Here is a 123,087-nt window from a genome sequence, read left to right as displayed (position 1 = left end):
AAACAAACATAGCCGGGGGCTGAACCTGCTGGTGTGAAAAGGGGAAGCGGTGGCTCTCTCAAGGTTCATGCTGCCTCTTCTTCAATAGAATATTAGAATCAAAACATGTTTATACTTTTATGTGTGGCACACTAATAGAACCCTTCCTATCTAGTTAACACAAGTAACCATCATTGCCTATTGTGGAATGGATTCTAGGTTAGGTTTGGTCTAGTTTGATTATAATTTGTATTCTCTTTTAAACATAAAGAAAAATATTTTAAAAAACAGAGATAAATCCCCATCTTAGCAGCTTAGTTTATTTACACATAATATGCTTTCATTCTCAATGTATCCAAAATGTTGTTGTAGTAAAAACCAGTGAATTAAAGTACTACTTAAGTAGTTTTTTGGGGTATATGTACTTTACTATTCATATATTTAAAAACGTTTACCTTTCTACATTCCTAAAGAAAATAATATACGTTTTCCCTGACACCCAAAAGTACTCATTACATTTTGAATGCTTAGCAGGACAGGAAAATTGTCCAATTCACGCACTTATCAAGAGAACATCCCTGGTAATCACTACTGCCTCTGATCTGGCGGACTCACTTAACACAAATGCTTCATTTGGAAATGATGTCTGAGTGTTGGAGTGTGCCCCTGGCTATCTGTAAAGTCTGGTTTGCTTAATATAAGGAATTTGATATGATTTATACTTTTACTATTGGTACTTACGTTTATTTTAGCAAATACATTTACTTTGATACTTAAGTATATTTAAAACCAAATACATGTAGATTTTTACTCAAGTAGTATTTTACTGGGTGACTTTCACTTTTATTTAAGTCATTTTCTATTAGGTATCTTTACTTTTACTCAAGTATGACAATTGTGTACTTTTTCCACCACCGGTAAAAACAAAGCCTGTGTGATGTACAAATCAAATCAAATCAAATGTTATTGGTCACATACACGTTTGTTTAGCAGATGTTATTGCGGGTGCTTCTAGCTCCGACAGTGCAGTAATATCTAACAAGTAATATCTAACAATTTCTAACAAAGATACCGTAGAATAGTATAGAATACAGTATATACATATGAGATGAGTAATGCAAGATATGTAAACATTATTAAAGTGGCTAGTGTTCCATTTATTAAAGTGGCCAGTGATTTCTAGTCTATGTCTATAGGCAGCAGCCTCTAATGTGCTAGTGATGGCTGTTTAACAGTCTGATGGCCTTGAGATAGAAGCTGTTTTTCAGTCTCTCGGTACCATCTTTGATGCACCTGTACTGACCTTGCCTTCTGGATGATAGCGAGGTGAACAGGCAGTGGCTCGGGTGGTTGATGTCATTGATTATCTTTTTGGCCTTCCTGTGACATCAGGTGCTGTAGGTGTCCTGGAGGGCAGGTAGTTTGCCCCCGATAATGCGTTGTGCAGACCGCACCACCCTCTGGAGAGCCTTGCGGTTGTGGGCGGTGCAGTTGCCGTACCAGGCGGTGATACAGCCCGACAGGATGCTCTCAATTGTGCATCTGTAAACGTTTGTGAGGGTTTTAGGTGCCAAGACACATTTCTTTAGCCTCCTGAGGTTGAAGAGGCTCTATTGCGCCTTCTTCACCACACTGTCTGTGTGGGTGGTCCATTTCAGTTTGTCAGTGATGTGTACACCAAGGAACCTGAAGCTTTCCATGGTTTCCTCTGCTGTTTGTAACACAAAAAACGGAATTACCAAACTGCCGTTAATTACAGGCTGCAGTGTCACCAAAAGTTTGCTTTGACTGTGCGTTTATGTTTTCAGTAATACTTCTACAGAGATTTGTGAAACGCTTTCGGCATGTTCTACCATGAAATTGCATATTGTATTTTGAAAGCACTTACCTTTTCATGCAACTCTTCAAATTATTCCTAAATAAACTACAGTAATCCGCTTCTTTCTTCTGAGGATTTAGTTTGATGAGGAGACACACTGATCACAACGCTCTGGTTTGCTGGTTTTCACAGGTGTTGGGGGAAATTATTCATGATGACTCATTGTTTTTAATTAATTCGATTTTTTTCTAGCTCCTCCACCTAAAATGCAAATGACTCACTCCCCAGCCTGCTCTCTGTCATGATATGAGGCTTGCTGGAGTGCTGGGCCAGTGGACTCTGACCCCTATGGCGTGACACGTGTTCTCTACCTTCTGTTCTTAGGTCAGCTGTCTGCTCTTCTAACAGGCAGGTACAGTATTAGTATGCAACCTCCTGCTGGGCCTGACAGGAAAGGGCCTCCTCACCTGGTGAAACCAAAAACAACCAGCACATTAGAATATAGAGAGATATGTAACTGTAGGAGCATCGTTTTGTGCTGTTGAAAGATGAATGCAGGTTAATTAATTGTCTTACTAGAGTGTATGGCAAGGTGCTGTTGACAACATTGTTTGAAATGTTGTAGAACTAGTGATTCTAAACAATTACTTCTGAGACAACCGTAAGTGGGGGTCCCTATATCATTTACCTATGTTAATCCTATATAATCCTAAAGTGGTTCATCGTTCTAAAACATTTTTATTTGTACAAATATAGCCTATGCCATTGCCAACCCCTGTGTAATAATTGAGTCAGTGTAAAATGGCAGGGCGCCTGGAGTGAGCAATCATTGATTAAGTTATCTGAACTGGTTTTCTGCTCTGAGGAGTGCTCATCTTTGCTCATGGAGCCACAGATGTGTCAACTAGGATCTGAGACTGCCACCTGCTGCTCAGCCTCTATCTGTAACACACCAGGAGCCCAGAGGACCCTGATACACTGCGTTAACACAGGCAGCCCAATTCTGATCTTATTTTCACTAATTGGTCTTTTGACCAATCAGATCAGCTCTGAAAAAGAGCTGATGTGATAAGGTCTGATGTGATTGGTCAAAAGACAAATTAGTGCAAAAAATATCAGAATTGGGCTGCCTCTTTTCTCCCAACGCTTTGTTCTAGCTCTCTGGCTCACTTTGCCCTGTAGGCTACATTTCAGATATTACTTGAAATATTTGGGGATTGCTCTGAGTATCCTAACCTGTGAATAAAATTATGAATTATTGTTTTGTCTTCCACTCGGGATCAATGGTGAAGATGAAATTCAGATATGATGCCATCGTTTCAGCACTATCCACAGAGTTTGTTTAACTACGGGGCGCAACATGGTTCAATGCACCAATAAATCAGCACAATCTACTTTTTAGTTTTTTCAAATTGCAGCCGTCTTGGAGCTAGAATTGGAATCATGTATACTGTGCTAATTCCCATACAAAAAAAAGATTAAAGGAGAGCACTGTATAAAAATATAAACATGTTTTGATTCCAATATTCTGATGCACAATGTTCCAAAAATGCACAATGTTTTTTTAAAGAGGCAGCATGAACCTCAAGAGAGCCACCGTTTCCCCTGTTCAAACCGGCAGATTCAGCCCCCTGCTATGTTTGTTTTCCTTGGTTGGAGAGTGTTCTGGGCTGCTTGAAAACCTTTATGCTCCTTCGCCATTGTTTTGGATGAGTAAACACTAGTAGATTGACATCTGAACAGGTTTGTTTAATGGCTGCACTTACACAGGCAGGCTAATTCTGATCTTTTTTTCACTCATTTGTATTTTGTGAATAGATCTTATGTGATTGGTCTAAAGACCAATTAGTGGAGAAAAAAATCAGAATTGGGCTGCTTGTGTAAACGCAGTTAGCATACCTATAGCAAATTATAAACTGGGTGGTTCGAGCCCTGAATGCTGATTGGCTGACAGCCGTAGTATATCAGACCAATATACCACGGCTAAGGGCTGTATCCAGGCACTCCGCGTTGAGTTGTGCTTAAGAACAGCCCTTAGCCGTGGTATATTGGCCATATACCACAAACCCTGAGGTGCCTTATTGCTATTATAAACTGGTTACCAACATAATTAGAGCAGTAAAAATAAATACTTTGTCAATATGGTGCCTTATTGCTTAAAAAGCCTATATTGGGCAGTAGGCCTAATTTAATTGACATCATGAAGTAGACTATTGGGCACTTAATATAATATGCCATTTAGCAGACGCTTTTAACCAAAGCGACTTACAGTCATGTGTGCATACATTTTTACATATGGGTGGTCTCGGGGATCGAACCCACTACACAACCCAAGTCACAAGCGCCATGCTCTACCAATTGAGCTACAGAGGACCACTTTGCTGTAAACGTTTAACATTTTAACCTTTAACCTTTTAGCCTACTGTTAAACTAATGCACTTCAATTGATATAAAAAATAGCACCTTCACTCATTATGTCTACCATGAAACTAGTTGCCTATGAAGTGCTGCAGCTAGCACAAAGTTGGAAGAGACCACCTGCCATCCCATTTCCAGAATATCATGAACGTCAGGACGTGGGGATTCCTAGGATTACCCAGTGTACCCTGCGGGTAAAGATGGCGATTGATGAAGCGGGTAGGAGATCAACTTTGGCCGGGAACAACCATAGCTGAATTTCGGTTTTAGAGAGAATAAACCGTTAGTTATCGATTGTCTAATTCCTTAATGTTTAGCCACCTATATCATTGTCATTCGTGAGTGTAAATTACGCAACGTGATCGAATAATTACAGTGCATGAGCTTCCTTCCTTGCGACCAAACTGCAGACAGTGTCCGTCCTGAGAAGAGCGGAGAAAGTTTATTACGGATCTGACTCAGCCATTTGACACAGATTTGTGAGATTATTTGGTGTAACTAAAACAGCAGACATTAAACAGGTAAGATTTAAGTTTCGCTGTCTATATTTGTAATAATGTAAATAAGCAAACGTTTTGTATATATGTTATTTGTGAACAGAATTCGATAGAATACCTTTTGAAGCGGGCCAGAGAACCGAATTCGATGGGGATGGACTTTCGCTATCGCTTGACCGGTCAATCATGACAACAAATCGATGGCTTTAATTTTTTAGCTAAATTCTTAACATCGATATCGGAGATATTCTGCATTTGTTTTAACTGGCTAAGTCATTTGCATCGGCTGTAAATCATTGAGTCGGACATTACCGCAGGCTATGTTGTGTGTGTAAGCCAGTATCGACAAAGAGGTGCCAGTTTGTATTTATAGCGTACTCTCAATGTTTTTATGATTTGATTTGACCTGACCGATAAATGCACCGTTTACTAATATTGATGGCACTGAACTAGGGGTAGATTATTTTCGTCTTGTATCAGAAAACGTTTACCGTTTTAAGAAACCAAACGAAAGCAAACAAAGTAAACGGAACGAAATGGGGAGGGACCTACTGAATTTGTCCAATAGAAACTCTCGTTTGCGTAGCAATGTAAACGGTTGACGAAACGTTTTGCAACAGAATCTGCTTAATGAATATGCCATAGGTGTCATGCCAGTATGATGTCAATGCATCACTATCTCGTTTTCTAAAGTAATATGGCCTCAGATTTGCTAACTCTGATTCGGCCATATCGTTTGATCTAAGCATCTGTCATTTTTCACTTTCAAGAAAACCTAATGAAATGCGAGGTCGGGAGACAATTCCTTCTTTAAATGTTGAAATCAAAACATGATATGGGTAGTTGACATGACGCCCATTTTTTAAATCCATGATGGTAAACACAAATGTAATTTAAATTGGCTGAAATTGTGAAACAATACTAAAAGCGTAAAATAAAAATAAAAACTTGAATCATGTTTTCTTACAATGAACCAACTGTGACAATTGTCCAATGGTGTGACTGTCCAGGGTAAGGTTGTGAAACTTTTAACGTAAGTAAATGTATGAAAAAAATGAATGTTAGTTATAACATAGAAGTTTATTTCAAGAAACAATAGTCTCCCGAGTGGCGCAGTGGTCTAAGGCCCTGCATCGCAGTGCTAGCTGTGCCACTAGAGATCCTGGTTCGAATCCAGGCTCGGCGCACAATTGGCCCAGCGTCGTCCAGGGTAGGGGAGTGAATGGCCGGCAGGGATGTAGCTCAGTTGGTAGAGCATGGCAACGCGTTTGCAACGCCAGGGTTGTGGGTTCGATTCCCACGGGGGGCCAGTATGAATATATATATATATATATATATATTTTAAAAAATAATGTATGAACTCACTAACGGTAAGTCGCTCTGGATAAGAGCGTCTGCTAAATGATGTAAATGTAAATAGTCTCCCAGTCTATTCATGACATTTCCAAATAGTTCTGGTTGATAAAACGTTGGCCCTAAAAGCAATGTCCACTAGGTGTGACACAATTCTGTGATTAAACATCAAGCCAGCATTTGGGCACCATTGGGCTGGGCAGGATGCTTTTATAAGGAAGTACAGACATGGCTGGAGCACATGGCTTGAACAGATTGTAAGCTTTATCAGAAATATTTATCAAAATATTGCACTTCTCTGCCATTGCCATAAAAGGGGTCAGTTTCTTAGTCCTTTGGTGTGATGCCTTTTGAATTTATATATGAAAATAATAATAATTTTTACAATTCAAGTATAAAAAGCAATGAAAACATGTTGGGGAAAATCATATGGAAGGCTTACTGTTAACAATAAGGCCCACAAAAACTGTCCCAACAGTCTGAGATTTCCAAAGGTGTGACAGCTTTTTTCCCTTAGTGTGACATGAAGATGGTGTCACACCAGAGGAAATAGCTGTCACTCCAGGGGACTTAACCCATTAATAAACCTCTATAATGACATATTTTTTTATCAAATTACACTTATTTGCATCAGACCTATTTGTATTTTGTTGCAATTTTGATCATTTCTAAGTGGTTTTGAGTGCAATTTTATGTATTCATTCTCCCACGCCTGGTTTCTCACTCTCTGCAGGTGAACATTGCTTCGGCGTCCTCTGGGTCTGTCTCTGCCCTCTGGGGAGGGTCTAGTTCTTTTACCTGGCCCTAGTGATTGTGCATTTCAGATATTGGCGTCTGGCTGTAGTGCTTCCATTCCTGGTTCTCACTCCCTACATTAGATCATTCTCTCGGTCTGTCCTATCGGTTTCACTCCTCCTGACCAATTGGTAAACGTGATCCACCCTGGGAGGGCCCCCCATCAACCGTGCCTCTTTTAGAGACTGTTCCCTCTTGCTCTACCTGGTTGATCCTGCCATATTCTTGTCTCAAAGATGAAACCATGCAAGTCTTAGTACACATGGTCGGTACAGTGAATCTGTGAATGGCTCATTAAATCAGTTATGGTTCCATTGATTGCTCCAATGTTACTTGTATAGCTGTGGCAGTTCTAGTGCTAAGATATGCCAACAAGTGCTGACCTTCGGGGACATGCGCAATTATCAGACCCAAAACCCATACGGGGTGCTATCGGCTGCCCTGCCCACTTTTGGTGACCCTTCGCGGCACTGGCGTCTCATTCAAATGTCTGCCCTATCAACTGTTGATGTGCCTACCATGGTGACCAGGGAATCAGGGTTTGATTCCGGAGAGGCAGCCTGAAAAAATGGCTACCACATCAAAGGAAGGCAGCAGGCATGCAAATTATCCACTCCCGACTCGGGGAGGTAGTAACGAAAAATAACAATACAGGACTCTTTTGAGTCCCTGTAATTGGAATGAATACACTTTAAATATTATTACTGATGTTTAAAAGCATTTTTACAGTGGTCAGTAACTTCTGAAATTGACATTGTTTTAGCCAATGATGGAGACAGGATCCAACGTAGCCCTTTATCATGACTCTCAGTTCCATTACATTACACATAAGAGTCATTGGCATCTTCTGTACGGTGAAGTTTTGTTAAGAGCCCAGACGCTCAATCTGAACATTAACATGCATACGATTTTGGAAGCATAAGGACCTTATCTTTCGTCAGTGAGAAAAAGAAAAGAGAAAAAAAAGAGAAAAAATCCCACTTTTTAAATTGATACACACCTTGTTAGGATTAGTGTTCCCACACGGCTATATCTCCATGTTACAGCGCTTGTTTACGGAAGACGAGGCGACCACCTGTGCTAATTAGCTATCTAGCATGCTCCGAACACCTGTGTGTAAGCATAACTCGGGAAGGGTATTAGAAGTGTCGTTTTGTTGGATGGAGACACCCATAGCTGTATGGATCTGTGCAACACTGCTACAGTAAGTGTATATTTTTTATTTGAAGGATTCCTTCTCGCTGATGAAAGATAAGGGCCATATGTTTCGAAAGCTGTATCGCAAGTGATGATTATTGATGTTTCTAAACGTTAAATCACAGCATTGGGATTGTATTTCAAATGAGGTAGTCGTGGGCGAAGCTAATGGCTGAAAACTGTAGGGAGAAGGCAGAATGCCACCTAGCGTTTTTGAGAGCTATACCCAACGTAGCCTAACAAACCTTGATTGGTAAGCAATTAGGCTTCACTGTTGCCCCAGTTTTTCACTTTCTCTGATGTGTTCTTATGTCAACATGAAATTAACTATTTTAAGTGATTTTTTTAAATTTTTCCTCATGAAATATTTGGGTAGTACATTTATTCAATCATGCATGTCTCTGTAGAGAGAGCAGTAGTCTAGCTCTAGCAGAAGTCTAGTGGTGCTTTTCCATTGAGACTTACCCACACACACGTGGGCTGCCAGTGTTTTATGAGCAGCCTACTAGGGGTCAATGTATTTGTTGGCCAATCATTCATCAGATAGTCTATTTTAGCTCGAAGTAGTATAACCAACTTGTAAATATTTGTGACATTCCACATTATCCCTGGAGAAATATAGTGTAGTGAAACTTCCAGGCAGTCAAATGTGTTCCCTGCTTCTGGTTTGTAGCCACACTCTCTTTGTCCTTCTTGTGTTTCTTGACTTGTGGTTTTTGCAGAGAACGTTACTTGAATTGTGGTCTAATCAGAATGCCATTGTCTGTATTGCAAAACATCTCAGGTCGTAATGAGAGTTACATTTCCCTGGAATTGATGCTTGGGAAAAGGCAAACCCAGCCTCCCCCACCACACTGATAACATTAGTTTACTGACTGAAAAACAGGGAAGACGCTGTGATAACATGGATGGGATGCACACTAGACGTTTTCACAGATCCAGCTGTACCCGAGACCCGATCCTGGACCCAGTATTCTAAATAATATCACGGGTCTGGGTCGGATCTGATGTGACTTGTCCGGAAGGGCCTGTACAGACCCGAACGCGACGGCTGCAGTAGAGAGAGAGAAAGAGAGAAATACATCATTTATGCTGCTGCTCTTGCTTTTCACGAGAGTGGAGAGTGTAGCTTGTTGTTGGCCTATTGTGAGTCATCAAAGCAGCAAAAGGCTACAGTCATGGAGCCTCGCTCCATGTGTGGCAAAAAATAGGAGATATTTAATCAATGGAAAATTGAATTAAAAGAACCAACAGGTAGGGTGCTACTTAATATTATGAATAGAGTTGTTATTTGTAGGATTAGAAAGCGCATGCACTGCAGCCTCAGTCTAGCTAGCTAACATTAGCTAGCTTAACTAGCTTCTCCTGGTTTGATACAGCCAAGACCGGTACTACGTAATCATATGTGATGATTAATAGCTGCCATAGCTAGGTTATTTATCTACTATAGCGCAAGTCTTGGTTGGTTGCTGTCTCTCATCTCTCGCTCCCTCCTTCCTCGCAGTACGGCCCCTCCCCGCCTGCTAGAGCGGCACGTCTCTTCTTCCTCTTGCGCTTTATCAGCTCTGGTTAATAAAGTAGCTTAAAAATGGACTTTTCTGCTACTTCCCTCACTGCATCTGACCAGGTCTATACGGAACGGGTCTAGTTGTCCTCGGGTCTGTTCGGAACAGGTCTCTATATTAAAACAATTAATTTATGTGTATCGGGTCTGGGTGAGAAAGCCCCAGGTCAAATTTTTGGGACCTGTGAAGACCTCTAATGCGCACTCCATGTGGTGTGCTGACGGATGTAGCTGAGAGAGTGTGATTTTTACTGGATAACTAGGCTAAGGCCATACACATTTTATTAAAGGGATAGTTTACCCAAATTTACAAAATGACACATTGGTTTCCTTACGCTATTTCCCTGGCACTGTTTCCAAATGATACTGTTTTAGCATTTGTGGCACAAATCCCATTCAAGTCATGGTACTGATATTAGCATTTTTCGCGCATCATGTCCAAATCATCAGAAAGCATCTCAAATTGATTCTGAATCTCAACAAAGTCACTTATAGATTATTTGAACATGATGCACCAACAATGCTAATAGCGGTACCATGACTTGAATGGGATTTGTGCCACAAATGCTAAAACGTTAGAATTTGGAAACAGTGCCAGGGAAACTAAACTAAAGCATGGATTCCTGTCGTACCAATATGTCATTTTGTAATTTGAGTAAACTATCCCATTCTATTTTTTGAAAAGTGAGAAGTGCAAGGTCCCCCCCCAAAAAGTGGACCTTCTTGTTAAAATATTATAGCGAACTTGTATGGCCTAACAACTGACACTAGGATGAATGCAGTGTGGACAGCACTCTTCTGTTGTCCTATGTGTCTGCTCCAGGGAGGAGAGGAGGGGGGCCACGTCTACTACACCACTGGGGCAGCAGCCTCTAAAGAGCTAGGTCTATCAGCACCGCTCGTTGTCTGTCTCCCCTGAGAGGGAGCCTCTGCCAGTAGTTCCAGAAAGTTCTCCTCACTCTGGGACCCACGTGGTAGGCACACACTCATGAGGTTTGTGGGTGTAGTGGTGGAATGATGAGCTTGGCGTGGTAGTTTAGAGAGGGATAAATCCAGCTTAGAGAGAAAGTTAGTGTTTTTTTTATCAGGATGAGTGTGGTTTGGTAATATGGAGCTCTGTTTGGGTTTTGTCAATTAGGAAAGAGACTGTGAGATGTTAGGATTTGTGGCAAGATTACACTTTCAAGTATTGGCTGCTGATGGAGTTTAGAGAGTGCGATTGCAAGTGAGATTGAATAAAGATGTTGTTGGAGCTTGTAAAATAAAATGGTTCACCAATCTGTGGAAATTAAATCTTTGTTGCACTTGTGTTTTAATGAGGAGAGCTGTGCTCATCACCATGATGCCACCTCTCCTTTTTTTAAATTGAATATTTGTTGCAGAAAAACAAGTCTGTGGGGGCAGGCTTTGCAATAAACCAGACATTCAAAGGCAAAGTCATGGGTTAGACCTGGTAATAAAACTTGAGACTGATTTTGTAGCTGAGATATTAATCATCCTCTGGACACAGCGGAACCGGAATATCTGGGGCAGTGGATTTGAGCTGAAATCGAGCCAGCCCGGCTACTGCGTTACTGTTCATTATCCCCGCCGCTGAGTATCCAGAAAGCTGCTGCTAGCGCTTGGAAGTGTCGAACACAGGACGGTCCCTACCATTTACCAGGGAGCTCAGCAGACAAGTGTTGATCTGTTGTGTGTGGAGGGGGAAGAGCCAGGGGGCTGGTGAAAGGGAGGCTGCTCTCTGTGAAACTCGTAGCCGTGTGGCGTGAGCTGCCCCTCAGTGCCCCCATTTTGGTGGAATGCACTTCAGAAAGCAACAGCCAGGCGATTCTTATGCAAATGTACCCTTCAGCCACATGCTCCCATTGTCAGCCTGTCAGGACTCTCTTTCTGTTTGTTTAGTTGGTGGAATCCAATTATCTGTGACCCGCCACATACTTCCCGGTTGGTCTCAGACAGAGGTGGATATAAACAACCTGCACTGTTTGTTTGCCGGCAGTTCAAGACAAATCGTCTCTCTAAGTGATTGAATCTGCAACTGAACTCCACCAAAGCTTATTTCATACGCTTGAAAAGCAACAGCGACTGCTTCTAGAAGTCTCTACGCCAGATGTTTGACCATCTCTTACTTATCCAGCTAATTGTTTTCTCCATGCTTTTTTATTGTTCTCCGTGATCTGTATTGTTATTTGATCTGTTAGCCCCCTCTCCCTACCTCATTCACATCTTAAATGCTTCTCAGGGATTGTTGAAAGTTAATGAAGTGACTTGTTTCCTCATTATAACCTGTTCAAATGTCTAAGTGAAAGGTCATCGCTTCAGAGAAGAGGCAGTGGACTGTTGTCTTTTTATTAAAGTGCACACTCCATCTCTCTTAAAAAGCAATCTAGCCTAACCTAATTAGTATCATTCAACAGAAGCACATTCAGAGTGTTCATTCAATGTTTTGAAAAGGGGAGGAATGACACTGAGTGACAGTGAATTGATTAGGCTACATTTTGAGGCATTAATGAAACCAATCATCATGACATGTCAGGTGCATGCTTGGTACGTCACACCAAACAATTCAGTTGAACATTAGCTACCACTGGGCTTTTAATAAGCATATGCCTATATATATTTTTGGAGGGTTTTATAACTCCGTTAACTCAAAAGTAAAACAATTCTGAGGCCATAGTCTTTTTAGTCGATTTCTCCTCACTACATTTTACTGGTAAGAAGAACTGAACTAGGCTATACACCCATCAGTTTGAAAAGTAACCTTGGGAGAAGTCGCACAGTCCCTTTGTGTCCTCCAACACAAACACACACTTTCTCTCTTAATCTCTTGATTCCCGGTAAATCCAGTTTATGTTTTCAAACGGAATGATTTATCTAGGTGTTTTGCACATTTTGTGAGTATTTATAATGAATTGTCGCCTGTGACAGCCTGCTGCGGTATTTTTACAATGACATACAACCACAGCCATTCAAAACGCCCCTCCCTCCCTACCCCCTCCATCAATCCTTCTTTCTCCTTCCCTCTCTTATTCCTGTCGCTTACCTTCCCTTGTTAGACCTGACTCGCGGTATCTCAGTCAGTCAGAGGCTGGGAAGCCGTAATCCTCAAAACACACAGTCGCCCAGGCAGGCCGTAGCTAGCTAGGCTAAAGACGTCCGCAGGCATCCTATCCGAAACGGTTCGGAACAGTTTGTGCATATATTATGACGATTTTGTTCATATTGGTCTTCGGCAAGGGTTTTTTCGTCTGTTCGTGCACAATTAATTTTTTCTTGAGGCAAGCTGAAGTTCGCTAGCCGAAGTCTACAACCTTTTCATCTGTGATTGTTCAACAGTAGGGATTCTTCAATGAAGTGGTTGTTGTCATTCAACGAGAGGCTTCTCGTTTTCATGCTAATTACTTAAAGTTGCGCGACCTAAGACCTCCTCGGCAAAAACGTCAATTAATTACAGATTTCTTGATTCTGACTATTTTGAGGAAGTGGCTACGGCGTCTCAAGAGGGACAAACGGTACTATTGCCGCTTTCTTTTCGTTTTTCAAGTGAAGGTCTTTTAAGGGACATTCACTTTGCCTAGCCAAGTTCTGCTTGGAGCAAACCGAACCTAGTATGCAGACACCTTAACAGGCTACCTCTCTGTGCCTGCCTGCCTGCCACTGCTACCAGCTCTGCTGGCTGGGGCTTAACTCCCTGCATCCTGGGATTCTCCATGTGTGATCTGACTGCTACTGGAGTAGTGGCAGCAACCCACGGATGAAGAGCGTAGCCTCATTACAGAGCTGCTGACTGGCCTGGCTCATTAGGCTATAGGCCTCTCTGCTGCTCTCTGGCCTGCACTACAGGCCTCTCACCCTGGCTGCCACTAGAACTACTTCTTTGCCTACACCCTCCACTGCTTTTCATTCACCTCTTATCCTAGCCCCTTTTCCTTCCACTACAGCCTGTCTTTTTTCAGGAAGAAGAAATACGGTATGACTTCTTAATGTTAATGGCGTTCTTGTTTTTGAAGGTGAAACCTTTTGCATTCGGGATTCTCATGTGTAATTTGGTCAGATGCTTATTTTCTAGTGGATCTGGTGTTGTCCTTTTAGTTGAGGATCATCTGCAGTCACACTCGTCATGACTGTCCTCCAAGCTCATGCCAGGACATTCTTGACTCCTTTCCCAGGCGCTCTCACTCTCTCCCTGTCTCTTCCTCTTTTCACTCGTTCACCTCCTCCTCCCACTCTGTCGTTCTTGCGCCAGTGGCTGTCCTTGCCTGTGATTTTCAAGCAAACTTTTGGACACACTGTTCCAGATATGGTGAACAGGGCCCTACTATTGTCCTCTGTTTTTGGCATCATGGGTCTGGTCATTTTCAATCCTCCTTTGACATCCAGGCAAACAAGTGGTCACAGTATTTATTCTTCTTAAAACAGGAATGTTTTCAAGCTCTCCTCTGAAGGTAGAATCTATTTCTGCCATTCATTCATACATATGCTGTATGCACTCATATTACACATCCCTTTGTGGTAAGTGTGGAATGTGTCCTGTGAATGAGTTAGACACTGATGAAAAATGTCATCAAGGTCTGAACCTGGCTCTGACATTACTACCTATAGGCTACTCATAAAATAAATGATGACGCAAAACCCATATAACCAGTCGTGCTTTGGCTGAACGATTATTCTTTTTTTTACTGTTGCTTGTTTTGGAAAGAAGTGTTACTGAACAATGTCCAAAGCACGCAGCACATCTGCATTTCTAATGTCACTGTTTTGTCTCTTCTGTTATCTGAAGATTTCAGGAGCGCTCCCAAGGTTGCGCCATGCTTGAGTGATTGCAGTGATTGCGCCGATTGCACATTATCGTCTCCACCCCCGCATGCCCAGTAAATCACTAGGGCTAAAACGGCCACATCAGCATTGTACTGACCTCTCATGGATCCGGTGCATTAAAGCAGAGGTCAGTCATTCTAAAAGAAACTTAAAGTGATTACTGCTCACACTCACAAGTGTATAGCGATGGTTTTCGTGCAGGTAACACACACACACACACACACACACACACGTCAGGGAATGTCTCTGTTTCCATAGTGAATATACTTCCTCTCCTGTTTCATTCAGTCGCCTCCAGCAGTTGTTGGCCTTACAGGGAGAGAATGAGAATTGACACTCCTCCCTTGAGACAGTGCAGTCTTTTCCTGAGTCCATCTCTTCCTCTACTACAGCCCTGAATCCTGGCACTGTGGCATCCGCTAGTATTATTCAGACAAAAAGGACAGACATCCTTACAGCTGCTACCACTAATATGGCTGAATCATTTATAGCTCAATATTTTATGAATATGATTGGCCAGGTCCACCTTTATTTTCCCTGCTACACACGTTGCTTTAACGATTTCCAGCTCCCTAGAGTGTGTGTGTGGGAGCACTTTGTGTGCAAACTGGTATTTTATTATGTATAGAGGGCGAGATGGCCAACATTAACTTAGAATGAAAGACTCCGCATGTGTTTGTTTTCGTTGAGCCTGCCTTGTAATGAAAAAGAATACCACAATTAGAGGATGTTATTTTTATCCTCCTTTTTAGGCCAGTTGGCAGCTATTACCCTTGATGATTTAACCAGAATGTTTACTGTTCAGTGTTTACTCCCTTGCCTTTTATCGCCTAGTAACGTGTGTGTGACTTGTTTTGTTGATTAATTGCCTGTGATGGGCAAAGCATGGGATCTGACTCCGGGTTAGAAAAATAAAAGGAAATCAACTGCAAAGCAATAAAAGCAACAGCCTTAGCGCTTTGCTCTGGATTAGAAGTGTCGATGTCCAATATTCTTGGTGGCCTCCAAGGGGTTTTCAGACCCCTACTTCCTATATGAAGTGGCGGTAAAGCCTTTATGCCTCCTGGGGGTTTGCCTATGATATTGGACTACTAATGAAAGGAGCTCAGTCTTGTACTGCACAGGTGGCTTTGTATGGGGAGTCTGGACTGGCATGTCTCAACAAAGCCCCATTCCGATGGCACCATGGGATAGTTTCAGCTCGAGGGAGAGAGTCAGAGAGAGAAACTGCCAGTAGCTGTCTTTGTCTGCTCTTCCACTATTTTGTCCCCTGCAGCAGCTGTGAATTAGTCCAGTCTCCTGACTGAGTCCAGGACAGAGGTTCGAAGTTTCTCTTGGGTTGTGGAATTCTGTCAAACGTTTATTTGGAAGAGCAGAGGCTCTGTGTCGTTTGAGTCCTTCCCCGAACTTCCTTGATTCGTCTCCTCCTAAGATGCATCAAAGCACAGATTAATCCCAAGCCTTGTCCTCGAGGAAATCCCAAACGGATTAAAACCCGTTGAATGGTACAGGTTTTTTTTATTTGATTCAGAGATGGATAAAAAGGTTTGAAGGAGGAAAAACATTTGCATGCAGATTCCATTCCCTGATAATAATATGAATAACCTTATTTTGAAAGAGATGTTTATAGGCCTACATACCTAAATAACCAAACAAACGTGTGTGTGCACCAGCAGAGGTTTGGCAGGCACAGCAAGCTGTCTGACAATGTTGTATTTTAGTGTGTAGTTTGCACTCTACAGTGTGTCAAAGTAAACAATGCCTACTCTGTTGTCTCCGCCCACAGTATTCACGCCCCTACAATCTTTCTCCCTCAATCTGTTATATTCAATTTTCCCACATGCCCAAAATGCAGTCTACGCCTAATCATTTCGGCAGAGCATTCACTCATTTTACATTATTTTAGTCATTTAGCAGACACTCTGATCCAGAGCGACTTACAGGAACAATTAGTGTTACGTGCCTTGCTCAAGGGCACATGGACAGATTTTTCACCTAGTCGGTGCTGGGATTCGAACTAGGGATTGGCGATATGGCCTAAAAATTGAATCACGATATATCTATAAAATAAAATAAACATTGCTTTGTTGCATGATTAAAAGGTCAATAGACCGCATTGAAACACTTGGGAATAATCTAATGAATTCAGGACTTGTAAAATTATACTTAGGCTAAATATAAGCCTTCAACCATAAGACCCACTAATAATTTCATTATTTTATCAAAATAGTTTAACCTGCTTTTTTGCAATAATCACTGACTTTCAAGTCTGTCTATGAAAACGCCCTTTTTGTTACAAATTTAACCAGAACCATGCATGCACAATGCACATTCACTAATAATAACCAACTTCTGGTAGCAGGCATTATAGAAAATAAACACAAGTCATAAACAATCTCTCAAGCACAAGCTCACCTGCTAGTGAGTTGCCAGCTAATCTTTATACACTGAACAAAAATATTTACGCAACAATTTAGACGATTTTACTCAGTTACAGTTCATATAAGGAAATCAGAAATTCATTAGGCCATAATCTATGGATTTCACATGACTGGGAATACAGATATGCATCTGTTGGTCAAAGATACCTTAAAAAAAAGGTAGGGGCGTGGATCAGAAAACCAGTCAGTATCTGGTGTGACCTCCATTTGCCTCATGCAGTGCGACACATCTCCTTCCCATAGAGTTGATCTGGCTGTTGATTGTGGACTGTGGAAAGTTGTCCAACTCCTCTTCAATGGCTGTGCAAAGTTGCTGGATGTTGGCGGGAACTGGAACAAGCTGTCGTACACTTGATGGCGGCGGATGAATGGCATGACAATGGGCCTCTGGATCTCGTCACGGTATCTCTGTGCATTGAAAATGTCATCAATAAAATACAATTGTAGCTTATGCCTGCCCATACCATAACTCCACCGCCACCATGGGGCACTCTGTTCACAACGTTGACATCAGCAAACCGCCATACGCGTGGTCTGCGGTTGTGAGGCCGGTTGGACATACTGCCAAATTCTCTAAAACAACGTTGGAGGTGGCTTATGGTAGAGAAATGAACATTTAAATTTCTCTGGCAACAGCTCTGGTGGACATTCCTGTAGTAAGCATGCCAATTGCATGATCCATCAACTTGAGACATCTGTGGAATTGTGTAGTGTGACAAAACTGCACCTTTTTAGAGTGGCCTTTTATTGTCCCCAGCACAAGGTGCACCTGTGTAATGATCATGCTGTTTAATCAGCTTCTTGATATGCCACACCTGTCAGATGGATGGATTATCTTGGCAAAGGAGAAATGCTCACAAACAGGGATGTAAACAAATGTGTTCACAAAATTGTAGAGAAATAACCTTTTTGTGCCTATGGAACATTTTCTGGAATCTTTTTTATTTCAGCTCTTGAAACATGGGACTTTTGTTCAGTGTATTTAAAGTCTAGCCAACTTGGATCTATTTGTTTGCTTACAAGTTAGAACTGTTTAACTGTTATGAATACACCCTCCTGTCAGTCTCCAACTGTTTGAACAACAGCCTGTTCACTTTGTTTCGATGTTGAAATCAAGTGGCCTACCTGGATAAGACTCTTATTTCTCAGAATGAGAACGAGTTGCCAATTCCTTATATAAATGTGTATTTTTATGGTCATTGCACATTTATAAAACATCGACTAGACAGCTAGCACATAAGTCTGGCTAAAATACTGCTAGCGCAATGCAGCGTGTGACAAACTGAGCATTGATTTTCCACATAAATGTTCATTGATACTCCCGTAAGACTGCTCTGTTCTACATTTTGGGAGTTGAGACATAAAAAGGGTATCGTTACAAAGGTTACGTTCTCCTCTATTACAGTAAAATAATGTCTGTTTGTTTCAGTGTCCATATGACCGATGATTTTGGACCAAACTTCAAATGCAAATAGCGAGTTGAAACGGCTTGTCAGAGAGGAAGAAGATCTTTCGTTGTTTTTTATGTGAGTGGCAGGGAGAGGGGCGAGTGAGAGGAGACCAAAAAGACCAACACTCATAAAAACGATACAAGCATTTGGAACATTGCGCTAAAACATTAATTAATTCGAACCAGCGACCTTTCGGTTACTGGTCCAACGCCCTTAACTGCTAGGCTACCTGCTCCCATTTCCCATCATGTTCTCACTTGTACCATTTAGTATGCATCGTTTTTTGTTGGCCCTGGTTGGTAGGCCTATTTGAATATGGCAGGGGTGTGGTCTGCTGCTGATTTTCTTTCTCTAAGGAAATGAGGTGATTTGTCTGGCTCTCTCCTCACGCACTGAGCCATAGCCTATAGGCTAGACTGACTGATGTTTCTCCTTTGATTCGAACCTTTTTTAAAAAAAATTTTTACTTTTCAACCAGTCTTTCTGTTTCTCTCTTATCCTTTGTCTCACTTTCTCTCATTCTTCTTCTTTGTTCTATAACTTGATATTTTTTGCCACTTTCCATCTGAATCCAAATGTATCATTTCCAAAATATGAGTGTCTCTTTTAGACTTTTTAACATCTGCTGAATGTCTTGAGGAACATACCCTCCTTGCTCAGAGCAGACACTAAAGTTCCTCCAGTTCTTTCTTTTTATTTCACCTTTATTTAACCAGGTAAGCCAGTTGAGAACAAGTTCTCATTTACAACTGTTCTCACTAAAGATTTAAGGAGAGGCACTAGAAAGGACAAGACGAGACGGTGGGAGAGAAGTAGAGACCGAACTCAACATCCTGTATGTAGGCCTAGCCTAATTGAGCTGAAGGCAGTGTGTGGGTGTGGTGTTTTTAGTGTGTGGTGTGTAATTAAAAAGGTACTGTGAGTACTTGTGTGTATGCCTCCACACTATTTCTCGATAATTGGCATGAGCCAGTGCCGGTAGGCAGAGTGTGTGTGTGTGTTGTGTTCACATGCATACGTGTTTGTTTGTTTGCTCATTCAGTGTTGGGTAATAAAAGAGAAACACGAGGTCTCGCCTGGATGAGAGTCACCATCTGTCCTCTGGCTTTGGGTAACATTGCTCAGCTAAGCAGGTAGATCGGCTTCCCTCCACTGCCTTTCTGAAAAGTGATACAGCCGCCTCGTCTTCTCCTCCTTTTCTCCCCCACTGCATTCCAGCAGCAGGGTTCCTCTGGGCTGGTTGCTGCTGCTGTAATATCCCTAGAAATGTGTACTGTTCCATGCCATAATTAGTTTATTTTTTCTCCCTCTTCACAGACCACCACGTTCACCAGGCTCTGATAGCCTTTGTTTATTGCTTAAAGACGTCCTCCAGCTAATTTAGAACTTTTACTGTTGAAAAGCGATATCCCAAGTATAAATACAGTAAAGTACACGCTCTATCTTCAAGGAGTAGGGCATTCATGGAGTTGGTCTGATGGGAAACTGGGATGTCATTGGCCTCCCCCCTTGCTTGAGGAACAATAGAGGACGAAATAGCAAAGCCCCCCGCTTGTGGTATGTCATTACGTTTACATTTTAGTAATTTAGCAGACGCTCTTATCCAGAGCGACTTAGTTATTGAGTGCATACATTTTCATACTGTCATGACTTACCTGGACGTACCTGCCACGACCCTGCCAAGCCGCACTGCTTCTTGATACACTGCTCCCTTAACCCGGAAGCCAGCCGCACCAATGTGTCGGAGGAAACACCGTCCAACTGGCAACCCGCCACAGGAGTCGCTAGAGTGCGATGGGACAAGGACATCCTGGCCGGCCAGACCCTCCCCTAACCCGGACGATGCTTGGCCAATTGTGCGGCGTCTCCCGGGATCGAACCCGGATCTGTATGGACGCCTCTAGCACTGCGATGCAGTGCCTTAGACCGCTGCGCCACTCGCCCTGACATTTCTAATATTTCTGTCTCTGGTGACAGGCAGACTAAGTTAGTGAAACGTACGCCACTGTGCGTGCCCGTCTAGCTCTGAGGGGTTATTTGGCTGGCATAGCGAATGAGATGGAGTGACAGCCATGCATGGTATTAGGCTACACTCATGCCCTTTTTAGAACGTATATTTATTTATTTTTAAATTCTCCAACCTTTTTATATCATGGTCTCACTGTGTTAGTACTCACAGGTAATGACAAGGAGGGAGGTTTTTTTAATTATTGACTCTGACATTTATGTACTTCATATTATTTCTGTCAATGACAGGGCACTTCATTCGGGTGGATGATGGATTGCACGCCAGGCTGGCGCTGGCGTCTCAGACATTTCTTTTTTCCTTCCTGCAAGTCTTATCCTCCCTCAACCTAGGTTATGTGGTTAGCAGTTTACTGACACAGGACATAGACTGGCAGCCTTACAGTAAACTAAGAGAATTTCATTCAAATGTCAAAGATGGAGAATAACCCCCTTTTGGATGACGACTAAATCAGAATGGTAGACAGTGTCTGTTTAACAGCTCCTTCTGGTTGCCTGTGCTGCCCATGACCAGTTAGAATGTTCTGTCTTTGCCCAAAGGAGACAGGGGAGCAGAGGAGAGATGAACAGAGGGTGTTACTGATTTTAATTAGGACTGCTCTCTTTTATTAGCTGTCACAAACTTGAGAGATGAATTACCATGCATGCACTTAAGCACTGCTTGTGGAAATTGCCCTGTGACCGAGTGTCACTTGTTTGTGAGTCTGCAGTGTAGTCGGGTTGGGCGGTATCCAGATTGTCATACCGTTTCTGTACCATACCGGGGTATACAATATTACCAGAAGTGCACACAAGGGGCGCTATTTATAAAAATTGCTAATGTTTCTTGGCCCAAGCAAGTCTCTTCTTATTGGTGTCCTTTAGTAGTGGTTTCTTTGCAGCAATTCGACCATGAAGGCCTGATTCACGCAGTCTCCTCTGAACAGTTGATGTTGAGATGTTTCTGTTAATTGAACTCTGTGAAGCATTTATCTGGGCTGCTATTTCGGAGGCTGGTAACTCTAATGAAATTATCCTCTGCAGCAGAGGTAACTCTGGGTTTTCCATTCCTGTGGGGGTCCTCATGAGTGCCAGTTTCATCATAGCACTTGATGGTTTTTGCGACTGCACCTGAAGAAACTTTCAAAGTTCTTGAAATGTTCCGTATTGACTGACCATCATGTCTTAAAGTAATGATGGACTGTCGTTTCTCATTGCTTATTTGAGCTGTTCTTGCCATAGTATGGACTTGGTCTTTTACCAAATAGGGCTGTCTTCTGTATACCCCCCCTACCTTGTCACAACACAACTGATTGGCTCAAACGCATTAAGAAGGAAATATTTGTATTTCTTCTCCCATGCATTTCAGTACTAGTCTGCTGTTATCCAAGCTGTGCCATTATAACCCCTTTTTAGACTGTCCATTTTGACTTTTTGAGTTGTGGAGATTGAGCACTATATTGGGATGGAAATGGCCCTCTGGCAAACCCTGGATCTAGTTGGGGAGGAGAAAAAAGTAGATTGTCAGTAGTGACGTCCGCCTTTCCTCGGGTTCCGTCTCACTCTCCATTGACCTTTAATGGAAGGATTGCGAATAATTTAGCAGTCTCTGATTCAGAAGTTATATGTGATAACTGTTAATCCCAAGTTGAAGTGCTGCTGATAATTTGTGTGAGTTTACTGGGCTCTACAGGTGTGAGGAGTTCCACATTCTCATTAAAAATAATGAGCAATGGAAGCAGCGGTGGCAGCAGCAGACCAAAGCAGAGGGAGCCGCAGGATTCATAGGCAGCCAGACCAAAGCAGAGGGAGCCGCAGGATTCCTAGGCAGCCAGACCTAAGCCAGAAACACCAAATGCTGGCTTTATTGTTTAATAGTGGTATTCCTTCAGAACATGATAGTTTTGTAGAGATTGAAAATCAGTCATTTTGATAATGTCTGAAATGCAATCTTTCAGAAAGAATGAAACTACTGGGCCTAAGCATTAGGTTGTCCAAGAGGGGATGAATCACCTGGCCTTTGTGGCCAACCTGCATTGAGCCAGTTAGATACCTTGAACCCCTGCCGGAATCCGTGGAATGGTACAATCAGATTCACGCTGTGTGGCTACAGCAATTATGGAGTGTCTAACTTTGTATGAATTCGTATTATTCATGATTAAAGGATGGTACAAAAGTATGTGGACACCTGCTCGTTGAACATCTCATTCCAAAATCATGGGCATTAATATGGAGTTGGTCCCCCCCTTTGCTGCTATAACAGCCTCCACTCTTCTGGGACTTGCTTCCATTCAGCCACAAGCATTAGTGAGGTCCGGCACTGATGATGGGCAATTAGGCCTGACTCGCTGTCTAGGTTCCAATTAATCTCAAAGGTGTTCGATGGGGTTGAGGTCAGGGCTCTGTGCAGGCCAGTCAAGTTCTTCCACACCGATCTTGACAAACCATTTCTGTATGTATCTCGCTTTGTGCACGGGGGCATTGTCATGCTGAAACAGGAAAGGGCCTTCCCCAAACTGTTGCCATAAAGTTAGAAGCACAGAATCATCTAGAATGTCATTATATGCTGTAGTGTTAAGAATTCCCTTCACTGGAACTAAGGGGACCGAACCATGAAAAACAGCCCCAGACCATTATTACTTTTTACGCACAACGCGCTTCAGCACTCGGCTGTCCCGTTCTGGGAGCTTGTGTGGCCTACCACTTCGCGGCTGAGCTGTTGTTGCTCCTAGATGTTTCAACTTCACAATAACAGCACTTATAGTTGACCAGGGTAGTTCTAGCAGGGCAGAAATTTGACAAACTGACTTGTTGGAAAGGTGGCATCCTATGATGGTGCCACTGAGCTCTTCGGTATGGCCATACTACTGCCAATGTTTGTCTATAGAGATTGCATGACCGTGTGCTCGACTTTATACACCTGTCAGCAACGGGTGTAGCTGAAATAGCAGAGTCCACTAATTTGAAGGGATGTCCAACTTACTTTTGTGTATATATACAGTGGATTTGGAAAGTATTCAGACTCCTTCCCTTTTCCACATTACAGCCTTATTCTAAAATTGATTAAATATGGATTAAAAACCAAAACAGGTTTGTAGAAATGTTTGCAAATTTATTAAAAATAAAAAACAGATACCTTATTTACATAAGTATTCAGACCCTTTGCTATGAGACTCGAAATTGAGCTCAGGTGAATCCTGTTTCCATTGATCATCCTTGAGATGTTTCTACAACTTGATTGGAGTCCACCTGTGGTAAATTCAATTGATTTGGACATGATTTGGAAAGGCACATACCTGTCTATGTAAGGTCCCACAGTTGACAGTGCATGTCAGAGCAAAAACCAAGCCATGAGATTGAAGGAATTGTCCGTAGAGCTTTGAGACAGGATTGTGTCAGCACAGATCTGGGGAAGGGTACCAAAACATTTCTGCAGCATTGAAGGTCCTCAAGAACACAGTGGCTTCCAATCTTAAATGGAAGAAGTTTGGAACCACCAAGACTCTGCCAAACTGAGCAATTGGGGGAGAAGGGCCTTGGTCAGGGAGGTGACCAAGAACCCGATGGTCATTCTGACAGAGCTCCAGAGTTCCTCTGTGGAGATGGGAGAACCTTCCAGAAGGACAACCATCTCTGCAGCACTCCACCAATCAGGCCTTTATAGTAGAGTGGCCAGATGGAAGCCACTCCTCAGTAAAAGGCACATGACAGCCAGCTTGGAGTTTGCCTAAAGGTACCTAAAGGACTCTCAGACCATGAGAAACAAGATTCTCTGATCTGATGAAACCAAGATTGAACTCTTTGGCCTGAATGCCAAGCGTTACGTCTGGAGGAATCCTGGCACCAGCCCTACGGTGAAGCATGGTGGTGGCATCATCATGCTGTGGGGATGTTTTTCAGCTGAAGGGACTGGGAGAATAGTCAGGATTGAGGGTAAGATGAACGGAACAAAGTACAGAGAGATCCTTGATGAAAACCTACTCCAGAGCGCTCAGGACCTCAAACTGGGGCGAAGGTTCACCTTCCAACAGGACAACGACCCTAGGCACACAGCCAAGACAACGCAGGAGTGGCTTCGGGACAAGTCTCTGAATGTCCTTGAGTGGCCCAGCCAGAGCCCGGACTTGAACCCAATCGAACATCTCTGGAGAGACCTGAAAATAGCTGTGCAGCGACACTCCCCATCCAACCTGACAGAGCTTGAGAGGATTTGCAGAGAAGAATGGGAGAAACTCCCCAAATACAGGTGTGCCAATCTTGTAACGTCATAACCAAGAAGACTCAAGGCTGTAATCGCTGCCAAATGTGCTTCAACAAAGTACTGAGTAAAGTGTCTGAATACTTATATAAATGTAATATTTCCATTCTTTTTATTTTTAATACATTTTCAAAAATGTTTTTGTATAGATTGATGAGGGGGAAAAAACGATTTAATACATTTTAGAATAAGGCTGTGACGTAACAAAATGTGGAAAAGTCAAGGGGTCTGAATATTTTCCGAATGCACTGTAGTATATTTTCACTGGATGAAAGCGCCAGCATCTGATTGAGCTTCACAGACAAAGCTTTGAGTTGATAGACTTGTTCAACTGTCCATTTGGAGTGGTAGCTTTTAAGATTCTGCTGGTCCTTAATCGTAATGGAGTAGCAATGCTAACATTTTCACAAATGTATGTGATCAGATGGCTCAATCTGTAGTGAGTGGGCTCCTGAGTAGAATATTGAAATGTGAAGCGTTTGTATTTGAACAAACTCAATCCAATTTTGGAGAATAGCCTAATTTTAAATCTAGCTATAAATATACTGTACATTGACAGATCTGTTATTCTGTATAAGACATGTTTTCTTTATAAACTCGTCCTGCATTAGTGTTCAATCTTTTAGGAGGAATGATTGTTTGAGACGTTACCGTGAAATGGTTTGCACAATGTGGATGTATACCTGCAGATTGTTTCAGCTTTTGTTAAGGCACTTAGAGTGTAATATCCATCTCGATTAATTTGACACTTCATTTTGGTACATTATTGACTTGACTATGAACATTGTTTTGCAGAACACTTCTACTTGTAGGCTACATTATACAAAGTTCCCTGGTCAAGAATGTTTCATAATTGTATATGTTGCTTAGCTTAATTCTAAGGCATTGTTAGTCAAGTCTTATCGTGAGAAAGTTAAAGGGGCAATCTGCAGTTGCTACATCAATTTTTGGACTTATAAATGAATACAATACGCTTTAGGGCAGGGGTCGCGTTAACGCAGGATTCTGCATTTTGTCACACAGAGAAGGAAAGATAAAACACATACATTTTTTTTCTTGCTGTGTTTTGTGAACAATTCTTATTGTAAATTGTGCTCGGCTTAAGTCAGGGTTCGCTTCAAATCATGAATGTAAAAGGAGTAATTTCATGCTTCAGTTGCACTTCTCCACTCGGATGAAATATATTTGCTCTCGTCATTGGATCACAGGTTTAGTTTTTCCTCCGGTAGCAAGTTAAAATGCAAGATTAACTTCAAGCAAAACATTAGGATATGTAGCTGGCTACTTTCTTTCTATGATAAACATTAGAAATATGATGGCCATGCATAATTTTTGCAAAAAAATACATTGCTTTTTCATTGAAAGCTAATTTACTTGTGTGGCTGCTAGCCAAATAGCGTTGCATTTTTGTCTGTCATCTGATGAAAACGAGTTTCTGCCGAATGTGTTGCACTAATGTATTTTGTGTGATGAAAAACGATAGTTGCACGCCCCTCTATTGAAGAAAAAAAACACAGTTAAGTTTCAATATAAAACACAGGTGAAATGGTTTAGAACGCAGATGTTTTGATGGTCTGTGTTTTTTGATTTCTGAAAGCTAATGCGACCCCTGTTAGGGATGTTAATCGGTTAGCCGCCAAAAATATTTGACCAGTCATGCTTATCGGTCTGTAGGTGAATTTGCATAATTTAGTGGTATTAAATTGGTGCGTATGTACAGTGCCTACACACTACCCCATAATATAAAAGTGGAATTCTGTTTTTAGAAATGTTTACAAATAAAAATGATAAGCTGAAATGTCTTGAGTCCATAAGTGTTCAACCCTTTTCTTATGGCAAGACTAAATTGACATGTTTTTTTTTCAGGAGTAAAAATGTGCTTAACAAGTGGCATAATAAGTTGCATGGACTCTCTTTGTGCAATAATAGTGTTTAACATGCATTTTGAATGACTACCTTATCTCTTTACCTCACACATACAATGATCTGTAAGGTCCCTCAGTCGAGCAATGAATTTCAAACACAGATTCAACCACAAAGACCAGGGAGGTTTTCCAATGCCTCGCAAAGAAGGGCTCCTATTGGTAGATGAGTGCAGTTATTAATTACACTTTGGATGGTGTATCAATGCACCCAGTCACTACAAAATACAGGTGCCCTTCCTAACTCAGTTGCCGGAGAGGAAGGAAACCGCTCAGGGATTTCACCATGAGGCCAATGGTGATTTAAAAACGGTTACAGAGTTTAATGGCTGTGATAGGAGAAAACTGAGGATGGATTACATTTACATTTACATTTAAGTCATTTAGCAGACGCTCTTATCCAGAGCGACTTACAAATTGTGGATCAACAACATTGTAGTTACTCCACAATACTAACATAAATGACAGAGTGAAAAGAAGGAAGCCTGTACAGAATACAAATATTCCAAAACATGCATCCTGTTTGCAATAAGGCACTAAAGTAATACTGCAAAACATTTGGCAAATAAATTATGTTTTTGTCCTGAGTACAAAGTGTTATGTTTGCAACAAATCCAACACATCATTTAGTACCACTCTTCATATTTTCTTCATGTTTTAGGTATGCTTAGCATCAGCAAGGACTAGGGAGTTTTTTTGGATAAAGTAGAGCTAAGCACAGGCAAAATCATAGAGGAAAACCTGGTTCAGTCTGCTTTCCAACAGACACTAGGAGACAAATTCACCTTTCAGCAGGACAATTACCTACAACACAAGGCCAAATATACACTGGAGTCGCTTACCAAGATGACATTGAATGTTCCGAAGTGGCCTAGTTTTGGCTTGAAAATCTATGGCAAGACTTAAATGTCTGAATGGCAATGATCAACAACCAACTTGACAGATCTGGAAGAATTAAAAAAAAGAATGGGCAAGGATTGTACAAGCCAGTGTGCAAAGCTCTTAGAGACATACCCAGGAAGACTCATAGCTGTAATCATTGGCAAAAGTGATTCTAACATTGATTCAGGGGGTTGAATACTTATCTAAACAAGATATATTAGTGTTTTATTTTCCATTAATAGCCTATCACCCTGTTAGACAGCACAAGAGCTGCTCCTCAAAAAGCTGGTACTGGGGCCTCCCGAGTGGCGCAGCGGTCTAAGGCACTGCATCGCATCGATAGAGGCGTTACTGCAGACCCGGGTTCATTCCCGGGCTGTGCCACAACAGGCCGTGGCCGGGAGTCCCATAGGACGGCACACAATTGTCCCAGCATCGTTAGGGGAGGGTTTGGCCGGGTGGGCTTTACTTTGCTCATTGTGGCGGGCCGGGTGCCTGCAGGCTGACCCCGGTCTTCAGTTGAACGGTCTTCCGGGTTAAGCTGGCAGGTGTTAAGGAGCGCGGTTAGGCGGGTTATGTTTCGGAGGACACATGACTCCACATTCGTCTCTCCCGAGCCCGTTGGGGAGTTGCAGCGATGAGACAAGATCGAAATTGGGGAGAAAAAAATGGTACTGGAGTGAAACGTGCTTCTGTAAGCCCAGTCATTGCACAACAAATAACAATTCTAAATGCAATTGCGTGTTAACTGTTTTGATGGCCATGATTTAAAAGGACCTATTTTTATTCATAAATCTCAACTCGAAATGAAAGCGCGCCTCCCATTCGCCATTCTAGTGCATAGGCCAGGGGTCTCAAACAGGTCGATCACGAGTTACAGTTCATATAAGAAAATCAGTAAATTGAAATAGATTCATTAGGCCCTAATCTATGGATTTCACATGACTGAGAATACAGATATGCATCTGTTGGTCACAGATACCCCCAAAAAATAAAGGTAAGGGTGTGGATCAGAAAACCAGTCAGTATCTGGTGTGACCACCATTTGACTCATGCAGTGCGGCACATCTCCTTCGCATAGAGTTGATCAGGCTGTTGATTGTTGCCTGTGGAATGTTGTCCCAGTCCTCTTCAATGGCTGTGCGAAGTTGCTGGATATTGGTGGGAACTGGAACACGCTGTCGTACAAGTCGATCGCCCACACAACGTCATACACGTTGTTTGCGGTTGTGAGGCCGGTTGGACGTACTGCCAAATTCTCTAAAATGAAGTTGGAGACCGCTTATAGTAGAGAAATTAACATTCAATTGTCTGGCAACAGCTCTGGTGGACATTCCTGCAGTCAGCATGCCAATTGCACGCTCCCTCAAAACTTAAGACATCTGTGGCATTGTGTTGTGTGACAGAACTGCACATTTTAGAGTGACCTTTTATTGTCCCCAGCATAAGGTGCACATGTGTAACGATCATGCTGTTTAATCAGCTTCTTGATATGCCACACCTGTCAGGTGGATGGATTATCTTGGCAAATGAGAAATGCTCACTAACAGGGATGTTAACACGTTTGTGTACAAAATCTGAGAGAAAGCTTTTTGTGCGTATGGAACATTTCTAACTAATCAATGCAACATTGACATTATCTCACCCCTGGTTAGCTTAGCCACTATTGGCTTAAAAAGCCAAACCTAACACAATATCTGCCAATTAATTTCCAGAAATATTGCCTCTGTGTGGTGCGTGCATTTGTCGATCACTCTGTGTGTAGCCAGTTGATGTGATAACCCTCTTGTGGGTTGACAGAAATACTTCCCCCAAAACCTTCTCAATTAAATGTTAACTGCAAAGTAGGCTTACCTGGCAGTAGTATATCATGATTAAGTATAGTATTTGTATCTATTATTTGTTATTTGCAAACTTAGCCATGAAGTGAGCAGCAGCAGTACAGAACCATCTCTAGACCGGCACATTAGACGGCACATTCCTCACTTGCTAGATGCTCAATTAAAGGGCCAGATGCGCTATTAAAGGGCAATTACATTCAAACAAATTTTTTTCAGTTTTCTTCCAGACGTAATATATATATGTTTTTTCAGATATGATTTAAGCATTGACAGACTCAGAACATCCAATTTCGTTGTTTCTTAATGAACAAAACAAAACAAATCTAAAACCATGAAAAATAAAACTGAACATAATTTTGGGAAAGAAATCACGGAATTCATAAGGCCCCCTAAGAGTTGTTTATGAACCCATTATTGACAGAAAACATAGTGTACAAGAGAAAGTAGTGCACTAATGACCCGGGGAAGAGTTGCAAGGGAGAGGCGAATAATTAGCCTAATTTGAAAGCTAGAAAAAAATGAGTAGCTCGCAAATTGTTTATTTCTTTTAAAGTCGCTCTCATGCTAGAAAAGGTTGGAGACCCCTGGCATAGGCTATAGTCAACGGTAGGCTATCAGCGCATCACCCACCACTTTGCAATGTGAGCTTGAGGCAGTATAATTGTTTGAAACCTGAACATTTTACTTGACTTCAAATAATGAGGCATTACCTTGTTTCAAAGTAGCCTTGCCAAAATCCATCCATAGAAACGTAAATGCAATTGCAAGACTTCCTCATGCCATTAACCAGCATTTCTCTCCTGTTCTATTGATTTTTATATTAACTTTATTTTGTTGTCCAGAAGCCAAAGGCACAATCGTCGTCATATTAGCAACCCATCCTAGTTGTTACTATTAGATTCCCCCTCTTTCTAAGTTTCTTACTAAGATTTTAATCTCTGTCACAAATGGAACTGGTCGCATTAGGTGCGCCGTTAAGAACGGTGTCCCGCAAATTGCATTTTGGCAATTGAAAATGTTTTATTAGCTGCTTCATTACATGAGTTGCATGTTCAATAATAGGCTATAGCATTTTGACTGTAAGACTGTAGGCTGGCAATTGTTGCATGTTTCCATTAAGCTCCTAATGAAAAATGCCTCTCCCTTATATGCAGGCAAAGTATTTTCTGTTGTTCAAGTCATTTTACTGTTTGGAAAAAATGTAACCGTTTGTTGACCGGTTAATGAGGGTCGGTTAGTCGGCAGCAAAAGTTTTGCATCTGTAAGAATATAACTTATAAATGCCGCATGAGCTTAGTTCAACTGTCGTACCCCATCAGAACCCAAAATATAAGCTTGTTTTACTCCAATGTTTGTAAACAAAGTAAATGTAAACATGGTTAAAACTATAATGTTAATGTCATGGATGGTCAATTCTTGCATCCATAGCTCTGTCTATGAATTTGAGAGTGAGTACATTTCTCCAGGCCCATCCCGAAGCTTTTTACCAAAACAGAGACGGGGAAAGTACTTTGTTATCGTTTCAATTGCGGATTGCCCTTTTAAGCTTCAATGTAATAGGCAAAGGAAAATAATTACCATAGTTCAAAGCTGCAAACTGCATTAAAGTTTCCTCCAACCAGCGTCAGCGCAGCAGTAATTAAACACATCTGTCAGCCTCTTGGTAATTGTTTCCCTGGTAAGCAGCGTTTTGATTCATTGTTCTCGTTTTGTGTTTTTATATATGTTATTTTCATTTCCTACAAATGGTACAAATGATTTAGAAGTTGATTTGAATCTCAAAAATCACATTTTTATCCGTACAGAGTTGATTGCATGGTGGTTGTGAACATAATATGAATTCCAAGGTCATTAGAGACATTACATTATTGTCAAATACAATTAAAGAATAGTTACATTCTTCCAGCATGTAGGCATGTACTAAGGATGATGCTCTGTAGAAATGTGCTGTACAGTCAGTCAATCAGTCAGCCAGTTACTCACTCAGTCAGCCAGTGACTCAGCTCTCTGCCACTGTGTAGTTCCTGCGAGGAGCTGCCTGGTGCCATATGCTCCGTGGGGAGACAGGAAGCCGTGACCTGAGAGTGAGGAGGCTGCCACACATTGATCTGACAGCTCCCAGACCCAGCCGGACGCTCCATCTGCACCGCAGCCCTCAGGCCCCCATAACTCAAACATGTCCTGAGCCCTGGCCGAGGAACTAATGTCACTATAGTATGGGAGACTGTCACAGTCACCTCTCAGGGGTGTGTCCACTGTCTCCGTCCAGGCCGGTCTGTCCATCTGTGTGAGCCTGTGATGTTCTACGAAGGGCAGGAGTGGAAAGATGATGGGATTAAACGTCACACGGTTTAGCACGGACAGAGCGGGATTGTAGGTAGGGATGTGTTATAGGGCTGGGGTCAGGTGAGGCAATATGGTGCATTCAGGAGGAAGAGCCCCATGGCAGCTCTCACTGACAGGCCCCATTTAAGTGGCTGCTGACTTCTCTCTGCAGTCTCCCAAAGAGCAGTCAGAAAAAATTACAACACTGTTTGTTGATGCAGATTGATCCATTTCGATGCAGATTGATCCATCACATGTATGATATTTACAATTCCTCTTCATGTCTCATATAAAGCAACAAGGATTAACTAGATCCAATCCTCCTGCTCAGTTCTTAGGCTTACATCCAATATGACTGAAATGCATTTAGTTTTCTCTTGTGGTGTCTTGTTGATGGTACTTTAAGGGATTTACATATTTTCTTGTCACTCCCCCACATGCATAACACTACAATTCATTCACACCCCCGCTCACTTTTGTATGATAATCTGTGATTTATCCATTTAGGCCTACATGTAGGACTAATGTGAACAGAGCAGTGTCTCCCAGTCAGAAGACAGCTGCTGACATTTTAACTGACATTCCACCTGATGCTTTTAATTATATCCTAGCTTTGGATGTTTTTGATTTGATTTATTAGGATCCCCATTAGCCGACGCCAATGGCGACAGAGAGTCTTACTGGGGTCCGACACACAATAAATACATTACAGACAAAATACTTTACATATATTTAAAAACATGAACGTGTGTGTGTGCGCACATCTATCAGTTACACATACAGTGCATTCGGAAAGTATTCAGACCCCTTGACTTTTTCCACATTTTGTTACATTACAGCCTTATTCTAAAATGGATTAAATAGTTTTTTCCCCCTCATCAATCTACACACAATACCCCATAATGACAAATCAAAAACAGGTTTTTATACATTTTTGCAAATGAATAAAATAAACTGATATCACATTTACATAAGTATTCCGACCCTTTACTCAGTACTTTGTTGAAGCACCTTTGGCAGCAATTACAGCCTTGAGTCTTCTTGGGTATGACGCTACAAGCTTGGCACACCTGTATTTGGGGAGTTTCTCCCATTCTTCTCAGCAGATCCTCTCAAGCTCTGTCAGGTTGGATGGGGAGCGTCACTGCACAGCTATTTTCAGGTATTTTCAGATCTGTTAGATCGGGTTCAAGTCCAGTCTCTGGCTGGGCCACTCAAGGATGTTCAGAGACTTGTCCCGAAGCCACTCCTGCGTTGTCTTGGCTGTGTACTTAGGGTTGATGTCCTGTTGGAAGGTGAACCTTCGCCCCAGAGGTCCTGAGCGCTCTGGAGCAGGTTTTCATCAAGGATCTCTCTGTACTTTGCTCCATTCATCTTTCCCTTGATCCTGACTAGTCTCCCAGTCCCTGCCGCTGAAAAACATCCCTACAGCATGATGCTGCCACCACCATGCTTCACCGTAGGGATGGTGCCAGGTTTCCTCCAGACGTGATGCTTGGCATTCAGGACAAAGAGTTCAATCTTGGTTTCATCAGACTAGAGAATCTTGTTTCTCATGGTCTGAGTCCTTTTTAGGTGCCTTTTAGCAAACTCCAAGCGGGCTGTCATGTGCCTTTTACTGTGGAGTGGCTTCCGTCTGGCCACTCTACCATAAACGCCTGATTGGTGGAGTGCTGCAGAGATGGTTGTCCTTCTGAAAGGTTTTCCTATCTCCAAAGAGGAACTCTGGAGCTCTTTCAGAGTGACCATCGGGTTCTAGGTCACCTCCCTGACCAAGGCCCTTCTCGCCCGATTGCTCAGTTTGGCCGAGTGGCCAGCTCTAGGAAGTCTTGGTGGTTCTAAACATCTTCCATTTAACCTTTTCACACGTACCAACAAAAGGGTGTGATCATTCGTCAGTGGTCCCTGCCGCGTACGCTCAAACTGGTGTGATTAGAACGCTTATTTAGAACGTCCAGTTTCGATTGACGCAACAGTCAGCATTTCAGCTAGCCACACTGTTTTTTCACAAACATTTTGCACAAGCACAGTCCTTACAAAGTTATGTCCTGAATGTGACCAGTTTATTTTTGGATACAATGTTCAAACAGTCACAGAAGTAGCGACAGCATGTAGGCTACATTAGTCCTAGCGCTAACTGAGGAAAGATTGACGTAACACAAGCCGTCATATTTAGATAACTCTCGGCTGACAGAAACCACAATATGAATTAGCTAATAGCAATTATTATTTATAATTCATCACATCACGGGTGAGCTCACCATTTATATAAATAATTGAGTTAAACACTTTCTAGAAAACTAAAGTAATCCGACAATGGGTAGTTTGTGCGCGCCGCCATGTTTGTTTTTTCGCATCAACCAATAGAGGAGACAAGATGAGTTTGGTCTGTTTGCACTGTGCATGTTGAAGGGGGTGTGTCGTCTACAATCATTCACGTCCCTTCCTTCACTTCCGGAGGTTTACTTGAAAGATGAGTGAACCATTCCTTCACCTCATTATATCATCTTTGGTCAGACAGACGTTTACGTGACACCCAGAATGCATTGTATAATGTCAACAAATATGGCGCCACACATAGCTTGCAAATAGCTTAGCATTAGCTCACTATAATCAGTACAACCTTCAAAAAAGTATTTTACACACATCATAGGTTGCTATTACAATCTATGCAATAATCGGAATGCATTATTTGTCACCAGTACTTGAAAACGTGAATGAAACCGTAAATACATTATGCTCCATACATACATACATACATACTGTATGCTACAGTAGAAACGACAACACGATATACAGAAAATAAGGCACTTACTTTGATAGGAACGCACACATGTCCAAAGTTATTATTTGTAAGGAAAACAACAATGAAGGCAATGCGAGCGCCAGCCAGAAAATGTACCAGTTCGTGCAAGACTGCGCAAATGTCTGCAAACTTGATCTGCGGAAACACTGGGGAAGTGCTTGGGCTCTCCTCGAAGAGAGAAGTTTGTCCGGCTCAGTAAAGACTCAAATATAAATTGTCCGCAACACTGAAATGGGCTACTTCTATGTGAATTAATGACGAGGTGGAACACACCTCAATTATTTTTGTTCATGACTTGAGCATAAAGCAAAATATGGCATTGAGGTAACCAGTGGGCTACAGTATTTATTTTAATCTACGCAGCAACGAAGGTACTGTGAACCTTGTCCAATCTGCAGTAGCACACATTTTAACCCTGGAAAGCTTTTTTTTTTCTTTTTTTTTTCTTCATAGCTTTGTCTCATTGACTCTGATTGGCAGAGACATGTCAGTAAGTTAGCCCTGATTTGCCAGAGCAGAGCTGTAAACTCTCGTCTCCAGGCAACAAATGTGTCGAGGGTCATCGGCTACTCTCTATTTCATTTATTTTATTCAAATGAAGGATTCAAAATCCCAGTATATCCTAGGTAAGTCTTTTAATAAATTGGAGGTGAGAAATTGAGTCAGGTTTACTGTATCTATTGGGCTGTGCCCGGGGTATTAGTCACTCTCTTGACAGGGCGGTTTGGCTCCTGTGACCTTACATTGAACAAATTAGTTTACCCACTCAACTGCAGGGCTCATCCAAGGAAACAAAGTAGCCCGAATGTATAAAACCTGCCCTGCATGCTGACGTTATGCAAACGTCACCCATTCATTTCAAGTCAAAAAGAAAAGGGCAGGAAAAAGTAAAGGACTTTTGGTAGTCTAATTATGTACCGTATTATTTACTGTCAAAATGTAGAGCTTTGATAATATTTCTAAAGGTTGTGTCACTTAATCATGCTCACATCAGAAACACTGGATTGCTGTTTGAAAAGGACTACGGTCTCTCTTCCAGACTGTTCAATACAGAAATTTATTATCAAGGCCTTTTTGATTCGGATTCTGAGAATCACTTTGAGAATGCACAGTGGCTGTCTAAAACACAATGCTTAGAAGAGGGAGCTAGTGTGTGGCAGCAGTCAGTCAGACAGTGTGGGAGTGAATGTCAAGGACAAGGAATGAAACCGACTCCTGGATGAGGCTTGCCTCGCACCCTGTCCCCTGAGCCCCAGCTTTGTCTGGCTTGTTCCATATCCGAAGAGTCGGGAGATTGACACCTGAGGTACTGACACGACCGTGTTTTTCCATCCACCTACTTTTGTTTCAGGTTATCATTAGCCCAGAGGTTCACATGCCAAGAAAGCGAGGAGGAGGAGGGGCAGGAAGTGGAGCCAGAGGGGACACACTCAGGGCAATCGGTCTGGAACACGCAGCATACGCTCTTAAAGGTGAGTGGCTGTTCGTACACCGTTCTCTATCATCCTGATTTTACCGCCTTGTCTCTCTCTTGCTCGCTCTTCCCCCTCACAGACACGCAACACACACACAAAGTATGCTTTTAATCCATTACTCTCTGTCCTTGGTTTCCATTTGTCTTGTGTATGAAAAATGCACAAAATCACTCCTATTATAGTATGGAAATACACATTCATTTCTCCTCTGCACATTGTGGCCTTACTGTTTAGTGAATTGCTTGTAAGTTAAGTTTAGCATGGCACACTGGACCTCCTGCTGTTTGGAGATTCTCCAATGGTTTCCTCAGGGAAGAATGCTTTTCACTCATAGGCTTGAAATAGAGCCTGGTTAAACATGTTTATTTATTCATTGATACAAGAGGTTTATGTAATGTCATGGTTTTCTGTTGACTAAATGTAAATGAGGCAGAAGAGCCACAATATTTGTAGTAAATGTCTAGTCTTTTGTAGTTGTGTTAGTACAGTACCACCAGCCTCATAATACATGCCTCCATAATGGGGGCGAAGGAGAGCCAGCCACCTAGGTTCCACCAAGTGAAAAGCCCTGAGTGTAACATAGTGACTCAGGTTCTTATTCTCTCTCCCATACTCAATGTCCCTGGAAAATAAAGACTTTTTTTCCACGGGCTCAGTTACATGAACCATAGCTTTCTCTACCGCCGTTAAATTATTCAAGCTTAGCCCAAACAAGACTGAACATGGCCCTGTGGAGCACACCATCGCCCAGTCCAGGTGCTTGTTAATAACAGAGCACTGCCCTTCCCTCACCTCAGTGGAAACATTCGTTCATTTGTTTTTTTTGCAAACAACCCTCGCTAGGCTCGCATTATATATGCAGCTGCTTTTTCATTGGACCAATTCAGGTGACCTTGAGTACACCAGCTGTGTGCCTCCATCTCACCCCTAAAACCACCCATTTACAGCCTCGGCACCAACAGCTGCTCTAATTGGTCGCTATATTGGATTGATGAGACAAAAATTGCAGTACAATCAATCAATCAAACTTTGTTAGTCTAACACACTTTTCACAAAGTAATTTGTTACAGAAAGTTCAACAAAGCCCAGGTAGCTGGATGCTGGACATTGAGTAAAGAGGCATCTAGAGAGCCACATTAGCACATAATGAGAGCAGGGGGAGCATAGATTAGGAGCAATATGAACATCCCAGCAGTTATTAACTATGGCACAGAGTGCTACCAGGGCAGAGGCAAGAGAAAACCATCACAATAAGGGGTGCTCTTAAACCAACCCACTGTTCAGGAGTGACCGTAAGGATGGCTCTTAAAATATAAATTATATTTCTATGACTCCTAACATAAAGCTCTATGGTCAAGCTCTTCCCATAGCTGTGCACTTATGCTATAAGCCACAGGCTTAAAAGGTTTCTAATTCAGACTTTTATCTAATTCCCTTATTGTTGACTGGCTTGTTCCATAGGAAATGAGCCCTATAAGAGTGTCCAAAACACTGTGGGTGACCTCGGTGAGGAAGACTCTGTTCCAATATTTTCTCCATGGCTTTAATCAACATGATTTTCAATTAGGTGAAATATCAAACAGTGCTGAGACTGTTTGAAGTGTGTGTGTGTGTGTGTGTGTGTGTGTGTGTGTGTGTGTGTGTGTGTGTGTGTGTGTGTGCGTACGTGTTTGGACTTGTGTGTGCAGGTTTTTTCTGCATAGAAAAGTATTGGGCCTAAGTGTTTATTCGGACCGCCAATTTCCAAACAGTAAAAAAAAATATTGGGATGGAAAAACGTTTTCAGTGTAACATATAAAGTATGTAGGAAAAATAATGGACCTATATATTTTTTTATATCATCTTTGAGAACCAACAATCACTAAAATAAAAGCTAGACAGTCAGGGAGAATCTAAAATTCTAAATATTATGCATTCAGGAGTATTTTTGTCATGGCAGGAGGCCCCCATTGATTTGGTTATACTATTTGAATCACTCCGATAGCGTAAGCCATGGCAAGATGTGTAGAATTACTGGAAATTAGCAACAGTTGGACAATGAATGAAAATACTCCAAACTTTTTGAAATGTTATAACCCATCAGATATTGACTGAAATTATAGCACATAAACCATTTTACTGGCACAGACAAATTAATGAGATTTTGGTGCGAAGTCAGGTATTCAATTTATTGTGAAATGTAAAAAAAAAAGGCACTCACATTTTCTTGTTGTATCAGGTTTTCTAAAAATATTTTGTGTTAAAATAGAAACGTATGTGCCTCATTTGCATAAATACACAGTGTATTTACATATATTATAACACTAACATAAATGGGTGGAACAGGGCTGCAACCACCAAACACTTGCTCGGTCTACTCTACCTGCACTCAATCACCTGCACTGTCTAGACTGCCTCATTAATTACTGTTGTTGTCGCGTTCTCTTGCATAATTCAACAAGTTTGTCAATAGCAGGATACCCTTGGATTAAAAATCAACACAATTTGCTCTAGATTACACCCATCTAAACATACTTTACATTGTTTGCGAGATCAGACATATCATTATAATCCGAGTATTCATTTTCGGGAGTTGCTTTCATTTCAGCACATCTAATTTGTCAAAATGGCAACTGTATTAAATGTATAACTTGTTTCAATTCCACAAAAAATAAACACCCATAAAAAAATTAAGTTATCTTTCTTGTGATTTAAGTGTTGAGACAGTGCGTTAAATCCCAGCAAAGCTTCAGCGTGCTTATAGATCCAACAGAAAAACACTTGTATTCCATTGAGCCCATTTCAAACACAGGAAGATGGCTGAAAAAGACAGGGGCATGCACGTTGCTATTAAAACTGCTTAATTGTACAGTGAGAGAAAAAGGTATTTGACCCCCTGCTGATTTTGTACGTTTTCCCACTGACAAAGACATGATCAGTCTATAATTTTAATGGTAGGTTTATTTGAACAGTGAGAGACAGAATAACAACAAAAAAATCCAGACAAACGCATGTCAAAAATGTTATAAATTGATTTGCATTTTAATGAGGGAAATAAGTATTTGACCCCTCTGCAAAACATGACTTAGTACTTGGTGGCAAAACCCTTGTTGGCAATCAAAGAGGTCAGACGTTTCTTGTAGTTGGCCACCAGGTTTGCACGCATCTCAGGAGGGATTTTGTTCCACTCCTCTTTGCAGATCTTCTCCAAGTCATTAAGGTTTCGAGGCTGACGTTTGGCAACTCGAACCTTCAGCTCCCTCCACAGATTTTCTATGGGATTAAGGTCTGGAGACTGGCTAGGCCACTCCAGGACCTTAATGTGCTTCTTCTTGAGCCACTCCTTTGTTGCCTTGGCTGTGTGTTTTGGGTCATTGTCATGCTGGAATACCCATCCACGACCCATTTTCAATGCCCTGGCTGAGGGAAGGAGGTTCTCACCCAAGGTTTGACGGTACATGGCCCCGTCCATCGTCCCTTTGATGCGGTGAAGTTGTCCTGTCCCCTTAGCAGAAAAACACCCCCAAAGTATAATCTTTCCACCTCCATGTTTGAAGGTGGGGATGGTGTTCTTGGGGTTATAGGCAGCATTCCTCCTCCTCCAAACACGGCGAGTTGAGTTGATGCCAAAGAGCTCAATTTTGGTCTCATCTGACCACAACACTTTCACCCAGTTCTCCTCTGAATCATTCAGATGTTCATTGGCAAACTTCAGATGGCCCTGTATACAGTGGGGAAAAAAAGTATTTAGTCAGCCACCAATTGTGCAAGTTCTCCCACTTAAAAAGATGAGAGAGGCCTGTAATTTTCATCATAGGTACACGTCAACTATGACAGACAAAATGAGAAAAAGAAATCCAGAAAATCACATTGTAGGATTTTTAATGAATTTATTTGCAAATTATGGTGGAAAATAAGTATTTGGTCAATAACAAAAGTTTCTCAATACTTTGTTATATACCCTTTGTTTTTTTTGTTTTTTTGGGGGGATATATACCCTTTGTTGGCAATGACACAGGTCAAACGTTTTCACACACTGTTGCTGGTATTTTGGCCCATTCCTCCATGCAGATCTCCTCTAGAGCAGTGATGTTTTGGGGCTGTCGCTGGGCAACACGGACTTTCAACTCCCTCCAAAGATTTTCTATGGGGTTGAGATCTGGAGACTGGCTAGGCCACTCCAGGACCTTGAAATGCTTCTTACGAAGCCACTCCTTCGTTGCCCGGGCGTTGTGTTTGGGATCATTGTCATGCTGAAAGACCCAGCCACATTTCATCTTCAATGCCCTTGCTGATGGAAGGAGGTTTTCACTCAAAATCTCACGATACATGGCCCCGTTCATTCTTTCCTTTACACGGATCAGTCGTCCTGGTCCCTTTGCAGAAAAACAGCCCCAAAGCATGATGTTTCCACCCCCATGCTTCACAGTAGGTATGGTGTTCTTTGGATGCAACTCAGCATTCTTTGTCCTCCAAACACGACAAGTTGAGTTTTTACCAAAAAGTTATATTTTGGTTTCATCTGACCATATGACATTCTTCAAACTTCAGACGGGCAAACTTCAGACGGGCCTGGACATGTACTGGCTTAAGCAGGGGGACACGTCTGGCACTGCAGGGTTTGAATCCCTGACGGCGTAGTGTGTTACTGATGGTAGGCTTTGTTACCCTTGGTCCCAGCTCTCTGCAGGTCATTCACTAGGTCCCCCCGTGTGGTTCTGGGATTTTTGCTCACCGTTCTTGTGATCATTTTGACCCCACGGGGTGAGATCTTGCGTGGATTCCCAGATCGAGGGAGATTATCAGTGGTCTTGTATGTCTTCCATTTCCTAATAATTGCTCCCACAGTTGATTTCTTCAAACCAAGCTGCTTACCTATCGCAGATTCAGTCTTCCCAGCCTGGTGCAGGTCTACAATTTTGTTTCTGGTGTCCTTTGACAGCTCTTTGGTCTTGGCCATAGTGGAGTTTGGAGTGTGACTGTTTGAGGTTGTGGACAGGTCTTTTATACTGATAACAAGTTCAAACAGGTTCCATTAATACAGGTAACGAGTGGAGGACAGAGGAGCCTCTTAAAGAAGAAGTTACAGGTCTGTGAGAGCCAGAAATCTTGCTTGTTTGTAGGTGACCAAATACTTATTTTCCACCATAATTTGCTAATAAATTCATTAAAAATCCTACAATGTGATTTTCTGGATTTTTTTTCTCAATTTGTCTGTCATAGTTGACGTGTACCTACGATGAAAATTACAGGCCTCTCTCATCTTTTTAAGTGGGAGAACTTGCACAATTGGTGGCTGACTAAATACTTTTTTTCCCCACTGTATGTGCTTTCTTGAGCAGGGGGACCTTGCGGGCGCTGCAGGATTTTAGTCCTTCACGGCGTAGTGTGTTACCAATTGTATTCTTGGTTACTATGGTTCCAGCTGCCTTGAGATCATTGACAAGATCCTCCCGTGTAGTTCTGGGCTGATTCTTCACTGTTCTCATGATCATTGCAACTCCACGAGGTGAGATCTTGCATGGAGTCCCAGGCCGAGGGAGATTGACAGTTATTTTGTGTTTCTTCCATTTGCGAATAATCGCACCAACTGTTGTCACCTTCTCACCAAGCTGCTTGGCGATGGTCTTGTAGCCCATTCCAACCTTGTGTAGGTCTACAATCTTGTCCCTGACATCCTTGGAGAGCCCTTTGGTCTTGGCCATGGTGGAGAGTTTGGAATCTGATTGATTGATTTGCTTGTGTGGACAGGTGTCTTTTATACAGGTAACAAGCTGAGATTAGGAGTACTCTCTTTAAGAGTGTGCTCCTAATCTCAGCTCGTTACCTGTATAAAAGACACCTGGGAGCCAGAAATCTTTCTGATTGAGAGGGGGTCAAATACTTATTTCCCTCATTAAAATGCAAATCAATTTAAACATTTTTGACATGCGTTTTTCTGGATTTATTTGTTGTTATTCTGTCTCTCACTGTTCAAATAAACCTACCATTAAAATTATAGACTGATCATTTCTTTGTCAGTGGACAAATGTACACAATCAGCATGGGATCAAATACTTTTTTTCCTCACTGTATCTGGGTAGAATTGCTGGAAATGAGCTTTAAAACAGCTATATTTTGTCACTGCGGCCAACAGGAGTGCCTAAAAAATGTGGTCAGCTAACGCACCATTGGCCACTCCAATGGCCACACCCCTGCCACGCCCACCACCTAAGCCCCATGTTGATCCAGAAAAAACCCTGGTGTGTGTCTGTACATGCGTGTGTGTGTGAGTGAGAGGCTGTAATCCAGGGCCCCACCAGCTGATTGTCACGCATTGCTGGTGGCCACAGCACAAGCGTTCACATTTGTTATTCTCTTCCACATCTTCCTGTAAGGCTTGCTTATCCACGGCCCTGAGCAGCACAAAAAAATACCACTTTTACACTGAATAATATTGTGTGTGATCAGCTCAAGGCAGATAAACACTCAGAGAGAAAACAGAGGTAAACTTTTAGCTGGAAACCTGAAAGCTGTATTGGCTAATTTAAGGATAATTTATTTAGAAAATATACATATCCTTCAAGAGTTCTTAGAGGAAGTTACAGGAATATCAAACACTCACTGTGTTAATTTACAGTTTTGGGTGTGTAAAAAGTTCCCAGATTTTCAGTTATCTATTTTTAAACCTGTTATCATTGTGAGTTATGTCACTCAAATCCCAGTGGACATCATTAGGTAACTTGGTGTGATAAAGAAGTGGTTCCACACACAATATTTGTAGGGTTGTCTCAGGTTAGTGAGTCCCCTGGTGTATCACGATTCTGGAGGAGGGAACCCAGCATAGCAGCACATGCAATGAATCCTTTCTATCACGCGTGTGAAATGAAGTCACTAGCTAATAGCTACTTTATTGGAACCCTTTGAATAAAATTCAACCTGCTCCTTCGTGTGTTTCAGATGCCTGTGACTTAAGAACCTGTGGATGAGGACATCGCTGGAATACCTCAGAATTTGGGTATGGTGGCTATTTTCATAGAAATAGATTATATTTATAATAACAATGATATACCTAGGGTTGTTTCAGTACAGTATACTGCTATGTTTATGTGTGTGGGTTTACCATGGGGAAGTGTTGCTGGTATAATTAGCCAACAGAAATACCTAGTAATAGCGGAGGTGCATAAAGGTGGCGGCCCCCATGCACTTATCACAAACTCCTCGTTTTGATAAATTCACCGTATTGTACATTGCGCTCTGCTTTTCTTTTGTTTGTATGGTCATTAGCAGAGCATACATGATCCAAATGTTAGCTTCAACGCGCCGGCAATTTGAAAAAGTAGATTGTGCTAATTTTATTGGCGCATTGAACCATATCGCGTGCCGTAGTTTAAAAACTTGGTGGATAGTGCTAAAACAATGGTGTCATCTGAATTCTGCCATCTTTATGCACGTTTGCCATTGGGGAACCACAGAGCTCCACTCATATCCCCTGTGAAGTACATACAGAAGAAGACTCTAGAAGACACTGTATGTTCTTCATGCTACTGATTGCAGAAAGCGTCGGATATTGGCCCTATGGATATGCATATGCTCCTGTGTGATTATTTTGAGGTGGAAGAGCTGTACGGTTTCCCATAATGAAAGATAGCGTTTGTTTTTTAAAGTAGGTTTAGGAACTGGGATCGTGTGGTGTGATAATTGTATCGAAAATATAATGACATTGGATTGTGCCATTACATTACGAGATATTTTAGGCCTTCTTGCAGCATATCATTGTTCATGTCAGTATCATCATGTATCAGCTCAGAATAGCTTATTAGATTTCATGTCATGTACAGTGCCTTGCAAAAGTATTCATCCCCCTTGGCGTTTTTCCTATTTTGTTGCATTACAACCTGTAATTTAAATTGATTTTTATTTGGATTTCATGTAATGGACATACACAAAATAGTCCAAATTGGTGAAGTGAAATGAAAAAAAGAACTTGTTTCAGAAAATTCTACAAAATAAATCATGGAAAAGTGGTGTGTGCATATGTATTCACCCCCTTTGCTATGAAGCCCCTAAATAAGATCTGGTGCAACCAATTACCTTCAGAAGTCACATAATTAGTTAAATAAAGTCCACCTGTGTGCAATCTAAGTGTCACATGATCTGTCACATGATCTCAGTATATATACACCTGTTCTGAAAGGCCCCAGGATTACTGTTATACTATTCCAGGTATTCCTTAAAGAGGTAGGGTTTCAAGTGTCTCCGGAAGGTGGTCAGTGACTCCGCTGTCCTGGCGTCGTGGGGGAGCTTGTTCCACCATTGGGGTGCCAGGGCAGCGAATAGCTTTGACTGGGCTGAGCGGGAACTGTGCTTCCGTAGAGGTAGGGGGGCTAGCAGGCCAGAGGTGGATGAACGTAGTGCCCTCGTTTGGGTGTAGGGTCTGATCAGAGCCTGAAGGTAAGGCGGTGCCGTTCCCCTCACAGCTCCATAGGCAAGCACCATGGTTTTGTAGTAGATGCGAGCTTCAGCTGGAAGCCACGGAGCACCATTAAATCCATTATAAAAAAATTGAAAGAATATGGCACCACAACAAACCTGCCAAGAGTGGGCCGCCCACCAAAACTCACAGACTAGGCAAGGAGGGCATTAATCAGAGAGGCAACAAAGAGACCAAAGATAACCCTGAAGGAGCTGCAAAGCTCCACAGCGGAGATTGTATCTGTCCATAGGACCACTTTAAGCCGTACACTCCACAGAACTGGGCTTTACGGAAGAGTGGCCAGAAAAAAGCCATTGCTTGAAGAAAGAAATAAGCAAACACATTTGGTGTTCGCCAAAAGCCATGTGGGAGACTCCCCAAACATTTGGAAGAAGGTACTCTGGTCAGATGAGACTAAAATTGAGCTTTTTGGCCATCAAGGAAAATGCTATGTCTGGCGCAAACCCTACACCTTTCATCACCTCGAGAACACCATCCCCACAGTGAAGCATGGTGGTGGCAGCATCATGCTGTGGGGATGTTTTCATCGGCAGGGACTGGGAAACTGGTCAGAATTGAAGGAATGATGGATGGCGCTAAATACAGGGAAATTCTTGAGGGAAACCTGTTTCAGTCTTCCAGAGATTTGAGACTGGGACGGAGGTTCACCTTCCAGCAGGACAATGACCCTAAGCATACTGCTAAAGCAACACTCAATTGGTTTAAGAGGAAACATTTAAATGTCTTGGAATGACCTAGTCAAAGCCTGACCTCAATCCAATTGAGAATCTGTGGTATGACTTAAAGATTTCTGTACACCAGCGGAACCCATCCAACTTGAAGGAGCTGGGGCAGTTTTGACTTGAAGAATGGGCAAAAATCCCAGTGGCTAGATGTGCCAAGCTTATAGAGACATCCCCCAAGAGACTTGCAGCTGTATTTGCTGCAAAAGGTGGCTCTACAAAGTATTGACTTTGGGGGGGGTGAATAGTTATGCACGTTCAAGTTTTCTGTTTTTTTGTCTTATTTCTTGTTTGTTTCACAATAAAAAATATTTTGCATCTTCAAAGTGGTAGGCAAATGACACAGGTGTAAATCAAATGACACAAACCCCCCAAAAATCCAGTTTAATTCCAGGTTGTTAAGGCAACAATATAGGAAAAATAGTTATGCACGCTCAAGTTTTCTGTTTTTTTTGTCTTATTTCTTGTTTGAAGATGCAAAATATTTTTTATTGTGAAACAAAGTGGTAGGCAAATGACACAGGTGTAAATCAAATGACACAAACCCCCAAAAAATCCAGTTTAATTCCAGGTTGTTAAGGCAACAAAATAGGAAAAATGCCAAGGGGGGTGAATACTTTCACATGCCACTGTACACAAAAGTATAGCTAAGTCAGTGACTAAGCTTTGCTATGCTATAGTATGCTATAGTCAATTTTGCTCTGTTCTAAATACTGCTGTACCCACTAGCAATCTATACTGAACAAATATATAAACACAACATGTAAAGTGTTGGTTCCATGTTTCATGAGCTGAAATCAAAGATCCCAGAAATATTCCATATGCACAAAAAGCTTATTTCTATAAAATGTTGTGCACAAATTTGTTTACATTCCTTTTATTAAGCATTTCTCCTTTGCCAAGATAATCCATCCACCTGACAGGCGTGGCATATCAAGAAGCTGATTAAACAGCATCATCATTACACAGGTGCACCTTGTGCATGGGACAATAAAAGGCCACTCTAAAATGTGCATTTTTGTCACACAACACAATGCCACAGATGTCTCAAATTGAGGGAGCGTGCAATTGGCATGCTGACTGCAGGGATGTCCACCTGAGCTGTTGCCAGATAATTGAATGTTAATTTCTCTACCATAAGCCGCCTCCGTCGTTTTAGAGAATTTGTCAGTATGTCCGCAGGCCATTTGTAATCACGCCTACCCAGGACCTCCACATCCAGCTTCTTCACCTGGGGGAGGGGGTGCTGAGGAGTATTTCTGTCTGTAATAAAGCCCTTTTGTGGGGAAAAACTCATTCTGATTAGCTGGGCCTGGCTCCCAAGTGGGTGGGCCTATGCCCACCCAGGCCCAACCATGGCTGCGCCCCTGCCCAGTCATGTGAAATACATAGATTAGGGCCTAATACTGATTTCCTTCTATGATCTGTAACTCAGTAAAATCTTAGAAATTGTTGCATGTTGCGTTCAGTATAGTATTGAGATGTCCGCCTCCTTTACCTCAGATTGCCTAATCAGAATCCCTTCATTTGATGTGCTGTAATTTCAGACATGTATTTTATTTTTTATTTAACCTTTATTTAACCTGGTAAGCCAGTTGAGAACAAGTTCTCATTTAGAACTGCGACCTGGCCAAGATAAAGCAAAGCAGTGTGATTTAAAAACAACAACAACACAGAGTTACATATGGAATAAACAAAACGTACAGTCAATAACACAATAGAAAATCTATATACAGTGTGTGCAAATGTAGTAAGTTATGGAGGTAAGGCAATAAATAGGCCATAGTGCAAAATAATTACAATTTAGTATTAACGCTGGAGTGATAGATGTGCAGAAGATGATGTGCAAATAGAGATACTGGGGTGCAAATGAGCAAAATAAATAACAATGTAAATAACAATATGGGGATGAGGTAGTTGGATGGGCTAATTACAGATGGGCTGTGTACAGGTGCAGTGATCGGTAAGCTGCTCTGACAACTGATGCTTAAAGTTAGTGAGGGAGATAAGTGTCTCCAGCTTCAGAGATTTTTGCAGTTCGTTCCAGTCAATTGCAGCAGAGAACTGGAAGGAATGGCGGCCAAAGGAGGTGTTTGCTTTGGGGATGACCAGTAAGTACCTGCTGGAACGGGTGGGTGTTGCTGTGGTGACCAATGATCTAAGATAAGGCAGGGATTTGCCTAGAAGTGATTTATAGATGACCTGGAGCCAGTGGGACGAATATGTAGTGAAGGCCAGCCAACGAGAGCGTACAGGTCACAATAGTGGGTAGTATATGGGGCTTTGGTGACAAAACGGATGGCACTGTGATAGAGCGTCTGCTAAATGACTAAAATATAAATGTGATAGACTACATCCAATTTGCTGAGTAGACTGTTGGATAAGACATACACTCAAGGTTCCTCTACCTGAATGTCTCTGTGCTGTAATTGCGTCTTATCATTCATTCCAAGGCTGATTAACTCACTCTCATTTACCAAGACCCCTGGTGGCTCATTCAAATACACTGTCAGGAGGTAAATGGCATTCCAACACTTTCATGTCTCAAGCGAGGGCTGTCACAACTGATTCACAATAAGTGACTCCCATCATTCTGATGAGCTGAAGTCAGGGTTTTTTCTTGATCAAAAAGGGGCTTAGGTGGTGGGCGTAGCAGGGGGTGCGGTCGGCCCGTTGGCGTGGCTGTATTTTAGAGAAAATGTGAGGCCCCCCTTCTTGGTGGTGTAGAGAAGTTTCCTGCAATTCAAAACATTTCTCACATTTTTGCAGTTTTAAAGCAGATTTCCTGCAATTGTACAAATTTTGCCATGCAGCTGAGAGAAAATGTTTGCAGTTTAAAGCTAATTTCCTGCAATTCTATGCATTTTGCCATGGCTAATGCGGTGTTCTTTTGCTATAACAAAATATATACTGCTAAATTCATTGGTTTTGGAATTTTCAATTCTCCCTGACTGTCTAGCTTTTATTTAGGTGATTGTTAGTTATCAAAGATTGTATTATTTTAAAAAAATATTACATTTACATTTTAGTAATTTAGCGGACGCTGTTATCCAGAGCGACTTACAGGAGCAATTAGTGTTAAGCGCCTTGCTCAAGGGCACATCAACAGATTTTTCACCTAGTCGGATCGGGGATTCTACCAGCGACCTTTCGGTTACTGGTCCAACGCTCTTAACCGCTAGGCTACCTGCTGCCCATATCTAGGTCCATTATCTTTCCTACATACTTTATATCTGGTTTTAGTCGATTAAGTTTACACTGAAAGCGTTATTTATGTATGCTACACTGTTAGGACTTGGGCAACCTGAAAAAACACATACTATAGGTGGCTCACCCAAGGATTTCAATGGCAGAAAAGTCCTTGACTGAAGTTTGACTTCCTTTATAAGATATCATAAACTGGGCTGTAGTCAGTTATAATAATGCTGTTTTTCAGGCAACGCTTTAAGACACATCTGACATATGACGAAAAGGACACGGCAGGGAAAACCATTAGGGAAGATCATTAAATGGGACTTGTTGCCTGCGCATTTAAAAATGCCACAAACTAATGCTTCTAACTGCCGGAACATTTGAAAAGACCCCTCCCCCCTCCCGTCTGTGAGTGCAGCTGAGAACTGAGAGTGGACCGCGGAGTAGAAACCAATCCTTTCATGACTGATGGAACACAACATGCCACCCCCTCGTGCTGCTGCTTAAATCCCAAGCAAACGTCAAATCCCGACAATCACTATGCTATTTGCCACTGCGCTGTTATTGAGAAATGCTGCCACAAAGCTGTAAAGGGTATTTCTGTAAAGAGCCGCAGTGCTTTAAAGTGACAGAAATCCAGCCTTAATTGGCTTTCTTAACGGAGGTTGATTTCACAGAGCCACACGCAGGCAGAGACTGAGATGAGGGCCGAAAACACAGCTGAGACGTGGGGACAAGAGATTGCTATTGGTAAAACATAGGCAGAGCATTTATACAGGCAGGACATCCATGTGGTGTTTCATTGATCTGGTTATTTTAGTGACCAGGGACAAATTGGCCGACATTTTATATATCTTCTAACTTTATTTGAACCCAGCAGCTTATGCAACAGCTCAAAAAAACTTTTAACTGCCGTTCAAAAGTTTGGGGTCACTTAGAAATGTCCTTGTTTTCGAAAGAAAATCAATTTTTTTGACCATTACAATAACATCAAATTGATCAGAAATACAGTGTAGACATTGTTAATGTTGTAAAAGGCTATTGTAGCTAGAAACGGCTGATTTTTTTTATGGAATATCTACATAGGCCCATTATCAGCAACCATCAGTCCTGTGTTCCAATGGCACGTTGTGTTTGCTAATCCAAGTTTATCATTTTAAAAGGCTAATTGATCATTAGAAAACCCTTTAGCAATTATCTTAGCACAGCTGAAAACTGTTGTGCTGATTAAAGAAGCAATAAAACTGGCCAATTGCATCAGCAATTGTGGGTTCGATTACAGGCTCAAAAAAATAACTTTCTTCTAAAACTTGTCAGTCTATTCTTGTTCTGAGAAATGAAGGCTATTCCATGCGAGAATTGCCAAGAAACTGAAGATCTCGTACAACGCTGTGTACTACTACCTTCACAGAACAGCGCAAATTGGCTCTAACCAGAATAGAAAGAGGAGTGGGAGGCCCCGGTGCACAACTGAGCAAGTGGACAAATACATTAGAATGTCTAGTTTGAGAAACATGCGCCTCACAGGTCCTCAACTGGCAGCTTCATTAAATAGTACCTACAAAACACCAGTCTTAACGTCAACAGTGAAGAGGCGACTCTGGAATGCTGACCTTCTAGGCAGAGTTGCAAAGAAAAAGCCATATCTCAGACTGGCCAATAAAAATAAAAGATTAAGATGGGCAGTCTGAGAGATCGGTTTTTCTCTGGTTTTATTGCTTCTTTAATCAGCACAACCGTTTTCAGCTGTGCTAACATAATTGCAAAATGGTTTTCTAATGATCAATTAGCCTTTTAAAATTATAAACTTGGATTAGCAAACACAACGTGCCATTGGAACACAGGACTGATGGTTGCTGATAATGGGTCTCTGTACGCCTATGTAGATATTCCATAAAAAATCAGCCGTTTCCAGCTACAATAGCCATTTACAACATTAACAATGTCACACTGTATCTCTGATCAATTTGATGTTATTTTAATGGACAAAAAAATAGCTTTTCTTTCGAAAACAAGGACATGTCTAAGTGACCCAAACTTTTGAACGGTAGTGTAAATATTAGTCAGGCCAATAGGTGCACATTCTTATGCAGCTGGTTAAGCAGATCAGGTGGCAAAGACCTGTTTTGAGTACAGGCACCCTTCCTTTCCAGTGCAGGGGTTGCCATGCCTTGCGTGACATGGGGACTTGTAGGGGAGGCCATCACTCTAGGCTTTATGACTCAAATGTAAAGAAGAAGCACACAAAACATCGATGTTTTCCAGACTCGAAACATGCTTTTTTTCTTCCCTTTTCTTTCCTGTTATAACTGAATGAGTGAGGTCTGAGTCACTGACTACACAATGCATGAGAAATTCAGTGTGGCAAGGAAATAGAGTTCTTGAGAATGAGTCAAACCGTTACGTAGTACAGGGATTTAACATCTCATGTTATGTCCAAATTCCTTCCTTTCCACCATACTGTAAAGTCTCTCGCAATCTAGATTAGATAGAGGATAGATAAACCACAGAAAAAGGATGAATAGAACAGACTTGGAACCTCTAATGGGGATGCCCGTTCTATTCATTCTTTCTATGAGATAAACACTGAAATGTAAATGGTAAGAAAAGCATCAGTTAAGTGGGTGTTGCAGTTGCCAAGGACAAAGGTAATATTTTGTGTCTAGTTGATGCAGGCTATAGAATTTCGAGAATGTTTTAGTGTCGGATGCGAAGGATTTACTGCTGATACCGGACCAGCCCCAAATCCCTGTCATTCGCAATAAGAGGAGACGCCGATACAGGGGATGCAGATCCGCGTGCCTTGTGAGAATTCGTCAGCGAATGGGTAACCCGCCTCTACCATCCGTCTTATTGGCCAACGTGCAATCATTGGAGAATAAACTGGATGAGCTCCGTTCGAGACTATCCTACGAACGGAACGTTAACTGTAATGTCTTATGTTTCACTGAGTCGTGGCTGAACAACGACATGGATGATATACAGTTGGCTGGGTTTTCTGTGCATCGGCAAGACCGAACAGCTACCACCGGTAAGACTAGGGGTGGTGGTCTGTGTCTAATTGTCAATAACAGCTGGTGCGCGAAATCTAATATTAAAGAAGTCTCAAGGTTTTGCTCGCCTGAGGAAGAGTATCTCATGATAAGCTGTAGACCACGCTATTTACCCAGAGAGTTTTAATCTATTTTTTGTAGCTGTCTATTTACCACCACAAACCGATGCTGGCACTAAGACCGCACTCAACTAGCTGTATAAGGCCATAAGCAAACAAGAAAATGCTCATCCAGAAGCGGCGCTCCTAGTGGCTGGGGACTTTAATACAGGAAAACTTCAATCCGTTTTACCTCATTTCTACCAGCATGTCATGTGTAACCAGAGGGGGGGAAAACTCTAGACCACCTTTACTCCACACACAGAGATGCGTACAAAGCAACAACAGATCCACAGATTACGCAATCTCTATTGCATTCCACACTGCCCTTTCCCACCTGGACAAAAGGAACACCTACGTGAGAATGCTGTTCATTGACTACAGCTCCGCGTTCAACACCATAGTGCCCTCAAAGCTCATCAGTAAGCTAAGGATCCTGGGACTAAACACCTCCGTCTGCAACTGGATCCTGGACTTCCTGACGGGCCACCCCCAGGTGGTAAGGGTAGGCAACAACACATCTGCCACACTGATCCTCAACACGGGGGCCCCTCAGGGCTGCGTGCTTAGTCCCCTCCTGTACTCCCTGTTCACTCACGACTGCGTGGCCAAGCACGACTCCAACACCATCATTAAGTTTGCCGACGACACAACAGTGGTAGGCCTGATCACCAACAACGATGAGACAGCCTATAGGGAAGAGGTCAGAGACCTGGCAGTGTGCTGCCAGGACAACAACCTCTCCCTCAACGTGATCAAGACAAAGGAGATGATCGTGCACTACAGGAAAAGGGGGGCCGAGCACGCCCCCATTCTCATCGACGAGGCTGTAGTGGAGCAGGTCGAGAGCGTCAAGTTCCTTGGTGTCCACATCACCAACAAACTATCATGGTCCAAACACACCAAGACAGTCGTGAAGAGTGCATGACAACACCTATTCCCTCTCAGGAGACTCAAAAGATTTGGCATGGGTCCTCAGATCCTCAAACAGTTCTTCAGCTACACCATCGAGAGCATCCTGACTGGTTGCATCACCACCTGTTATGGCAACTGCTCGGCATCTGACCGCAAGGCCCTACAGAGGATAGTGCGTACGGCCCAGTACATAAATGGGGCCAAGCCTCCTGCCATCCACAACCTCTGTACCAGGCGGTATCAGAGGAAGGCCCTAAAAATTGCCAAAGAGTCCAGCAAACCGAGTCATAGACTGTTCTCTCTGCTACCGCACGGTAAGCGGTACCGGAGAGCCAAGTCTAGGTCCAAAAGGTTCCTTAACAGCTTCTACCCCCAAGCCATAAGACTGCTGAACAGTTCATCAAATGGCTACCCGGACACTGATGCTACTCGCTGTTTATTATTTACAGGTGGATGAACGCAATGCCCTCGTTTGGGTGTAGGGACTGATCAGAGCCTGAAGGTACAGAGGTGCCGTTCCCCTCACAGCTCCATAGGCAAGCACCATGGTCTTGTAACAGATGCGAGCTTCAACTGGAAGCCAGTGGAGTGTGCGGAGGAGCAGGGTGATGTGAGAGAACTTGGGAAGGTTGAACACCAGACGGGCTGCGGCATTCTGGATGAGTTGTAGGGGTTTAATGGCACAGGCAGGGAGCCCAGCCAACAGCGAGTTGCAGTAATCCAGACGGGGAGATGACAAGTGCCTGGATTAGGACCTGTGCCGCTTCCTGTGTAAGGCAGGGTCGTACTCTCCGAATGTTGTAGAGCATGAACCTGCAGGATCGGGTCACCGCCTTGATGTTAGCGGAGAACGACAGGGTGTTGTCCAGGGTCACGCCAAGGCTCTTCGCACTCTGGGAGGAGGACACAACGGAGTTGTCAACCGTGATGGCGAGATCATGGAACGGGCAGTCCTTCCCCGGGAGGAAGAGCAGCTCCGTCTTGCCAAGGTTCAGCTTGAGGTGGTGATCCGTCATCCATACTGATATGTCTGCCAGACATGCAGAGATGCGATTCGCGACCTGGTTATCAGAAGGGGGGAAAGGAGAAGATTAGTTGTGTATCGTCAGCGTAGCAATGATAGGAGAGGCCATGTGAGGATATGACAGAGCCAAGTGACTTGGTGTATAGGGAGAATAGGAGAGGGCCTAGAACTGAGCCCTGGGGGACACCAGTGGTGAGAGCACGTGGTGCGGAGACAGCTTCTCGCCACGCCACTTGGTAGGAGCGACCGGTCAGGTAGGACGCAATCCAGGAGTGAGCCGCGCCGGAGATGCCTAGCTCGGAGAGGGTGGAGAGGAGGATCTGATGGTTCACAGTATCAAAGGCAGCAGACAGGTCTAGAAGGACAAGAGCAGAGGAGAGAGAGTTAGCTTTAGCAGTGCGGAGAGCCTCCGTGACACAGAGAAGAGCAGTGCATAGTCACTTTACCCCTCCCTACCTACCCAAAACTTTCGACCGGTAGTGTACATATTACTTCAATTAGCTCGACTAACCTGTAACCCCGCACATTTGACTCGGTACCGGTACCCCCTGTATATAGCCTCGTTATTGTTATTTTATTGTGTAATTTTTTTAACTTTAGTTTATTTAGTAAATATTTTCTTAACTCTAATTTTTGTTAACTGCATTGTTGGTTAAGGGCTTGTAAGTAAGCATTTCACGGTAAGGTCTACACCTGTTTTATTTGGCGCATGTGACATTTGATTTGATTGGCACTCTGCTCTGACGTCGCATACACTAGTTCTGACCATGTGGCCCCACCCCACCCCACCGCACTGCACAGCACAAGCTGCTGTCATGTCACAGTGAAGCTCATCGACCTTTCATTGGAATTCCGCTGTGACACACCAGCCTTTCGCTCCCTTTATTTTCCCATTTAACCAGTTAGAGCGGATCACACACTGTAAAAATAGCAACATGATGAACACCTCTGTGCTGCTGGGGTATGTATGGACATGAGAGAGAACAGGGGCATCCGTGACCCAGGAAGTGGTGGACTGATCAATGGCTGATGTTCATTGGTCCCCCCAGGGCATAATCCAGTTGTGCAATTATGCACTATTCTTAATGAAGGGAATCTTTGAGCAAAGCTAGAGGTGGTGCTTAGACCTTCTTTTTATTCCTCAATAACGTTTTCCTAATCATTCACATTTTATCTCAGAATGCTCTCCTCAGGGATACAAAGCAAAGTGCTGATGGGGACTCCCTAAAACCACTTCGATACAGCTACGACCGAAAGTGACGTAGCAGGTTAGGAGAGCATTTTTTGCTAACCCTTTTCCTAACCTTAACATAATTCTCCTAACCTGCTATGTTAATTTTCCTAAACATCTTTGTAAATTCTCCTAACCTGTCACGGAAAGTCACTTCTGGTCTTAGCTGTATTGAAGTGGCATGTTTTTATGGAATCTCAAGTGCTGACCTTCAATCTAGTTTATTGTATCTGAACCTCTTAAAATAGGATTTCTATGGGTTAAGGCGTCGGCATGCTTCAGTTCGGCTGGCGAATATGTGCTCGCATACTCCCTTAAAAGACCTTCGCTAGAAAAACAAGAAGAAAGCTGCAATAGTACGGATAATCCATTTTGAGACGCAGTAGCTATTCCTCCAAATAGTCCAAATTAATCTAAGATAACTCAAGAAATCTGTCATAAATGTTTACGTTTTTGCTGAGGAGCTCTTAGTCGCGCAATTCTACATCCAACTAAGATGTTTGGTGCAGTGAAAAAAATTGCATCAATGATTCGTCTCTCATTGAAGACAAACACTTCATTAAATAATCCCTAATGTTGACTAATCACCGATGAAGGGGCGTAGACTTCAGCTACCAACTTCAGCTTGCCTCGAAAAAATGTGTGCACGGACAACCGGGAAAAAAAACTTGCCAAAGATCAAAACAAACAAAAAACGTCACCAAATGTCGTCATTAATATATGCACAAACTCTTCCGAACTGTTTCAGCTGGAAAGCATGCGGATGCCCTAACAGTGCAATGAGTGCATCAGACTGGGGCATAAGTAACATGTATAATAGATATAGAGAGGACTACAGTATCCTTATTTGTGCTGCAGGAAGGATAGACAGCTCTGGTGTTTCTCCACTGACTGTGGCAATTGGATCCACAGGGCTACAGAGTGACTCAGCGGAAGCCAAGTCATCAATCAGAATAGATATAGTGACAGGCTCTTCTGTTCAGATTTTTTGTCATTTACGGCCACTAGTGTGGGTGTGCCTGTGAGTGCCTTCCGGTGCGTCAGTGTGTGTGTGGTCCATGTTTTCGATTTTGATAGGGGGTGTGGCTTCTTTTCCTAACGTATGTACCTAGTTTTTACATTCTAAACTTAGCCCACTAAGCCCATAATGCTGCCAGTCAGTGGACTGTAGTTTAACTTCCTCTATTGGAAACACACTTCTGCTTGTAATCAATTGTAGGCTTGAGGGCATGCTCAGATTTTCCTCTCTCTCATTCTATTCCACATACACGTATGCACACACATACTCTGCAGGCAGAATTCTGAGAGCAGATATTTAAAAAACCCTCCATCACGACACTTGAATTGTGTTTGATGTTTATTTGAAGTGGCATCCCATACCCCTACCTCCACTCTCCGCGCCTGACAGTTTGCACCAGGCAGCCGTTTCTATTACTGCCCAGTGCTGCTGCTCTCATCAAAGCCTATTGATTCAAACCACTTTTTTGTTGCAGCCGCTTTAGGAGAGAGGGAGAGTGGAGAGAGCCAGGGAGAGAGTATGCATGCTCGGAAGGGAGGGAGAGAAAGGGAGGGGAACTGGACAGACTTTTACAGCTGGCTTTTTGCACAGGGAAAGGCTCAGGGCTGGTGGTGCTTCCATCACATCTAATGCTTGTCTCCTGGCAGGAATAACCAAACGGACAGTACGGACAGACGCTGAGCACCAAGGATGACGAGCGCTGCCCCGGCCAGGAAGCCGTACCGCAAGGCTCCGCCTCAGCACCGCGAGACGCGCAACAGCTTGCCCTCGTTCCTAGAGGACCTTAGTGGGAGCACGCCACCTGCGCCTGCCCACACCGCTGGCCCCAACCCTCCTGACTCCTGCCAGGTAATTCGCATTCCAAACCATACTCCAGGTTTTCAGCAAACAACGTTCACAGACCCCTCCCCGAAATGCCAAGTTAGTCCTGAGAGCTGCAATATATTTTCCTCCTCCTGGTCTCTGTTCTCGGACAGTGAGCTGGACGTCTCCAGCCTGTCCAGCCTGGATCTTACCGTCCTGCCTCCACCCCGCATCTTCAGCCATGGAGGCATCACAGTGGGCGTTACAGCCAACCAGGCTGCCAGGGACTTGCAGGGGATGAGACGCTTCTTGAGCCGCAGTGAGGGCCTACTCGCTCTCTCTGAAGACGAAGACCTCCGCTCAGATGACTCCCAGCGAGGTGGCTACTCTACCTCTCCAGCCCAGTCCAGTCGCAGCCTGGACCGCTCGCTGGTCTTCAAGAACAATGCAGAGATCCTGGTGCCCAGAGGAGGTCAGCACCACCAGCAGACTTCCTTCCAGAGACTGGCCCTCCCTCCTAAGGGGATCCTAAAGCAGCCCAACCAGCTGGGCGTCCACTTCTCAGACCTCAGGAAGTCCAAGTCTGCCGAGATGCTAGGCCAGAGCCGAGGTCGGAAGCCCCAGAGAAAGTCTCTGGGCAAGACCTCCTCAACCAGACAGGTTTCCCCATCCTCCACCGCACCCTCAGAAAGAAAGATCCAATTCCTAGAAAATAAGCTGAAGTTCTCCAACTTCCTGGATGATGTCACCACCAGGGTCATCAGCCCTGCCAGAATGCAAATGCTGGGTGGAAAACAGCAAGAGGACACAATACCAGTTAAGGGAAACCAGCCTCAGCACCAGGCACAGAATTCCCCCCTGACTCCCAAAGCGAAGAAGAAGCGAGGAACTGAGAGAAAGTCCGCGAAGAACCGGCCGTGGGATGAGTGGTCCTCGGCGCTGGACAGGGACAGGCCTTCCAGGAAGGAAAAAGAGGGCCGGCCAAAGACCTGGCACCCCCCCCAGAAGAAGAACATCCCTGACCAGGATGCAGAGAAGCATAGGGCAGAACCCCTTAAGGAGGGAGCAAGGCCCAAACCTGAGGGGCCCATCTACAGCCGTGTGGGGGGTGGCGGGGACTCCAGCTCTCGACGCAGCAGTGAGACGGATTGGGAGGACAAGAGTCGGCAGGGAGACCATCACCAGCAACAACGGCACCAGCCCTCTCAGCTGGACATCAGGACACAGCACAAGGACGCTATGGATGAACCCACAGCTAAATACGTGCCCCAGCCGCCGCACTCTGAGAGGGAACAAGTGACAAAAGTATCACAACACTGCTCTTTTTCTGTTTTATCACAGGTCAAGGTATGTGAGGAGAAGTTATTTCTTTCCCCCCTCCACTGTATGCCTTCCAGAAAAATAATTGGAAGCCTTCTCAACAAATATCTGTGTATTGTGTCGAGCGGATTCAACCTGCGAGTTGCTTAGCTACAACTCTTGTCATATTATAAATTGAAATTACATTCGCCAATAACTGAAGGTATGTCATTTCCCTAGATGGCTTGAAAGAGTAGAAACGTACTGTACAAACAATCAAGTGGCATTCACTAGCCAGCTTTCTAGTCCAATCCAAACTGAAAAGGTCAGTGTTGTGCAGCTGTGTCATGTTAGTTCATCCTTTTACTTGTAGATCTTTTTATTTTAATGCACTGTATTCTGCTATAGCGCTACACTGAGTGTACAAAACATTAAGAACACCTTCCTAATATTGATTTGTCTCCAGGCTTAAAACAACCTTTAACCTGTCTCCTCCCCTTCATCTACACTGATTTGAAGTGGATTTAAAAGTGACATCAATAAGGGATCATAGCTTTCACCTGGATTCACCTGGTCAGTCTGTCATGGAAAGATCTTGACAATGTTTTGTACACTCAGTGTATATCCATTGTTGATACTGGCCATTATGTCATAACGATATTCTTGATTAATACTGTGCAATTATTCTACAGAGATGAGACTACAATATTCATAAATATAGTGCTGATAACTAGCCTCTTAAGTGCCATAGATGTGCAGGCTGCTCCTCTGTAAATTACAGGGGCTGTCAAATTGATTTCATAGCTCCATGAGGCGTGTACGTATGGACCTGTGGTGCTATGAGACATCATGTACAATTCTGCCCTGGCTGCTCATCTCTGTTACCCTTTGGCTTCAACAGAAATGTGGCTAACACTGAAAACTACCAAGGAATCTGAATTCTGTGCAGTGCGAAATTGGTTATTATAAATGTAGAAGCATTTGTACAATCTCTGCTTAGTTCAGTCCTTGAAAGCCTGTGAGTGTTTTGAAATGAGTGCATCTCAAATGTTTCCTAGGTCTGTTCACTGCCTGCCTAGCTCAATGCCTCAAGGTTGTATATGGATAGCCTTTTTAAAAGAAATGACCAATGTTTCCCCCATATGGCAAAGTTTGCCAGGGCAGCTGGGATTTCATGTGCATGTTGTTTTCTTTACGATGCTTTATTCTCAGGAAATGACAGCCAGTAATGATTGCCAGTCTATTTTGTTGCAAACATATCTACAATGGCCAAACTAATAGGGTGTTTATGTTGTTGCAGGACTCCTTATCAGATGCAGACAGGATCAAGTAAGTGGTTATTTTATAATCTCCTTATGCTTACTTTGACAAATATATGCTGTATTTTCTGTGAGATGTGAGAAATGCTTCAGCCACAGAATTGAAAATACCAACATTTGACTTACAGTTTAAACAAACAGAAAACAGTGAACCTCAGCATGACTTGGTACGCATCTTTGGCGACGGGTTTCTGTGTCTATTTGCCTGCCTCACTTTGAGCCCAGTGTTGACACCTCCTCAGTCTGTACTGTATAGATCAGTCTTTACTGTGTGGGAAGCTGTTGCCCAGGGTGGCGTGACCTGATTGACAGTGGGGTAGATAGGCTGCTTATAGGAGATGGCCAGGTTGGCACCAAGCCATAGCCACAGCCAGGCCTGCCCAGGAGCCCCAGCTGCTCCCGTCTAGACACCTCCTGGGGAGAGGGAGCCAGGCAGGCCACACTCAGACTTCTAGCCTCTGCATCAGTAGCACTGAGATGGAGGGGGGGAGGGTTCATAGAGACATGAGTGATCCCAGATGGTGCCATGATGACTAGGCCCTTCGGTGTGGTGGGATGGGTGATGCACAGGTGGGCGAGCGAGAGTGGAAGAGGAGCAGGTTGCTGTTAGCACCAACATCCGTCACCCACACCCCCCACACCCCCAACCCTCCTCGCTCTCCTCCTCCCACCCCAGATTGGGCTCAAAGTGAATCTGTGTGATCAGTGGCATCTCCCTGCTGGACCCCCACCCCCCAGCTGGGAAAACTCCACACCTGCTGCTGCCACACAGCTAATGATGAGAGAAAGCAGCTCTGAGTGTGTGGGGGAGTCCATTACCACCAGCCGTGCAGGATTGACCACTAGTACAGAGACAGACCACTAGTTGTAATTACAGCTAGAACTTTCACCTCCATCAGTCCTGCTGTCCTCCTCCGCTCCACTTCCTCTCCCAAAAGAATCCATATACTCAGCTAATTACTACTAAATCTATCAAGTGTGTGTGTGTGACAGTGCATGTTTGATGGTTCATTTTAGCCTCTCGCAGTAAAGTCTAGCCTAGCGCTGTCTCTATGGGACGCTACAGTGAAGTACCCTTTGGTGTCATTGAACGAGATGTGAAGCGAGCAAGGGTAGATATTGTCAGGCCACTATCCACATGTATGGGCCTCATCAGGCAGCAATGCTTAATGAATTGCTGCTGACGTAGCTGCTGTTGGATCCTCCCTCCCTTTCTCTTCCCTGTAGTGGTAAATGCTGATAAGCTGCTTTGTGGCACACAAGCAATGTAATTGATTGGCCTAGATGCCCCTGTGCTGGTGTGGGATGGTGAATGGTTCTGTGGGAGATTACCTGTGTCTGACTAACTGAATACAACCGGACCTGAGCTGAGTGCCGCTGTTAATGATTACCGCCCAGTCACCCACTCTTGCCCTGGAATTCCTCAAGGCACCAAGCCTCCACAGAGGCCAGAGCTTGGTATGTCTCTATGTGGTAGTGGAGTTTTGTCATGCTGTTCTATAGAATCTTGGCTGTTTGTCTACTGCGTATGCTGCGGAGGACTGTGAGGAGCAAATTTCCCAACATGTTTCTCAGATGAATGGGGTTACCAATACATCGATTGACAGACGATATCTTCCTTCTCTCTCCCTCCCCCTATTTCCACCATACTCTTCCGAATGGGAAAAGGTCAGAAAAGTCAAACTCAGCGGCAGCAGTTTTGTCAGAAATTGTTTCCCATTCTCCACTATACCTAGCCGTGCCTCACTGAGTTTTAAACGGCCTCAACCAAACATGCTCAACCATGCTCATTGCATTTTAGCTGTTGTTTTTGTTTACCTCTCTTCCCATATGCCGTGTCTGACTGCCTGTATAGTTGACTAGACATAACACACAGACGCATCCTTCCAGCCTTTATCTCCAGACGTCTACCTGTTGTACATTGTCACTCAGTGTCAGGTTGTGACTACCATGGGATGGCCCCTATGAAAGACAGATGTCACTTGATGTCATGGCCACAGTGATAAAATGACTGACCATGTTGTTGCCATGAAGCCATCAGGGAAATAGACGTCGGAGGCCTAGGGAAGGCTGTCTTTTTTATTCGAATTGTTCTCTTCTTCACCTTACTATGATGCGCACACCTACTTCTGTCAACTCTCGAAGATCACAAGAACAAAGTCTAATGCTGGGATCAAAAGCTAGTTTTTTTCTTTTCTTGAACGGATGGTCAGGGGGCCGGAACATAATTACAAATCATTCGTAGACTGCAAATTGACCTCAAGATTCCCAAACAGATATAATATTTGACTAAAACAATCATTTCAAACCTTGCTTACATTTGGATACACTGAGTGTACAAAACATTAAGGATACCTGCTCTTTCCATGACATAGACTGACCAGGGGAATCCAGGGGAAAGCTATGATCCCTTATTGATGTCACTTGTTTAATCCACTTCAATCAGTGTAGATGAAGGGAAGGAGACAGGTTAAAGAAGGATTTTTAAGCCTCGAGACAATTTGAGACATGGATTGTGTATGTGTGCCATTCAGAGGGTGAATGGGCAAGACAAAATATTTAAGTGCCTTTGAATGGGATATGGTAGTAGGTGCCAGGCGCACCAGTTTGTGTCAAGAACTGCACCGCTGCTGGGTTTGTCACGCTCAACAGTTTCCCATGTGTATCAAGAATGGTCCACCACCCAAAGGATGTCCAGCCAACTTGACACAACTGTGGAAAGCATTGGAGTCAACATGTGCCAGCATCCCTGTGGAACGCTTTCGATACTGAGGTCAAAATGGCAACTCCATATTAGAAAGATGTTCTTAATGTTTTGTACAATCAGTGTATATCTCTCTACTATGCGTGGGAATACCTTTGGTGTTTTTACAGTCTTTTATGTCCAACAATTTAAAACAAGAAAGGAAAAAAATAAGTTTGTTAGAAAACTTGGCGGGCCGCGAGTTGGGAAACCCTTGTCTGATGCAGGCAAAACCCCTGAACCTCTGAGAATGTGTTTTACAAGTGAAAGACAGCTTTCCAATCCCAGTCTTTCAAATTACTTTCTGAAAGCTTGGGAATATCTATTTTCTCTTATCACAGTTATTTTCCCAATGTGCCTTATTTTACCACTCTCCTCCACCTCCTCTCTGGCTCCCGGGGAGCATCTCAATGTGCAAGGCTGTTAGAGGTGTTTGTAAGAGGCTAAAAAGTACCCTAACCACTGTGCACTCAGGTTCTGGGTAGTCTCTAATTGCAAGACCCCTTTATGCTGTGACATGCTCATTTTGCTTTGCTGTTGTAATGTAATGCTCAATCATCCAGGTTAGATCTATTGGTACTGATGCCTTGCTTTTATACACACTGTGCATTGGTTAGCAGCAGTTGTTCTGTGGAAGCTTGTATTGTACTGTATAATTCATGTAACATTTTCCTCACTGCTTACATTTACAGCACAGTAGAGTGGATTACGCTATTTTTACATAAGGCATAAGCTTGGCTTCTTATACACACCTACTCTTCGTAATCTGAACAGGCTCTGAGCTCATGTTCCTCATGCCACAATCAGCATAAACATATATGTTGTGTGTATGCGTACACATACTTAGCTCAAGTAAACGTGTACAGGGTTACAGGGTTGTACCCACAGACTGTGCCAAAGACCCATTTTCTGCCTTTTACTCAAACCCGTGCCTTGAAAGAGCCAAAACAGAACTGAACCGTGAAGAAACAGTGAAATCCTGTATGTAATTCTAGAATAAAACATTGGCTGCCACCCCACCAACCGTAACATACCATGAATCATTGATGTTCTCTTTTCTTGAGCCGCTCTGGTTCTAGTTGACAAGTGTCTCTGCATGTGTAGGCTACACGTGTGCATTTTCCTTCCTTCCCCTCTCGAGCAGTCAGCTTACTTTTTTATTTTTTATTTAACCTTTATTTAACTAGGCAAGTCCGTTAAGAACAAATTCTTATTTACAATTACTGCCAAACCCGGACGATGCTGGGCCAATTGTGCGCTGCCCTATGGGACTCCCAATCACGGCCGGATTGTGATATAGCCTGGAATCGAACCAGGGTCTGTAGTGACGCCTCTAGCACTGAGATGCAGTGCCTTAGACCGCTGCGCCACTCGGGAGCCCCGACTTAGTGAAGAGGACTCCCCTCTTGCTCTGGAAGTTGGGACGGGAGCTCGTGTCGATTTAAAGATTTAGTGTCTGCCAGCTGTTAGGTGGGGAAAATGTCCCATTTGATCTTTGCAGACGCGGCACGTGGAACAGATAGCGGTGTGAGGGCTAATTTAATTCCACACTGTCACACCCAATCACACCCTGTCACTGGGTAATGCACCTGGATGCTCCTGTTGTGGTCCCCTGTCTGCCCATCCATTTCCTGGCTCTCACAACCTAATCTGAGCCCACTGGAAGTTTTAGCTTAAACGGTAGACTTTATTTAGGAGCTTTTTTGCTGCTATCCGCTGTCATGCAGCAGAACGGTCCCCTAGGTATGGGGGTCTGTCTGAGCCAGTAGGACAGAGACTCTGAAAACAGTGGTTTTAATCGGAGTGTGCAGCCAGCAGCGAGTGGGTGGCTGGATGCTGCATGGTGCGACACGCGGTGTGGTGACAGGATTGGGGACAGTGGGTTATGGCAGATGTGTCCTGTCCCATGGCAGCTGCTCCCTCCCCTCCCGTCCCCCCAGCATCCTGACAGCTGCTCCCATTAGACTCCACAGACACACTAGGACAACGGAACCTAGGCACAGGTAGGCAGCCACCTGAGACACAGGCTACTCGCGTGCCCGCTGAGACAGACAGACAGACACACACACACGAGTGCTGCGGACAACCATGTGTTCGCTCTCTCTCATCACACACAGAGAAAAGACACACACACTCTGTCATAAATATGCACTCACTCATATGCATGGACCTGCAAAACCAATAACTATTTCTTTCACATATGCCAATTTTCCCTCATTATGTTAATCATAGTTGTTAATTATGAATTTTCTCTATTCCCATTGTGACATTTTTATATTTTAAATAAACTGTGAATATACTGTGTCCCTGAATTTTGGTTGGTCTGTGGCTGAAGCAAGTTCCCATGGCTCTCTGTTTGTCTTGTCAGTCTAGTCACTATGTGTAATACAATACTGTCTGTGAGTAATTCCACTGCACCTGGGCTGACTGCCCCCCCTCTACCTTCACCTCTCCACCACTCCCTCTCTCCTCCAGGATCCTGCAGCAGCAGAATGAAGACCTTCGCCGGCGGCTCTCCCACACCACCCACAAGATGGAGGCCATGGAGACGGAGTTTGAGACCAGCCGCCACTACATGCAGGGGGAGATGGGTCGCACGCGCGACGACCTGGAGAAGATGAGAGACAAATTCCGCAGGTGATGAGTTCAACCTACCTCGTTTCCTGAGCCCATTGTCAATGTTATGGGAAGCACTCTTGCTATCTCGTGACACAGATAATATTCCGTTACACTGCACACCGTGCTCACTCACTTCCTCTCCCAACCACACTTTTTTTGACACAGAAAGATGAAATGAATACCTTCCCTGGCAATCCATTTTTAATGAATCTGATCAAAGCTGTTGAATTAATGAGAGCTTAGCCGTCTGATTAATTCCTTCAAACTCTGGGCATGTTGGATTGTCTATTTGAGGGTGGGATGGGGGGGTTGGGGGGAGTTTTGTTAAGTTTCTGCCACATGGAAAAAAATGTGATGCCAGGAAGTCTATACCGTTTTATCTATGATGTATCTATCTATATTTCATACCGTTGTTGTTCAATGGGAGGATGTTACCCTAGGGCTCTTCAGCACCCCACCACACTTCCTCTGTCAGCCCTAGTTAGTGACAACATCAGGCCTTCCTCAAAGAGCCTGAATGTTGAACCAGAACTACGTTTGAGTTGTTTCTGTTATTTATTTTGTTCTATACCACATGATGGGCACACAACCATGGTTCTTCTATCATTTGTCTTTCCTTCAATCTTTCCGGTGTTTCAGAAGCTCTTGATTAAAAGCGAATGCTTCTCCTGCTTTCCCTGGCAATACACCTGCAACCCACCTCCCAGCTTTTGATTAAGAAATCAATCTCTACACATCTGCTTGTCAATCAAGTTAATTCTGAAGAAAAAGGCAGGCCCAGTCCCATCTGTGTACAACTTGTAGCTTGTTAAATAAAGATTTAAAATGTTCACAGTTTACAGATAACTTAAAAAGCTTATTAACAGAAGTTGGTCTTGAAAAGCCTGAAAATGCAGTCTTTGATTCCTAAAAACAATTTTAAATGGATTTAAGAAAATGTTTTGTTTAAGTGCAGGTTAAAAAAGAGGGAAATGACACCCGCGTAATGGTCGGGGTATGCATAATCCACCTTTTAATGAGACAAGAAACTCTCTCAGGTTAATGAGATTGTAAAGCTAATGTTATTATGAAGTGGCATGGTAATGATCAATGAGGTTCCTACCACCACACTGAGGAAACTAAAACTCCTCCAGAGGGAGAACACAGGTCTGCAGCTAAAGCTGGTAAACGGGACTTGGCGGCAACACATTTTCCCACTATCTGCTTTCGGGTGATAATGGTTGCCATTTTTGTATTTTAATCATTAAATATGTTGCCTGCATTTGAATTATTTTCTAATACATTTCCAATAGCTTTATATGTAAATGTCCCATTTCATTTTTATCTCGCTGTCAACATGTACAGTACTACTCAAAGGTTTGGACACACCTACTCATTCAAGGGTTTTTATTTTATTTTTTCTTTATTCTTTTTTTACATTGTAGAATAATAGCGAAGACATCAAAACTATGAAATAACACATATGGAATCATGTAGTAACCAAAAAAGTGTTAAACAAATCAAAATGTATGTTACATTTGAGAATCTTCAAATAGCCACCCTTTGCCTTGATGACAGCTTTGCACACTCTTGGCATTCTCTCAACTAGCTTCACCTGGAATGCTTTTCCAACAGTCTTGAAGGAGTTCCCACATATGCTGAGCACTTGTTGGCTGCTTTTCCTTCACTCTGCCGTCCGACTCATCCCAAACCATCTCAATTGGGTTGAGGTCTGGGGATTGTTGAGGCCAGGTCATCTGATGCAGCACTCCATCACTCTCCTTCTTGGTAAAATAGCCCTTACACCACCTGGAGGTGTGTTGGGTCATTGTCCTGTTGAAAAACGAATGATAGTCCCACTAAGCCCAAACCAGATGCGATGGCGTATCGCTGCAGAATGCTGCGGTAGCCATGCTGGTTAAGTGTGCCTTGAATTCTAAATAAATCAAAGACCGTGTCACCAGCAAAGCACCCCCACACCATAACTCCTCCTCCATGCTTTACGGTTGGAACTACTCATGCGGAGATAATCCGTTCACCCACACCGCGTCTCACAAAGACACGGTGGTTTGAACCAAAAATCTCAAATTTGGACTCCAGACCAAAGGACAAATTTCCACCGGTCTTATGTCCATTGCTCGTGTTTCTTGGCCCAAGCAGGTCTCTTCTTTTTATTGGTGTCCTTTAGTAGTGGTTTCTTTGCAGCAATTCGACCATGAAGGCCTAATTCACATAGTCCCCTCTGAACAGTTGATGTTGAGATGTGTCTGTTACTTGAACTCTAAAACATTTATTTGGACTGCAATTTCTGAGGCTGGTAACTCTGGGTCTTCCATTCCTGTGGTGGTCCTCATGAGAGCCAGTTTCATCATAGCGCTTGATGGTTTTTGCGACTGCACTTGAAGAAACTTTCAAAGTTCTTGAAATGTTCCATATTGACTGACCTTCATGTCTTTAAAGTAATGATGGACTGTCGTTTCTCTTTGCTTATTATAGCTGTTTTTGCCATAATACGGACCTGGTCTTATACCAAATAGGGCTATCTTCTGTATACCCCCCCTACCTTTTCACAACACAACTGATTTGGCTAAAACGGAAATAAATTCCACAAATTAACTTTTAAGAAGGCACACCTGTTAATTGAAATGCATTCCAGGTGACTACCTCATGAAGCTGGTTGAGAGAATGCCAAGAGTGTGCAAAGCTGTCATCAAGGCAAAGGGTGGCTACTTTGAAGAATCTCAAATATAAAATATATTTAGATTTGTTTAACACTTTTTTGGTTACTACATGATTCCATGTGTGTTATTTCATAGTTTTGATGTCTTCACTATTATTCTACAATGTAAAAATAAAGAAAAACCCTTGAATGAGTAGGTGTGTCCAAACTTTTGACTGGTAGTGTATGTGGAGAAACAGATTTTCACATTTACTGTTACAAATGGTTTGGCTCTGGGTTGCGGTAATGTGAAAATGCACGTTTTAAGTCAAGATACCAGGGAAAACCACATGGCTGCTCATTTCAAATCCCCTGTGTGTTTGTCGAATTCAAAAGCAATCATCCCAGTTTATCTCCAATCAAGAGGCATCTTCCTGTTTTTCGCGGTGAGCAGCCAGTCACTTTCAATTATCCCTGCAGTGTTTCCATCAATAAATCACAGAATGAGACTACATGCCTATGCGGGATGCGATGGTACATCTGCATTTCCGTATTAGATGGTCACACATTTCAATGCAGCCTCAGCAAAGATAATGGTTCAATTGGATTACCATTAGTTAACGAGTGTGCTCCACTCGTACAGTGAGGGGAAAAAAGTATTTGATCCCCTGCTGATTTTGTACGTTTGCCCACTGACAAAGAAATGATCAGTCTATAATTTTCATGGTAGGTTTATTTGAACAGTGAGAGACAGAATAACAACAACAAAAATCCAGAAAAACGCATGTCAAAAATGTTATAAATTGATTTGCATTTTAATGAGGGAAATAAGTATTTCACCCCTCTGCAAAACATGACTTAGTACTTGGTGGCAAAACCCTTGTTGGCAATCACAGAGGTCAGACGTTTCTTGTAGTTGGCCACCAGGTTTGCACACATCTCAGGAGGGATTTTGTTCCACTCCACTGCAGATCTTCTCCAAGTCATTAAGGTTTCGAGGCTGACGTTTGGCAACTCGAACCTTCAGCTCCCTCCACAGATTTTCTATGGGATTAAGGTCTGGAGACTGGCTAGGCCACTCCAGGACCTTAATGTGCTTCTTCTTGAGCCACTCCTTTGTTGCCTTGGCCGTGTGTTTTGGGTCATTGTCATGCTGGAATACCCATCCACGACCCATTGTCAATGCCCTGGCTGAGGGAAGGAGGTTTTCACCCAAGATTTGACGGTACATGGCCCGTCCATCGTCCCTTTGATGCGGTGAAGTTGTCCTGTCCCCTTAGCAGAAAAACACCCCCAAAGCATAATGTTTCCACCTCCATGTTTGACAGTGGGGATGGTGTTCTTGGGGTCATAGGCAGCGTTCCTCCTCCTCCAAACACGGCGAGTTGAGTTGATGCCAAAGAGCTCGATTTTGGTCTCATCTGACCACAACACTTTCACCCAGTTCTCCTCTGAATCATTCAGATGTTCATTAGCAAACTTCAGACGGCCCTGTATATGTGCTTTCTTGAGCAGGGGGACCTTGCGGGCGCTGCAGGATTTCAGTTCTTCACAGTGTAGTGTGTTACCAATTGTTTTCTTGGTGACTATGGTCCCAGCTGCCTTGAGATCATTGACAAGATCCTCCCGTGTAGTTCTGGGCTGATTCCTCACCGTTCTCATGATCATTGCAACTCCACGAGGTGAGATCTTGGCCGAGGGAGCCCAAGGCCGAGGGAGATTGACAGTTCTTTTGTGTTTCTTCCATTTGCGAATAATCGCACCAACTGTTGTCACCTTCTCACCAAGCTGCTTGGCGATGGTCTTGTAGCCCATTCCAGCCTTGTGTAGGTCTACAATCTTGTCCCTGACATCCTTGTAGAGCTCTTTGGTCTTGGTCATGGTGGAGAGTTTGGAATCTGATTGATTGATTGATTGATTGCTTCTGTGGACAGGTGTCTTTTATACAGGTAACAAACTGAGATTAGGAGCACTCCCTTTAAGAGTGTGCTCCTAATCTCAGCTCGTTACCTGTATAAAAGACACCTGGGAGCCAGAAATCTTTCTGATTGAGAGGGGGTAAAATACTTATTTCCCTCATTAAAATGCAAATCAATTAATAACATTTTTGACATGCGTTTTTCAGGATTTTGTTGTTGTTATTCTGTCTCTCACTGTTTAAATAAACCTACCATTAAAATGATAGACTGATCATGTCTTTGTCAGTGGGCAAACGTACAGAATCAGCAGGGGATCAAATACGTTTTTCCCCTCACTGTTTGTCCTATCTGATTATCACCGGGCAGCACCGTTACACAGATGCTTTCAGAGATCACACTCTGCATGGGGAAAAAGCTCTGGGAATGAAAAGCAAATTGTTGTAATTACGACTACAATTTTTTATTTAGCTATTTATTTAGTTGACCAGACCCAGGAGCAGCATTCACATGTAACTCTCTGAGGACTTGATTTGATTAGTTTACGGCTGCCAGACTATTCAATCTGACTTCATTGTGGAGCCATCAGGCGACTGTAATTGCACTGCCCAATTTGAATTCCATCAGCACAAAGTCACATGAATCTCGATCCTCTGAACACTGAAATGCAGCGGGAGTGTTAAAGTATGGACTCAATACTGTACGTCACTCCGGATACGAGCGTCTGCTAAATTACTTGAATGTCAAATGTAAATGTGTACCACGGTGGGAATCGGTGAGCTTTGCTCAAATGTTTATTAACTTTTGATTGGGACAAAGACAGTGAAAATCATTGGCGGTGAAGCCTTTTTGATTAGTGAGGAATGAGAAGGATGTGCCAGAGGGTAATAAGAGATGCTGGTGTTATTGGGAAGGACAGCCCTTTGGGAAATATGTCGTAAAAAGCCAGAGGTTTTGTAGAATGAATCCCATTGATACACACTGGTACCGCTGATACACCCTGGACACGGCAATGGCTTTAGTGTCATTGCATTGGGGTTGTAATCAGGGTAAGGTTACACCAGTGCGTGTGTCCATATGCAATATTGTTCGATCTATTAATCAATCACTTGGCCAGTTGGCCCGGGGACGGCAGTTATTGTAACATGTTCCCATCTGCGTGGTCAAATGAGCACACCGTATGGCTCAGGGCAGAGAGCGGAGATGAGACTAACCGGCTAGAGCATGGCCCTAGTGCAGACCTCACTACCATGGAGAGGATCACAAGCTGCAAGACTGGCCTTGTAATCCACTCTCAATGGAAAGGGTGACCGGCGGAGTGCATTGTGAGCATCATTGGTGTGCTTTTTAGACTTCTATTGGATTTCAGATGTTGGATTTTCAGTCAGTCCTGAATCATATGCTCTGGAGTTTCTGTGAGATGGGGTTTGAACCATACAAATGTTAACAAAGGCAACATTTGTAAAATAACAATGGACAGAGAAGTGATTAGACCTTTCAAATACTGATTTTCTAACATCTGTTTCTTTGGGTTTCTTTGTTCAAAAAGTCTCACAGGGAGTTGACTTGCACATAATTTATCATGATTCACACTTACTGAAAAGATTATACTGAAAGATTAAGGTGCGGTGTGCTTTAGTGCCCTGAACTTCCTGACTCCCACACCTCTTTTACTGTTGCTCACCATTACACATTGTGGGTGTGACAGATGATGATTATGATAATGAAGGTGGTGCACAATCAGGGGTTGGAGGCTATTTCTATACAACAGGAACATCAATACCTATTCAGTACATAACTGCAGGGCCCATCTCAGCCTGCAAAGCTATGTGGAAAATCACTATATTGCCATTTTAACCCTTTGAATTTCCTCCATCATAATTGCATTCCATGAAATACACAACCTCTCATTTTTTTAGAGGAATTTATCTAGCCAATTTAGGAGGCAGTGGATAGTGGGAAAGTAATTGCTATTGGCCCTATTGAAATGAGTTTCGTTCAGACTCCTCTCTCCCCTTTCCTCCCATCTCTCGTAATTTGTTCCGAATGTCTAACTTGTTGAAAAACGGCGCGAGCAAACTCTGATGGCTTCATTAAGTGCTCTGAGAGGATTCATACCGCACTGCTGTTGAGTAGAAATGGAAATAAAGTGATCTAAATGTATATGGATGTGACTGGCAAAAGAACAGCATGCATACTTCTACTGCAGGATGTACCCATTTTCTGGTGCCTCATATGGCAATTGTATTTATTTATTTGACAACCAGACAAGACGCACAAGAAAAGACAACCGCATAATCTGAACTATGATGGGAGGTGATTGCACTGAAAGACAAAACAATATGATGTGGTTGAGTTGTTCTGTTACTGCAGTGCTACGTTCTGTACCAGTGGCCTCATCTCAGGCTCTGCAGCGTAGCATCTGTGGATTTCCAATAACTTTTCTATCTGGATGGGCTCAGCTCTGTAGACACTGCACTATTAACTGAGACACATTCTGTCCTCCACAGACTGCAGAACAGCTACACTGCCTCCCAGAGGGCCAACCAGGACTTGGAGGAGAAGCTTCATTCCCTGGTAACCTTTCACCTTTCAACTCTCCCACCTGCCCTCTTTGCTTATCTATAGGTGTTCATTGGACTTAAACATTTGATGTACTTTACATTTACATTACATTTACGTCATTTAGCAGACGCTCTTATCCAGAGTGACTTACAGTTAGTGAGTGCATACATTTTTATTTTTTATACTGGAATCGAACCCACAACCCAGGCGTTGCAAATGCCATGCTCTACCAACTGAGCTACATCCCTGCCGGCCATTCCCTCCCCTACCCTGGACGACGCTGGGCCAATTGTGCGCCGCCCCACGGGTCTCCCGGTCGCGGCCGGCTACGACAGAGCCTGGATTCGAACCAGGATCTCTAGTGCCACAGCTAGCGCTGCGATGCAGTGCCTTAGACCACTGCGCCACTCGGGAGGGAGTGTGACTACCTTTGAAAGGAAACCTTGACACATAACTTAACCTTCACTCCATTTCCCAAAATACTACTTGTCCTTTTGACCTTTCTCTGGTCAAAAGTATTGTAGATTTGCAAACACTACAACATCCAAAGGTTTCTATGTCATGGAGTTTCCCAGCATGCCAGGTCAGTGGAGTTATTCTGTATTGGGGAAGAGGCTCTCCCATACAGCGGTGTGTTTTTTCTAAAGAGCACTCTCATTATGCCATTATCCCACACCTGTCAGCTAATTATGTCGCAGGATCTCTTTTGGAAGGTTCTGTGGTACAGAGTGCTGCTGCAAGGGATTAGCACAGAGGGAATTGACTTCATTAAAAGGCCAAATCATTCTATCACCTATGTCTCTGCTAGCCCCCCTGGGAGATGGGAAGGTCCACAGCTCTGCTATTCCCCCGGGCAGCACGCCAGGCAAACCTGTGTGTGTGTGTGTGTGTGCTTACACACTCTCCCGAACTACCCCAAGTGACAACCAGGGAATTTATGTGCAAAGAGACACTTACATATTCCCGCAATGGCAAATCCCAGACTGTCCCTTTAAAACACAGCTTACTACGTTATGATGCTATAGGTTTATTGGATGATTACAATATGACTTGTCAACCATACAACATAACAACCATGAATGAATAGCATTGACCGTTTCTCCACTATCATCATCCATCATATATTATGTATCAGGACATAAAGAATGCATCTATGTTAGATGTTTTCTATATGAATGCTGCTGTGTCTGATGGTTGTTTGATTAGTGTGTGTGTGTGTGTTGGTGGTATGTGTATGCGTGTGCATGCTGTATGTCTATTCTTTCTAATCCAATCACATTTAGTCAAAGCAAACGTGCCCACTGGCCAAATTTTTATTTCCCATAAAAATGTAGATTGACTAATGTCGAAATAGTTAGCTATGATCCTTTGCTGGTGGCTGTGGTACGGTCCCCTGCCCTCTGTGATAGCTGTGTGACAAAATCAAAGTCAAGCTGCTCTGTTTTACACTGACAAGGACAGACATTATGTTGCTTTGTGTGCTGTGTAACTGCCAACTCTCCGCATGGCAAGTGATCTGAGCACAACTACAAGCAGTCTCCCTTGACTGTCCATTACCCACAGGCTAGCCCTCCCAGACTAGATTCACACCACAGATTTACTGTGGAATGACCTACAAACATTCTACTGTCTGATTCTGATTTCAGTCCAGCCCGGTTAATTGTCAGTGTAGAGGAGGTAGCTGATCGAGGACTGATGGGCCGGTTGGAGCTTTGTGGTTGGGACAGGTGATTTGTTTGTGTGTGTGTGTGTGTGGGGCTGGCCTTGATGTGAGGTAATCTCTTTGCAATTGCCAGAGGATTACTCTGCCCAAAACATGCTCTGACCCCACATTCACCTTGTCAAAGGTGGCCTTTAAACATGCACAGTAGGGATGGGCATTTAAAAGAATGTCTGTGTTTGAGTACCCTCATTAAAAAAATGTTTGAGTGCTCGCATGTTACGTGAAACGGGGCTGAACTCAAAATGTTTGTGGTATGACATCTATTGTTCCAAATACTGGTTGTTCTAATACACAACGGAAAACAAAACTTTTTGTATTAAATTATTAGTAAACGAATTACAAACCTTGAATCGAATACTCGAGTACCCTAATACACAGCTCTCAAATCCTCCTTCCTCATCCTTGTGGATCCCATTATTTTTGTGTTAAACCTAAATTGATGCGATTTCCCAGTTCTCTTTTAGAATTCTATTGATGGTGTGACCCCTGTCTAACAGTCGAGGCTTAAATGACATGAATGTTTCAACCTGTTCTGACGTGTTCCGTTAGAGGAGTACACAATCAGAAACCTTAGTAGCCGATGACGCACTGGAGACCATGCCAAATGTACAAAAGAAGAGACCAAAATATTCTGTGTTCTCACCATCCGTCTTTTTTTCTTTCTGTCTGTTTCTCTCATTCTCTCCCCCTCTCTCATGCTGCTGCTTCGTGACGTGCTGTCTCATCGTCATCAGGCTGCTATCAGTCAAACCTGGGTCTACGCAGTTGCGTTATCATTCTTTTTCTCTCCTGTCTTCCTCCCCCCTCTTCCCCCTCTGAGCATTTATTACAGTTGTCATTTTCATTACTGCTCTGCTTGTCGTCTCTGAACTAGGAAGTCTCTCCATCCTCTTGTCTTGTCCTGGCAAACTGCTCTAGGTGTCCCGCAGTAGATCATCCTGTCTGTGTAGCTCTGCTTTGGCCCTATGCATGGGGGTTGGGTTGGGCATGAGGGGCTGGGGGAATAGAATGTGTTTCTCTAGGTGTGCCCAGTGATTCAAACTTTAGTTTTCTAGTCAAGTCCCCCACCTCTCTATACACTGAGTGTACAAAACATTAGGAACTCCTGCTCTTCCCATGACATAGACTGACCAAGTGAATCTAGGTGAAAGCTATGAACCTTATTAATGTCACTTGTTAAATCCACTTCAATCAGTGTAGATGAAGGGGAGGAGACAGGTTAAATAAGGATTTTTAAGCCTTGAGACAATTGAGACATGGATTGCGTATGTGTGCCATTCAGCGAGCAAGACAAAATATTTAAGTGCCTTTGAACAGGATATGGTAGTACGTGCCAGGGGCACCAGTTTGTGTCAAAAACTGCAACGCTGCTGGGTTTTTCACGCTCAACAGTTTCCTGTGTGTATCAAGAATGGTCCACCACCCAAAGGACATCCAGCCAACTTGACACAACTGTGGGAAGCATTGGAGTCAACATGGGCCAGCATTCCTGTGGAACGAGTCGAATTGAGGCTGTTCTGAGGGCAAAAGGTGGTGCAACTCAATATTAGGAAGGTGTTCCTAATGTTTTGTACACTGTATATCCCCTTTACCATAGGCGTGTTACATCATTGACATGGCAACCAATGGAGCAGGAGATACAGTCTGGGTCTCATTCTGTCTATATGTCTCTCAGTAACTCCCTTTCTCACTGATTCTCTATGGACAGATAAATGATGGTTCCTCTTTTCTACCAAGTGGTGGTGACTATACCATATCCCTCTGTGAGGATTGGATCTTGCTATTTTCATAGTCCAATCATGTTGCGTGATCGATCACGACCACTAAAACAACTGGACAGAGCTGCTCAGTGCTCACTACCGTGCAGGCTTCAGCTAACATCTAGTAAATGGACAATGTCAGATATAAAATACAGGGAGGGCCCCCCGAAGTAAGACATTGTACTTGGTGTGTTAACCAATAATGACGTTGATATTGTGTTGGCAGACGTTCAGAACTGCAGCCTCGGTCCAGGCTGCTCACAGGGTGTCAGTGCAGGTCCAAGCCCACACAGTGGGCTCACTGGAGGCTCTAATGAGCCTGTGGTGAATATTAATGCAAGGATCTGGGCCTGCGCTTGCTCGCTAGCTAACACACACACAGAGGAGTCACAGCATCTGGATCCACCCGCACTATTAATTGGTTTGGATGTTCTCCAGCTCAGGGGTTTAGGGATTATTTGCTGCGAGAGAACGTACCGAAGCCCAGAGAACCGACATTCGTTGTTTTTTGTTAACTCAACTTGAGAAATATTGCACGTATAGTGTGAGGTCCCTACTGTAGCAAGACCAATTTGTTGGCTAAGTCTTGGTTACTTAAAAAATACTCACCATAGCCACTCAGGACCACAAGCTATTCCTGTGGTACCTCTGAAATCAGAGATATCTTGTTATATTAGAGAATCCCTTTAATCCTGATATAATAATACATCAGTTAATATTAGTGCTGAAACTACAGAGTATTTGATCAATTGTTGCCTATTATAGACTTTGCATAATCTACCTGTCATGTTGTTAAAATGTCACTCACATAGCTAGATGTTAAAACTGAAGCGATTCACTGGCTCTTTTAAAGATACAACAGCATGTCACCTGCCCAGCTGTTTGACTGAAGTTATAGGTTATTGTATTCCCCAAACATATGTCATGAGTGAGTGCGAGAGGGAGTAACCGCATTATTAGGGTGACTCGGCACAGACTCAGACCCAGAGTCCTTTGAGCTCACACTTTGTCACTTCATAATGTGCCATCGATCTGTTTATGTAGGACATGTCCTGCGCCTGTACTTTTTTGGTTTCTCTCTCAACACACTGCTGAGTGGATAGCAACAGCCTCTGTCTCTGTGCTGCTGTGTCAGCTAGCGGAGAGGCTGGAGGAGGAGACAGGCTTTAGCTGTAATCAATGAGGAAATCACTCTGTGTGCTTACGTAAACATAGAGTCCTGCAGCTAGTGCACCCCTATACTGGCTATGGTTATCCCTACGTGAGTGATGCATGACGCTGCTTTCTAACATTATGCATCCCACCACCATTATCCGTCTACAGCTCCGTAAGGTGGAGAGGGACAAGAAGACCATGGACCAGGAGATAGTGGAGCTCACCAACAAACTCCTGGACGCCAAGAACACCATTGACAAGCTGGAGGAGTTGAACGTGGGTGTTGTCACACTGTCCCTCTTTGAGTTATCACATACCAGATATGAAGTTAGATGTATAATATAGAACCACAGTTTGGGGTAAGATTGAGACCTTGAACAGATCAACCACACCATTCAGAGAATCAAGTCCAAGTGCTTTGTGAGAAATGGACGTTTCCAGTATACCTCTAACATTGAGTATTTGATCATTTTCTCTCTCCATACCCCTACCCTTTCACCCCTTGTTCTGTTCTCCTCCCTGACAGGAGCGCTATCGGCAAGATTGCAATTTGGCCGTGCAGCTTTTGAAGTGCAATAAGTCCCATTTCAGAAACCACAAGTTTGCAGATGTAAGTACAGCTCTGATCGTATGATGTGAATGATTACGGCTCATATATAAAAGGCCTTCCACTTGTCACGGTGGCACTGTTAGATCTGTGTGTGTTTTGCACTCCGCAGTGACACTCTTGGACATGGGAGAGAGGGAGAGGGAGAAAGGGGGAGAGAGCGGTCGCCTGGGTGACTTTTAATAAAGGCTGTGGAGCTCTTCACTGGTTTTGTCTGACCCTGGCGTCAGAGAGGACTAGGCAAAGAGAGAAACAAAGAGAATAGAAAGAGGGAGAGGTTTAAAAAAAATAAAATAAAAAAAAAGGTTTGCCTGGCCGCTTTATCACAGCTCCTGGCCTTTGAGTGTGTTTGAGTGTGGAGCAATCAACTCTGAGGTGGACGATATACAGTACCAGAAATAGTTTCTTAGTTTGGACCTGCCGTTGACTTCAATGAAAACTTGAAGCACCTTTTGTCGCTGTTCTCACCTCTAGGTGAGAACTTCAGACCATATTCTGGCCCATAATGTGATCAGTGATGTCTCTCCACTAAATGAAGAGCCACTGAGTTCAATACTGGCTTCATCAGAGCTATCAAACCACAGACTGCTGGGTAATCAACACATCAGCTAACAAAGGAATTGAAGTCAGTATGATTAAACAAATCCATCTAAATCAAAGTGTTGTGCTATGAATCTCTCTTAGATTAAATGTTTTTCTCAAGTGTAAAATCCATTAGATTACTATTTTGCACCTTAATTTCACTCCCTAAGACTCTTGAATAAATAAAACATTTAGCTACATGCTAAATGTTTTGAACTATGACATTATGAAGGAATAGGCTCCTCTGTGCATCCCTTCCATAACCAACCAATGTTAAACACTGAACTGTCAATACTGTCAGGTTGATTGTAAGAAATTAACAACTGGTGCTTATTTCTGGAGACACTTGTTTTGAATTAAACTTGCTCAAATGAAACAATTTACAGATGGTTTACTTTTATGTTTTGTTCAGCTGAATGATAAATAAACTGGTAGATGCCTAATATGAGCAGCTTCTCTTTTAGTGCCAAAGTCCAACACTACCTGTGCTCTAACAATCCAATCCCTTATTAAATGAGAGCCAGTGTTTGGAGGTGCGGCTTGGCTATTTTCTCCAGTCCATTGATGTGCAGGGCTGTCTTCTGCTCTAACACCTTCAGTTAGTTTATTAATCGACAGTGCTGTCTTAATTCCTGATACTCTGGTCTCCAGAGGACTATTACTGCCGATGCGCCAGCCAGGTTGTCGCCGCAGGGCTGTGACTGGCATCCAGGAGCCAGGGCTATTTTTAGGAGATGTATAATTCATCTGAGCAGAATTATCTCCCAGTCCTGCAGTAATTCATTACTGGACGTGTGGCAGCCAGTATTACTGCTAGGAAACCTAACAACCTGCCTCAAGCTGCAGATCTGTTCGCACACCTCATTTTATTCCCTTGTTTTATGATCAGCTTATTTGTGCTCTGAGGGAACCATTTTGTGCTCTCTATATTTGTCAAGTGTTAATTGAAAGAATGTTTTGCTTACCTGGTGGTTCTACACCAAAGGCAACTTTTGTACTTAAACACACATTTTACATTTTACATATCTTGTTTAAACTGCTCAAGTATTCAAAGGCATCCAGGTTATGCAGCTAGTTCAAACACTTGCTGATTGCATGGACTCATGCCCTTATACATTCAACAAGTGAGCCAGCAATTTCCCCCCACATTTTGTCTGAGCTTGCGAGACTGATTTTATGGATTTATATGCCACATAGCAGACGCTCCCCCCTCTTACCAACTAAGCTACTAAGGACCTAGAGAAGAACCTAGTGGGCAGAACGTGGTAGTTCTTGTACTGGGTCTACCGGCTGAGATCTAAGTCCAATTGTTGCAGCAAGCTCTTTTTCGCAATACAAAACAAGTGAAGTGCCTTAAAGATGAGGACACATTTTGGAAAATCAAAGCATTGACCATTAGGCAACATCCCCTTGACAGTCATCATCCATTAGGAGAGAATCAGAAAGGAAGGAGGAAGCATGACATCAGCAGCAGCAGAGAAAAGCACACCAAAGGGCAACATGGATAACCATGGTTACAGCATCCTCCTGGGAGAAGATCCGGCAGTATGGACAAGGACAGGCAAGCAGACAGACAGGAGGGCAGACAGACAAACAGGCTGACAGAAAGGGGGCAGACAGCATTGAGTCATCCTGTGTCCAGATGAGCTACTCCCTGGGTGGGGGTTGGAAACGAAGCTGTGTATACAAATCATCTTATCAGGCGGGCAGCAGCCATCTGTGGGAGATTTAATGAATTCTGAAGATTGCCTAAGGAAACAAGTCAATTATACAGCATGGCAGGAGTTGCCCAGCAGCCCAGTTCTGAGGCTACTCACTAGTGGTTTGGCTGTCTGTGAGCACCAATTCACACTGCTGCACATGTGATTGTTCTATGAAAAAGCTCAGCTTTTGTCTCCCCAGGCATTATGCCATATTTAGTATGCCCACTTTGCCTCAAACTGGCCATCTATTGATGAGTTTATGCTAATTGATAACATTTTCAGCGTGCAAGCAGTTAGTACAATAGCATGGAAAATAACCATGACTGTGGCCATCAATGGACCCATGCAGATTTACATCACGGTGATTGCCTGCAGTGCCTATAATAATACAGCCAGTGTTCTATAGGAAAGAATGGTGCTAAAAAGGTCTCTCACTCAATGAAGAATTAAACACTTTTTGCTACAGCTATTGTGTGTCTTTAGTTAAGGCTCTAAAACACAGTACCTTTGTGTGCACATGGACGTGATACATAGCTGCTTGTTAGCTCATCATGAGTCATGACCAATGATGTATATAAACCTTGGATTGCTGATACTATGTATTGGCCAATGAGGCTTTGACGCCACCGGTCGGCCATATTGTCATTCCCCAGAAGGAGCAGCATAGGAATTAATGTAATTCTACAGTATTTCAATTAAATGTTTCAAAGACAAACTATGGAAAAAGTCAAGGGATCTGAATACTTTCCCGAATGCACTGTATTTTTTTATTTGTATGTTTAGCTCACAAACTATAATTTAAAAGTATGCATTAATGTGTCTGTATTAGAATACATTTGTAAGTCGCTCTGGATAAGAGCGTCTGCTAAATGACTTAAATGTAAATGTAAAATAAATGTGCCAAAAACAAATGTAGACATTAATAAATGCATTTATATAGCTTCCAAAATATTTTTTTCAAAATGTGAGTGCCAAGATGGAGGCACGGTGGCTTCAAAACACCGCTCCTTGTCAGTCATCTAGTGTATATATAAATCATTGGTTATGACCTGTAACTCTTGGCAGCCTGTTAGCTCTCTATACGTAATTGGACAGAAGTCAGGGGTATGTCATCCTGGCAGCCCTGTAATGTTTCATTGATCCGGCCATGTCCCGCTGACCAGAGGAAGTGAACGGGACGCGGGCGGGCGGATCATTGCTCACCAGGATCGTTAGGGCATCAGGCAGCGGGTGCTGTGGAATCGCCTCTTCTCTCTGCCCATTTTCCACAAATCAATATCTCTGCCCTGCCTCTTCACACCCAGTATTACCGTGATAGAAGGGCCCTAGATGCCTGCCTTTTTTTTATTTACTCTCTACTCACTTTCTCTTTCTTTCTCGCCACCCTTCAGTTATCTCATTAGAGGTGAGACATTTATTTTTATTTTTTCTCGCTCTTTCTGTTCCTGTGAATGGGGAGTCGGGGACAAGGAGACATTTGGTGGCCAGGGAAGAAAGGCAGCAGGAGACGGTCTCCTTCACAGCGCTGATTGAGGTTGAGATAGTCCTCTCTGAAGGCAACCCACCAGATAGATCCCAGTGTTCTCTTCCATTCACATATCTAGCATCAGACAGCCCAGTGATGTGTCTGATCTGGCTGCCATGTGTTAGTGTCACTCACTGCTTTTACACAGGGGGGCTGATCCACTACAGGATCATAGCAGCTCTTTTAGAAATTATCTGGAACTGTTACTGACAATCCTGACTCCACTTGTATCCCACTGAGATGTGCTGCTTTCTAATTTGGATCGGAGCACAGTCCCTGCATAGGAGCGATATGAGTGCTAAGTTTTTGCTACTCGGTTATTAGGGAAAGCTTCTTGCATTTGACATGAGGTTGTAAATACTCCCACTGCGAGCTATACAGGCTGTTTTAAAAGCGCAAGTCAAGAAAGATTTGTCAGCCCTTGTGAGATACAGGTTTTTAAAGTTGTTCCACTTAATGGAGGGAATTGGGAGATACTGCAGTTAGGGGAGTTATCATTATTTGGTAACATGTTTTTTATACAAGTTACGTTTGTAATATTTAGTACTTTAGTGTACCACGGGACTCTAGTTTTAAAATAGCCTTAAAGTTTAAAAAGTCACTCAGAGTTTATGACAAGCCTGTGACTTTTGATTTTGACATTATATTTTTTGCCTGTCTGTGAAACATGTCACGTTTTATGTTTGTCTCCTCTGTCTTCCAGCTGCCCTATGAGCTGCAGGACATGGTGAACAAGCACATGAAGGCCAGTCTGCCAGATAAGAGTTCCCAGGGCCAGGACTCCGACACCATGAGCCTGACGCCTGCCGACGTGGTGCCCACCTCAGTCATCGCCCGCGTACTGGAGAAGCCTGAGCCTCTGGTGCTCAACTCTGCCCAGTCCAGCAGCAGCGCAGGCCGGCCCCAGGCAGAGGACGTGTTTGTGCATGTGGACATGACGGGGCCCCAGGCCGAGGCAGGAAGAGGGGGTAGAGAGAATGGGGGTCCCCGCCACAGCAGCAGAGCCCCAGCCCAAAGCAGCCAGGCCCAGGAGCTCCTCCAGCAGAACGGCATGTGTCGGAGCCAGAGCAGCCTGTCTGCAGATGGCCAGCCAGTAGAGGAGGGTGGTGGGGCCTTCGAGAAGCTCAACCCCTACCCAGCCCCCCCTCCGCCCCACCCCCTCTACCCCGGCCGCAAGGTGATCGAGTTCTCTTCGGACGACAAGGTGAAGATCCCCAAGAACAGCCCCCTGCCCAACTGCACCTACGCAACGCGCCAGGCCATCTCCCTCAGCCTGGTGCAGAACGACGAGGAGAATGAGCGCCAGCGCACTGTGCCCAACAGCCCCGCCGTGTCGGACGGGGGCTGGCGCTCTGGGGCTTCCTCCTCCTCAGGGGGAGGGGGGCAGCGTGACCCCTGCCGCACGCCTACTCAGCTGGACACAGCAGACCCCATTTCCAGTCAGTCCAGCCCCTTCAGCAGCCCCCCTCAGCCCCCCAGTGCCTTCGCCAGCTCAGGCAGCTCCGAAGAGGACCTGCTGGCCAACTGGCAGCGCATGTTTGTGGAAAAGATGGCACCATCCTCTGAGGGCACCCTGGTCAACCGCACCTCCTTCAGTAGCGAGACGGTCAAGGACCTGGAGAGGACCCAGACCAGCAAGCCAGGTGGCGGGGGGTCCCACAGGGGGGTGCTACGGGGAGCCTACTCGGATGGGGAGGAGGGGTCCTCCACTCGCAGCTGGACAGCTAGCCAAGAGTCCAGCCTGGACACTGACACCAGCAGCATGGCTGACCTCCGCAACAGGAGGGGGCATTACGGAGCAGACGTCTCAACAGAGGAGAGCGAGCAGCTGCTGTTGGCCCTGGACAACGACCAAGATGACGCCAGTGGCAACACCGTGTCAACGGCCATCACTGTGGAGACCAGCCTGGCGGAGGCCAAGAGGAATGCGTTTGTGGAGGAGACGGGGTCTGTAGGCAGCTCTGCAGAGGAGAGAGACATCCTGCCACATGACTTCCCTGTCATAGTCCCCAGGGTCCTGGCAGGGCTAGAGGACTATACAGAGAACACCCCTCCCCTCCCCGGCAACTCCTCCGCTTCCACCCCCAGCCGACCCCTGAAGAGCCCAAAGAGGATGGGAGTCCACCACCTGCACCGCAAAGACAGCCTGACCCGGGCACAGGAGCATGGTAACCTGCTGGACTGAGACTAGGGGACTTTCTCCTCTCACTTCATCTGTCGTCTGACAGACTAACTCTTCTCTGCTCTGTGGACTCTTTATCTTACCAACAAGGAAGGTTGATTCAAGTCGACCAACATACCTACGTGTTGGTCCTACCTTTGTCCGTGCTGCTGTCTATCATGAGTTTAGTCAGGAAATACACACATTCTCTACTAACCACATTCAAGAGCTGATTCTTTGAAGATATGTGCAACGCCTGGCTGCCAGTTGAAAGGCAAAGTTCACAGCGTTCCTTCTCTTGCCACTGTGAACTGTGAGCTGCAAACCCCTCCAGTAGCAGAACAAAGGGTCCTACAGGAGATTTGTTTTCTCTGTCTCTCAAACACTCCGAACTGTTGCGGGAGGAGAAGGGCGACTCCAGGATATAGCCATACCGTGTCATTTCCTGTGTGTAAACCTCCAGCCAGTGTGTGTTTTCATGGAACAGCCCAGATGGAGCAATGATTCAGCTCATCACTTGAGATGATCGTCGATATGCAGGACAGGAAAACAGACAATATGGATGGAGCCGTTGCCTTCTCCCTCCTTTGTTCTCTTTTGCCCTGAATTTTTGTTCCCCCCTAGAGAAATGATATGTCATGCAGGCATCTGATAACATGATAACTTTTCCTCCATCGATGAATGGGGGAGAGGATGAGCACTTGCAAGTGCATGCTGTTGTCTGGGGTGGATGGTGGACCGGACCCCCACACAGACTCTCAGTGCCTATCCCTCTCTGTCTGAGGGGGTTTCTAACCCCCCAATGCCCAGAAAGGATCTGTTCTGATCCCTCTCTGAAGCTCCTGCAGTGTGCGTGCACTGGTTTGTTGAGCACCCACTCTAAAGGGCTCTCTTCTCCAAAATTGGTCCACCACGGGCACCCTTGATTCCAGAAATTCTAGATCTCACTCCAAAGTTTATTTTCTAGATAACAAAAATACAGTTTTCATAGATTTTTAATTGTTTGATTTTATTTTGTAATTCTATTATCCTAAGTGTTCACTTTGATTATTTCTTCAATCACTTCTTCATTCAAATAATTTAAATGTTGGCCTTTTTATTTTTAAGCGACCATTTTATGGCAGAGGTCTTAATTAAACTATTTATAGAGGAATTATGACAATGATAATCTAGAACAGTCAAAGTATTTATATTCTCTGAGCTATAGTAACCTACTAGTGGTGTAACGGTACACGTATTTGTACCGGACCGGTTGGTACGGGGACCTCGGTTTGATCCGCACTGTGTACCCAAATGAATACATTAAAAATATATATATATATATATACAAAATAAAAACACTAGGCTATGCCTACGCAGCGTTGTATGCCTCTTGAGTAAATCTGAGCTGTAAAAACATGGCTATTCCGTTAAAACAACTAGAGCCCATGCGAACGTTGTAATCAAAATTCAAATCTTAATTAGCGCATTTCAAACCGTCCGTTTGTGAGGCGCAGCCGGGAACTAGTTCTGTACGATGGCGAGTTGGGGGGTCGATAAACCAGGAGGATTCTCCATCATCGTTTAAATCTCCAGTTTTGGAAAATGTTTGCTTCTTAGTAGATTACATTGGCGATGGACAGAGAGTATATCGCTACTGCTCAACGAGAATAGCCTATGCAGCTGCCAACACCTCAAACATGTTGACACATTTATGCCAACATCACCCCAGCATTCTTACCACCGCAGCATGACGGAAACGCAACAAAAAAAAAATACTTCGTCTCCCCTCTGCATTCAAGAAACCCTTCACAGCTGATTCTGACAGGACAAAGAAATTACACGAGCGATAGGCATGTTTATAGCCGTGGATATACGGCCATTTTCGGTGTTTGAGAAAATTAGGGGGGTTCAGCACCTCGTGAAAGTGCTCGAGCAACGTTACGGTCTTCGCCCTCTCGCACCCATTTCAGCAAACAGGTAGTTAGTACCCGCTCTATATAAGCAAGCTAAAGCCGAAGTTGTCAATGAATTGGCCAATCCACCCTGTGTTGCGCTTACTACAGATGGATCGACCTCCAGGGCTACAGAGCCCTACTTAAGTGACAGCCCATCACATTACCCCAGAGTGGGAAATGAGAAGTACCGTGCTACAGACAGGCCCCCTTTGAGAGTCACACAAGTGTGCATGTTTTTCTCTTTGTAAGAAAACCTTATAGCATAGGCCTATACAATGTCTGAGCCAAGTTTACATATTGATTTTACATGCATATTGCACTTTATTTTAGTGTTGTTGATGAGTAATCGTGTGTTTTCATTTAAGAAAATACAAAGTGTTATTCCTGATTTGTGCTCTCATCAGGCATTATATGACTCATGATCATATATGGAATCAGGAAGACAACACTTTGTATTTTCTTAAATAAACAACAATTTCATTTCCCTGCTGTACCGAAACCGAACCATGACCCCAAAACGGTGATACGTACCAAACAAGGTTTGGTGAACCGTTACACCCCTATAACCTACAGCTCTGTATTCAGAGTGCAACGTCTGTCATTGTTGTGTGTAACTATCATTTCCATAACTAGATATGGAGATGTAACATTGACTCTATAATTGAAGATCATTTCACTTTTGTTCTGTTATTGATCTGTCATTGGATTTGGTCATCACTGTATTTTTTTTTCAAGAAACAAACAGGCTGATAGTACTATTGTTAACTCTACTGTACATGGGGTATTACAAAGAAAGACCCATATGGCATGAAACATGGTGTCAGTATTTGTCGGCAGAACCAAGCCATCCATCTCCAGGCATTTTCTGGGTGAAAGTAATTATCTTTGAAGATGCCTTCATTTCTCATTGTGTACCACTTCTGTTGGCAATGTATTTGTATCTCATACAGCAACACACTACTGTAACAGCAACAGTATGTGTCCAGAACATCTAAGTGACAAGGAATAATCGAAGGCAAAAGGTCTGTATGGTATGATGGCTGGTTGATGATGAGATTTGTGGTATTTTTACAGTTGACAATATCCTAACCAGGAAAGTATTTTGATTGGTTTATTACTCAGTCTCAGTTGTGGGGGTTCACAGAGGATGTCATACTTGTAACTGTGTGAAGAGGAGAAGGATTTGATATATTTTCCTCTGTGTACAGCCAACCTTGTATTTCATCAGTTTGCTTATCAGATGTCCTCACTCCTAAATGTTCTGGTCTAGAGAGTTCAGATCAATTGACAAAATCCAAAGTTGTTTGAATATTTGGACCTTAATAATTATAACACCTAATAGGGAATGTAATCATGGCTTGCAGTATGTAGCGTTTATTTTCACTGTAGATCCTCTTTTTCATCCACATGCTTTTATATGGATAGGGAATATTTATTCATTCATCAAGAGATTATTATTTTTGTGATTTTATGGATTGATTTTTGATTTTGTGTGTACCTTTTGGATTTTTCATTTGGTCCATTATATTCAATTGACTTAGCGTTCTGTATTCAGCCATATTGATTTTATGTGTTAATTGTAATTACATTTGTTCAGCATCAGACACTCCACTATGTAGCGTTAGTACATAATAAGGATGATTTACTAATGAAAATAAGTGATTTATTTTTGTTGGCCTTTCTAACAGCTCTTTGATTGTGTGGTTATGAAGTCTCTGATACAGTCCTACTGTTTTATTGATCCTAGATTGACTGCTCATAGTGGGAGCTCTGCAGTTGCTTTCGTTATAAGGCAGTAATCCAGGATAAAGTCGCACGCCTCATGCAGTGTTCTCAACCCTCAGACATGCTCGTGTCCACATGGTGTCAGTCAGATTCGAATCCCTCTGGTATTATTTGTTCATGCCACCCTCTATGGGCTGATGACTGTGTAATATCATTTCAAGTCCATTGCCAGACAGTGCATGCTGGAACACAGAAACCACCGGGGAAAAGATTCCTCCTTGATGTCCCTGTACATGTAGATGTGGGTTTCAGTCCCCCCTGTTAAAATCTCTATTCTTAGAACAACAAGTACAAGACACATATCAAGGAACTGGAAACATTGTTCCATTAAGTACTGTGCCACAGCCAGTTACTGGGGTCATATTTGAGAAGTGTATTCCCTCCTGAGAGAGATGAGTCACCATATCTCGGTATAAAAGGCTCTCCACATACTGTATCCATGTTGGAGGCTTTCTGCTGCACTCCTGGACCCTGAATAATTCAACTCCATTTTCTTGTGTGACGGGCCGGGACGTGGGACTGAGGACGTCACTCCACCCTTTTACAGCCTCACACTTTTTTAAAACCGATTTTATTTTGCTTACAGTCTGCTTATTGGTCTTTCCATTATGTCTAGATGTGCTGTTAATAGCCCATAATTAATAGAGTTGTAACAACCCTTGGCTAAATTATTCATGTTTTATTACACTCAGAAATAGGTCTCTAATACTTCAAAAAGAGAAAGGAGGAATGGTAGTCTGTCATGGTCTTGAAACTGGAAATGTACATTTTAAATATTTAATGGGCTCATCAGATGTACTGTAGACAAGGTTTTGTGCAAATACAAAAATCGAAATGGGCAAAAAAATAGGATAAAATTACTTAGCATTATAAATAGGCCTTTACATCTGGTCTCCTGCAACTTTAATGACTCCTCTTTCAAGAATATAATCTCCGCCCGACACATCGCTTCTTTGATCCAAGGTCACCTTCCCAGGATGCTCCACTCATGTGGAGCTTTTCAAATTTAGTCTGAAATGTTGAAAAATGTCAGCTTCATCACTCGTTTTATCTGATGCGGTGGAATAAACACACTGGGCATGATGATAATCCCTCTGTGACGGTGACCTTTAACAGGTAGCTCAGTTACTTTTAATGTGTAGGTTTTAGTCTGAGCGTGACTTAAACAGCCAGTCACAGTTGTTCATAGGAGCCTTGTCTCCAATACAGTATTTACACAGTGCCAGGGATTTATTGGAAATATTGATATTTGACTAACTGGAGCGTAAATTATGACATTATGCAATTAGAAAACCCTGGCTCTACATATGAATACAGAGGCAGATTTTATAGTGTAATATCCCACACAGGCGGAGTAATCATACATTCTGAGCTTGGAGTTGCATTTGTGCTGTGTCTCAGCATGCATTTCTGCCAGGTGACAGCCAGTCCCTGCCCAAGGGCGGTGTTATTGCAATGAGATGGTTCAGGAATACTAATATAGATGCTGTCACTGTCTTGTCACATCAATGTATGCATCCTTTTATGATGTTCAGTTGTTGAATTATCCCATGTTATATACTCTCAAATACACATGCCTTAATTCAGCACTTTTATTTGGCTGCAGGTGCAATTTTAAAGTATATGAAATGATGTCTCCAGTGTTAGTGTGATTGTGCTTAGTGGGGATTAATACTGTTATACCTATAATTTGGAAATTTGATTCTAGGGGACACACTGCAGTCTGTGGTACCTGATGTTTGCCATTACGAGGAGGCTGTTGGTCCCAAGTCCAGGCTATTGACTCACCCTGACCCTGAAGCCAGTTATGTTGCTAGGTTCATTCACACAAACCCTGTCTACCAGTATTGCATGGAGTTAAGTGGCAATCAGATTATTCTCTCATCCTGAGAAAAGTGTGCTCCGTTATGTTTTATTTGGTTGCATATTCATCACTCCTGATGCAGTGTCTGTTCATTCATAGCTTTTCTAGATTTCCTTTCATTTGTGTGTAAGCGTAAGCTTCCATAGTCATGTAGTTGTCATGTGCATTCTTTTTTCTCTGTAAAAAAATTACTTCAAAAATACAAAATTATACAGAAGACTGTTAAAACGGAACTCTTTTTCTCTGAATTTAACTGATGTATATTTTAAAATAAATACAATATTTTAAACTTAATTTTTGTGGTCTGGTTATGTACGAGGGATGTAGCCATGTTTATGTTAATTTAAGCAATGTTACCTCAACATTTTTACTTGGTTTGTTTCTTTAAAGAGCGACTGCCCCTAAAATGCAACTTATATATTGTTTTGAAAACGGCCTATATGGCATCGATATGAGTCAGAAACATTTATTCTAGTGACAAAATTGACTAAGTGTAAATAGGATCATCTTGGTCATAAAGGCAGTCTCATCCAAAACTGAGATTTGCGAGATGATTGGAAAAAATGGTACGAAACGTTGTCAATAAAGAGGTGAATTAGGAGCTTTAACAGTGTGCGGGCCTTCTTGTTCTATACTAGGAAAAAATGGTACGTCATTGAATGAAGGGTACCATAACAGTTTTCCTTGGGTTGGGTTGATTTCAATCCATGCTCAAAGCTGGCAGCACCCAAGTAATCATCAATTCAGAGTGCAGCTGCACGCGATCCAATTTGGTTTGACATTTGATATCCCAATGGGGCTAGTTAGGGACCATCAGTAAATTGCACAATGTACATGGGACAATACTTTACAATGTCTATGGACTGGTTAGCTGACAACGTCACAAACGATGCGCACGCTTCAATGGGGCAGAAGTCTGTGTTGTGATTCTGGATGGCCAGATAGCTAGCAACAATGTCAAGAAGCTGCCATGTGGGGAATCGTAGGTGGCTCCTTTCAGCTAGTTTTATTCTTGATACCATGTCTCGTTTTGAGGTGTTTTGATTGATGTCACATCTATGCTAATATGGTTAACATTTGCTAGCTAGCTAACCAACAACTGTAACATTGTATTTGTGAAACAAGTGCTCATTGGGCAAATGTTTTTGTTTTCAATAAACATTGGAGACTAAGTATCGTTTAAGCCAACCCTATCTGTTACGCTCCATAGTTGCACACGCGTTGGTTTTGTTGCTAAACGACCAACCCATCTACAGCTCCAAACTTCAATGACTTAAAAACCTCAAACCAACTATCAATTGTAGAAATTCATATACTAATATTAAAAGTAATGAGACAACTTAAAGATGTGCAACATGAAAAGTGTCCCATTTACATTGTGTAATTTATTGTCGGTCCCTAACTAGGCCCAGAGAGAGGCTATTTAATGTCAAACCAACTTTGCCCCCCAAAGACTATTCTCGTTTGGCTTCAGTCAAGGCTGCTGCATTTCTTAATGAACAAGCCGAAAAACGAGGCCAAATTGGAAAGTTCAGCCTTCCTTAACATTCAGCCAGGATATGACCTGCCACATTTCCCTTGGAAGATTAGAACAGTAACTCTTACCTAAGGGTTCCCTCTACTGATAATGACTGTCATCCTGGACTTGCAGTTAAGGATCACTTTCAAAGTGTTAGTCCAGCTGGAGGTTGTTTTCCCCTCCAATGATTAACTGATCTGAATACAAACAGAAAAGCCTAAATACTTTACCCTCCTGTTATACATTTGTGAATGATTTAATGTATTATTTGGTGGACACTTGCCTAAATTGACAATCATTTAAAAAATTGCACTACATGAAAGTACTTTTCCATGACCTTGTATATGAGGTATGCACAATTCCTGCTTTTCAATATCACACCCTCCAAAATGTTCACAGAATAGTAACACCTAGGAGATTAGAGCTCATTCGAAGGATCTTGTTGCAGCTCAAATTAGATTTCCATGGCTGAAATTATGCCTTCATTGCCTGAGAGAGAAAGGGGACTGTGATTAAAAAGGAACCCTAATTGAATTAGATGCCGGTATTAGAGAGGAGATTCTCCACGTCACCGAGGCATCCGATTGCATAGCAGACAAGATGTTAGCATTGCCAGCAATGCAGCGTTCTTGTTTGGCATGGTCCAGCAGTGAACTAGCCTGCCGCCCTGTGGGCATTCCATTCTCCTCCTCCTTCTTGTGTGGCATCCAATGATAACTGCAACAGGGTCAGCAATCTGCTTATGAAAAATAAGTGTGCAAGTAGCTTACTTACAGTTGCCGTCACAATGATATGATAATTAACATTAATATAATAATCAACATTGAAACAAATGACTGTGCCCTAATAACTATTTTATCATGCCACCAGGTGTTGGGCCCTCATAGCATATATCCAGCAAGGGGTTCAAGTGTAACAGGAGTAGATACATTAGAGGTAGGAGACGGTGATACACTGAAAAACAGGCTTCTGTTTGTCCCTGTCACTTAGCAACTCGGGAGATTGATCGCAATATCCATCTCTAGTTCCACTCATTATTTAGCTGTCCTATGGGAATGGAGCACTGAAAGGGGGTAACAGTCCCTAAATGATGTCTGTTTTCATTTATGCTCCCCAACATCAGAAACCTGCCTCACTGGATTACTCAGTAGATCAGTGATAGATAAGATATTATGGTCTCCTTGGGAACTGATTACCAACGAAACTGAATGTGAATTGTAAGAGGGTGATTGGTTTATGCTTACAGTACATGAGAATGTGCTGGTCTGGAATGTGAATTGCAATTAATGGCCTGTAATTCCTGCTCAATTTTTCTTCAGTGACTTGTCATGCAAAGATTCTGTATCTTCGAAGTCTTTGTGCCTTAACGTTGGCGTGTTGTACCCTCAATCCACAACATCACAAAGAAAACAGAGGCGTTAAGACAAGGTTAGAAAGAATCTTCTATAGAATGTCATAATAATATGGATAATGTTGAGGTTAGTACTCTGTCCATAACATCCCTAAGCACACTGGAGAGAGGTGTTAAAATGTATTGATGTCAAGGTTCGTAAAAATTCTCAATAGAATGTCATAACATGGAGATATCGACCAGTTAGAAATGCATTTAGGCACAAAGGCTCAAACAAGGGGATTTGATGGGGATGATGTCTTTCCTTCATAGTAAGCACCACTTTATCAGCTTTGACTGGGGGTTGTGGGGGTAGGGATCACTGTATACAGGGTGATCGGTGATGAATGATGAAACATAACACTGCTGCATTGTCATGGTGTGATGATGCTGAATTACCACATGCTCGTTACATTCAATTCAGATAATGTTGTATGTGACATTTAAGTGCTGACCCCAGAAACATCCTGTGGCTATTACTACAATTTCAAAATAATGTTCATATGAGGTATTAGTATCGCATTTAGTGGAGAGAAAAGGACATTAAGGTCAAAGGAAAACAGTTTTCAGTGAGCTGTTGTTCAGTATTATACAATAATTGCCAATTAGTTTTTTGCATGAATAAGTAGGCTATTCCAATCAGGAAACACTAGAATCCAAACATTTTTAAGAAGATGTAAACAGATTTATTCTGACATCAGACCATCACAACAATCCTATATAGTCGATCCATCATATCAGAGCATACAGACTTGTATTGGTTACATAACCTTTAAATAGGAACTATAAATAGACTGTGCATGTTTAAAATAAATAATTCACTATTGCCTATAAGTCACTTGGTGTGTGTGTGTGTTAAGGGTTTTGTGCCTGCTCCAAAACGTATTCTGTTATGTAAAAGTGCAACAGATCATGCAAAAAGTGTAATTGGTTGCACGCTACTAGGTGATCTTGGAAACTCAATTATGTGCAGACTAGCAAAAAGAAAAGAGGTAAAAACCAAAAAGTTAGGAAGGCTGTGGAATCACATCTCAGTCTCAGCCAGTAGGCTCTCACCTAGACCTGACGTCAGCAGGACCATCTGGGGGTGGGAGTCTGCAAGGGGCAGAGACAACGGAAACGGGTTTAGGACTTCTATAACTCCACAGCTAGCCTGGTCGCCACATCTGTAGGGTACTTTAGGCTTGTACGGAAAGACAACAAACAAGTTGGCCAAAGCACAAACAGATCTGACTACCAGTCTACTCTAAAGCACTCCGGAAATGGGAACAGGCCTCATTCTTAAGCAAACGGGTTAGTTAGTTTGTAGAGAGTTATTTATTTTAGGTCATCACTTTTACAGATGTTTCAGGTTTATAGCAGCTAATTATACAAAACGATTTATTTTCAATCTGCAAGACTCCAGAACAGAACACCCCAGTGGAACTGTCCTGTCTAGACTATGACTAAGAAGGGACAGGGAAGGAGAGCGTTTTGGTTGGCCAGGTCAGCCCTTACTGCTGTGGGGGACCCAGGTGGTTTTCTCCCTGGTGGGGATGGCAGCGCTGCCTCGTGCCTCGCCCTCTTTGTCGTCCTCCTCTTCTCCCTCGGAGAGCAGGTCTGAGATCTGCTGCTGCAGCTCGGGGTTGATGGCGTTCTCCGCCAGGACCAGCACGCGCAGACAGGTGGGGTAGTTCTCCACCATGTCCAGGAAGACCTGAGGGCACAGGGGAGGGAGACTCTGTCATGGAGCACCGATAGGCTACAGTAGGGGTTGATAAGAGGACTTTGTAGGTATAGTTCTGCATGCCAGTGGGCATTTTTATTCGAGGTTGTGAACTTACATTTACACTAACCAAAAATATAAATGCAACATGTAAAGTGTTAGTCCCAATTTTCATTTGCTGAAATAAAAGATCCCAAAGAAGCTTATTTCTCTCAAATCTTGTGCACAAATTTGTTTACATCCCTATTAGTGAGCATTTCTCCTTTGCAAAGATAATCCATCCACCTGACAGGCGTGGCATATCAAGAAGCTGATTAAACAGCATGATCATTACACAGGTGCACCTTGTGCTGGGGACAAAAGGCCACTCTAAAATGTGCAGTTTTGTCACACAACACAATGCCACAGATGTCTCAAATTGAGGGAGCAAGGTGCAATTGGCATGCTGACTGCAGAAACATCACCAGAGCTGTTGCCAAAGAACTGATTTTTCATTTCTCTACCATAAGCCACCTCCAACATCGTTTTAGAGAATTTGGCAGTACGTCCAACCGGCCTTGCAACCGCAGACCATGTGTATGGCGTCGTGTGGGCGAGCGGTTTGCTGAGCGGTGGGGTTATGGTATTGGAAGGCATAAGCTACGGACAACGAACACAATTGCATTTTATTGTTGGCAATTTGAATGCAGAGATACCGTGACGAGATCCTGAGGCCCATTGTTGTGCCATTCATCCACCGCCATCACCTTATGTTTCAGCATGATCATGCACAGCCCCGTGTCGCAAGGATCTGCACACCATTCCTGGAAGCTGAAAAGGTCCCAGTTCTTCCATGGCCATCATACTCACCAGACGTCACCCATTGAGCATGTTTGGGATGCTCTGGATCGACATGTATAACAGCGTGTTCCAGTTCCCGCCAATATCCAGCAACTTCGCACAATCAACAGCCTGATCAACTCTATGCGATAGAGATGTGTCGAGCTGCATGAGGCAAATGGTGGTCACACCAGATACTGACTGATTTTCTGATCCATGCCCCTTACTTTAAGGTATCTGTGACTAACAGATGCATATCTGTATTCCCAGCCATGTGAAATCCATAGATTTCCTTATATGAACTGTAACTCAGTAAAATCTTTGAAATTGTTGCGTTTATATTTTTGTCCAGTATACGTGGTTTGTTCGTCTTGAATTACTTCGGCACGTAACAAGTCACTTCAATGTCAAAACGTGTATTTATTTGTTTGCTCAGATAGTTGTTCAGATTCATAGTATCCGTCTCAAAAGCAGTGACGTTTTTTCTTAGTGTGAAGTACATGTCAAGGCTAGTCTCTTTATAAATCAGCTAGCTTTAGACTGGAGAGAGACATAGTAGCTAGACAATTTATTGAAAGTCTGTTGAAATTGATAAGTTGTCCATAAGCCTTGAGCACTTCTCATTTGCACTTGCCAGTGAACAGGCCACAGCTGGCGAAGTGTTTTGTGAGAGAAGAGTATCGGAGTGTGGTAAGCACATCTTCACAGCAAATTAGATTCAGGGTTATGGGTCAATACCAGTGAGGGTGTGGGAGGGAGACTAAGAAGGAGCTGCCTGTCTAGATGAAGTTTACTTTGATCAAAGACTGAGGAGGCCTCGCAGCCACCAGACGGTGACTTTGGTATGCTAGCCCAAGGCTCTGTTCAGCACTCCCACCCCTGTTGTTCCACACTCATCTGCATGCACATGAAAGCCCCTTTTTCATCTCCTACGAAAGCGGACTGACTTTGAAATTAGACCATGAGAGGAACAGGCCTTTGCTATGATGACCGTTAAATTGGGCGATTTGATATGCAGCAGCCCCACCTAGTGGATATAACTACAGAATCAAATTTACTATCAACAGAATAGGTGGGATTGCAAAAGAACAAAATGTTCACATTCACATTAAAGGTAATTAAATGTCATGAAACCATAAGAGGGGAGGTGAAAAGCTACCTCCATAACATTAATGAAAATAAATGAAAGTTAATTAGCTTATTTATACTTTTTTAATTGATGATTGGCATTAGTAAAAATGGCCACCACATTTGAATTTTAAACATCCACACCAGGTTGTACTAGATCTTCAGTTTCTTGGCAATTTCTCGCATGGAATAGCCTTCATTTCTCAGAACAAGAATAGACTAACGAGTTTCAGAAGAAAGTTCTTTGTTTCTGGCCATTTTGAGCCTGTAATCGAACCCACAATTGCTGATGCTCCAGATACTCAACTAGTCTCAAGAAGGCCAGTTTTATTGCTTCTTTAAATCAGCGCAACAGTTTTCAGCTGTGCTAACATAATTGCAAAAGGGTTTTCTAATGATCAATTAGCCTTTTAAAATGATAAACTTGGATTAGCAAACACAACGTGCCATTGGAACGCAGTTGCTGATAATGGACCTCTGTACGCATATGTAGATATTCCATAAAAAATCAGCCGTTTCCAGCTACAATAGCCATTTACAACATTCATGTCTACACTGTATTTCTGATCAATTAGATGTTATTTTAATGGACAAAAAAATTGCTTTTCTTTCTAAAACAAGGACATTTCTAAGTGACCCCAAACTTTTGAACGGTAGTATATAAAATCAGCAAAAAAAGAAAATGTCCCTTTTTCAGGACCCTGTCTTTCAAAGATAATTCGTAGAAATCCAAATGACTTCACAGATCTTCATTGTAAAAGGCTTTAAACACTGTTTCCCATGCTTGTTCAATGAACCATAAACAATTAATGAACATGCACCTGTGGAACGGTCGTTAAGACACTAACAGCTTACAGACGGTAGGCAATTAAGGTCACAGTTATGAAAACGTAGGACACTAAAGAGGCCTTTCTACTGACACTGAAAAACATCAAAAGAAAGATGCCCAGGGTCCCTGCTCATCTGCGTGAACGTGCCTTAGGCATGCTGCAAGGAGGCATGAGGACTGCAGATGTGGCCAGGGCAATAAATTGCAATGTCAGTACTGTGAGACGCCTAAGACAGCGCTACAGGGAGACAGGACGGACAGCTGATCATCCTCGCAGTGGCAGACCACGTGTAACAACACCTGCACAGGATCGGTACATCCGAACATCACACCTGCGGGACAAGTACAGGATGGCAACAACAACTGCCCGAGTAACACCAGGAACACACAATCCCTCCATCAGTGCTCAGACTGTCCACAATAGGCTGAGAGAGGCTGGACTGAGGGCTTGTAGGCCTGTTGTAAGGCAGGTCCTCACCAGACATCACCGGCAACATCGTTGCCTATGGGCACAAACCCACCGTCGCTGGACCAGACAGGACTAGCAAAAAGTGCTCTTCACTGACGAGTCGCGGTTTTGTTTCACCAGGGGTGATGGTCGGATTCGTGTTTATCGTCGAAGGAATGAGCGTTTTATATTTGAGATTCTTCAAATAGCCACCCTTTGCCTTGATGACAGCTTTGCACACGCTTGGCATCCTCTCAACCAGCTTCACCTGGAATGCTTTTCCAACAGTCTTGAAGGAGTTCCCACATATGCTGAGCACTTGTTGGCTGCTTTTCCTTCACTCTGCCGTCCGACTCATCCCAAACCATCTCAATTGGGTTGAGGTCGGGGGATTGTGGAGGCCAGGTCATCTGATGCAGCACTCCATCACTCTCCTTCTTGGTAAAATAGCCCTTACACAGCCTGGAGGTGTGTTGGGTCATTGTCCTGTTGAAAAACAAATGATAGTCCCACTAAGCCCAAATCAGATGGAAGGATGGCACATCGCTGCAGAATGCTGTGGTAGCCATGCTGGTTAAGTGAGCCTTGAATTCTAAATAAATCACAGACAGTGTCACCAGCAAAGCACCCCCACACCATAACACCACCTCCTCCATGCTGGAACTACACATGCGGAGATCATCCGTTCACCCACACCGCGTCTCACAAAGACACAGCGGTTGGAACCAAAAATCTCAAATTTGGACCAGACCAAAGGACACATTTCCACTGGTCTAATGTCAATTGCTCGTGTTTCTTGGCCCAAGCAGGTCTCTTCTTATTATTGGTGTCCTTTAGTAGTGGTTTCTTTGCAGCAATTCGACCATGAAGGCCTGATTCACACAGTCCCCTCTGAACAGTGGATGTTGAGATGTGTCTGCGACTTGAACTCTGTGAAGCCTTTATTTGGGCTATACTGAACAAAAATAAGCGCAACTATTTTATTTTAGTTACAGTTCATATAAGGAAATCAGTCAATTGAAATAAATTCATTAGGCTAATCTATGGATTTTACATGACTGGCCAGTAGGCCCACCCACTGGGGAGCCAGGCCCAGCCAATCAGAATGAGTTTTTCCAAACATTACAGATAGAAATACTCCTCAGTTTCATCAGCTGTCCCGGCTGGCTGGTCTCCGACCATCCCGCAGGTGAAGAAGCCGGATGTGGAGGTCCTGCTGGCATGGTTACACGTGGTCTGCGGTTGTGAGGCAGGTTGGACGTACTGCCAAATTCTCTAAAATGATGTTGGAGGTGGCTTATGGTAGAGAAATTAACATTAAATTATCTGGCAATAGCTCTGGTGGACATTCCTGCATCCAGACATCTGTAGCATTGTGTTGTGTGACAAAACTGCACATTTTAGAGTGGCCTTTCATTGTCCCCAGCACAAGGAGCACCTGTGTAATGATCATGCTGTTTAATCAGCTTCTTGATATGGCACACCTGTCAGGTGGATGGATTATCTTGGCAAAGGAGAAATGATCACTAACAGCAACTTAAATACATTTGTGCACAAAATTTGAGAGAAATACGTTTTTATTTCAGCTCATGAACCCAACACTTTACATGTTGCGTTCTATATTTTTGTTCAGTATACATCAGATTTCTTCTCACTTTCTTTGTAATGTTTTTCCACACACTCAGTGGTGCAGATGACTATGCTCTAGTGGTGATGTTGGTGACGCTACAGACCTGGGCTGACTGGTTTGTGAGTCCTGTTCCCTCCAGATCTAACACCTCCAGAGTTCTGCTGGATGCCACAGCCACTGCTAGCATACCAGCAATCTGGTCCCCTGGAATCCCAACACAACCAAAACATGAGTGAGTTCAGAAGGTGAGTTTGTCATTTGAGCATTACAGAAAGCTGATTGATGTGATTGGTGCCATTGACCCAGAACAACAGATTTTGACCACACACAGGTTAGTATTTGCATAAATAGTTAATTTATTCCAACAGCATAAAGCTGATATACAGTTAATTAGGTACACCACCCCGTTCATGAAAATGGCTGGCTCCTACAGACAGTAGGTCATGTGGCCATGGCTTGCTATATAAAGCAGGCAAACAGGCATCCAGTTACTGTTCGATAAAATGTTAGAATGGGCAAAACGAGTGACCTAAGCAACTTTTAGCGTGGTATGACCGTGGGTGCCAGACGCGCTAGTTCCAGTATCTCAGAAACGGCCGGCCTCCTGGGCTTTTCACGCATGACCGTGTCTAGGCTTTACAGAGAATGGTGTGACAAAGAAGAAAACATCTAGTCAGCGGCAGTCCTGTTGGCGAAAACAGCTTGTTGATGAGCGAGGTCGAATGAGAATGGCAAGAATCGTGCAAGCTAACAGGAGGGCTACAAACAGGCAAATAATGGTGCAGTACTACAGTGGTGTGTAGAACGGCATCTCGGAACGCACAACTCGTCGGTCCTTGTCACGGATGGGCTATTGCAGCAGACGACCACACCGGGTTCCACTCCTATCAGCTAAAAACCAGAAGAAGTGGCTCCAGCAGGCACGCGATCACCAACACTGGACAATTGAGGAGTGGAAAAACATTGCCTGGTCCGACGAATCCCGGTTCCTGTTGCGTCATGCTGATGGCAGAGTCAGGATTTGGCTTAAGCAGCATGAGTCCATGGCCCCATCCTGCCTGGTGTCAACAGTATAGGCTGGTGGCAGTAGTTTAATGGTGTGGAGAATGTTTTCCTGGCACACGTTAGGTCCCTTGATACCAATTGAGCAACATTTGAATGCCACAGCGTATCTGAACATTGTTGCTGACCAGGTGCATCCCTTCATGGCTACAGGGGGATGCGACCCAGTACTAGATGGGCGTACCTTATAAACTGGCCACTGAGTGTACATTTCGGCTTTCACCTTCATCAGGCGTATGCACATCTTTTCAACAGTATAAGTATTGTAGTGACCTTAACCCAACACCTAGCGACCTCATCAAGGGGATTGGATCTCTTGTCGTAACAGCTGGACCCGGGTTCAAGTCCCAGTTGGGGCTACCCACGGTGTTCGATACATTGGTGTCAGAAGTGGGATGGCGCCCGTGAGGCCATTGGAGGGGCAGTTCAAATGAGGGACTTGGTATAGTGTAACCACCTTAAGCCAACACCTAGTGACCTCGTCAAGGGATTCGGATCTCTTGGCGTAACAGCTAAGGTGTTGGGTTGACAGTTACTGAACCCGGGTTCGAGTCCTGGTCTGGGCTACTCCCAGAATTTGCTACAGTATGATAAAGGCACATGCATGTGCCAGTCATTAGAAGTGTCATTGATCCCCATAATTCAGGTGGATGAAATGGAACCCAAATGTTTTACCCTGTATACTTGCCCCAAAATGACCATAGCCCTATAATTGAGTATCAAGCAGGCCTATGCCCTCTAAAATGTAATTTTAACATAACTTGGGACATTATGTTCTTCAGATGACCTCTTTTCCTATTTCTCTTTCTCTCTAGTGCAAGCAGCCAGGTCGTTGTCATGGAGATAAAAAATATTATTGGGTAATGCAGGAGGCAACTGGCCCATAAAGTGGACATCATAGGTAACTCAAGATTGCGTCACCTCTGAAATGGGCCCATTACACATGATAACACATTAATGTTGTTCCAAGACTTGAAGTTCACAGTAGTTCATATTGATTAAGTATTTTTATGGCAACACTTGTGGTTGAGTGTAATATTCCTTTAAAATGTTAATAAGAACCTGATTCCATACAAGCAGATTCCATATAAAGAAATTCACTGATATAAAGTACAGTAATTGGTTTTGTGTCCTGGTGATTGGTTCTTACCCAGGGGGTTGTAGTCCAGGTTGAGGACTCGGAGCTGGGAGCTATGGGCCACAGCGATGGCCAAGCGGGCCCAGCCCTTTGTGGTGATGCTGGGGTTTGCACTCAGAGTCAGCTCCCTAAGACCTGTGGGACAGGCAGTCTATCACCATCAAATGACCAACTAACTATAGCCAGAGTCGAATATAACCATATATTAAAGGCTCTGACTATACACAGTGTATGTTTTACTCTATTAGCATGTAAAATGAGTCTAATTGTAAACATAATGCCTTCATAAAGCCCTTTATAGGGCCTATAAAGATGCTTCAGAAATCACTCATAAGCACGTCATGCTACATAAAGGATGGAAAAATATTGTGACGGAGCTATGTAGTGTTAACAACAACTTGATGAATGCTCTATAAAGCCTATACAAGTTGCAATTTGTCTGGACTGTATTTTCTATACTAAAATATGTGTTTCACTTTCTGCTTCCATTTTCCCTACACACACTAATAAGAGAGAACCTCTACACTAGCCTATTGTTTCCAGCCCCTCAGTCGGCAAGCAGGTTCAGAGTCCGATACCTCAGTATAAATGAGGGCAGTGTTGCGTGCCTCTACCTGATTTGGCCCCATCCGGAGGCAGCATGCCACAGATTAGCCGCAGTGCCTCGTCCCCCAGCATACAGTCCCCCAGGTCCAGAGACACCAGTAAAGGGTGAGTGGAAAGAGCAGTGTTAAGTGTGACCAATCCTGCATCGAGGAGGGGGCTTCCATGGAGACTGTGGCATATGAGAGATGGGAGGAGAGAATGAGAGAAATGTGGAATATCATTCAATACAAAAGTTCCAGTGAAGACCATCCAATTAATTCACTCATGTTTACACACACAGCCTGACATGAGTTCATGCTCATCCTCATGGTAATTAGGGTCAGGTCCCACATGTGATGCCATGGCGACAACATGCAACAGCTTTTACTGGATCCCAAATTGAGGGACCCATGCTGATTACAATGAGTGAATAGACGACAGTAGCCATATCATTACCGACAACTGAGACCAATAAATCATTCAATCAAACAGACAACTTATTAATTGTGATCTACTACTTACAAAAGGGTCTGGATCGACCTGTTGGTCTTGAGTGCATCGGCGAGATGCTTGGTTCGGTTGATGGTCGAGACCACACCGAGGTTTAGGTTGAGTTGCGTCAGTGAGTGGGACTCCGTCACACCGCGACACACCCGTCCGAAGTCTCGGTCTGAAAGCTGACATCCCCTGATAGACAGAAGCCTCACACTGTTATCTTTCAGGCTTTCACAAATATCCTTGATCTCAGCTCCCGACAGTGCTTCTCCCGTTATTTGAATAGAACCTGGTAGCATTTTGGTAAATGTTTGTCTACATTACATTCAAGGTTTGTGCCCAGCTGAGATGGACATGGATTTTAGGCATACAATTATCCAACGTCGGTAGGCTGTTAGATTACATTTAAAAGTCAATAAGCTATTTACAATATCCGATATTTGCAAGGCTCTCTGTATTGTGGCTGGTTTAATTGAGCATTTCTTATCAGGCTATGTTTAGGAAAAGAGCACACGAGGTAGGTGTTCTGAAGTTAAATCGTTCCTAAACCCCCATGCGCTGTTTCAAGCGCTGACATAACGTCCTGCTACAATGTAGCTTGCTAAATCCTTAGCGATTCTTCTTCCGCAGGCCATGGATGGATACATTCGTCGATACATATTAGCCAGGCTCAAATAGAATCGAAGGTTGTGCAGTTTTCCAGGTCCTCATGCAGCACAAACGGGTTGCATTCCTGTCATGTTTTGAGCTTGGCACTGAAGCAAAGGCGATCGTTTGTTTGCCTCTGTTGCAGCAGGTATCGGTTACTATGGACACACTCTTCTCGATGTCATCAGAAACATCATTGCAATCAGTCCTTTTCTGACTGTCACATGTTGCTCTCTAATTAGCTTACTAATGCTAGTCTTCCTCAGTCGTCAAGGGCACGTGCAGCCTCCTCAAAGCGTCTGTGTAGCTGTAGACCTCGGGAAATATTGCAGGTCTGTGCAAATGTTTCTTCAGGAGAAAAAAATGCAAGTCGAGGCAACACTGTATACGGCTGTGGTCTCAGTACAAAGTAGGTTATTGCTATTGATCACGTGCAGTGCTGGTGTTGGTCTGACCGGTGCTGTGCTGTGCTGTTCTAGCCCTGCCCAAATACATCACCTGACCTGTCTATACCACACCCATAGACAGATAGGCCTTTGGCTTTACATTTTTTCCCCTCAAATTAATGTAAGTGCATAATGTAACATGATCACCAAATAGATAGACCTGTTATATAACTATTCCCTATAAAAAAGGTTTTAAATAAAAAGTATCATAATCAATAGGCATAGAATAAACTCTCATGAGAACCTTAACCTTCCCATTGCACTGTTCTCTGGGTCAAACACACTATTATGGAAGCTCGTTCCCGCCACCTAAACAATAAAGGCTGACTACGAGTTATGAGATAGTAAAATCATTATTATTAGATAGTAAGTCATTATTATGAGATATGTTTAGGCGATCTGTATCACATGAATCACGTGTGTGTGTGTGTGTGTGTTTGTTTGTTTGTGTGTGCGTGTGTGGGTGTGTGTGAGAGAGAGATGGGAGAGAGTTTGTGTTGATATTGTTCTCTATTAATGGATTGGAGAGTTTTGTTGATGTGAGTTGGTGCCTGTTTGATGACATCTGGCTGACATCAGATGTAATTAATTCAATTAAATCCATTAAAGGGCAATCTGGGACTGGAACATCCATTTTGGGACTTTTTAATTATTCATATATAGCCATTGATTCTTGAAGAATGTAACTTAGAAATGCCTCATGAGCAACTGTCTGACCCCATCAGAACCCCAAATAAAAGTCTGTTTTACTCCATTGTTTGTAGACAATGTAATTGTAAACAAACACTGTATAGCTTCAAAACATGGTTAAAACTATCATTTTTATCTCATGGATGGTCAGATCTTGCATCCATGTGAGAGTCCTTCCAACTATGTATTTGAGAGTGGTTACATTTCTCCTGCCCCATTCCTCAGCTGTTTATCAAATAAAGTGGCGGGGAAAACGCTTTGTTAATGTTTGAATCCCAGATTGCCCCTCTAAAAGGGGTTAACCTGCAGGACTATTCAATGTCCATGATCCAGACTTACGATCTCATAATTATGACTTACTATCTCATAATAATGGCTTTACTATCTCATATTTTTAGGGGTGGTGTGAACGGGCTTCCATACACAATGGCCCCTTAAATAATGTATATTCAATGGCTTACTGAATAGCCATAGCCTCCAGAACATTGGTAGTCACCCAGGTTGAGGGTGTGACAGCTGAGTATCCTTCCACTGTGTCTATCTCATGTCTCGTTGCAGACTGCTGAGCCACATCCCATAGCTCCCCTAGTGAGTGGAGAGTGAAAGGAGAGAACTAGTGGAGGGCTATGCTGCGTCCAAGTCTCCATTGTTCAGTTCAATATTGGAAATGCTTCACCTTGCCATTACCCGGCAAGGTTACATTTAGATCCATAAGTATGGATTATACTCACATTCTACAGTCAAACACAGAATTGTATTTCTCCTCTGACAAAGTATGGTAAAACACATGGACTGGGCAGTGTTTCTTAAAAAAAAAAAGTCCTTTATTCAAATGAGATGGCCACTGCTGTGAAGAAGCTCAGTATTCCCAACTTATTTGACCTGGGCCCGGTTTCCCTATAGCGATTAAGTTTGCTGATGACACAACAGTGGTAGGCCTGATCACCGACAACGACGAGACAGCCTATAGGGAGGAGGTCAGAGACTTGGCCGTGTGGTGCCAGGACAACAACCTCTCCCTCAACGTGATCAAGACAGAGGAGATGATTGTGGACAACAGGAAAAAGAAGAGGACCGAGCACACCCCCATTCTTATCAACGGGGCTGTAGTGGAGCAGGTTGAGAGCTTCAAGTTCCTTGGTGTCCACATCACCAACAAACTAACATAGTCCAAGCACACCAAGACAGTCGTGAAGAGGGCACGACAAAACCTATTCCCCCTAAGTAGACTGAAAAGATTTGGCATGGGTCCTCAGATCTTCAAAAGGTTCTGCAGCTGCACCATCGAGAGCATCCTGACTGGTTGCATCACTGCCTGGTATGGCAACTGCTCGGCCTCCGACCGCAAGGCACTACAGAGGGTAGTGCGTACGGCCCAGTACATCACTGGGACCAAGCTTCCTGCCATCCAGGACCTCTATACCAGGCAGTGTCAGAAGAAGGACCTAAAAATTGTCAAAGACTCCAGCCACCCTAGTCATAGACTGTTCTCTCTGCTATCGCACGGCAAGCGGTAACGGAGCGCCAAGTCTAGGTCCAAGAGGCTTCTAAACAGCTTCTACCCCCAAGCCATAAGACTCCTGAACATCTAATCAAATGGCTACCCAGACTATTTTCATTTACGCTGCTACTACTCTCTGTTTATTATCTATGCATAGTCACTTTAATAACTCTCCCTACATGTACATATTACATCAATTACCTTGACTAACCAGTGACCCCGCACATTGACTCGGTACCAGTATCCCCTGTATATAGCCTCGCTATTGTTATTTTTACTGCTGCTCTTTAATTATTTGTTACTTTTATTTCGTATTATTTTATATTTTATTTGTTTGTGTGATTTTTTTTGGTATTCTTTCTTAAAACTGCATTGTTGGTTAAGGGCTTGTAAGTAAGCACTTCACTGTAAGGTCTACACCTGTTGTATGCGGCGCATGTGACAAAAAACATTTGATTTGATTTGATATCATCAAATATATTGACACAAATTAGACAGTAGCCTACAAGTAGCAAAATAGAACTCAATTGATTGAACATTAAATGTATTTCAATATGATTGAAATAGGTCTATAGCCTGCTGTTTAAATGTTAATGCAGTCATCTCGGTTTTCATTTGAAGCATCTTATACATCGCTTTCCACTGGGAACGAACTGGTTGAATCAATGTTGTTTCAATGTAATTTGTCAACGTATTGTGACGTGGAATTTATGTGGAAAATACATTGGATTTGAAAAAAGTCATCAACATAAACTGTTGTTTTTAGGGTAAAATTTCAACCACAGGATTATGTCATCATGGTAGCCAAATTTCAACATGGACGAACCTTGTATAAAATATGTTGAATTTGTACCTTTAAAACAACATTAGCTCCACTATCAGAAAAAAATACAAAAGGCTGGGAAGCAGGGTTTTAGATAGGCCCAGCCCTGCTTAGCTATGATATTTATCACTGACTATTACCAATGTGCTATCGTGAGAATGATTGTTGAGCAATCTCCACTTAGAAACGAAATAGATTTACTGATGCTATCAAAGCCATTCCAAAGTGTAGGTTTAACAGAGCAAATTAAATGTGACCATACTTTATCATTCATGTATCATCAATTACGCTATTTAGGACAACAGTATAAAGCATTTGCAAAGTCATCAACAGCTGTTGTTTCAATTCAACAAAAAATAGAGAATATATTCTGCTTGGATAGTTCCATCTGTGCCACTGAATTAGTCTGGCTTTAATTCCAGTTTGTCTTTAAATTAATAATTGATATGTTGGATTCACGTCTCCATCTCAACCAAAAATCTAAGTTAAAGAATAGGACTAAATCAAATCAAACTGTATTTAAAGTGCATTTGATTTAGTTCTATTCTTTAAATTAGATTTTTGGTTGGTTTTAATTAATTTGTAAACAAACTGGAATTAAAGCCAGACAGCGGCAAAGATGGAACTATCCAAGCAGAAGATAAATCTCCTTCAAATGTTGATATTTGGTTGCGTTGACAACCAAACACAATTCAATATCACTTTTAAAATACAATAAATAGCTTATTAACTTGTTGACAAGTTAACAAATTATGTTGGATTCACATGTTCAACTCAACCCAAAATAGAAATTAAAGAATGGATTAAGCCAGTTACTCAGATGGAACTATATAAGCAGTAGATACATCTCGTTTAAATGTTAATATTTGTTTGCGTTGCCAACCAAACACAGTACAATATTACTTTTGTAATACAGTAAATAGCCTAAAGTTAAGGCTATCTTATGAACTAATTTAACATTCAACCTTAAAATGAGAAACACATCCATGGTCACATTTAGATTCTTATGTAATCATAATTTGGTTCCAACCGCCATGTCTTTGTGAGACGCGGTGTGGATGAACGGATGATCTCCGCATGTGTATATCCCACCGTACAGCATGGAGGTGGTGTTATGGTGTGGGGGTGCTTTGCTGGTGACACTGTCTGTGATTTATTTAGAATTCAAGGCACACTTAACCAGCATGACTACCAAAGCATTCTACAGCAATACGCCATCCCATCTGGTTTGGGCTTGGTGGGACTATCATTTGTTTTTCAACAGGACAATGACCCAACACACCTCCAGGCTGTGTAAGGGCTATTTTACCAAGAAGGAGAGTGATGGAGTGCTGCATCAGATGACCTGGCCTCCACAATCCCCTGACCTCAACCCAATTGAGATGGTTTGGGATGTGTCGGACCGCAGAGTGTAGGAAAAGCAGCCAACAAGTGCTCAGCATGTGGGAACTCATTCAAGACTGTTGGAAAAGCATTCCAGGTGAAGCTGGTTGAGAGAATGTCAAGAGTGTGCAAAGCTGTCATCAAGGCAAAGGGTGGCTATTTGAAGAATCTCAAAAATAAAATATATTTTTATTTGTTTTATCACTTTTTTGTTTACTACATGATTCCATATGTGTTATTACATAGTTTTGATGTCTTCACTATTATTCTACAATGTAAAAAATAAAGAAAAACCCTTGAATGAGTAGGTGTGTTCAAACTTTTGACTGGTAGTGTATATAACAAGTATGTGGACACCCCTTCAAATTGGTGGATTCGGCTATTTCAGCCACACCCGTTGCTGACAGGTGTATACAATCGAGCACATAGCCATGCAATCTCCATAGACAAACATTGGCAGTAGAATGGCCTTACTGAAGAGCTCAGTGACTATGCATAGATAGTAAACAGCGAGTAGCAGCAGGGTAAAAAAAAGGGGCGGGTCAATGCAAATAGTCCAGGTAGCCATTTGATTAGATGTTCAGCAGTCTTATGGCTTGGGGGTAGAAGCTGTTAAGAAGCCTTTTGGACCTAGACTTGGTGCTCCGGTACCGCTTGCCGTGCGGTAGCAGAGAGAACAGTCTATGATTCAGGTGGCTGGAGTCTTTGGCAATTTCTAGGGCCTTCCTCTGACACTGCCTGGTATAAAGGTGCTGGATGGCAGGAAGCTTGGCCCCTGTGATGTACTGGGCCGTAGACACTACCCTCTGTAGCACTTTGCGGTCGGAGGCCGAGCAGTTGCCATACCAGGCGGTGATGCAATCATTCAGGATGCTCTCGATGTTGCAACTGTATAACTTTTTGAAGATCTGAGGACCCATGACAAATCTTTTCAGTCTCCTGAGGGGGAATAGGTGTTGTCGTGCCCTCTTCACGACTGTCTTGGTGTGTTTGGACCATGATAAGTTTGTTGGTGATGTGGACACCAAGGAACTTGAATGGCGGCATGCTCTGCCCTCTTTTTCCTGTAGTCCACGATCAATTAAGCCCTAATCTATGGATTTCACATGACTGGACAAGTGTGCAGCCATGAGTGGGCCTGGGAGGGTAGAGGCCCACCCACTTGGGAGTCAGGCCCACCCACTGGAAATTCTCAGTTTGTGCAAACCCACAGTTTCATCAGATGTCCAGGTGGCTGGTCTCAGACGATCCCGCAGGTGAAGAAGCTGGATGTGGAGGTCCTGGGCTGGTGTGGTAACACGTGGTCTGCAGTTGTGAGGCCGGTTGGACATCCTGCAAAATAATCTAAAACGACATTGGATGTGGCTTATGGTAGAGATCTGAACATTCAATTCTCTGGCAACAGCTCTGGTGGACATTCCTGCAGTCAGCATGCCAACTGCATGCTCCCTCAACTTGAGACATCTGTGGCATTGTGTTGTGACAAAACTTCACATTTTAGAGTGGCCTTTTATTGCGCCTGTGTAATGATCATGCTGTTTAATCAGCTTCTTGATATGCCACACCTGTCAGGTGGATTGATAATCTTGGCAAAGGATAAATGCTCACTAACATTGATGTAAAGAAATGTGTGCAAAAAATTTGAGCAAATTAAGCTTTTTGGGAGTATGGAACATTTCTGGGATCTTTTATTTCAGCTCATGAAACATGGGACCAACACTTTACACGTTGCATTTACATTTTTGTTCAGTATAATTTGAGTGTCTCTGATTTACGTTTACTATGTTGTGTCTAGTCTGAGACCTGGCTGGGCGAATAATTGTGGCCTTCATGAAGAATGATTTAGATGCCTATCAGAGGAGCAGGGTCTTCTGGTTTAGACTGCAATGTTTGGCCAAGAAGGATCACTGGCACAGTGCCTGGAACGTAGCTCTCCATTCAATCTTATCTTAATACTGACAACGGATCAGCTCCTAGAGAGATATTATCACCTGTGGCTGCAAATATTGAGGTGGCTTATTCTAAGGCTTCCCCTATAATAATACACTAAATCAAGATTTGGCACATCATTGTGAACGTTAGGCTACACATTATTAAATATATTGAGGCAAAAATTACAGACAGTAGTAATAATACAGTGGGGAAAAAAAGTATTTAGTCAGCCACCAATTGTGCAAGTTCTCCCACTTAAAAAGAGGAGAGAGGCCTGTAATTTTCATCGTAGGTACACGTCAACTATGACAGACAAAATGAGAAAAACATTTCCAGAAAATCACATTGTAGGATTTTTAATGAATTTATTTGCAAATTATGGTGGAAAATAAGTATTTGGTCAATAACAAAAGTTTCTCAATACTTTGTTATATACCCTTTGTTGGCAATGACACAGGTCAAATGTTTTCTGTAAGTCTTCACAAGGTTTTCACACACTGTTGCTGGTATTTTGGTCCATTCCTCCATGCAGATCTCCTCTAGAGCAGTGATGTTTTGGGGCCGTCGCTGGGCAACACAGACTTTCAACTCCCTCCAAAGATTTTCTATGGGGTTGAGATCTGGAGACTGGCTAGGCCACTCCAGGACCTTGAAATGCTTCTTACGAAGCCACTCCTTCGTTGCCCGGGCGGTGTGTTTGGGATCATTGTCATGCTGAAAGACCCAGCAACGTTTCATCTTCAATGCCCTTGCTGATGGAAGGAGGTTTTCACTCAAAATCTCATGATACCTGGCCCCATTCATTCTTTCCTTTACACGGATTAGTCGTCCTGGTCCCTTTGCAGAAAAACAGCCCCAAAGCATGATGTTTCCACCCCCATGCTTCACAGTAGGTATGGTGTTCTTTGGATGCAACTCAGAATTATTTGTCCTCCAAACACGACGAGTTGAGTTTTTACCAAAAAGTTATATTTTGGTTTCATCTGACCATATGACATTCTCCCAATCCTCTTCTGGATCATCCAAATGCACTCTAGCAAACTTCAGACGTGCCAGGACATGTACTGGCTTAACCAGGGGGAGACGTCTGGCACTGCAGGATTTGAGTCCCTGGCGGCGTAGTGTGTTACTGATGGTAGGCTTTGTTACTTTGGTCCCAGCTCTCTGCAGGTCATTCACTAGGTCCCCCCGTGTGGTTCTGGGATTTTTGCTCACCGTTCTTGTGATCATTTTGACCCCACGGGTGAGATCTTGCGTGGAGCCCCAGATCGAGGGAGATTATCAGTGGTCTTGTATGTCTTCCATTTCCTAATAATTGCTCCCACAGTTGATTTCTTCAAACCAAGCTGCTTACCTATTGCAGATTCAGTCTTCCCAGCCTGGTGCAGGTCTACAATTTTGTTTCTGGTGTCCTTTGACAGCTCTTTGGTCTTGGCCATAGTGGAGTTTGGAGTGTGACTGTTTGAGGTTGTGGACAGGTGTCTTTTATACTGATAACAAGTTCAAACAGCTGCCATTAATACAGGTAACGAGTGGAGGACAGAGGAGCCTCTTAAATAAGAAGTTACAGGTCTGTGAGAGCCAGAAATCTTGCTTGTTTGTAGGTGACCAAATACTTATTTTCCACCATAATTTGCAAATAAATTCATAAAAAATCCTACAATGTGATTTTCTGGATTTTTTTTCCTCAATTTGTCTGTCATAGTTGACGTGTACCTATGATGAAAATTACAGGCCTCTCTCATCTTTTTAAGTGGGAGAACTTGCACAATTGGTGGCTGACTAAATACTTTTTTCCCCCACTATATAATAGCAAAATAAAACTCAATTGAATGAACATGCAGTTGAGTTCAATATAATTTAAATATATAGGCCTATAGCCTATACTGTAGGTAGGCTATTTCTCTTTTATGCAGTCATCTCGGTTTTCATTTGAAGCATAGTTTTATCCTTTGCTCGTTTGTTACAATTGCAAAGACATTGGCAACTTTGTATTTGTAGTCAACTTCTTTGTGAAGTTATCAGCAGTGGTCACAGAGAGACAAACATCTTGATTTTATGTTTAGCTGATATCTGAGTAAAGCGACGCGGTAGGGAGAAAACGCATCTAAAGATGCAATTACCTGTTCTACGAGTGGTCTGAGGTAGTCGGTAAATAACGAGCGTATTCAAGTGCAACTTTAGTTGATGGCTTTGGGTAAAATGGTTTGGGGAAACAACTCTGAGATTTAACAATGCGCCTATGAAAGTTCTAACAATGAATTTAGCCTTAAGATGCTGTTGGGAAACCGGCCCAGATTGAGGCTGTCAAAAAGCCCAGGGCCCACTTTATCAACGGCATTATAATGCTAAATTAATAATTGTCAAAGCAACCAAATATCATTATTGTAAAGAGATTTTGCCTATCTCCTGCTTGGATAGTTCCATCTGTGCCACTGTCTGGCTTAATTCCAGATGGATTTAAAAACCAACTGGAATTAAAGCCAGACAAAGCCACAGATGGAACTATCCAAGCAGAAGATATATCTCCTTCAAATGTTGATATTTGGTTGCATTGACAACCAAACACACTTAAATATCATTACATTTTAAATCAACCAGAGCTTGAAACCAATGCCTATTTTGTCTATTTTTAGTTGAATCCTGGGTTGAATTGAAAAATAGCTGTTGATGACTTTGCAAATGCTATGTAGTCCTAAATAGCATCATTGATGATATATGAATGATAGAGTACGGTAACATTTCATTTGCTCTGTTAAACTTACCCTTTGGAATGACTTTGATAAAAACTAAATAGATTTACTGTTACTAAGTGGAGCTCACTAAACAATAATTCTCACGATAGCACATTGGTAATAGTCAGTGACAAATATACTAGCTAAGCAGGGTTGTGCTTGGTTAAAACCCTGGATCGGAGACCAAAGGGTAGCTGTAGATAGATCAATTCTCCAGTAAGAGGTGCTGCCCAGACTATTGTTTATTTATTTTTTATAGTGGATTTAACGTTGAAGATCTGACGTTGTTTTAAAGGTACAAATTCAACATATTTTATACAAGGTTTGTGTATGTTGAAATTTGGTTACCTCAATGTTAACCTCAAAATAAGTTTACTTTGATGACTTTTCAAATCCAATGTCTAGCCTTAAGATGCTTTTGGGAAACCGGGCCCAGTCCACTTTGGCATTTGGTAGCCACTGCAGATTGCACTTCTCTGCTTGATTCTTTTGCTCTGGTGCCTTCTTCTCTGGTTACTTTTGCTCTGGTGCCTTCTTCTCTGGTTACTTCTGCTCTGGTGCCTTCTTCTATGGTTACTTCTGCTCTGGTGCCTTCTTCTCTGGTTACTTCTGCTCTGGTGCCTTCTTCTCTGGTTACTTCTGCTCTGGTGCCTTCTTCTCTGGTTACTTTAGCTCTGGGACCTTCCTCCCGTGCTCCTCTCCATGAAGGCCCTGACATTTGACCTTTGCTTGTCTATACAGGTAACAATGTCTCATATAAATCATTTATTCATACCAAATTCTCCTCCACAGCTGATCAGTCACTGTCTAAGTAGTGCATCTAGACAGATGGATTGCTTCCAGCAATGTACCAATGCTCCAGCTTAACAGAGAGGAAGAGTCGGAAATGGGAAGCACGTCACCTGTAACGTCACTGCCGTATCCACTTGTTGGCCTAGCTGAACATCAGCACAATTCCCACCAGCATTTTAAGCCCCGCCTACCCAAACTCATGATTTGTTGGGAGAGTTGTCTGTCTGAAGAAGACCCTCCTGGGAACTATTGTCTGAGAGAGGCCGACATCCTCCCCAGACCTTGTGCCGTTGCCTAGCTTACGATGCTCCAAGGTCTGGGATAGCCGAGACTACTGTCTAAGTGGCTCTCCCAGGAGAGACATACACTATATATACAAAAGTATGTGGACATCCCTTCAAATTAGTGTTTTCGGCTGTTTCAGCCACACCCGTTGCTGACAGGTGTCATAGACAAACATTGACAGTAGAATGGCCTTACTGAAGAGCTCAGTGACTTTCAACGTGGCACCGTCATAGGATGTCACCTTTCCAACAAGTCAGTTCATCAAATTTCTGCCCTGCTAGAGTTGCCCCGGTCAACTGTAAGTGCCGTTACTGTGAAGTGGAAACGTCTAGGAGCAACAACGGCTCATCTGCGAAGTGGTAGGCCACACAAGCTCACAATGGGACCGCCGAGTGCTGAAGCGCGTAGAGCAGTTGGAAACACAGTTGTAACACTCACTAATGAGTTCCAAACTGCCTCTGGAAGCAACGTCAGCACAAGAACCATACAGAAATGGTTTGTCGAGATCAGTGTGGAAGAACTTGACTGGCCTGCACAGAGCCCTGACCTCAACCCCATCGAACACCTTTGGGATGATTTGGAACGCCAACTGCGAGCCAGGCCTAATCGCCGAACATCAGTGCCTGACCTCACTAATGCTCTTGTGGCTGATTGGAAGCAAGTCCCCGCAACAATGTTCCAAAATCTACCGGAAAGCCTTCCCAAAAGAGTGGAGGCTGTTATTGCAGCAAAGGGGGGGACCAACTCCATATTAATGCCCATGATTTTGGAGTGAGATGTTCGACAAGCAGGTGTCCACATACTTTTGGTCATGTAGTGTTTGATCTACTCTACAGTAACCACTAGCCATCCTCTGAAAACAATCGTTATAAAGAGAGTTATTGCAGGACTTCTTGATTCTTTTCAGGGTCAGTGTTAAAAGACCATGTCTTAGGTCCTTAAAGTTTATGTCCATTGTATCTTTCTGTACAATAACCATATAAATACAATTTTACATTTAAATAAAAAAGAGTGAGGAGAGGTTACCTTGCATCACACCCAAATGTTAGGAAGTACAAATAATGCACAAAACAAATGACTGGATGAAACAAAAGCTGATTAGAAGGAACAATATTCATAAGTTAATGCACTCATATGACATATCAACTGCATATCTGGTTATTTTCTGGTTAGGTGCATTGTGTAAAACAAGCTAGATAAAACTCTACATTTACCCCGTATCACACATGATAATCATACTTCCTTCGAAAAACAATAGAAGGCACCACACAGCCTTAGGGATCCATCCTCCCATTGAACGTCTAGAATTTTTAAACATAAATTGATGTTATCACCATAACCTGTGTAACAAAGCCTACAAGAGAGAGTGTCGAGTTGAAGATTAATATGTCTAAACATGAGGACAAACAGCTGGGAATCTTAATGGACTCAAGCTGCTTTAACAAATACAAAGATCCCTATGAAAAGAGAGTCAATAATTTGAAAAGAGCACAAACATGACATTCACACCATGTAGTTTTTTGATTTGGTTCAAACATAAACAACCAATAGTTGTTGTGAACTGATGATGATTTGTTTGCTGAGACAATGTTCATGTATCATGATGAATGTCAACTATAACCAATAACCACCATGGTCTTTGACCTGCACTTCAGTCTGTATTATCTACACAACACCACCACCATGGAATTCAGGCTCTCATGAGCCAATGGTATCATCATTGATGTTGGACACACCATCACTGTGACTGCAGGATAACACCAAGGGTCTTCACTGTGGCATTCACAGCATTCATAGCAGCGGTGGCCACCACAGGCAAATCTCTGGCCACTCTCTGGATGGGGGGCATGTTGGGTCCTTCCAATGTGTCCAGGATACCTTCAGACAAAAAATGTAAAACAAATGTTTCATTCTTATTTCATCAAATTCAAGACCCAGTTTAAAAGGGCAGTGCAGTCAGAAACCTGATTTTCCTTTGTTTTATATGGTATTTCCACTCAGAGGTTGAAATAATATTGTGACAATTATGATAATGACCTTTTAGTGCAAGAGCTGTTTGAAAAAAACGCATGGAATTTCAACCTGTTTTGGTGGGATTGAGTTTTGGCCTGCGATATCACCAGGTGGTATAAGTTAATAGACCAATTACAAAGAGTTTCAAACCTCTCTGCCAATAACATCTAGTTCAGGTTACATAACCCTCCAATTTGCTCCCTCAGACCACTCCCAGACAGTCCTAGATAAATGATTGCTTGAGAAATTGCTTTTATCTAAAACGCTACAAATCACAGTAAGGTACTTCATTTTTACCCAGAAATTATTTGATATTGAGATAAAAACATCTGCATTGGACTTTTAAGAATATACCTTGGCGTAGGGTTGGGCGGTATCCAGATTTTCATACCATACCGGGGTATACGGTATTACCAGCAGTGCACACAAGGGGCGCTATTCCTTCCCAAACATAAAAAACCAGCTCAAAACACATTGACGCACAAAACAAATTTAGGCAGCAGGGATCTTGATCCAGGAGTTGATTGATTCTCTCTGCTGTAACCAATAAGCTTGATCTTGCAAGCTAGCAAGTTAGCGAACCAAATGCTTAGCTGGAGCCATGAGCTGGAGATAAATCACACATGGTCCTCTGTAGCTCAGCTGGTAGAGAATGGCGCTTGTAACGCCAAGGTAGTGGGTTCGATCCCCCGGACCACCCATACACAAAAATGTATGCACGCATGACTGTAAGTCGCTTTGGATAAAAGCGTCTGCTAAATGGCATATTATTATCATTATTATTACATATTATTATAATTTATTTGCCACCTTAGATAGTTACCTTATAGTTATCAGCAGTGGCGTAGCATGCACCCCCACAGTTCCCGCAAAGCGGGTGTGCCCACGAGTAGGGATGTGCACAGTTATTCGAATATTAGAACGGACGTTAGTATTCGAATACTGAGTATTGTGTGTGAGTATTCATTTTTGTGCGTTCTATTTAACACCGAAAAAGCTTTTTCTAAATTAAATTAAAATATCCATGTGTCATTGTTAGATACAAGGGTATGCCACAACATTTCAAATTATTAATGTAATAAAACAAACTTTCCAATGTCGTTTTTATGACGTGCGCCCCATAAAAAGACCGGTAGCTGATCGGTAGCCTTCAGGTGTGTAGCTTGTTGTTTGCCAATCAAAGCGGCTCAATGTGTACCAAGTGGAGTGAGAGTTCACTAATGCAATGCAAGTTTATGAAATTAAAAGTTAGTGAAATGAGGAGTAGTCTACAATGAGCAACCAACAGGTAGGCTGTTGTTGTATCCTAATGGGTTTGGGGAGAAAGCGCAGCATGTGGCCTCAATTAGCCTAGCTAGCTATCTTAGCTAACTTCTCTAGGCTACTCCAGTCAAGACAGGCACTGTTATACAGTGCATTCGGAAAGTATTCAGACCCCTTGATCTTTCCCTCGATCTGGACTAGTCTCCCAGTCCCTGCCACTGAAAAACATCCCCACAGCATGATGCTGCCACCACGCTTCACCGTAGGGATGGTGCCAGGGTTCCTCCAGACGTGACGCTTGGCATTCAGGCCAAAAAATTCAATCTGGGTTTCATCAGACCAGAGAATCTTGTTTTTCATGGTCTGAGAGTCCTTTAGGTGCCTTTTGGCAAACTCCAAGTGGGATGTCATGGGCCTTTTACTGATGAGTGGCTTCCATCTGGCCACACTACCAAAAAAAGCCTGATTGGTGGAGTGCTGCAGAGATGGTTGTCCTTCTGGAAGGTTCTCCCATCTCCACAGAGAAACTCTGGAGCTCTGTCAGAGGGAACATCGGGTTCTTGGTCACCTCCCTGACCAAGACCCTTCTCCCCCGATTGCTCAGTTTTGCCATGCAGCCAGCTCTAGGAAGAGCCTTGGTGGTTCCAAACGTCTTTCATTTAAGAATGATGGAGGCCACTGTGTTCTTGGGGACCTTCAATGCTGCAGACATTTTTTGGTACCCTTCCCCAGATCTGTGCCTCGACACAATCCTGTCTCGGAGCTCTACGAACAATTCCTTCGACCTCATGGCTTGGTTTTTGCTTTGACATGCACTGTCAACTGTGGGACCTTATATAGACAGGTATGTGCCTTTCCAAATCATGTCCAAGCAATGTAATTTTCCAAAGGTGGACTCCAATCAAGTTGTAGAAACATCTCAAGGATGATCAATGGAAACAGGATGCACCTGAGCTCAATTTCGAGTCTCATAGCAAAGGGTCTGAATACTTATGTAAATAAGGTATTCAAGAAACCTGTTTTCGCTTGATCATTATGAGGTATTGTGTGTAGATTGAGGATTTTTATTTATTTAATCCATTTTAGAATAAGGCTGTAACGTAACAAAATGTGGAAAAAGTCAAGGGGTCTGAATACTTTCCGAATGACTGTGTGGGATGATAAATAACATTGTGGCTGCTACAAGTTCATGAGCTGAAACAAAAGATCCCAGAAATGTTCCATACGCACAAAAAGCTTATTTCTCTCAACTTTTGTGCACAAATGTGTTTTCACCCGTTAGTGAGCATTTCTCCTTTGCCAAGACAATCCATCCACCTGACAGGTGTGGCATTTCAAGAAGATGATTCAACAGCATGATCATTATACTGGTGCACCTTGTGCTGGGGACAATAAAAAGCTGTCAAACAACACAATGCCACAGATGTCTCAAGTTTTGAGGGAGCTTGCAATTGGCATTCTGACTGCAGGAATGTCCACCAGAGCTGTTGCCAGATAATTTAATGTTCAGATCTCCACCATAAGCCACCTCCAACGTCGTTTTAGAGAATTTTGCAGTACATCCAACCAGCCTCACAACCACAGACCACGTGTAATCACGCTAGCCCAGGACCTCCACATCTGGCTTCTTCACTTGCAAGATCATCTGAGAACAGCCACCTGGACAGCTGATGAAACTGTGGGTTTGCACAACTGAATAATTTCTGCACAAACGTAAGAAACCGTCTCAGGGAGCTCATCTGCGTGCTCGTCGTCCTCACCAGGGTCTTAACCTGATTGCAGTTCGGCGTCGTAACCGACTTCAGTGGGCAAATGCTCACCTTCGATGGCCACTGGCATGCTGGAGAAGTGTGGTCTTTACGGCTTAATCCCAGTTTCAACTGTACTGGGCAGATGGCAGACAGTGTGTATGGCGTCGTGTGGGCGAGCGGTTGGCTGATGTCAACATGGTGAACAGAGTGCCCCATGGTGGCGGTGGGGTTATGGTATGGGCAGGCATAAGCGACAGACAACGAACACAATTGAATTTTATCGATGGCAATTTGAATGTACAGAGATATCGTGACGAGATCCTGAGGCCCATTGTCGTGCCATTCATCTGCCGCCATCACCTCATGTTTCAGCATGATAATGCACGGCCCCATGTCACAAGGATCTGTACACAATTCCTGGAAGCTGAAAATGTCCCAGTTCATCCATGGCCTGCATACTCACCAGACATGTCACCCATTGAGCATGTTTGGGATGCTCTGGATCGACGTGTACGACAGTGTGTTCCTGTTCCCGCCAATACCCAGTAACTTCGCACAGCCATTGAAGAGGAATGGGACAACATTCCACAGGCCACAATTAACAGCCTGATCAACTCTATGCGAAGGAGATGGTTCACGCTGCATGAAGCAAATGGTGGTCACACCAGATACTGACTGGTTTTAAGATATCTGTGGTCAACAGATGCATATATGTATTCCCAGTCATGTGAAATCCATAGATTAGGGCCTAATGAATTTATATCAATTAACTGATTTCCTTATATGAACTGTAACTCAGTCAAATCTTTGAAATTGTTGCATGTTGCATTTTATATTTTTGTTCAGTATAGATATAGGAATAGGTTTGTGAATACGGGCCCTGGTTTGCCTTACAGGGAATCTTACCTTCAACAATCTTGTGATAAGCGAAGTGCAGGTAGAGTAGAAAGAGCATATGCAGAGCAGCCAGTGTTCCACAAACGATGAGGCGTGGGGTCTGGCCCACGGTCCGAGAGATGAGAGCAGCCACCTGAGAGAGAGGGAGAGACTGACTATCACTGATATAGTTGGCGCATTCGAGCGGATACATTTTGTCTAGGCTTTTCAAAGTGTGTTGCATTATGGGGATAAAAATGGTCTGACTTGCACCTACAGTTGCTCTTCACCAACTTCATCCTGCAGCTATCGCCTGCATTGTGGGAGGCTCTATTGTCAACCAATCATTAGGGTGTTTTTGTTTGATCCACGCAAACGTGACCAAAGTCATGACAGAAACCGGAACCAACTTTGCCACGATTCATGTAGGCCTCTACAGTGGATATACACAAATGAATGTGATATTTGAGGCTCTCACTATTTGATTGTACAATGTACCCACATTTGATTTCAGTTTGACATGTTTATTTTGACATTATGAAGAAAAACTTTTATAAACAATGGCAACACTGCCATGCCATGCTGATCTGAGCCTTGCTGTTGGAAAACCACATTAGTGTCCGACTTCACTCCTCGACTTTCGTCTAGTCAGTTGCTTTAGCCTTACCACTCAAACGCACCTAGTTTGAATGTCAGTGAGTGTGAAGGGGCTCTTCAGATTTGAAGTAATTCATCTGCCTATTTACCATCCGCAGTGTGGAGAGCCCTCCTACGACCAGCCACAGGATGTAGAACAGGGAGTGGAAGTGGACGTTGTAGGTGACGAAGAGAACCACGCAGTGCCCGAAAAGACCATAACCCTGTTGGGGGCACATAGCAGAACAGACGGTGAGATTTCACACTGCATTTATAACAAACTAATTACACAGGGATGCTGTGAGAGGAGTGATGGTCACTGTTGACTCACCAGCAGAGACAGCATCTGGAGCATGGTGATCTGGGCATTGCATAGGTACGCCAGGAAATAGATGAAGGAGGAAACTCCCAGCCAGTAACCAAAGCATGTCCCTATGGCTGTTCCCATCAGAGTACCCTCTCGCTGTCCAGGGAGGAAAAACATTTTATTAGGCCTAATCAAGGTCAGCTAGACAACAAATCTTAACAAATTAGGATGAACAGACCACATGAGTATTAAATAAGCAGTACCTAATGTCTGAGACGCTGAACAGATGCTTTTGTAATGTCAAAATGGTTGAGTTGATGCTACCTTCATCTACAGTTTTATGTAGAAAAGTGTTCATTACACATTACAAGCCATCTACCTTACCGGTCACCCTAGACCCACTTCAATTTGCTTACCGCCCCAATAGATCCACAGATGATGCAATCGCCATCACACTGCCCTATCCCATCTGGACAAGAGGAATACCTATGTAAGAATGCTGTTCATTGACTATAGCTCAGCATTCAACACCATAGTACCATCCAAGCTCATCATTAAGCTCGAGGCCCTGGGTCTGAACCCCGCCCTGTGCAACTGGGTCCTGGACTTCCTGACGGGCCGCCCCCAGGTGGTGAAGGTAGGAAACAACATCTCCACTTCGCTGATCCTCAACACTGGGGCCCCACAAGGGTGCGTGCTCAGCCCCCTCCTGTACTCCCTGTTCACCCATGACTGCGTGGCCAAGCACGCCTCCAACTCAATCATCAAAGTTTGCAGACGACACAACAGTAGTAGGCTTGATTACCAACAATGACGAGACCTCCTACAGGGAGGAGGTGAGGGCTCTGGGAGTGTGGTGTCAGGAAAATAACCTCTCACTTAACGTCAACAAAACAAAGGAGATGATCATGGACTTCAGGAGACAGCAGAGGGTGCACCTCCCTATCCACATCAACAGGACTGCAGTGGAGAAGGTGGAAAGCTCCAAGTTCCTTGGCGTACACATCACTGACAAACTGAAATGGTCCACCCACGCTGACAGCGTGGTGAAGAAGGCGCAACAGAGCCTCTTCAACCTCAGGAAGCTGAAAGAATTTGGCCTGGCACCTAAAACCCTCACAAACTTTTACAGATGCACAATTGAAAGCATCCTGTCGGGCTGTATCCCCACCTGGTACGGCAACTGCACCGCCCGCAACCGCAGGGCTCTCCAGAGGGTGGTGCGGTCTGCCGAACGCATTACCGGGGGCAAACTACCCGCCCTCCAAGACACCTACAGCACCCGATGTCACAGGAAGGCCAAAAAGATCATCAATGACATCAACCACCCGAGCCACTGCCTGTTCACCTCGCTATCATCCAGAAGGCGAGGTCAGTACAGGTGCATCAAAGCTGGGACCGAGAGACTGAAAAACAGCTTCTATCTCAAGGCCATCAGACTGTTAAATAGCCATCACTAGCACATTAGAGGCTGCTGCTGCCTATTGAAATCATTGGCCACTTTAAGAAATGCAACACTAGTCACTTTAATAACGTTTACATATCTTGCACTACTCATCTCATATGTATATACTGTATTCTATTACATAATATTCTACTGTATCTTAGTCCATGCCGCTCTGTCAATGCTTGTCCATATATGTATATATTCTTAAATTCCATTCCTTACTAGATTTGTGTGTATTGGGTATATGTTGTGAAATTGTTAGATATTACTTGTTAGATATTACTGCACTGTCGGAGCTAGAAGCACAAGCATTTCGCTACACCAGCAATAACTTCTGCTAAACACGTGACTGTGACGAATAAATGTTTTCTTTGATTTGATCCATCTGTATACTGTATATTAACATGCATTTGTGAAGCCAGTATAAGTTGAGCTCTCTTACAATAACTGTTCCTGATGTCTTCATTCCGTGCAGGAGGATGGCCACCAGCGTGAACACCAGCATCATGGGCCCGTACAGCTCCCCAGCAATCTTCTACAGTTGGAAAAGAAGAGCAGTGAAAACATTTATATTTCCTTTAATTGGCCAGGTAAGCGCTGAAAACTTCTAGATTAAAATCTTTCCCAAGCTTGGGAAAATAGTATGGGAAAAGAAAAATGCCACTCACCTGTGGAAAATTGATCATGCGGACGGGTATCATTGATTCAATCAACCTAGGGTAGAAAAGAGGCATACATGTCAGGAAGAGTGTTATAAAATGTGAATGCTAGACTATACAAGTTAGGACTACAAATCGTGATTACAAAACACATTTGTTACTGACTCACCTGTTCCTAACTTGCATAGGCTCTACATCAAAGTACGGCCGGAGAATGTCTATGTTGGCATATAGGTTGAAAGCTTTGGAAGCCTGCCGCTTTCCTGCTTGCCACACCTAAGAGGATGAGGGAACGTTCATTATAAATCAGCTGACAAAGGTGTGATGAAAGTCAAAGTTATGACAGCAACATTACCCAGACAAGGCTATTGAGATGTAACTTACAATATTGGGTTAGGGCAAAGCCAATTTTTATAACAAAGGTAATGTTGTGTGTGACAAGTTGTTGACCATCAGCATCACAAAGCTTTCTCAGCTCACCTCATCTGCCACCTGTCTCCCCAGCTGGCCCTTGATACCCTTCATTCCCAGAAACTCGCCATCCTCTCCAGTCTCCTCTTCAGTTGCTTCCGCCTCCTCTGCCACCTCCTCCTCCTCCTTCATGCGCTGGTGCATCTCCCCCATGTCCTCAAAGCTGGAGCCTGATGTGTCATCCATGTTCTCCATGTCAATCACTGCTGACCCAGTGCCCTGGTAATAGACAGTTTATTACATATAACTACTGTACATCCGTGTATGTGAAATTGTTTCACGCGCAAATTGTTAATGTTTTCATCCGACAGTCACAACCTGTGAAATGAATAATTAAGTTAGCTAGCAAAGAAAATAAAAAATGTTTCTTAGTTTATGATTAGCTAGCTAGCTATCTAGCACAACATTGTCGGACAAACTTTAACTAACGTTAGCTATCTCAGTATTATGATATGTATTGCACAGAAAAATATAGTTTGGCAACACTAAAGAAGATGTAACGTTACCGCGATGTAGCTAAGAAAATAATAGTATATACATTGCAAGTATTTTCTTGGCTTTAGCTACCTAGCTAGCTCGCTAGCTACCTGGATAATGTTGTCCTCAAAGCCGCCCCATGGTTCCGTGTTCGTGTTTTTGTTTCCATCAGACGAAGCCATCTTTTAGAGCAAGTGAACGTGTTCTTGATCCCTTTTAAAAATAAAACTGCACTTTCAATCTCACATACAACCAACGAATTGTTAATTAAAGCATCAGGGGTGCTTTAAAGATAAATATTTGTTCCCAAAAATGCATTACACTGCCTTGTCAGATGGGGGACTAGTCACTCATATTCCACGCATAACACGTCGTGCGTACCACGTAAAACATCTCGTGCGACTTTGAAACGTAAATCTTCTTCTTCTTCGGGGTTTATCGGCAGTTGGCATCCAACGTTATGGTGCATTATCGCCACCTATTTCACTGGTGTGTGGGCCAGAGACGGGGAGAAACTAAACGCTACCTGCCAGCCCCGTTGCGCTTAAACAAGATAACAAAATATATATCTAATGACGTTCTACTCAATATACTCTTTAAACTAATTTCCTGTATCCCCTTCTCCCTCATACTAGATCTCATCCTCTCTGTTTCCCTCTGATACTGCCCACACTGTAGCAATACATGCTCCAAGGTCTCTGTTCCTGACAATAATCACACTTTCCTGTTGAATGCTTTCCTATCACATTTAATGTCTTATTCAACTGGCTGTGTCCCACCCTTAATCTTGTAAAAATAGCCTCCTCTCTTCTGTCCCTTCCTTGCCGTCCTCCCCTCCCCGACTTTCCTCTGTACCTGAAATAAATGCCTTCCCTTATTATCTCTATTCCACTGCTCCTGCCATCTCTGCATCATCACTGTATATATCAGTCTTTTTGCCTCTGCC

The 123,087-nt window shown here is 43.1% G+C and overlaps 3 protein-coding genes across 7 annotated transcripts; 1 reads left to right on the top strand and 2 right to left on the bottom strand.

The window, feature by feature from the left end:
* Positions 1-4,417: 4,417 nt before the first annotated feature.
* Positions 4,418-88,468, top strand: LOC121553703 (tight junction-associated protein 1-like). 4 transcript variants are annotated; one of them, XM_045211536.1, is made up of 11 exons: positions 4,418-4,737; positions 35,722-35,842; positions 42,764-42,821; positions 56,201-56,402; positions 58,957-58,985; positions 64,194-64,355; positions 71,402-71,468; positions 73,914-73,943; positions 76,263-76,370; positions 76,621-76,704; positions 81,215-88,468. In XM_045211536.1, the coding sequence occupies exons 4-11, from the start codon at positions 56,244-56,246 to the stop codon at positions 82,694-82,696; spliced, it is 2,121 nt and encodes a 706-aa protein (XP_045067471.1). In that variant the 5' UTR covers positions 4,418-4,737; positions 35,722-35,842; positions 42,764-42,821; positions 56,201-56,243; the 3' UTR covers positions 82,697-88,468. The 4 variants fall into 4 exon arrangements, with proteins under 4 accessions (XP_045067471.1, XP_045067473.1, XP_041722952.1 ...); XM_045211538.1 differs by lacking the exon at positions 56,201-56,402; XM_041867018.2 differs by lacking the exon at positions 73,914-73,943.
* Positions 88,469-91,764: 3,296 nt separating this feature from the next.
* Positions 91,765-102,121, bottom strand: lrrc73 (leucine rich repeat containing 73). 2 transcript variants are annotated; one of them, XM_041866804.2, is made up of 6 exons: positions 101,034-102,121; positions 100,541-100,701; positions 99,939-100,061; positions 97,830-97,930; positions 92,665-92,863; positions 91,802-92,262 (listed from the first exon to the last, which is right to left on the bottom strand). In XM_041866804.2, the coding sequence occupies exons 1-6, from the start codon at positions 101,303-101,305 to the stop codon at positions 92,192-92,194; spliced, it is 927 nt and encodes a 308-aa protein (XP_041722738.1). In that variant the 5' UTR covers positions 101,306-102,121; the 3' UTR covers positions 91,802-92,191. The 2 variants fall into 2 exon arrangements, with proteins under 2 accessions (XP_045067368.1, XP_041722738.1); XM_045211433.1 differs by lacking the exon at positions 97,830-97,930 and having other exon boundaries at positions 91,765-92,262.
* Positions 102,122-113,336: 11,215 nt separating this feature from the next.
* Positions 113,337-122,526, bottom strand: yipf3 (Yip1 domain family, member 3). Its single transcript, XM_041866605.2, has 9 exons — positions 122,252-122,526; positions 121,674-121,883; positions 121,363-121,469; positions 121,203-121,248; positions 120,977-121,069; positions 119,112-119,243; positions 118,891-119,004; positions 118,175-118,298; positions 113,337-114,119 (listed from the first exon to the last, which is right to left on the bottom strand). The coding sequence occupies exons 1-9, from the start codon at positions 122,321-122,323 to the stop codon at positions 113,980-113,982; spliced, it is 1,038 nt and encodes a 345-aa protein (XP_041722539.1). The 5' UTR covers positions 122,324-122,526; the 3' UTR covers positions 113,337-113,979.
* Positions 122,527-123,087: the final 561 nt, after the last annotated feature.

Source organism: Coregonus clupeaformis, chromosome 37 (genome assembly GCF_020615455.1).
Source record: "Coregonus clupeaformis isolate EN_2021a chromosome 37, ASM2061545v1, whole genome shotgun sequence".
In the NCBI taxonomy this organism is placed as follows: Eukaryota; Metazoa; Chordata; class Actinopteri; order Salmoniformes; family Salmonidae; genus Coregonus; species Coregonus clupeaformis.
This window is presented reverse-complemented; position numbering and strand designations above follow the sequence as displayed.

Excerpts from the sequence above, each read along its gene's own strand:
- LOC121553703 (XM_045211536.1), top strand. The coding sequence starts at position 56,244 with ATGACGAGCGCTGCCCCGGCCAGGAAGCCGTACCGCAAGGCTCCGCCT. Across the intron at positions 64,356-71,401 it reads ATGAGAGACAAATTCCGCAG|ACTGCAGAACAGCTACACTG; the intron begins GTGATGAGTTCA and ends TGTCCTCCACAG. Across the intron at positions 76,705-81,214 it reads GAAACCACAAGTTTGCAGAT|CTGCCCTATGAGCTGCAGGA; the intron begins GTAAGTACAGCT and ends TCTGTCTTCCAG.
- lrrc73 (XM_041866804.2), bottom strand. The coding sequence starts at position 101,305 with ATGCTACCAGGTTCTATTCAAATAACGGGAGAAGCACTGTCGGGAGCT. Across the intron at positions 100,062-100,540 it reads TCCGGATGGGGCCAAATCAG|GTCTTAGGGAGCTGACTCTG; the intron begins GTAGAGGCACGC and ends CCTGTCCCACAG. Across the intron at positions 92,864-97,829 it reads TCACAAACCAGTCAGCCCAG|GTCTTCCTGGACATGGTGGA; the intron begins GTCTGTAGCGTC and ends CTGTGCCCTCAG.
- yipf3 (XM_041866605.2), bottom strand. The coding sequence starts at position 122,323 with ATGGCTTCGTCTGATGGAAACAAAAACACGAACACGGAACCATGGGGC. Across the intron at positions 121,470-121,673 it reads GGAGACAGGTGGCAGATGAG|GTGTGGCAAGCAGGAAAGCG; the intron begins GTGAGCTGAGAA and ends TCATCCTCTTAG. Across the intron at positions 119,244-120,976 it reads AGACATCAGGAACAGTTATT|CGAGAGGGTACTCTGATGGG; the intron begins GTAAGAGAGCTC and ends CTCCCTGGACAG.